General features: G+C 31.1%; 1 protein-coding gene across 1 annotated transcript; it reads right to left on the reverse strand.

Moving 5' to 3' along the window:
- Positions 1–33272: 33272 nt before the first annotated feature.
- sax (type I BMP receptor saxophone) lies at positions 33273–120795 on the reverse strand. Its single transcript, XM_075360022.1, has 9 exons — positions 120650–120795; positions 113893–114140; positions 98062–98293; positions 95128–95360; positions 86363–86577; positions 64785–65007; positions 47917–48104; positions 38499–38724; positions 33273–36377 (listed from the first exon to the last, which is right to left on the reverse strand). Exons 1-9 carry the CDS (start codon positions 120708–120710, stop codon positions 36234–36236), a joined length of 1770 nt encoding a protein of 589 aa, XP_075216137.1. The 5' UTR covers positions 120711–120795; the 3' UTR covers positions 33273–36233.
- Between the last annotated feature and the right edge of the window lie 10533 nt (positions 120796–131328).

Here is a 131328-nt window from a genome sequence, read left to right on the forward strand (position 1 = left end):
ATGTTAAATAAAGATGGTACACCAATTTATAATATGAAAGAAAAGGTTGATAGGTGCGTGGAATATATTGAAGAGCTTTACAGAGGAAATGAATTAGAAACTGGTGTTATAGAGAAAGAAGAGGAAGTCAAAAAGGATGAAAAGGAGGAAAAGGGAGATAAAATACAGAGAGCTAAATTTAAAATTAATAGATCTGAATTTAAAGAATTTGAATGGCAGAAAGGCTCCTGGGATAAACAGGATACCTGCAGAATTACTGCACAGTGAAGGTGAGGAAGTGATGGTGAGATAGTGATAGTGTGATATTACACAAACTGATGTGTAATATTTACAAACAAGAAGAATTTCCGTCAGCCTTCAAAAAGGAATGCTATTGTCATGATATCAAAGAAAGCAGGAGCAGATAAATGTGAAGAATACAGAAAAATTAGATTAACTATTCATGCAACAAAAGTCTTAACTAGAATTCTGTACAGAAGAATTGAGGGAGAGTGGAAGAAGTGATAGGAGAAGACCAATTTGGTTTCAGTAAAGGTATAGGGACAAGGGAAACAATTTTAGGCTTCAGATTAATAATAGAAGGAAGATTAAAGAAAAACAAACCAACATACTTGGCATTTACAGATCTAGATAAGGCATTCGATAACGTAGACTGGAATAAAATGTTCAGCATTTTTAAAAAATTAGGGTTCAGATAGAGAGATAGAGAGATAGGGTTCAGATAGAAGAACAATTGCTAAAATTTACAGGTACCAAACAGCAACAGTAATAATTGAAGAATATAATTAAGAAGCCGTAATAAGAAAGGGAGTCCGACACGGATGTTCCCTATCACCATTACATTTTAATCTTTACACAGAACTACCAGTTAATGATGATAAAGAAAAGGTTAGATCCAGAGTAACAGTACAAGGCAAAAATATAAAGATGCTACAATTTGTTGATGATATAGTAATTCTAGCTGAGAGTAAAAAAGAATTAGAAGAAACAATGAATGGCATGGATGAAGTCCTACACAAGAACTACCATGTGAAAATAAACAAGAACAAAATGAAAATAATGAAATTTAGTAGAAATAAAGTAAATCAACCATTAAATTTAAAAATAGGAGGGGAAAAGATTATGGAGGAAGAAGAATTTTGTTATTTGGGAAGTAGAATTACTAAAGACAGATGAAGCAGGAGCAATAGATAGTAAATACCAAATAGCACAGGCAAAATGAGCTCTCAGTCAAAAATATAATTTGCTTACATCAAGAATTGATTTAAACATCAGGAAAGCATTTTTGAAAATATATGGAAGTGAAACTTGGACTATCAGAGTACCTGAGAAGAAAAGATTAGAAGCTTTTGAAATGTGTGCTATAGAAGAATGTTAAAAATCAGATGGGTGGATAAAGTGACAAATGAAGAGGTGCAGTGGCAAATTTATGAAGAAAAAAGCATTTGGAAAAATATAGCTAAAAGAAGAGCAGACTTAAAGGCCACATCTTAAGGCATCCTGGAATAGTTGCTTTGATATTGGAGGAATAGGTAGATGGGAAAAATTGTGCATGTAGGCAATGTTTGGAATAAATACATAAAGCAAATTGTTACAGATGTAGGATTCAGGGGGTGTACAGAAATGCAATGACCGGCACTAGATAGGAAATCTTGAGAGACCTGCATCAAACCAGTTAAATGACAATAAAATACAGTATAGAATGAAACAAATATTAATTAACAACTGTAATTTTTTGCATAGTTTCTATGATAATTACGAAAACACCAATTAATAATGAATAAATGTAATAAATTAAGAATAAACAAAATTGGAATCATATATCCAAATATCTAAATGTATAATTAAATGTGTAGTTTACATGAGTATAATGTTCATATAAAAGATTTTTTAACAGTATTTTTACTATTTTTGCAGTATTTTCAATAAGGATAATCTTCCTCATATGTTCCCAGATATATCTGATGACTTTTAGATAGAAGTGGTGAATGATTGTTTGCCTTGAATGTAAAACACAGTGAACAATACCATTGGTGTTAACATTGCCTTTATGTTTCAATGACTTTTGGGTGGTTTTTTGGTCTTGTTGACAATTTCCCAACTCACTGCAATGACTGAAACTTTTTTCCTTATCATAATTGTGTCTCATCATACGGATCAGAATTCCATCATTATTTGCATGATTAAGAAGTCTCTGACACGTCACTACATGATCATCTTTCTTTATTTGGGTCAAGAGTTTCAGTATGAACTTGCAGCAACATAATGTATTCCTAAACGTTTACTTAAAATTTTGTGAAATGAATCCTCAAAAATCCCCTCTCTTCTACTATCTAGTGAACTATAAAACATTGATTTGATCTCACCAAATTTTCACTTTGACAATACGGGATGCCTCTGCTGATGTTGATGGCCTTCTTGGATGAGCATTGTCTAAGAAACTTTTTGACCAATTTTAAAAGTTTTAATCACTCATAGCATTGTGTGCAGCTCAGAGAGTTCTCCAAATAATTGTCTTGAATCATTTTATGTGTTTCAGTAAACTTTTTCCAAGCTAAACAAAAAATTTCATTGCAGTTCTCTGTTCATACAAGGTACTTATCACCAAACTCACCAAAGGCATCAGACAATACTTACTTCAAATGAATGGTATGCAAGCCATTCATTGCACACAATTATATATGTTTGTCTACTACTAATCATTGAAAACACACATGGATGGTAGGGTAATGTTTGTTATTTCCTTTGCTATGCAATAATGCCAACCGCATATCTCAAAATATCTCTATAATACCAGAAAAAATTTTTGGTCATTTTCTAAACAGAACTCATAAAAATAATCTCAAAATAACAAACTGCTGGGGATTTTAGTACCAAAAGAATGATATACTGTTTTAATAATACGCAGCTCTTTTTAAACAAAGCTGTCTGGTTGTTAGAAGGTAAGTAAACATTTATTTATTTAGAAGAGAGAATGCTTCAAGTTCAGAATAACTTATGTGAGGAATAAAATAAAGGTAGAAATGATTAAAGCAATATATGAAAAACTTCCAAGCTTGTACAGGAAATCGACCAAGTATGCAGTATATACTATATATAAACCAACTCAATTTAGAAATTTGTCATTAGGATCACATATTATGAATTTATGGTCTGAAATTTAATAAAATAACTTCAAGATGTAAACTACCACACTAATTGGCAGCACTTACTAAATAGATTATGATTACAGATAGATTCTCCCTCTATGAATCATGAGATCTTGCCGATGGTGAGGGGACTTCAGTGGTAAGTGATACAGAGTAGCTGGACCAAAGATGCAACCATATCGTAGAGGTATCTGTTGAGAGCCAGACTAAAGAATGATTCCTGAAAGAAGGCAGCAGTTCTTGCAGTAGTTGTTAAGGGCATAGGTCAGGATGACTTAAACAGCCATATCAACCATCACTCAATCTTCCGAGTACTTCGCAGCTGGAAGCAATGGAAAACTGCAGCTGCTTTTTTTTCAAGAAAATGTAGCTCTCTGCGTATAACAATGATGGAGACGCCTTCCTTGGTAAAATATTCCAGAGGTAACTAGTCCCTCGTTTGGATTTCCGGGTGGGAACTACTAAGTAAGGGGTCACCAGAAAATTAAAAAATAACATCCTATGAGTCGGAGCATGGAATATTAGAAGTCTAAAAGAGGTTGATAAGTTAGAAAATTTAAAGAGGGAAATGGATAGGATAAATGTAGATGTAGCAGGAATTAATGAGGTTCAGTGGGAAAGGAAAACGACTTTTGGTCTAATGATTTTAGAATAATTACCTCAGCTTCAAATAATGAGCAGGCAGGAGTAGGTTTTGTAATGAACAAGAAGATAGGGAAGAAAGTAGAGTATTTCAAAATGCATAAGGATAGAATCATTGTAATAAGAATAAAATCAAAACCTAAACCGACAATGATTGTTAACGACTATATGCCTACAAGTGCCCCAGATGATGATGATGATGAGTTAGAATGTGTGTATAAAGAAATTGACAAAGCAATAAAGCACACAAAAGGGGATGAAAATTTAATAATAGCTGGAAATTGGAATGCAAGCATTGGAAAAGGCAAGGAAGGAAATATAGTGGGTGAATACAGGCTGGGCAAAAGGAATGAAAGAGGTGACCGACTTAGAGAGTTTGGCACGAAGTATAATTTAGTAATTGCCAACACCCAGTTTAATCATAATAGAAGAATATACACATGGAAAAATCCAGGTAATACTGCAAAGTATCAGATAGATCATACCATGGTTAAGCAAAGATTTAGAAATCAACTCGTCGACTGCAAAACTTACCCTGGCACAGACATTGATAGTGACCATAATTTAGTGATAATGAAATGTAGATTGGTGATTAAAATCCTGAAGAAAAGATGTCAGATGAATCGGTGGAATACAGAGAAGCTTGAGGAAGAGAAGGTAAAGAAGATTTTTGAGAAGGACATTGCAAGAGGTCTGAGTAAAAGAGGTAAGGTAGAAAATGTACAAGAAGAATGGGAGAATGTTAAAAAAGAAATTCTTACATCAACAGAAGCAGACTTAGGCAGAACAAAGAGACCTGGTAGAAAACCTTGGATTTCACAGGATATATTGCAGCTGATAGATGAACATAGAAAATACAAGAATGCTAGTGATGAAAAAAGTAAAAGAAATTATAGACAATTAAGAAATACTATAAACAGGAAGTGCAAACTAACAAAAGAAGAGTGGATTAAAGAAAAGTGTTCAAAAGTGAAAAGAGAAATGAATATTGGTAAAATAGATGGAGAATACGTGAAAGTTAAAGAAAATTTGGGGGACAAAGATGGTACATCGATTTATAGTACAAAAGGAAAAGTTGATAGGTGGGTGGAAGAGTTATACGGAGGAAATGAATTAGAAAATGATGTTATACAGGAAGAAGAGGAAGTCGAACAGGATGAAAGGGGAGAAACAATACTGAGATCTGAATTTAAGAGAGTATTAAAAGATTTGAATGGCAGAAAGGCTCCTAGAATAGACAGAATACCTGTATAATTACTGCGCAATGCAGGTGAGGAAGCGATTGATAGATTATATAAACTGGTGTGTAATATTCATGAAAAAGGGGAATTTCCATCAGAATTCAAAAAGAGTATAGTCATGATACCAAAGAAAGCAGGAGCAGATAAATGTGAAGAATACAGAACAATTAGCTTAACTAGCCATGCATAAAATTTCTTAACTAAAATTCTGTACAGAAGAATTGAGAAGAGAATGGAAGAAGTGTTAGGGGTAGACCAATTTGGTTTCAGGAAAAGTATAGGGACAAAGGAAGCAATTTTAGGGCTCAGATTAATAGTAGAAAGAAGATTAAAGAAAAACAAACCAACATATTTGGCATTTATAGACCTAGAAAAGGCATTCGATAACGTAGACTGGTATAAAATATTCAACATTTTAAAAAAATTAGGATTCAGATAGAGAGATAGAAGAACAATTGCTAAAATTTACAGGTACCAAAGAGCAACAGTAATAATTGAAGAATATAAGTAAGAAGCCATAATAAGAAAGGGAGTCCGACACAGATGTTCCCTATCCCCATTACTTTTTAATCTTTACATAGAACTAGCAGTTAATGATGTTAAAGAACAATTTAGATTCGGAGTAACAGTACAAGGTGAAAAGATAAAGATGCTACGATTTGCTGATGATATAGTAATTCTAGCCGAGAGTAAAAAGGATTTAGAAGAAACAATGAACGGCATGGATGAAGATATTAAGGGATCCTTGAATAGTCGCTTTAATATTAGAGGGACAGGTAGAAGGAACAAAAAAAATAGTGCAGACAGGCAATGTTTGGAATATTTAAACAAAACAAAACACACTTAATATGTAGATTATAAGTCTGTCTCTTCTTTTAACTATATTTTTCAAAATATATATATATTTTTCTACCCCTGCTCCAGGTTGTTGAATTCAATTCTTTGATGTGGCTGAAGTTACACAGTGGAAGCTGCCTCTTCGTTTATGCAGATGATGGACTTCTGCTGGTAAAAACAGATTTCAGGAATGAAATCGAATTCAGGGCAACCCAGACTTGCAAGCTTCTCCAGTTGTGGGTTTTGCAACATAAGATGGTATTTAGCACAGAGAAACAATGTTGATGTTGTTCAATGGCAGACTAGCTGTTACATGATGTGCACAACTCAAAGCTGAGGCTACCAAAAGTTTTGCGTGCAATGCTACCTATTTACGAAAGGGTAGGGGTACCTTCCCCGCGCAGAACACGGGATCCTTAGCCGGAGCCGACGGCCTCAGCGCTGAACGGCCGATCGACCTTCGCGGTGCGAAGGGGTCAACAGCCATCCCAACGCAGCAGGGGAAAGACACCCACCTTATGACATTACCGGTCGCTAAACCACCCCCTCCATTTCAAGTCCTGAAAGGCTTTACCGGAGGTCGTCTTTAGACCCTCTAACTGATTACACCTATGTAAATGCCTCGGCAGACATTTGCATCAGTAAAATACAAATCAAATTTTGCCTTCACGTAGGCCTTAAACGGGCATCTTCACATCCAATCTAATATGATTCCCTCAAATTAACTGGCCGAATCCGCGGAAGCGCGAACCCCGCGACTAGTCCACATTTCACAGTACCGTTCGTGACTGTGAATGCCCCAAAAACGAACGAGTTGAAAGTAAAAACAGTGCTACAATTATACCAATCAAAATTATGTTTTACGTAATATAGAAATTCAGACCTACACCCAAATAAGTCGACCAATTTAGGTTACCTAACAACGGAAAAGTAACCTCATTCCGGTTTGCGAAGGAGCCGGGGACAAACCACGCACCCCCACCACGTCCCATCATGGATACTCGCGCGTCATTACAAAGTCACAATCAGGACCGCAACCGGTCGCACAGGCTACCACACCCCGACGGCGCGGCCATCCCCGCCCGCGGAAGCCCCAAATCGAATCATAAACCATACCAATATAACCGTGGCACGATGCCAATGTGCGTACCTCCAACCAATGCCTAGGCCGGAACCCTAGCCACCCGGGATCCTGCCACGATCAAATACCTCGACTAAACCTCTCTGCAGACCTACAGATCGCAAAGAAAACTAGCCACCATAGACCACTCCTCGCGGATCATCCAGTTAATACGGAGATCCAGGAAGGAATGCATTCTCTCCAGTTCCCTAACAGCTCGTGAACGTTCGACCTCATATTGGGGACAGACATAGAGGACGTGGTCCATTGCATCATCAATCCTTCAATCCGGGCATTGACTCGATTCCACCAAACGAAATCTAGTCAAACTCATCTGAAAGGCACCATGCCCGGAGAAAAACTGTGTGATATACCGATTGGGGTAGACCAATCCAATCGCATCTATATCAGATACTGTATAAATATACCATGCGTGTAGCGACCTGTAGGGGATTCGTCCGACCTGACCTGCCAAGACTCAAGGCCCCGGTCTTCAATCTCCTGCTTTCCTTTTGACGTCAATAGGTTATTTGCCTTGGAAATGTAGCGTCCTTACGCTCATTAGCCAAGATATCTATTGGTTTGACTCCGGCTAAAACACGGACTGCCTCCCGCGAGACTGTTCTATAACCGCCTATAACAGCCAGCAAGTGGAGTCGCTGTGCCCGCAGCAAAATGTCCGCGTAACACCTAAAAGCCAAGCGGTAAGCTCAGAAAGCTGTAGCATATAGCATAATAGCATCACTGACACCTTTGTAAAGGATACACATGGTACGTAATTCAGCCCCCAATCGGGCTGAATGACTCAACGGATTCCATAAAAGGCATCATCGGCCTTTTTTGCTACATACTGTAGATGTTCGTTGAAGCGAAGATTCTCATCAAGGATAACACCCAGGTAATTTTGAGTCGTAACGTACTGAATGGGGAGACCAGCCATCGGAAACCGGATTCGTCGGGAAGCAGCCAATCGGCTCTTAAACATCATTATGGTTTGATCTGAGCTGAAAATCATCTTATGTTGGAGACTTCACACCCAGAGTGTCTCACAAACATGAGCAGCTCGGACTGTGTTGTAACTGGTTTGCAACATTAAAAACCTCAAAATTGTGCTGCGAGTTGAAACTATCAATTAAGCCACCGCCATGATCAGTGGTCCCACTGTGTCAGAAAAGCGACTTCGCATTAACATTGGCACCAATAAGAATTGGACCATTACCCACATTACGAAGGATGATATCCCATCTCGCTAGATGTTCCTCAGTGGGATACCTGTTTGAAAATATGAACTAACAAATGTAAGGTTCTGTCCGCGAATTGCAAGTCTGATCACATGATGATGGATGTCAAAGACCTGCCGTATAGACACTATCAAGCCACTTCCTGCATAGAATAGCAGACACTGCATAGAATACAGGTATGCCCTACACAAACCTTTTTCCAGCTGTGAAAGTCTGGTAGATCACCCCTAATTAGATATGGTTGCTGCAGAAGGACAACATCGAGGCTGCGTCTCTCTACAATCTCACTTAACTCAACCCGGACTACATAAGCACCCTGGGAATTTGACCGAACCTAACCATCTAAGGAATTAAAGTACAGCGCAACGGCCCTTACGTAACAGCCACACTCCTTACTAACAACTGGGCGCTCATGATTCTTGTGCAACCTCTTACAGTTAGCATAGGCCGGAGCCTCGGACCTATGCGAATAATCGTCACATCTGTGGTCCTCCTCGCCACAATGGGCACACACCAATGCAAACTTACACAATTTAGCCCTGGGACCATATCTGCAGCACTTGAAACATCTTTGGACATCCACGCACTCTTTTAGTCGGCAGGACCCTAAATCAATAAATAGTCTGCCTGCGGATGTAAATTTTTGAAGTAGACCAGAACTTACCTCAAAGTTCCGTGATATTTCTAGCTATATCGCCTACCAGTTTTAATTACCAACCTGCAGTCCCGCCGGAAAGCAGCTTCATCCAAATCAGTGTTCTGCTTCCTAATGAGGGACAAGACCTCTTCGTCGGTCAGGTTACGATCAATATCATAGATTATAATATGGACCCTACGCGTTCTCTTCGGATCTATTTTTACACTGAACCTCTTAACCGCCATGGAATCTCTAATTGCCTGAATGGTCTTCGTATCATCCGTTACAACTAATCCCTTGCCGGTCTCTTTAATGTTCCTGATTTTAAGACCTTACCGGTCACCCCGAAGGGCAACCTGGAGGTCTTTCTTCAGCTGACTGTTGGACACAATTGAGTCCTCCACCCTATTAACAAACGCAACCTCAGGTTTCTTAGAGGGCTGGCTGGTTCCATGTATGCCCTTGACCACCTCAGCATATCTACACGGTTGCATCGGGGCTGGAGCCGGTTTCTGAGCTACATTTATTTCTTTGGGACTTGAGGCAATATTTTCGAAACCCTCAACTAGAGTTGTGAAATCCGCTTGGAAGAATTCGAGTCGAGACAATAATCTCCTTTTGGTAGCAGCACTAGTACACTTGGGATTTGCTAAATAGGAAGACAAGCCACCCAGTTCCGCCAAAACTTTAAGGGCCAAAGAATCAGAGCTGCCAGACCTGTCCCCGGCTTGCAAAAATTTCAATAAGTGGATTCATACTCTCCAGGGTGGTCACCTCTATATCTACTTCTGAACTATCGTTGTCAGGACCAGTGTTCGAGGCGGTCGAAGGATACAGCTCCGGCCCCCTCCTTCCGCTAGGCTTCTTACTTTTTTTTTTATCCCCTTCTCCACCCAACCGGATATCCAATTAAGTATAACTCAGTTGGGAAGAGTGTCCATTTACTCTAAGGAGGCGTCCCCCGCCAACGGATAGTACGCCCGGTACGACAGGTTAGCCTCCCCGATCTCGGATCTTTTCTTCTTTGTTTGCCTGCCTCAGAGATGAAGTCTGGCTACGCCGCCCCCCACCCCCTCAGCAGGGAACCGGGTCTCGGTCTTTATGCCACGCCTCAAACCGGCGGCACCGACCCCACCGAGTGCCAGGGCACCCGCAGGGCCGACACCGCCGGCCGGGATTCGGTCTTTCTTTTACCCAACTTCTCCCCAGGAGTTCCCTCCCTTCTCAGGAACCCGCATACCTAGGCATACGGGCCCTCCACGGTAGGACTGTCCTCCCATTCCTACTACATTCCCCGTCTTCTAGCTTCTTCTTCCTTAGATCGGAGAACTTCACCTGCTAACCTTATAAACCAATTCCAGTTTACATTACTGAACACCAGCCAGTTGATTAAAATATCCGGTGTTAGCCGGTTTGCAGAGATCTCACTTCTGTTGCGTGCCCATCTGGGACAAACAAAAATAGTATGTTCAGCGTTGTCTATCTCTTGGCAGTAATCACACTGCAGTGTAGCCCTTTTTCCAATTTTATATAAGTACTGACCAAAGGAGCCATGACCCGTCAATATTGTATTAATAATTGTAATAATAGGCTTCTTACCTACCTCACTAACATCTGTCATGGTCGGAGATGCCCTGATCTAACAGTATACGAACTAAATGCTCGCTGTATTCCTTCTATTTAGAGATATTGGGCATAAGCCCACAAGCGTGACAACTTCCCGCAGCGAGCCACAGGTAGCTGAAGACCTTCTGTATTCTCGTGTCACTCTGTGCACCTCTTCGCCGCTAAAGGATCAAATATGTGAAACCAAAGATCAACACAGTTACAAATTATGGCCCCCGCTCTAAACGAGCACGAGCAGTACTAAGGGTAAAAGGGTAAAGACCCCTTTGCTTATAACAGGGGCTTGCGACCAGGAGTCGTTGCCACTCTTTTCGCCGCCATGAGGCGGGTGCTCGAACAAATCGTGCGCCAAATCCTCTGAAGTCCCGTGAAAAGGGTATGAATCGTCTTAACAGTAAGGGCGCAAAACCGTTGTAACAGTTCTCAGATAGCAAGATTGTCAAACAGGAAGATTGTTAGTTGCAGAAAAAATAATTTCATAATAAATTACTGGTTTTGCTACAAAATGTTTAAGTAATGCTTTAATGAATGGTTTGATAAAATTCAAGTAAATTAATGTGCAAGAAGCAAACCTATTAAAATCCACCCTTAAATGATGCTGAAAATAATCATAGTTATTGAGCTTCTTATACATATAAGGCACAATCTCATACATAGTGTTTTGCCAATCTCAAAGGTATCCCATCTATAATATACATTGATCATAAACCAATTTATCATAATCAGCTAAATCGAGCAACTTCATTCATTTTCAACCACATAAACTCTAGACTACATTAAGAATAAAATAATTATAATTCTTCGGTAATAATTATGAATATTAAAAAAAACACAATGCATTAATTAAATTGTTGCTACACCTTTACACCTTAATAAAGTACATTCAGTCTGTCTATGCCACTTTCTTTATTATGCTTTTGATTTTACTAAAAGCAAACAAACTAATCCCATATAAACAAGCAGTTATTAAATTCTCCATTATGCATATTCAAACCAAAGATTTTTAAGTTTCAAGCATTAATGCCATATATATTACAAATTAAATTGTACATCTCATAGTTCAAATATCTGGATGGTACCAAGAAATAAGAACTTAAAAATGTCCAAATTTATTTAATGAATTTTGTGATAGTTTCAAGGCCAAAGAAAGGGTAATTTGTAAAATATTCATTTAAAGTAATTCTGAAAATAGCATTTTTCTACTGACCTCTTTTCCATCCTTCACAAACTGCTTGTCATGAATGCATTCCAATAAATGTAAAGATTACATTTTTGAAGAACTGATATATTTACATACATGTATTTTTCATGACTAATGGTCAACAATAGAAAATCGGTGAAGACACTGCCAGACAAGTAGTGCTCTGGGAGAACTCCCTTGGTCGTACTGGCAGAAGACAACCAACACTGACCCGTCCTGCAGGTCTCTGGGAGCCACCACTACAGCAGATGCTGAAGTGGGGACCCAACTGCCATTGAGGGAAAGCTTGATCTGATTCCAATAGATGAATTACAACTCCCCAACCACCAACTATCAGGCTAAGCCAGCTTCACTGGAGACCAGATCTGGACCCAGCAGCCCTTCTCAGGGTTACCTTATCAAATACACAAACAATCCTTTTCAGGGCCACCACTACAAATATATACATATATACAATATATACATTTTCCTGTTCTACATATAATATAGCATAGTGTATATACATCCTATAAATTTTGCATATTTTCAAAATGCATTTGGCATTCATTAGGAACAGTGAAATATATTAGGTTTTTTACTGAAATACGGTTTCAAAAATTTTGTAGCATTTGGATTTCTTAAAAAATTATGAAATTTTTTTACTATCTTAATTCAAATTCAAGCAATCAGGCGTTCAGAGAATGCTTGACCCCATTCGATATGTCTTATGTATTCTTTTGAAGAAACTTTGCTAAGTTATGTCCTGTAGAGTTGCCAAATAACTTTATAATTTGCTGTCACCAGTGTAGTAATAATCAACCAGACAGATATTTTTGAATAAAATTATAATAGAGAAATTTAAAAAAAAATTATGTAGTTTTAAAAACACAAGTGTATTTGCTAGCCAATGTTCCACCATATATTACAAATTCATTATGATGGATTGTTTACTCTTGTTAAATAGTTAAAAAATAAACAAGTAAAAGTACACAGCATCATTTCAAGATGCTACCACTGGCATTTCAAAAACCCATGATCTATGGGAAACTTTATACCAGGAACCTTACCTATTTTTGAGAGTATTAAACATATATTTGCATTTCTGACATCTCATATAGTCTACAAGCATGGCGGCAAGGTTAAATTAAATAGAACCAGTATTTCTTTTTTTAATTTTTGGGTAGAAAATATCACTTTAAGATGCTTTTATTCTTCATAGTTCTTTTTCTAAATCTAATTTTTTAAATGTTACATCCAGTTTAAAAAATAACATCTGCTCAACTTGAAATTAGTTTTGGCAGTATCCAATCATTCATGATGGTGAGATTAGGTACAGTAAAGTGTCAGCTTGTTAGGTCCCAAGCCTTCTCTCAGAGGACCAGCAGTAACCTATGATAAAATGTAGGTTCATCATTACATCCAGGAAAGCAAGCAAGCGAATATGAAATAGTAAAACAAAAGACAAGGCTGTTCCAGCCAATGACAAAATTTGATTGTTGGCAGGGAAAATCTTGGCCATTGTGTCCAAACGACTTTTCTTCTTCTGTATTTTTCCATAAGGAAAGAACAATTAACAAGGGTGTAATACTGACAACTCTTTCAAGAAATTAAGAACTGTTTATTAGACCACTAGGATATGTAAATGGTTAGGTGGCAAAAGACGACTCTCGTTAAAGCCCATCAGGGCTACGAACAGGGGGGTTGACAACCAGAAGTGTCAAAAGGCGGGTGTCTTCCCCTATGGAGTTGGGTTGTTTATTGGACCAAACGTCGAAAACAAAATCATTAGTAACATCATTTTGCTCCAAGGCACAATTTCTACATGTTCAAATCACTAAAAGAGGTAGGGCAATGTTTGATGTAGAATACAGAGATAGAGAGCATTCTTCCTACAAGATGGGAAAAATGTGCTTGCAAAACCGGTTGAATACTTAAAAAGAATATATATTTTTTGTATTTTTATTTTGTACCAATAAAATTAAAAATATAAATTCTCATTCATATTTTATTCATGTGATAATATTATCAATGACAATATTTTGCCTCCATTTTAACTATTGTAAAAAGGATGAATAGTTTTTGAGGTACTGTATTTCATAAATGTGTAGGACTATTTTCAAGTTTCAGCTCGATCTACTGTTGTTCACATTTTAAAGCACTTAAACATGTCACACATAAACAGTAAGCTGTTATTTCTCTACTGTTCTGGTAATAAACAATTATGGTCACATGACCTTTGTATAAAGTCCACGTTTTAAATGCATTCCCTAGAAATGTTTTTATTTATCTAAAACAATTCTTTTGAAATAAGAGATTAACTTTTGTGAGAAGTTAACAGTTGGAACATTCATATCTACAGAAAGTTTTCAGATATTTGAGATATTTAGTTTTGTGACAACTGATACTTTGTGATGTTTTGAGTATCATAATGCATTCTACAATGTATTTTTCTTTTTTTTTTACTGAAAACTGTTTACCACAGTTAGACATCACATACATGGTAGAACAACTTATTTTGTCAAAGAATGGACATTAGTAAGCTTTTCAAAAAAAAAACATGTATGTAAAAATAAGTTTCTTAAACTTTTCCAAGCATTTGCTTTTTCATGATCTAGCATCCACTAAATTTTTAAATACCAGCCATTATTCTGTTAATTATTTTTATAAAATCACATTTAATCACTGTTTAACAGTTCGATTATTATTTTTACTGCATATCAGGATTAGTGTAATATTTAAAATTTCAAAAAATAAAGATTTTATTAATGATTAACAGCGTCCAGCATACAAACATTGAATTACATCTGGACATCAAATTAAATATAAATTACATTAATTCAAATTCTAAAATGATAGCTACATGATTACATATATGTAAATATAAATTAATTTAGAGAACAATTACTTAATTAATTTAATTATAACTAGTTATTCATTTACATAATTTATTATTCTATGAAACACTAGAATTTTGGATCGATACATAAAACAAAAACTTTTATTAATGTTATTGATATTTTTTAATTTATTAATATCAAAGATGTTTTAATTACTTGCATACAAAATACTGTTATCTACAATAAGAAGTATAATTTTTACTTTAAATGTAAATCTAAGCTTTTTTAAATTTGATTTTAAATCTATTCCAAGAAATAATTTTAGCATAACATGTCTAGCTGCATAGTTTTTTTTTTATTCCCACCACCAGGAAATAGTAGGGTTAAACCCTACTATTGTAGACGCAATCTCCTTTAATTGTTTTTTAATTCTACAAACAATACTGGAAAAGTAACAAACATGCATTCATAAACAAACATGAATGTATAATTTTCTTTACATGTAATTTTACTGTTTTGTCTTGCATAATTACAGTTATAAGAAAAGAAAAATATTTTTTTTAATAAAATGACAGTGCTGGTTTGAAGTGATACATTCAGATTTTTATATTTATTGTAACACGCATTTCTTAATGTAGTACATTCTATATATATTATGCTCTATATTATATTACAGTAAATTCTATTTTATTTTTTTTATATTAGTTTATAATAAAATATAAAAAGATTTTTTTAATATAATTTCTTTCTTGGTGTTAGGAATATTTGGTTACACGTAGAAGGGAAATGTAATGCAATTTTTTTACTTGCAATTTTTTGTTAGACATACTAATCACTCTCGTTACCCTTTTAGAACAGAGTAATCTTTAATTAAACCATACAAATTATAAGTTCATACATTTTAAAGCTGCCTCTATGAATCGTGAGACCTTGCCGATGGTGAGGGGACTTGAGTACTCAGTGATACAGAGTAGCTGGACGGCATTTTTTGGCGGCACCAAAACATTAACAAATACCATTCTATGAGTTGGAGGGTGGAATGTTAGAAGTCTAAAAGAGGTTGGTAGATTAGAAAATTTAAAGAGGGAAATGAATGGGATAAATGTAGATATAGTATGTATGAACTAGAGAGGTTCAGTGTGAAGAAGAAAAATACTTTTGATCACAGGTGATTTTAGAATAATTAACTCAGCTTCAAGTAATGAGCAGGCAGGAGTAGGTTTTGTAATGAACAAGGAGATAGGGAAGAGAGTAGAGTATTTCAAAATGCATAGCGATAGAATCATTGTAATAAGAATAAAATCAAAACCTAAACTGACAACGATTGTTAACATCTATACACCTACAAGTACCCATGATGATGATGATGATGAGTTAGAATGTGTATACAAAGAAATTGACGAAGCAATTAAACACACAAAAGGTGATGAAAATTTAATAATAGCTGGAAATTGGAATGCAATTGGAAAAGGGAAGGAAGGATATATAGTGGGTGAATAAGGGCTGGGCAAAAGGAATAAAAGAGGGGACCGACTTAAAGAGTTTTGCGCTAAGTATAATTTAATGATGTCAATTCCCAGTTTAAAATTCATAATAGAAGAATATACACATGGAAAAAGCCAGGTGATACTGCAAGGTATCAGATAGATTATATCATGGATTTAGAAATCAACTCGTTGTCTGTAAAGCTTACCCTGAAGCAGACATTGATAGTGACCATAATTTAGTGATGAAATGTAGATTGGGGTTTAAAATACTGAAGAAAAGACATCAGATGAATCGGTGGAATTTAGAGAAGCTTGAGGAATAAGAGGTAAAAAATATTTTTGAGGAGGACATCACAAGAGGTCTGGGTTAAAAAGATAAGGTAAAAATGTACAAGAAGAATGGGAGAATGTTTAAAAGGAAATTCTTAAATCAGCAGAAGCGAACTTAGGCAGAACAAAGAGAACTGGTAGAAAACCTTGGATTTCACAGGATATATTGCAGCTGATAAATGAATATAGAAAATATAAGAATGCTAGTGATGAAGAAAGTAAAAGGAACTATCGACAATTAAGAAATACTATAAACTGGAAGAACAAACTAGTAAAAGAAGAGTGGATTAAAGAAAAATGTTCAGAAGTGGAAAGAGAAATGAACGTTGGTAAAATAGATGGAGCATACAGGAAAGTTAAGGAAAATTTTGGGGACAAAGATGTTGCACCGATTTATAGTACGAAAGGAAAAGTCGATAAGTGGGTGAAATATATTGAACAGTTATATGGAAAAAATGAATTAGAAAATGGTATTATAAAGGAAGAAGAAAAAGAAAGGGGAGAAACAATACTGAGATCTGAATTTCAGAGAGCATTAAAAGATCTGAATGGCAGTAAGGCTCCTAAAATAGACGGAATACCGGTAGAATTACTGCACAGTGCAGGTGAGGAAGCGATTATTAGATTATACAAACTGGTATGTAATATTTATGAAAAAGGGGAAGTTCCGTCAGACTTCAAAAAGGGTGTTATAGTCATGATACCAAAGAAAGCAGGAGCAGATAAATGTGGAATAATACAAAACAGTTAGCTTAACTAGCCATGCGTAAAAAATCTTAACTAGAATTCTGTGAGTCGAGTGGAAGTTTTTGTTGCGGTCGGACGTATTGTTGTGCACTCTGTCTTATACTGGTTTTTTTCGGATCAACGGTTTTGATATCTGATTTTTGTAATTGGGAATCGACGGTGGAAAATTTTCGGATGTTTTTTAATAATGATAATAATAATAATAAATTTTAGGCCTCAGATTAATAGTAGAAGGAAGATTAAAGAAAAACAAACCAACATACTTGGCATTTATAGACCTAGAAAAGGCATTCGATAATGTGGACTGGAATAAAATGTTAAGCATTTCAAAAAAATTAGGGTTCAAATACCGAAATAGAAGAGCGATTGCTAACATTTACAGGAACCAAACAGCAACAGTAATAATTGAAGAACGTACGAAAGTAGCCGTAATTAGAAAGGGAGTCCAACAAGGATGTTCCCTATCCTCATTACTTTTTAATTTTTACATAGAACTAGTAGTTAATTATATTAAAGAACAATTTAGATCCGAAGTAACTGTACAAGGTGAAAAAATAAGGACACTACGATTTGCTGATGATATAGTAATTCTAGCTTAGAGTGAAAAGGATTTAGAAAGAAACAATCAACAGTATGGATGAAGTTCTATGTTAGACCTACCGCATGAAATTAAACAAGAACAAAAGGAATCTTGGAGAGCTCTATCAAACCAGTCAAATGATTGAAGACAAAAAAAAACATTTTAAAGAAAACTGTCCTGGCCCAAAAAGATATTTCTTTTACTAAAAGATACCCTGAGATAATTAAGCATTTTTTCTAGACATTAAAAAATGCAGAGCAGTACCGAATATTGACCTGTAGAGTTCATAGGAATTGAAAATAATTACATTATGGAAAACACAAAAAACAATAATTTAGAATTAACAGATATGCTCAATACTAATAAATGGAATTTTGGTGAAAGCAGTTTTATAAACGATTCAGGAGATAAAGTCATTACTAGGTAGAGTATCAAATACAAAACAATTTGTAACACCTGAAAGCATGTAAAATGTCCTATTATTTGACAGATATATATTTGCAAAGATGCTACCATCCTTCATGATTTTGAAATCCACTGGCTCTAAGAAACTGGACTGAAAATGGTCCAAAAAGTTGTCATTATTGTAATAGTGCAAGTGATTTTGAGAATAATAAACACACTTTCAGGTTTAAGAATAAATTGCTCCCACTGCTTAAAAAACAAAATGGTACAAAAGTAGTTTATCTGTGATAATTTATAAATTCATTCTTTAAACCATACCGTTTTTGAAAATAATATCACATTCTTCTGTTTACCCCAACATGTTACATACCTACCTCAGTCTACCATTATCATGTCTGGCCATTAAAAATGCCCAGGCAAAATATTCTAAATAATAAGCAAGTACCCATATAATCTAAGATCCGGCAGCTGATTTCTGCAGGTATCTGTTTTTTTAATGAAACCCAATTTAAATGAATGATTATATTTAATACATTACTGCCAGGTTGTCTACCAAACATTGTCCGCAATTACCTTTTATTAAATATATTGTAATTATTTTATTTTAACGAATTACAACTATACTTTTTTTGAATGAAAATAAGTGAAGAATGTAAAAAAAAAGGATTGCCAGCTCTGTCAAGTTACCAGGTGTAAATAGGTATATTATTGTTAATTATTTACGCTCATCGTGTTTTTAAAAAAAATTATATACTAAATTGAAGATTAACTTTTTCTGTACATGATAACACATGGTTGCCTGTAAAAAAATGGCCGCAAGTAGTGGTTGCCATTAATTTAATTATTTACTTTCAGTTTGGGTGAATGTGAACAAGAGAGAGAAGGAATGCGCACAGTGCTTCATGTTAAATAAAAAAACATTATTACTTTAACTATACCACATTGTGACCTTTTTTACAACATGAAGCAACTTTTACAACACTGGGTCTTTTGGTTTTTATTAAGTCATTCATTTTATAATAAATCCAGAAAAAACATTTTTTCTTAAATTTTATGCAGTACAAGAGGTGAATATTTTTTTAAACTGTAGTCAGTCATACATAATCCAACCTATATAATTCGGCTTACATTTTTAGAAAATGAAAATAATAATAATTTTTACTTAAGTGAAAACATTGTAACATCAATGAAAATTAAAACTTCCATCAATAACAAAAGGAAAATTTAAAAAAATGTCAGATATAGGAAAGTGAATAATTAATTATAAATAGACTATACATACACACACACACACACACACACACAAAACAGTTTACATTTTTTATTTAATTAAATTTGTTGATCTTTTTTTTTAATTTTGTAATTTACCTAGTACAGAATATTGAGCTAAGATATATCTTACTTTAATTTTATCATAGAAGTACTTTCCAGGATCCACTTCCTTAGTTATGTTGAATTATCTAGCTAATTTAATTGCAAATGAATACTAAAATAAACTGAATATTGAATTGATTATACTAAATTGTTTCTTTTAATATTTTTAATTTTTAAAATGCAATTTAATTAAATAATTCAATCATGACCAAGGATATGAGATTCCATAAAAATACTTTCATGATAAAATTAAGGTAAAATCATATTGAGGTATTATCTCAATATTCTGTACTAGGTGGTTTATATTATATAATTTAACAGTACAGATGAATATGAATTTTAAGATTAATTTCAGTACAATAATATACAAGAGTGTATATATATATATATATATATATATATATATATATATATATATACTCTTGTACATACATGACAGTGGGGTGAAAAATTCCAAACCTGAATAAGAAAACAACATTTTTCTGAGTAGAATTTGATTTATTTTTCAACAGTCACCATTAAGGTCTATACACTTAGCTCAGCGTTCCACAACAGTGCTTGCCAGTTGGTACATAAATTTATCAAAACTCCTTAAAATCATCTATGGTGATAATAACTTCATTATTGACCAAAAGTCTCCTCCCTCCACATTATTTTTTTTAGGTCAAGAAACAAGTCAAAACACTGGGAGCCAGATCAGTCTCATCAACTGTCATAAATCAATGTAAAATTCCCCTGGATTGTGCCAAAAAGCTCAAGATTATCGCTTGAAATGTTTTTTGGCATAAGCCAAACAAGGCACCCATCTAATGCACAGTTATTCATGCCCAACTGTTTGTGCACACGTTCTGTTGACATACATACCGAATCTGCTTACTCGTTGATCTGCCAAAACAATTTTATGCACTTTTTCTATAGTTTCGATGTAGTCACTTCAGAAGGGCATTTGCTGCATGGTTCAACTCTGTGACCCAGCAATTAACTTTAATATTTGAAGAAAAAGAGTCTCCCAATGTTGTTTCAAGCTCTTTTTTAATTTTCTTTTCACTTATACCTTCAGAAAAGAATATTTATCACTGCACAAATTTCCAGCTTTTTCATTTTCCCAAAAACACCCTAATTCTCCACTTTGACGAACTGTAAATATTATACTAAGTGATTCAACTACCTGAAACTCTTATAGTAAACTAATGAAGAATGGAATCATGTAATGCCATGAAGAAATGACCCTACAGGAGAAGATACCCACCATGTGACAGATGCAGTCACCATGCCCACCCCCTCTGTACCCTAGCCCTTATGGGCTTTACTGGAGGTCATATTCAAAACCTCGGTGAAAGGAATCTCTAAGCCTCGTTCTTGTGGCATTCCCATCAGTGTACTACTATCCCTAAAAAAACAACAAAACTAAAAACAAAACACAACTTACGTTAGTCTCAGACAAGACTGATTGAACAAAATACGAAAGGAACTGAAATCCACTACCTATTCGAAGGTAAAAGAACTGAGTTCAACAGGCAATTACAGTTAAAAAAACCAATAATAAAAACTTACCAATTACAAAACAAACAAAAGAAGAATGCGGGAAAGCCCAGGTGGTACCCTAGATACCCTCAGCAATCCTTTCTTTTACCAAATAGTGTATGAAATTCTCAACTATTATCCATTTGGCCTGGTTTCACCAATTGACAAGGAAATCCAGCACTGACCCGATAATATAGAGCCAAAGCATTTATAAGGTACTTGGAAGAATGCTTGAATGCAAGACAACTGCAGTCACCAAAAGGAAGCAGATAAGTTTACAAGGAAAGTTGGTGAATGAGTTAAAAAAAGAAAGGAAAGCATTTTTAGAGCAAGAAAATTTTTAGAGCATTGAAAAAATCAATAAATGCAAGAAAAGACTTGCAGAATAAACATTTGACATACATAAAATGTTTGTTTTGAGGAAAGAGCAGTTGCAGCTGCGGAAGAAAGAGAACAAAACTACAATGCTTGATTAGGAAACAACCAGAGTTAGAATATAACCTGACAACGCATAGTATTTGGAATTCTAGGGGTGCTATGATAATAAAAGAAATGAAAGGTGGAAAACTGCACAAGAAAAACAATAAGCTAAAGATTGGAGCAGTGAATGTGGCGATATTGACTGGGAAGCAATCATCAGAGTGGTTGCTAAAGGTTTGGATATCCTAGATTTGAGCAAGACAAAATGGCTTGGAAAGGGAGTAAGAAAGTAAGAAGAGGCTAAAGATTGCTGTGGAGGAGTGTAAAAATGGGGTAAGAATTATCTAAAAAACCAAAGTAATGGCATAACAGACTGGAAGATGGGGAATATGTCAATAACAGGATAATTAAATTAAGTTTACATATGAAAGGAGTGGTTAGAGAATTTATCCAAGACTATGGCCTTCAACAAAAGAGGATGAAGAAAAAATCTTTGGAGATTGTGGAAGGTCTAATAAGAAAGGAAGGGTGTGTGTCACGGAAGATATGAATGCACAGACTGGTAAGGGGCGAGGACAGGAGTGGAGGAGTTATTTGGTGTATATGGTTAAGGAAAAAGAAACGACGAAGGTAATTACTTGAGGAAGGTGTTACTTGACTTATGCTAAAAAACAAACCTGTTGTAGGAAATAAATGATTCAGAAGAAAAAAACTAAAGAAAATAACGACGTATGAATGGAGTGATCAGAGGTATAAGTCATTAGTTAACCATTTCTTAATAGAGAAAGGATCAAGGAGGGAATTAATGGACATAGAGGCTGCCCCAGAAGAAGCATTTGGTGTTAACCACAGATTAGTGGTAGTAAAAGTGAGGATAAGAGGGGTTTGTGAGGGTGATGGAATATGGAGTTAAGAAATTAAAAATGTAGAAACTTAGTTTGGAAAATATAAAAATGAAACTGGGGAAAGCTGCTGGTTCAGTATTAAAACTGAGCTAAGACAAAGCATGTACAATCTCCATTTTTATTTATCATAGTTATGGATAAGATTTACAAGAAGGAAAAGAAAGTGCTGAGAGAAAGGGGGAAGAAGGAAAAAGCATGGTTGTTTGGAGATGATATTATAGTGTCTGGAGAAAAGGAATAGGTCTTAGGACAAATAAATGTAAGGAATACAAACATAGGGGAGTGACGTTAAGTAGGAACAAACGTAAAACTATGGTTATGAGTCAAGGGGTAAGAGATGTTATTGAAGTCAGTGGAGAAGAGCTTGAAACACTTCAGCTTTTGTCAAGAGTTTTGTGTATTTGGGGAGTGAGGAGAACAGAAGATTGCAGTTGGCAGTGAGTAGGAGAATAGAACAAGGTAATGGGTTTTTCCAGGCAATAAAGAACTTGATATGAAGTAAAGATGTCCACCAATAAATATAAAGAAGTGATTCTTTATATTTATTGGTGGACATCAATAAATTATTGGTGGACTCCATACATTAGGATGAGTTCATAAAGATATTATGAACTCATCCTAATGTATGGAGCTAACACATGGGTGCTGATAAGAAGGGAGAAATCAAGAATGCAGGGTATTCTTGCAAAGTATGATTGGAAAAAAAGGGAAAGATACACTGAAGAATGAAGTACTTCGGTCAACTGTCAGGATGGGTAAGATGTCTGAAGAAACAGATTAATACGGTTTGGAAAGGTAATGAGAATGGGAAATCAGAGGGTGGCAAAGAGAGTATGTGTGGAACTGCAGCATGGGAAGTGGCAAAGAAGAAGACCACAGAAAAGATGAATGAATAAGGTGAAGGAAGATATAGGTCAGAGAGGTGTTGAAAGAGGAAGTATGAAAGAATAGAAAAAAATGGAGGTTGTTCCTGAGAGAAGCTTAACCCAACTTGAGGTTGGATAAAAAGAAGATGATGCTTTTATGGGAGGGATAGATGTAAATGATCAAATGCTATGTCCAAACTTAGATGACCATAAAACAATCAAGTTTTGGTAAAAATTGAAGACCATTAATAACCCATTGCTTTTATGATTCTAGAAACAAAAATACACTTATTAACAGTAATGATTATGATTTAGTTTCCGTTAGTAATCCGAATACCACTGAATTTGTAGATAATAATAATAATAAACAGTCTGATGTAATTCACACAGGGCAAAATGAGTCGCAGGTTATTGGTTATTGGTTATGAATTAAAAGATATTCAAGAAATACAATCTCTCTTGAGAGGATGACTCGATTAGCGATCCCAATTATACGCCTTGCAGTCCAAGTAACTTTGATCCACTGTCAAGCTCCGATACGTCTTTTATTGAAAATGACAGGTGGTTTACCATGTGACAGCCATGAAGAGCTTATGGTGTCTCATATCACAGCAGTTCATGAAAAGATTGAAAATATTAAGAAATTAATGCCGTATTCTGATTTTTATACATATATGAGTCATCGTGAAGGACGTGAACCTTGAAAAATGTAGGACAACACAGAAGAGAAAAAGAAATTTTGAAAAAGAATGTGAGAAAAGATAATATTTTGCAAGGTAATGAATATATTTATTCAACAGGAAAGGTAGTAGCAAGACATGTTACAGGCTCTGGCTGTAAACACAATTGCAGAATGAAATACTTCTTGTTCACAAAGTGAGGCTGACAGGAAATATTTGAAGAATTTTGGTTTTAAGACAAGTCTTCAGACATGAAAAGACAGTATATCGTATAAAAATTTACTTAGGACCAGTAAACAGAAGATGAGTGCAAAATTGTAGTAAAGCGAATCAAAGGAAAATGGCAAATGTTTATCACTTATCAGTTTTAAATAAAAAAATATGTGTCTATCAGTCTACGTTCTTAAATACTCTAGGAATAAGAATATAGGTGGTGAAGACAGCTTTGGAAAAGGTTTCTAGGAAGTGGTATGATGTCATGTGATAAGCGAGGCAAACATGCACCATCAAATAAAACACCACAAAGTATAACTGAAAGAATTAAAGCTCATGTATATAAATACCCAGGTTACAACAGCCATTATAACCATTTTACCAATTTTAACAAAATTGAGAGAGAACACAACATAAATATCTTGGGTGTAGATTAAATATACATATTTTTATCTTATACATATGAAAGTGAACAAAATGGAAAATCAAGTAATGATGTAACAAAAGAATTACTTTTCTGTAAAGTTTTTAATGAGGAGTATAATTTGTCATTTAAACTTCCTGACAATGATACATGTGACAAATGTGATGAGTATTACTGTGAGTTAAAGAGACCATCATTCTAGTTGATTTTAAAGATTTTAATTCTTTACTAAACAAGGATAGTAACTTGTTTGTGCACAGAAAGAAAAATTTAATTAAACATGGTGCTTGAATTACAGACATGGTGTGTATCCAAAAGGCTACGAATAAACCTGGTGTATATTATTTGTCAATAAATTAGTAAATAAATTTGTCAAAAATAATATTTTTATTAGTAATAACCACAAGAGTAATTAGTTAAGTAATAACTGCAAGAGTATACAAACAGAATAATATTTACATGAATGTCTATGTAAATCAATTTAATTAATCCTTAATCCTTTAATCAGGCATCTTGCTTAAGTATTAAAACCAATTGTTTTTTTTCCTTTTTTTTTTCGGTACTTTGTTTTTATTTATTTATTTAATTTATTTTTTTTTTGCAATTTTTGTATAAAACTTCATTTGAGGAAAACTTTCAAGAAGTTGACCAGAGAGAAATACAAGAAAAAAATGTTATTTTTTCCAGATATCCTATCTGTTGTGAGTAAGACAATGAAGCCCAAAAATAAACAAAAGTGTGAAGATTTATTTATTGCTCTAAAATCGATAGATAAAGAATATCATCCATATTTCAGAAGTATACCAACATCTGAGAATATTACTGATGATTATTCAAATTCTGAATACACATAAGATTATTAAAAATAGTATTATTATTTTGTTATGAATACTGTTAAAATTGAAAGTTTACAATAAATCACTTAAAATCTTGATTTTTCTTAATATTAAAATATATTTCTTATTATCAAAATTAAGTATGGGCTAAATTTTAGTATTCTTGTTTTTTGTTAGGCCTAGAAGGCTACCTATATTTAAATAGCTTCTCATGTTGAAAATTCTACATTATTAAAAAAAAGTAATATTTTTTGTTTTCTTAACACTAAAAAAAAAATTACAAAGTAATATTTTTGTACTAGTTTTTTTTTTTTCAAGTAATTTATTTTATTATTTTGTTCTACTTACGTTTAATTTTATAATCATAACTTTCAATTACTCCTTAACATTTTATTATTGTATATTTAAAAAAGTAAATGTTTTAATCAGTCAATGAAAATTATACTGAAATAAAAAATTCTAAAAAATAAAACAACACTTTCTTTTGCTCTGAATTTACTTCTACGTCCAAAAACAAATTGAAGTTAATTGAGCCAAACTATCTTAAGTCCATTATCGGTAAAAAGATAATATTGTGATGCACAAAATTACTAGAAAAACAGACACATTTTTATAATATGAAAAAAAAATGATAGTTTCATCAAGAGATTTGGTGGTATAAAAGTATTTCTCATTAATAGTTTCTTGCCTGTAGTGTGACATTTACTTTTTGGAATTAAGATAGTCTAGTTCCAAGGTGCAGATTTTTGGAAATATATATTTTTTTTCATTTACTGGACTTTAATGTTGCTAAAACAAAAAATTACACAAATTCAGGATAGTACATTTCAAGTAGAAGTCACGAAAAATATCCTGACAAAGAAAGATAAAAAAAAATTCCACATTAATTTTTAAGAAGTACAGATTTTCATTCTTGATTTTATGCTTTTATTTTTTTATATAGGCTTAAAAGAAGTTTCAATTTATATTAAATCATGAATTTAAGACTAGTTTTAGAGTTGTTTCTTAACACTTTCGATCCTCAGCCCACGGAATTCACAGGCTATCTACATTTGCATAGCGACCGAAGCCCTTGAATTCCACGGCATTCGTATTTAATTCAATTATGTATTTCACATATAATTGAAATATATATATAATCCCAACTGACTGGGATTTTCATGAAATTTATAATGAATTAGCCGTTGATAGAGTTATGAGAAACTACTAAAGTTCAGATCTCTACCATTAATAGTTTCTTTTTAGAGCCCTTAAAATTTGCTGGAAAATGGCAAATTTTGACTTGCGGCCATAGTGTTAGGTTGACATAACTGTTATTTATTAAAGTAGAATGATAAACTTTGATTTATTTTAAAGCTCACTTGATGATCTTTTATATGATACACAACAAGCCTACATTTACATAACACTTTATTTAAAGGTCACTGCCTTAAAATTTTGATCTTGAATTTCAGAAAAACAAGTCAATTTTTTTTATAAAAAATTTATTTTATTCATCATTATATGAAAAAATAGCTGTGCAAATTTGAAACTGGGCCTGTGTTGTGAACAAGAGAAAAAAAAAATGTGTATCAATGTTTTAACAAAAAAATATTTTTTGTGAGGTTTTGAGGTGGTAAATATAGGTGGTTAAACATGTTTAACGCAGAAAACATCTCATTGATGTCAGCCCCATGGCTGATGTCATTGTGATGTCCCTCGCTTATGCTTTTTTTAGGTGTTAAGGGATCAAGCAGCAATACTAATAAGCAACGATTCATTCACTAACGCCTCAAGAAAGGTTTGAATTACGTATTCACGGCTTAGTTTACCATTTCTTTATTCAATAATTTTTTACGAATTTAAAAATTTTTTTTCTGTACTATTCAAACTTTTTTATTCGAATTTAATATAAGTTGAAAATAGGAATATTGAATGTAAATTCTTCATTGAAAATCAGCCCAGCAATGACATCAAAAAGGGTAAGTTCATTTTTTGGTTGTATTTTTCTGATGATTATTTTAGTATTAATACTAAACAATTTTAATACATAACATTTTTTCGCGCATAACTTCCCATAGTTGCTAGTTATGTACTGTTTTGGAAATTTATAAAAAATCCATCACATAATGAGAATAGATCTTATTTTATGTCACATAATCAAGTACATGATTTCAATTTCTTTGAAAATATTGCTTTATCTTAATTGATTCATCACTTTCACATATTCTTCTTTGAATCCATAAAATGCATTTCACTTTTTTATAAAATAATTTTTTGTAATCATTTCTTATAACAATCTATAAGATTACTTCCATGTCAACATTCCTGATTATTTCAACTTCTTTTTTTAGAAACATGAAGACAATTCTGAGCTGCCAGGTCCTTCAGGAGTAAATAAAATAAACCTGTCTGTTACTGCAGAAGAAAGAATCCTGTCATAGGAAGAAGTGTTTAATTTTCTAATGTGTTTAATTTTCTAATGAATTCAGATATCAAAGATAATCAACTGGGTGGTAAGGGCCATGTAGAAAAGGTTGTAAAACAGCTGCCCAGGATTATTTAGATGTAGGACACATTGTATGTATGATTAATTCTTATAATAGTGTACCTCCGACCGATGAATTGTTGGGAAGAAAAGCTTATATAACAGGGACCATGAAAGCAAACCATAAAGGAAATCCAGTCCATATTATTAATAAAAAAACTTCAAGGTGAAAAATTGAGCAATGTTACATCAAGAAAGATATCTGTGTATTTGTGGTTCAACAAACGCCAGATAATAATGATTTCTTCTCAACACAGTACATAAATGACAACAGTCAAAATCAGATCTAGAAAAGAAAAAGATAAGCACGAGGCTATCGCAAAATATAACGAAAGTATGGGCAGAATCGATCAAGCAGATCAACTCATGGCTTACTACCCTCCGGAAAGAAAAACTCTGCAATGGTATGAAAAAGTTAGTATTCATATATTTCATATGATTATGAATAATGCCTATTTACTGTATATAACATACAGGCCTAACAAAAAAATGATATTGTTAAAATTTCTGGTTGTCTTACTGAAAAATTAATCTATATTAACCAACAGAAAATAAGGCCAAAACCAGCAGTCTATAGAGGCATTGGCAAGACCCAAATTCATATTCCGCAGCAAATGGAAAAGAATGAATCTGGTAGAAACCATGGAGGAAATGCAGAGTGTGAACTCAATAAAAAGTTAGAACAGAATCCCAATATTATTGTTTGTGGTGTCCTCCGCAACCAGCTCTTTGTTTTCTCCAGCTCTTCTGTTTTGAAATCTATCATAAGTACATTTAGGTTAGTTTACATTTAGTTTAAGTTTTTTATTTCCATTTTATATTGTATTATATTTACTACTGTTTAGGTTATTTCTTTGAACAGTTCTTTCAGTACTATACTATATTATGATTGTATTTAATAAAATATTAACATTTGTTTGATTATAATACGATTAATAATTATCAATTCTGATATTTGTGTTTTCATTTTACAACTCGCCCAGTAAAACAACAAAGTAAAACAACACCGTTATCTTTATAAAGTTTATAATATCCAATACGCTTTTATTATTGTAGATTGTGCAGTATGAATAAAAGTAATGAAAATATAACACAATAATTATTTTGTTTGCTACTTGTCATGTTCTATGAAATAACCCATAACACGAAAATTTATATTTAAATACAAACAAGCCTACATTTTGATAAAGAATATAAATTATTTTGATGAGATAAATATTTCATTATTTACAAATAGTAGCAGACTGTATAGCAGAAGAACAGGTGATATATTTAGTCAAATGATGTGTTAGATCTGTATTCTGTGGCGGGTGACATCACTGTGGCATCTAAAATACTTTGTCAGTTTCCAGCCAAAAAAGCATTACTAAATTTAAAAAAAAATATTGGCATTGATAAAGGTCTTAAAGGTGTGAATTTAAAAAACAAATCAGCCAGATTGATTTCTTGATACCTCACTAGCACTGAATGTGTTAAATTTCTGTTGGCTGAACTTGCAAAATGAAATAAATGTCTTGCAAAAAGAAACTAAAAGTAATGAGATAATATGTTGCTCATTTGTTCTGTCTAGTAATATAGTACATCTCAACTCAATCAAATGACGAATGATGATGTAATGCAATGACTCAGTGTAATTAATACAAATTGAAAGACAAAATGTATCAAAGCTTACTACATCATAAAAATAGTTTTAAAATAACAATTCTCACTCTTCTTCCACGAAATTAGAGTATCAAAAAAGTGCAAGATGAATTCCAGGAACTACCAATTACATGACACGACAGGCAAAACAAGTAGTTAAAGAACAAGGGATTCTGTCATCACCAAACCCTAAACCTGGAAAGTGGATTAAAACAAAGTTGGATGTATTCAGGTATTTCATAAATCAGATGATGTAAGTCATGTAATGCCAAGAAAAAAAGACTGTCACAATCAAATCACCTTGTGGAAACATTCAAGTTCATAAAAGACTAGTACTGGCTAATCTGAAAGAGATACATCAGCAGTTTACAGAAACCCATGCATGTATTAAAGTTGAGTTTACTACCTTGCTTGTTTACGTCCTAAAAATTGTGTTTTAGCAGGTGACAGTGGAACTCATAGTGTGTGTGTGTGTGTGTATATATATATATATATATATGTGTGTGTGTGTGTGTGTGTGTGTGTGTGTGTGTGTGTGTGTGTGTATGTATGTATGTATGTATGTATGTATGTATGTATGTATGTATGTATGTATGTATGTATGTATGTATGTATGTGTGTGTGTGTGTGTGTGTTATCCACATTAGAACATGAAATTAATGTTTGAAGAATGTAAATTAAATTACTTAACAAAAGAATGCAGCAATCATTTCACTTCTTATAAACAATGTGTGACACAAGTATTTGTAATCCACCTCATGAAATTTCTTATCTTGGTGAGTATAAGAATTGTCCAGATTCTGACAATTTTAAAAACATTTTAGATTAACTATTTGTTGAAAATTCTGTGGACAAAATAACTTTAAGAAATAGATATCAACTGATCGTTCAAGTTCAGAAACCTTAGAGAAGAACATAGATTTTATCGTGACATTTATTGAAAAATTATCAATTCTCATTCGCCATTCATTCGTTCTCAGCACTTATTTTTTTAAATTATTTATTTATTTTTTTTTAATTTCTTAAAAAATTTAAAAACTGTAATTGAACCCGAAATTTTTATCACATTATGTGACTGCTGAAGATTATTCATTTGTCCTACTAGATGATGAAGTCCAAGGGTTTCACTGGAACAATCAACTAGCTGAAATTCAGCATTTCGCTATTTATTTTAAAAGCCAAGAATTTATGGATACTTTAAATGACAATTTAGTTGTTATATCTGACTGCCTTAAGCATAACACAATATCAGTGCACCTTTCTCAGAAAAGAGTAATTCAATTTTTAAAAGAAAAGTATAATTGTGAATAAACTAATTTACTTCTCAGATGGTTCAGCAGCATAATATAAAAATTGTAAAGATTTTGTGAGTTTACTGTAACATAACGATGATTTTGTGAATTTAACATATCATACGAATGACTTTGGTCTCAAGGCGGAATGACACTTCTTTGCCACATCACATGGCAAGAGTGTAAGTGATGGTTTTGGTGGTACTCTTAAAAAATTGGCATCAAAAGCAAGTTTACAATGCCCATACCAAAATCAAATAACAAGTCACTCAGCTTTATGATTCGGTTCAGTCAAATATTAAAAATATGAATTTCATGTTTATTTTAAATGAAGAATATCAGAAAGAAGAAAAGTATTTAGCAAAAGCAGTAATGATCCCAAATACTCAAAAGTTGCATGCTTTTTTACCAATCAGGAAAGGATATCTTGAAACAAAAATTATTTCAAAAATGAAGAATATGAAAAACATAAAGTTTTGCATGAAACATAAGTTGGTTTTCCTGAAATTTCTGATATAAAAGATTTTTCCATATGCATTTATAATGGTGCTTGGTGGTTGGCTTGTGTATTATCAATAAATGAATTGACAGAAGTGGAAGCAAGTTTTCTTCACCCTACAGGCCCATCTCCTTCTTATGTTATTCCAGCATATAGCGATATTCAATTACCTCGACAGGAAGTACTAATGAAAGTTAATCTGAAAACTGCTACTGGATGTACATATACATTATCTGAAAAGGAAACTACTTAGGTAAATGAAAAAATGACAGCGAAATAATCAGGTATTTCAAATAGGCACATAAAAACTCTTTTAAGATTTAACTTAATACTAATGTTATTGATATAATTTTTAAGTAGAAATAATTGAAAGCCAATGAAAATATCAGTTTACATTTATTAAATTATTATTATTATAAAAAAATATTTTTATTATTAAACATTACTTAGAAAAATTATCACCATGTTTTAGTGACATTAGCATTAATCGACACTCAAGTGCTGTTTAATGTATTTAATCAGACTATTGTTAAAACTAATACAAATTAAAATATTTATTTAAAATAACAGCTACTGGAATGATACAGTTACTTTAACAATGTATAAAACTTTAATTTGAAATTTTCATTGAATTGATTTTAAGACAAATCAAAATGTCCAAGTCATAAACACCATAACTGAAATTATTTAAAGACACGCATTATTATATTTTAATTATGTCACTCAATTATTATTATTTATATCATTGTAGCTTCTTGTATTAGAGAAGTGAGTCTTGAGAATTATATTTTATACATAATTATGTTTTACACTTGAGTTTTCAAATCATTTTAAAAAATGTATGAGACTGACTGTTTTACTTAAAATTAACTTAATTTCACTTTTAAACATGAAGAGTAATGATTTTCAACCTCAATTTGACTTAATTAATATTCATTGCAGTCTTGTTATAATATAAAGCTAATTAGAAATTAAAAAAAGTAAATTTTGCTAAAACATTGATATACATTTTATTTTATCTCCTGATCCCAAAGTAGTCCCTGTTTCAAATGTTTTCAACAGCTTCATAGTATTATAATGAATAATATATCATTTTTATTGAAAAATTTAATATGTTTTTATCTGAAATTCGACAAAGGTTCTTGAAATGAAAGGTTCTCAGGTGACCTTGGAATCAAGAGTTATGTAAACAAAAAAGTTTTTTGTTATATACATGTGAAAGAGCATCAAATATGTTTTAAAACAAGAGCAAGTTTATCATCCTAGTTTAATAAATAACAAAGTTATGTTGACCGAACACTACTGCTGTAAGTCAACATTTTTAATTTTCCAGAAAATAAGAAGTTTTCTAAAAACAAAATGGTTTAAGAGAGAGATATGAAATTCAGTATTTTCTCACAACTCTTAATTAACAAATCACAACAATTAATTCATACCAAATTTCATGAAATCCCAGTTGGTCAGGTTGTGGGCCTTGTTGATTTAACACAGAATGTCCTGGTTATTTTTTAAAATATTGAATATAAACTAATGTTTTGTTTTCGTCATTTGGGGTTAGAGGTGCTGTTTGCCATATTGAATTGGCTGTAAACAAATAAGTTATTTAATTTATGTTTTTTTTTGTTATTTATTTGTTAAGTAAAAATAATAATATGGTATATATTTTAGTGTCAAGTTATATATATTTTTATGTCAAAATATGGATATTCACAATCCCAAAACATTGGATCTAATCCACAAAATGTTATTACCTGAATCAATTCTTGTGAAGATTCAGACTCTGAAACAAGTAATAATTTTGTTCATGGACAACAAAATAATTCAAGTGTAGAAATTTCCCATGAAAATTTGGCTTATCTGATTTAAGATTCGGGTTTGGAAGGTGAAACTGATGATACTGAAGAGGACCCAGATTTTGAGGTTACATCAGATTCAGAGAATGATGATAACATTGTTGATTCTAGGCCACCCACAAAATAATTGTAATAATAACAGTAAAAGAAAAAGACCAAGTACACAACCTGACATAAAATTTTTGCTGGTCATTAACAGACATTCAACTTACAGTTCCAATTTTCAAACAGACTGGAATTACTGATTGAGTAAATGAACTATCTACACCATTTGATGTTTTTTCAATATTTTTCCCCAAATCCATTATGAAATTATTTAAATCAGAAACAAACAATATTGAAAAACTTACTCTGATAAACTGAAGAGAGCTAATAAATTGAAAACGAATAGCTTGTGGGATAATTGGGCAACTGTCAGATTTCATGAAGTTTACATTACAAATTTTTTCAATCGTTTTACATGTGTACAGACTAAAACTGTTAGTACTTGTATGTTTAATCTGAAAGAGCTGCCAAAAATAAATGTAGTAAAAAAAACTAAAAAGAAACAAGTCTGTTTACATGAGAAGAAATCATCTCCTATGTGTCAAATGGAAAGAGACCAGAGATGAATCAGCCTTATCTTCAATTCACAAATGATAAAGTGAAGTACATGTGTGCTCTAAAGTGGGCTTGATTTCAGAAATTCAACCGGATATAATTCAATTATAATAAAAATAAAACTGGGGTGGACAGAAAAGACCAATTATTTCATTCTATCCATTCAAACATAAGCAAACAAAATGGTAAAAAAATTTATTTTTCCATTTATTTATGATGTCAATTGCCAATGCCTTTATCTTATACTGGGAATCATGACCATTGCATTTAAGGCACAAACGTCATTTAGAAAAATTTATTACATCCACTGGAATGGCTTTAAGAAAAATGGCAGGAGTTCTTTTATGAAAGCCACATCAACAGCAGTAAAAACAAACAGACTAACAGATCATCGCTTTCCTGAGAAAATACCTTAACTGAAAAGAAAGCGCAGCCCACACGGATCTGTAAAGTATGCTCTGAAGAAGCAAAGGCAGCCACAGAAAAAGCTGGATGAAAGGAAACTACTTGGTGGTGTTCTGAGTGTGCAGTAGAGCTTAGTGTACATGACTTAAAAATTACCACACAAAAGCTAATTACGTTTTACGTTTAAAACAGTAGTGTGACAATTTTTATTTTGCACATATTTATACAATTTTTAGAACATCATAATTTTTTAAGTAAGTAAAATAAGTATTTCATATAATATATTAAAATAAACTGCATTTTGTTCTCTTTCTAAATATATTCATATCATTCACCTATCATAAGCACAAAATTCAAACAGGATCTTTTTAAAACACTTAAAAAGCCATAGGATACAGGGACCATGCATATCGCAAATGTGATGAAGGCTCCAAAGTGTTAATAAAATTTCATTTTAAATTGTTTTTTTTTTTTTAAATAATCAGTTTTTGTCTCTCATGTACAACTGTTTTCTATGCACTCAGGCCACTCTTGAGTTTGGTGCTTCATTTATATATATATATATTTTTTAATTCTATTAATATAAACCACCTAGGTCAGAATATTGAGATAAAACATATCTTACCTTAATTTTATCTTCAAAATACTTTCATAGGATCTCGCATCCTCAGTTGTTGCAGTATTTACTGAAATACTTAATTAAACTACATGTAAAAAATTATATTAATTTATTATGAATGCTGCTATCTGTTGCACATTTTATAAGACTGTCTCCTTCAAATACTGCCTGATGGTACTTTCAAGGTAAAATTGAGGTAAGAAATGTCTTATCTCAATTTGCTGTAACATATGGTTTATATTAACAAAATTTTAAATATAATTTAACAGTAAAGAGGAATAAAATGAATTAAAAATATTATATATATATATATATACATACATACATACACAGAACAGAGAACATAAAAATGGACAAAGATTTTTTCCCCTATGACACAATGCTGGTCAAGAGCTTTGTACAAAATAACCAACTGTGCAAGTGATGTGTATGTCCAGAAGCTTTAGTAGTTTAGGATTCAGGTTGTTTGATCCAGGCTGTTGCAACCAAAATTCCAGTCACACAATAAGCAAACATATTAATAAAAACAGCTTATTTAACATGACAGAATATGCAAAGCACATCTCTGAAATCAGATGAATCTTTCTACAGTATTTCTTGAAATTATACAATTTAAACTGTAAAGAGACACAGATGTAAGAATTAAAAATTCATTAATTATTCATTAAAATCTGTGGTACTCACCATTCCAGGCAGCTGGTAGGGAGAGGGTTGAAAATAATAGTTTTATATATATGTATATACATAATATGGGATTTTTGCAACCTTGACAGTACATAATTAGAAGTTTTTAGATAGAAGGAAACTTACATATAAACAGATTTTTTTTTTATTTCCCAAAGGTTTATTTTTATCATTTATGGGAGTTTTTGAAAAATGATTTAATTTGGGTTATATATATATTTTTTTTATTTATTAATTTTCATTACTTATTTACTATTGACTAAAAATAAACAAATTAAAGCTTTCTGTAAAAATTATTTATGAAATTAACTATAATTAAATAACTATACTAAAACAATATAAAATCTTAAATTTCTATAAACATATCTACAGATATAAATTCACACATACAACCATACACATACATACACACTCAATAAATAACTATACCCAATAATAACTATGGGCAGTAATTATATTTTTAAAAATATGCTGCAAATGTACATATATAATACAAGAACTAAATCAACAATTTAGTAACATACAACTTTCTCATATACATAATTGCTGCTATGATCATTTTTATCATGAACACAGAGCCTTTACAATATTATAATGGCAGTTTTACATTTTGCATTGCAAAAATTACGACAATAGATCCATTCCTGCATGATAGTACTACAGGAACATAAATAAGTTTCTTACATTTTTACTGTATAAAAATGTGCGTCACAATCTTACATTAAAAAATAACTATAATTAAATACATACATTCTATATGTAAATATTTTTTATACAATATTAATACTATACTTATAAATATCAGTCAAACTTCAGACAGAGTCAAGATCTAAATGAACTCTACTATCAGCAGCAGCCAATTTAACAATAGTCTTTTTTACTCTTAATGCTGGCAAACGGACATTAGGATTTTTATGCCAGCACTCTCGCATTACTTTCGCCAGACCAGAAAGTATCTATTAAAAAAAATAATAAAAATATTAATCAGTAACCATATGAAAAACCAATTTAAACCTACCAATACATTTTTATACATATATTTAATAATTTATCATAATGAAGATATGTCAAATCCAGATATAGTATGAACAATTTTAACAATAGAGAAGTTTTAAAATAATAATTTTCCATACTGTTTATCACATTTAAATGGACTTTTTTAATAGATATGAGAGAAATCATACATCTAAAACTGTAATGACAAGTGTGAACTTCTCAATGGTGTAAACTAGCTACTGAATGAAAAAAAAGGAAATCTTAAAGTAACTGTACAAATTAATCATAACATCAAAGTACTGTTAGTGATGCTCTGCATTATTCTTAATAACAGACATTATTAAGAAAAAAAAAAAGAAGAGGCCTATACATAGGATCATCGTATCAAATGACTCCCACCTAATTACTAAACATATATGTCAGTTAATCTTATTCTCTTTCTAAATGGTTATCAACCTCCTCACATAGGTAATAAATAAGCATGGTAAATTTTTCAAGAATGGCACCATTGGTATACAGAATTAGTTATATAAAACTAAAATGAAAATCAACCTTACCAACAATTTGTTTGTGTTTCTCTAACATCATGACTTTCAGTCATTCAACCATCTTCAGGAGATAAGTTTTCATTCAATTTAAAAACATTAAAATTAAAATATGCGAATTAAAAAGTTATAAAATATTAAAAACATAACAACCTATTGTCATTGTATAAAATAAATTATGTCAATTACATAAGGAAGTTGCAGTTTTTATGAATGTTAATGGTTGGAAGGAAATAATCAGGTTACGTATCTTGATAATTATTATTTGTTTGAATAAAATATAGTCTTAAAATTTGGTTTGTTTATTGATTAATTTATTGTTATAATATATATGAATTTTTTTGAAAATATTGATTTTATAAAAATCAGTAGAATAATCTAATATTTTAATCAAATTATCAGGATTGTAATTATGTTTATTTTGTAAAATATGTTGAGCATAACTGGATTTATCTAAATAGCCTTTCTTTATATTATTAAGATGTTCCTTAGGTCTAACAGAAAAAGAAAGGTTGGTCATATCGATGTATTCTAGATAGCAGTCTTCACATTTATAGATTCCTTGTCTATCTAAGATATTTATATTTTTGGAGTTTGTTATTTTAGTAGGATCGTTACTGTTTATAAAATTTATTATTTTATTGTTAGTGGTGTATGTTGTTTTCAGATTATAAGTTTTATATATCTTATCAAAATATTTATAAAATAGATTAAATTAAAATTTTATATAAGATTTTTCTGAATCGTTATGTAATATTTTTAAATTATTGCATAATTCTTATTATGTTATAATTTTATAATGTTTTATAATATATCTATATCTACCTAATGTTACTTCTCAATTCTTAAAAAAAAAGAACAAAATGAAAGTTATAGAACTGAAACCTGCCACAAGAATCAACACAACTGTAAAAATGTAACTATATAGTTGTTACACTACACAAGTGTAATACATTAACAATATTATTGTTGTACATCTTTACAAGTCTTTTTTTTAAAGAGGGATTAGAAAACCTGGCTTTACATGACAGGCAATTCAGCCAATAGGCTTACAACGCGACCACAAGATGTGAAATTAAGCCCCTGAGGTGATCTACAGGCAGCGCCCACCAGATGCCAAGGATGCACTGACTGAGTTTCTGGCATAGTTAGCATGGATAACTTTGCAGGGTTACACTTGTTCCCACAAAAGTAATAACAGAAAAAAAGGATAGGAAAAGCGGTGAATAGTAAAAGAAATCTACCTACATAGTTGATTGTGAAAATTCACAGTCTTCCCAAGAACTAACATTAAGAGTTACTAAGTGTAATTACAAATAATAAAAAAAAATAAAATATTTGTCCAAAATTAAACATTAATTTTCCAGTTATTAATTTTCTACTTACTTCAATTAAGTCAAAAATAAAAATTCTAAACAAACATTTATTAACTGAAGCAGAACAACTTTAAAGTTAAAAAGCTTATCATACAACTGTTTTAGACCAGTAACATAAGCTGTTTCAATTATGAAATTTGTAAGCATTGAAAAAACTTACTGTGTCAGATGCCCATCTGTTTGGTATTACAGGTCGCTGGTGATCAACACAAACAACCTTGCGCATATCTTCAAAACTAGGATCAGATGGCACTTGGTCATGAAAAGGAGGCTTGTATTCTTCAGCAATACCACTTGATAATGTTCGTTGACAAACTTCCCAGAGCACAAGTCCTGTTGCATATATATCTGCTCGACGTAGTGACTCAAAACAAGTCATGTTTATCCTAAAATTACAAAAAAATTAAAATACATAAAAGAAATTCTATAACTTTTCAGAACCAGTAAACTATGTTCTTTTAAAATAGAGTAAACCCCATTATATAAACAAAAAATTGAAACCTATTTGATAATACTTCATGAGATAAAATCGCACAAAATACTTTAAATTTACATCATCTGGTTCATAAGCAGAAAGGAAAAAACAGCTGCAACTAACACTTACTGCTTATCAAACTAAAGCACTCAGAATTGTAGTCTTCAGTTGAGGAATAAACAGTCACACCTGCACACTAAGTACTACTTATCTGAACTTTCGTGAGACTGTTAAGGTTCTTCTAGTCCCTCAAGGTATATCTCATTTTGAAAAAAAATTCTCAGACTGCAATATTTCAATCTTTCTCTATCTTGATTATGAAGTGGAGTTTTATGCAAGTTTGGAATTGTATACTCATAATCAAGTCCTTGTTAATTATATAAATATATAAATAATTAAATATATAAATAATATTAACAAGAGGTCCAAAAGACATGCAACCCAAAATTTCAAACTATATATCTCAGAAGGAGGAATATGTAGAAATTATTGGCCTTGGTAATAGTGAATTTTGTAATAAACCACAAACACTGAAACACAGAATGTATTTTTTTTTAATTGAAGCAGTCAACCACAAATACTTTTTGAATTTTTCATATGTGCAGGTAAAAAATAAGTTTTTTACTTCAGCAATAATTCTTATTTTAAAACAATAATTGTAAACAAATTCTTATAAGGCTAAATAAGACATGTAATTGATGTTGCTTAACTTCATGTAAATAAAATATAAAAATCATTTAAATATCAAGACGCATAGCAATAGAATCATTGTAATAAGGATAAAATCAAAACCTAAACCGACAACGATTGTTAACGTCTATATGCCTACAAGCGTCCATGATGATGATGAGGTAGAGTGTGTATACGAAGAGATTAATGATGAAGCAATTAAACACGTAAAAGGAGATGAAAATTTAATAATAGCTGGAAATTGGAATGCAAGCATTGGAAAAGGCAAGGAAGGAAATATAGTGGGTGAATACAGGCTGGGCAAAAGGAATGAAAGAGGTGACCGACTTAGAGAGTTTGGCACAAAGTATAATTTAGTAATTGCCAACACCCAATTTAAAAATCATAATAGAAGAATATACACTTGGAAAAAGCCAGGCGATACTGCACGGTATCAGATAGATTATATCATGGTTAAGCAAAGATTTAGAAATCAACTCGTTGACTGCAAAACTTACCCTGGAGCAGACATTGATAGCGACCATAATTTGGTGATAATGAAATGTAGATTGGGGTTTAAAAACCTGAAGAAAAGGTATCAGATGAATCGATGGAATTTAGAGAAGCTTGAGGAACAGGAGGTAAAGAAGATTTTTGAGGAGGACATCGCAAGAGGTCTGAGTAAAAAAGATAAGGTAGAAAATGTAGAAGAAGAATGGGAAAATGTTTAAAAGGAAATTCTTAAATCAGCGGAAGCAAACTTAGGCGGAATAAAGAGAACTGGTAGAAAACCTTAGGTTTCAGACGATATATTGCAGCTGATGGATGAACATAGAAAATATAAGAATGCTAGTGATGAAGAAAGTAAAAGGAACTATCGGCAATTAAGAAATGCTATAAACAGGAAATGCAAACTGGCAAAAGAAGAGTGGATTAAAGAAAAGTGTTCAGAAGTGGAAAGAGAAATGAACATTGGTAAAATAGACGGAGCATTCAGGAAAGTTAAGGAAACCTTTAGGAAACATAAATTAAAATCTAATGTGTTAAACAAAGATGATACACCAATATATAATACGAAAGGTAAAGTCGATAGATGGGTAGAATATATTGAAGAGTTATACGGAGGAAATGAATTAGAAAATGGTGTTACAGAGGAAGAAGAGGAAGTTGAGGAGGATGAAATGGGAGAAACAATACTGAGATCTGAATTTAAGACAGCATTAAAAGATTTAAATGGCAGAAAGGCTGCTGGAATAGACGGAATATCTGTAGAATTACTGCGCAGTGCAGGTGAGGAAGCGATTGATAGATTATACAAACTGGTGTGTAATATTTATGAAAAAGGGGAATTTCCGTCAGACTTCAAAAAAAGTGTTATAGTAATGATACCAAAGAAAGCAGGAGCAGATAAATGTGAAGAATACAGAACACAATTAGTTTAACTAGTCATGCATCAAAAATCTTAACTAGAATTCTATACAGAAGAATTGAGAGGAGAGTGTAAGAAGTGTTAGGAGAGACCAATTTGGTTTCAGGAAAAGTATAGGGACAAGGGAAGCAATTTTAGGCCTCAGATTAATAGTAGAAGGAAGATTAAAGAAAAACAAACCAACATACTTGGCGTTTATAGACCTAGAAAAGGCATTCGATAACGTAGACTGGAATAAAATGTTCAACATTTTAAAAAAATTAGGGTTCAAATACAGAGATAGAAGAACAATTGCTAACATGTACAGGAACCAAACAGCAACAGTAATAATTGAAGAACATAAGAAAGAAGCCGTAATAAGAAAGGGAGTCCGACAAGGATGTTCCCTATCTCCGTTACTTTTTAATCTTTACATGGAACTAGCAGTTAATGATGTTAAAGAACAATTTAGATTCGGAGTAGCAGTACAAGGTGAAAAGATAAAGATGCTACGATTTGCTGATGATATAGTAATTCTAGCCGAGAGTAAAAAGGATTTAGAAGAAACAATGAACGGCATAGATGAAGTCCTACGCAAGAACTATCGCATTAAAATAAACAAGAACAAAACAAAAGTAATGAAATGTAGTAGAAATAACAAAGATGGACCACTGAATGTGAAAATAGGAGGAGAAAAGATTATGGAGGTAGAAGAATTTTGTTATTTGGGAAGTACAATTACTAAAGATGGACGAAGCAGGAGCGATATAAAATGCCGAATAGCACAAGCTAAACGAGCCTTCAGTAAGAAATATAATTTGTTTACATCAAAAATTAATTTAAATGTCAGGAAAAGATTTCTGAAAGTGTATGTTTGGAGTGTCGCTTTATATGGAAGTGAAACTTGGACAATCGGAGTATCTGAGCAGAAAAGATTAGAAGCTTTTGAAATGTGGTTCTATAGGAGAATGTTAAAAATCAGATGGGTGGATAAAGTGACAAATGAAGAGGTATTGCGGCAAATAGATGAAGAAAGAAGCATTTGGAAAAATATAGTTAAAAGAAGAGACAGACTTATAGGCCACATACTAAGGCATCCTGGAATAGTTGCTTTAATATTCGAAGGACAGGTAGAAGGGAAAAATTGTGTAGGCAGGCCATGTTTGAAATATGTAAAACAAATTGTTAGGGATGTAGGATGTAGAGGGTATACTGAAATGAAACGACTAGCACTAGATAGGGAATCTTGGGGCGCTGCATCTCACCAGTCAAATGACTGAAGACAAAAAAAAAAAAATTAAATATAAAACTTTATATTATAAAATGATGGGGGAAGGTATTATGTGGGCTATGGTCTTCTTTCATCATTAACAGTCAATGAAAATCACTGATTGGATTATGTTCTGAGGTCAAAATTCCTAACAGTTTTATGAGCAACATTATGCTTAAACTTGTGACCTTTAAACAGATTAATTACACCGTTAGGAAAAAAAAATGTTTTTATGTTTCTCCAAGTGTAATTCCATTTCTTGAATTGCTTTTTTGCATACATTACAGATCTGTAAATACAATTTTTCTATTACCCTAGTTTATAAATAAATTACACTTCAAAAAAAATTAAGAGAAATACAGTTAAAATCTGTAAAATTTATAATTTTGCATGGCCATATCAAAGTTAGAATGATTTCACTGATGCTTTTCTTTTATAATTAGCCTCTGGCACATCCTGAATTAATGTCCAACAGTAATCAGCTAGAATGTTAATATTCCATTTCCCTTTATGGCGGCTTTCCATCACCGAAATGTCTTGGTGGAAACATTCACTGTATTTGTCACTTATGTTTTCAAGGTTATCTGAGATGTGAGATGTATATCCTGATGTGAGAGGAGGAAATGTATTTTCAAAGACATATTACATCCAGTAGTTCTGTATGAAGTAAGAAGTTGATTAACAATATTGTGGTAATTGTCGGATTTTTGTTTACAGAGAAAATATTTGCAAACATCTTTAAATGAAGCCCAAACTGCAGCACTTTCTACATTATTTAACATCGAGTTAAATACATCATCTTTGGCAAACTCTCTTATTTGAGGACCAACAAATATTCCTTCTTTAATTTTCCTTCACTTACATTCATAAATTTCTGCCTGACATACAAAAAACCAGGACTATCCTTCTTCATTGCTTTTACAAAATTTTTCATTAGTCCTAGCTTCATATGGAGAGGGAGGTAAAAATATTTTTTTTGGGTTCAACTAGGAGCTCATGAATCTAGTGGTTAACGCGTCTTCCCAAATCAGCTGATTTGGAAGTCGAGAGTTACAGCGTCCTAGTAAAGCCAGTTATTTTTGCATGGATTTGAATACTAGATCGTTGATACCGGTGTTCTTTGGTGGTTGTGTTTCAATTAACCACACATCTCAGGAATGGTCGAACTGAGAATGTACAAGACTACACTTCATTTACACTCATACATATCATCCTCATTAATCCTCTGAAGAATTATCTAAACGGTAGTTACCGGAGGCTAAACAGGAAAAAGAAAAGGAGCTCATGAATAATATTTTTCCCATTTGGAGTTAAGTTGTCTTGTTTCTTCCACTCTTTGGTAACATAATATTTATCTTTAGCTCGGCTGTCTCATTTGCAAAGAAAACACATGTACTTTAGTATAGCCTACCTGCATGCCTAACAAAATAGCTATAACTTTCAGATCATCACATATGTTCCAGTTGTTTTTTTAAAATTTATTTGGTCAAGAACATCTTTCATCACATTGTATGTCTCTTTCAAATTAATACCATAAACGATTGCTATTGGAGAATATTTGTTATCGTTGTGTAATAGTACCACTTTTAAACTACAGTTGGACGATTCTATGAAAAAGTGCCAGTCCTCAGGTTAATGAACTTGTCCTAGGTGCAACATAAGCTCATAGATATTTATGACACTAAACCAAATTATTTTCATCAATAAAGTAGTGAGAAAGTATTTTTTGTCGACTTCCAAAGCCCGAAATGTTTGTATTTTTTTAAGTAAATTCCAACCTCGCAGTCTTGATCCTAACAGTTAAGTTTGGTTCTATGAAAAATTTAAATTGCTAACCAAGTCGTTTAATTCACCTTGGGATATAAGATGTGGCTTATTGGAACATAATTCAAAATCAAAATCATTGTTGTCTTCTTCAGTACTGCCCGATTCTTCATCGCTGCTTTTGAAACATATATTCACAGGTGGCTCAGGAACTGGAATAATTTCACTGTGAGGATTGCAGATTGCAATGAAGGATATTTTACAGCATGTTTAGATTTTTTAGACATTCCAGACACCTGTTGTTAAACTGAAGCAACATTCGGTTACATGTTCCATTTAGGCACACCAAATGGAAAAGCCTTCCGTGTACCTTTCACCCATTCTCTTAAGTATACAGAACAATTAGTGTATACTATGAGGAGCCCACGTCTTAGCCTAATCATCAATTTTACACTGAAAGTATAAATGATATGCTTTTTTAATTGAAAATGTAATGTTTTTTCTATATGATTTCACAGTAAATTCACCACATACATAACAAAAGGAATCCACATCAGCTACACAATTTTGAGGCACTACGACACTGCACTGTTAACAAACTTAAGACAGCAATAAGACTGAACAAAATTAATTCATTCCTAAATCCAGTGCTTAATACAAACAACAGCTGTGTTTTCAGCTACCTGTTTTACCCTGCACAGACATGATTAATCGTGTCCATGAAGGCTCACTCTTCAGTATTAGATATTTTGTCATAATATGTAACTATGATATGATTTAATTCTTTGTCTAGCATTGTTTATTTATAGCTTACAAATTATGTTAACAAAGTTAAACAATAAAAAATGAGCTAACAAAATACAACATAGGAGCCTAAAATCCTAACTATGCATTGAAAAATGAAAAAAATCCTTTAATTAAAATTTAAAAATTTTTCAAAAATTGTGGGCGATAGAAAGATTCTGAGTTCATATTTGTTTTCATCATCAAAAAACAGATTAACTTAATGTATCGTATGTTAGGAAACAAAAGTTACGTTTATCATTATTATTTCAAATGGGCTTCAATTGTTAACTGCCCCATCTAATATTAGATAATATTTATTTCAGTTATGAAATGAGATTCCAAATAAGCAGCTACATTAATTTGCACAATAACCAAATCTGTAACAGTAGAGATTCATTGCAATCACTTTCACAAAGTGAAAAATTGGTGATTGATGTGCTATTTCATGAAAGAAAATTGAGTCAATATTTTTTTTTAACAACATTAAAAGTAATCATGCTTACTAAACCATTAAAAGCAATTTTATTCCTCCTCCTTTAGAACATGAAGGTAATGTTACCTCTTATAAGAAAGGATACAACACCGAAAACATTCTTTGCTGATCATCTACTTTCAGAAGAATTATTGGCCTCAAAATCTCCTGACTTCACAAATGATATTTTTTTATCTATGGGGATTTTGAAAAATACTGTATGCAACAATACAATCCATATATAACTGAAGGCATAAAAAATTATATTAAGCAGAATAACATGATGAAAAATACCCACATGAAAAATTCATAAAAAGAGTGAACAATTGTTTAGAAATAGTTGATGGACATAGTGTGTAACTTTTTTCTCGGTTACATTAAATACCATTACTACTACATTAATAATTTAGTGAGTTAAATCTAATCTTCAGATTTAAAAAAAAAAAAATCTGAAGATTATATAAGGGTCAGGCATCCCTCAATTTGTTTTCTAACCACAATATTACTGTTTTATAATTTTATTAATATTGATATCAATAAACAATAAAATTGAGTGAATACGAAGTTAGAGTAGCTTTTTTTTATTAACAGTGTATACCAATGTACTTTATAAATAGTTGTTTTAAGTAACAAAGAGTGTATTAACCAGAAATGTAACAACTAAATAAATTTATTGTAAACAAAACAAATATCAACCCTTTCAATTTACTTATTAACAATTTGTTCACATGTTTGCAAATACAACATAGTTTTATAAAAACTGGTCAGATAAGGTTTCTTATAAGACTGGATTCTTTGATTAACTCTGTCATTTAACTCTGACTTACTGAAAAGAGTGGGAATTATAATTACATGAGTAATGTTGTTCAAAGGCATTAATGCATTAGGCATTTTATTTATATGATGAACATATTTTACATTCTAATTCTTAATTATTAGTATCTCTATGAATTATCAGATGATCATATTCCCCCATTTGAACAGTACAATTTTTAATTATATTAATAACTTCGTTTAAGGGAGCATTCATCTGATTTGAGCTTAACAAATATATAATATTTCCATTTTCTACAGTTAGTTGCAATAGACTGTATGCACTATGACTGTGTGCAAGGACAACGTTTCTGCTATTATATGTTATTTTCTTCATTTAAGTTAACCTACTTTTTTCTGGACCCTCATGTTACAAAGGTCTTTTTCAAACTTAAAGGTTCCTTTAGCAATTTTTGTGATCCATTTCATCAAGTTTAAGTTCTTTTCAATGACTTTCTTTCTACATTCAGACTTGTTGCCACATTTACTTCAATCATTTCACATAACCTAGTACCAAAGTTTATCTATTCATTAATAATTTTTGTAACTTTTTCAATTAAACAATTTTCTAGTTTAACAAGTTTAAAAATTTTTGTGACATTTCTAACTAAATTTAAGTATTAAAATAATAGAACAATATAATTTATAAGTAGAAATTCAAAATATTCTCAAACGGATTACAGAAATTATGTATTTATGAAAACCTAACCTCTCTACAAAATTAATTTTAACTGTAATAACCTGTTATTTACTATTCTACTGCTATGCTAAATGTTTACTTTAAAAAAAAATTAATACAGAAACATTAAATATTAGTAAATACAATAAATGAAAACACAATCGCAAATGAAATATTTTTTAACTAAAGTAAATAACTTCCGTTCAATAATGATAGAGAAGGTATAATAAATATGTATTTAAATATATAGTATGTAGTAAATACATACATAAGGTGTCTCGCAAAGTAACACAAAAGATTTAAGGACATGCTCTAAAAGTGAAAATAAAGAAAAGTTTTATTTGTAATATAAATTTTATTCAGTTTATTCAGTTACAAACTTCCAGAATTAAATTTTCTAAACATTTTGCAACAAAATGTTTTTGTTTAATGGCATTTTAAAAAAAATTATTCTATGTTTTTGTTTTATTGTTTCATGTTTCTTTTTTTCTTTTATAATAACTTTCTTATTAGAGAAGCAGTTCTGGGACCCGATTCCTTTAATTCTTCAGGTCACAAACCATCAAATTTATTCTTAATTTAATTTCCAAAGCTTCATTTTACCTTTTGAAAAGAAATCAGAAAGAAAGCTATAATTCAAAAGCAACGCGTTCTGGACCTATGTTTACACAAACAGTTTTCTTTATTTTTAGTTAACATCACCTAAATTTTTTTCCATTTCTTCAGGAAACATCCTGATATATTTTAGATGTAGATAACTTTTACTTGCATAAATTGTAAGTAGAATTACAAATACTGAATTAAATTACAAACTGAAAAGAACAGCTAGGTAAATAAGAATCATATAAAATAGCTAGGAAACTAAATAAAATTACTTTATTATATCCTGTTGTATTAAAAACATTTTCTTAGTCATATACAAATGGATCATATGGTGAATTAAAAAAAAACCAGTATCAATTCCATTTAATAAGTAAAATTTTTTAGTGCATAAATAAAATGAAAGAAAAATTTCATTATCATTGAAAACAAATCTAATAGTGTCATTAATTGTAGCCAATGTCACATTCATCAGATTATCACATGGTGTCATTAAGATAGACCGTAGCCTGTAACACTAAATACTTAATGATTACTTACCACATCATGTAACTATATTAACCCCCTTAGAGCAGATATTAATATTAAATTTTAAAAAATGAAAAGAGTGGATAGATTATACACTCAATCATAAATACTTACGTTTCATCAAGAACCTCAGGACTCATATATCGCTTGGTTCCAACACGAGGATTCGGTGCTAGATCCAATGTGCCTGTTGTCTGTGTATGTGTTACAGCTAAACCAAAGTCAGCAATACAGCAAGTCCAATTCATCTTTACAAGAATGTTCTTAGACTTTATATCACGATGTGCTATTGCTGGTTTCCCCTGTAATACATTTCAAAATAAAATAACTTGCAAACAAAAAAAAAAAAAAAAAGACTGAAAAAATACTTCATGAAAGATTTTGTAACACTTAAATTAATTATTAATACACACATATTTAAAGTATTACACTAATTAATCTGAAACTGAATCAAAAGATTTTTTAATGCTATTTTTGCAATTATTAATTAATTCATTAAAAATCTTAACAGACTACCTTCAATGCTATAAAACTACAATTTACAAACAAATATATTATTTAGAAAGGTAAAATGATATTTAGCCACATCTACAGACTGCACGTGATCTTCAAAAATTCCAATAAATTACTGAATCACCAAGTATCACGCTCTCATATTACATATTACCTAGCTCTTTCAGGATTACACAAAATATATAACTATAAACAGTGTAATTTTCCCGAGTCCATTTTCAAAATAAACACTTCAACAAGTTTTTATTTATTACTCTATTTATAATGAAATGTAATAGAAATAATGAAGATGGACCACTGAATATAAAAATAGGAAGAGAAAAGATTATGGAGGTAGAAGAATTTTGTTATTTGGGAAGTAGAATTACTAAAGATGGATGAAGCAGGAGCGATATAAAATGCTGAATAGCACAAACAAAACAAGCCTTCAGTCAGAAATATAATTCGTTTACATCAAAAATTAATTTAAACGTAAGGAAAGGATTTTTGAAGGTATATGTTTGGTGCATAGCTTTATATGGAAGTGAAACTTGGAAGATCAGAGTACCTGAGAAGAAAATATCAGAATCTTTTGACATGTGGTGCTACAGAAGAATGTTAAAAATCAGATGGGTGGGTAAGGCAACGAAGAGGTGTTGCAGCAAATCGATGAAGAAAGAAGCATTTGGAAAAATATAGTTAAAAGGAGACACAGACTTATAGGCCACATATTAAGGCATCCTGGAATAATCGCTTTAAATTGGAGGGACAGGTAGAAGGGAAAAATTGTACAGGCACGCAACATTTGGAATACGTAAACAAATTGTTAGGAATGTAGGATGTAGGAGGATTACTGAAATGAAACAACTAGCACTAGATAGAGAATCTTGGAGAGCTGCATGAAACCAGTCAAATGACACAAGACAAAAAAAAATGTATTACTTGGTAATAAAACCACTTTCATATATTTTAAGAACTGCTCTTATTTGGAAACATCTTACAAGCGGCACAAAATTTCAGTGTTATTTTCAAGTTCTGAAGAAGTGTTATACAAAGTGAGCAACATAAAACCAAACCCATAATGAAACCACTACCCAACACTATACATGAAAGACTCTCACACAACTAGCAAGACTAGTGAATGCATTTATTACTACTGATTGTTGCTGCCATTTGTCTGTGGTTAACGTGTCAGTGCAGTATACGTTCTGTTAACCCACCGGGTTGGTCTAGTGGTTAACGCGACTTCCCAAATCAGCTGATTTGGAAGTCGAGAGTTACAGCATTCAAGTCCTAGTAAAGCCAGTTATTTTTACACGGATTAGAATACTAGATCGTGGATACCGGTGTTCTTTGATGGTTGGGTTTCAATTAACCACACATCTCAGGAATGGTCGAACTGAGAATGTACAAGACTACACTTCATTTACACTCATACATATCATCCTCTGAAGAATTATCTAAATGGTAGTTACCGGAGGCTAAACAGGAAAAAGGAAGAAAGTATACGTTCTGTTGCAGTCCAGTATTGTGAGTGCAGCTGTGTTCATGTAAGATGCATTATCAATTTAATATTAGTTCTGATCATTTGAAGAATCACGTCAAATATTTGTAGAAAAATTTCTGAATGCACATATTCCAGCAAAGAGTAGCATACATGATTTAATTAAAAAATGGCATATAACAGTTTGATTTCAAATGTAAAATGAAATAGGCAACCTTCAGTTAGGACTCCACAGACCACTGCCAATATTATCCAAAAAAATCACTACGCACATTATCCCAACCATCAGGTGTTAAATACACATGTTGCCGTAAACTTCTTCATGAATTAAAACTGAAACCATACTGTGTTACAACTGTAAACAACTCAAGGAGACAGACAACAAGCTGTCAGCAGAAGACAGTGGCCTCCACATTTTCCCAAAGTTGTCTACTTGTGAATTTTACCTTCGGGGCTCTAAAAGGAGAGAGTTTATGCATCTAATCCCAACAATATTGATGAACTGAAGGGGAACAATCAACGAGAAATCAACACACTTGACAATGTTTTGCATCAGACAACTCTCAATATAATCAGTCGAGCACAAACATGCATCAATGCCCAGGGTGGTCATTTTGAACATCTTTTGTAACAATATGGTAAATAAATGCAACATTTAAATTATGTTTTTCTTATTTAATTTACCCATTTCATTCATAAAATTTCATTCTAACATAACCTACCAATTCTGCAGCGGTTATGTTACGGGTTTGGTTTTATGTTGCTCACCCTGTATATAGTGAAGGTAAAATATAAATATATATATTCCATATTATTGAAAAACATTTTTGGTAAATTTACTGAAAAATGGGATGAATAAATAAAATAAATATATACATAAAAAATTAAAAAGGAAAGAAGCCTTCTTTTAACTATTAATTTTTTTATATACAAGTATGTTCATAAATTAAAACAGAAAGTACAGATTTTATAAGTCATTATTCAAAATTTTAAGGTAAAATGTTTTTAATAAATTATATCGTGTAAAGTGATAGAAGACTAGTTAAAAATAATACTTAGTTAACCGTTTATATTATTAATTCAGTATTATGAATCCAATTAAGCTGGAATCTTGCAAGTAACTACAAGTACCGCTTCCTTGTAGTTTTCTGAGAAGCTGTCATGTAGTTCCAGCGATCAGAAACAGATTTTGTAGGAACACCTACCGAATCTTTCAATTACTACACATTGAGTAGACATCTCTGTTTGTTGCTATGTGCCAGTTTTTGTGATGCTTTATTTATTTATATAATAATTATAATCCAGAAGCTTACAATTTTTTCATGCACTGTCTATATGTAAATGTCAGACACATTATACATATGGATTATAGTAATATTATATTTACTGTGACCATTATTATTGTATTTTAGTACTTAGAAGTATGAATAGGACATAGTACGAATAGGAACATATTATACATTTTCAGGCTATGGACGAACTTTTCTTGTACTGAATAAATCATTATTGCAGGATTTGTCATGCCTCTTACGAATTATTTATCAACCACTGAGGAATTTCTGACGGCTTAGGCAGAAACTTCATCTGATATAGATACCCTGGAGGGATTGATGAGCTACAATGACAATGTGGAAACCATAATCAAACTGGTATGCCTAGTACATCCAGGCAGCAAAATATAGTGTCTTCTGATTCTGAAACTAGTGATGACAATGATAGTGGTAGTTGAAGAGTGTAGAAAAATCTAAATAATGCAACGGAATATCCTCATGGCTACTTGAAAGACTCAGTTGTGGAACAAAAATTTGCAGGAAGGATGTCACCCACCGATGTATTTTTAACATTGATGTATTCTACTGTAATGGACAATATTTTACTCCAGACCAACCTATATATAAATCAAAAACAAAAATCTGCAAAACCTGTTGCCTTGAATGAGTTCTATTCATTTCTCAGACTTCAATTCCTTCTAAGATATTCTTGGCTTCCCAAAGTAAGAATGTACTGGGCTGCAGATGAGGATATTGCTGTGCCTCTCGTGTTGAGAGCAATGCCCTGTGATAGATATCTGGAGATTTTGTCTAATCTCCTTGTAAATGACAATGATGCAGTACCTAATGAAAATAAGGGCAAACTCTATAAAATCAGGCTTTTTATTTCACAACTGAATGAGCATTTCCTTTCTTTCAAATTGCCAGATGAAATGTGGAGCACTGATGAAAGTGTGGTCCTTTTCAAGGGATGTTCATCAATCAAATAATATAACCCTATGAAGCCGATCTAAAGGGGCTATAAAAATTGGTATTGGGCTGATATGTCTGGATACATTTATGAGTTTCACATATACCAAGGAAAATCAAAAGATGATATGAAGGAAAAGTTTGGATTAGACGGTAGTGTTGTCACAAAACTCACGTCTTTAAAGAGAGGTAATTATATCATAATGATAGACAATTATTTCACATCTGTAGAGCTTTTTGAAACTACCTGAAGGCTAACAATATTTTTTCCTGTCAACAGTTTGCCCGAACAGGAAACACCTCCCAAAAATGAAAAGCGACAAAAAATTACAAAAAGGTGAATTTGACAAGGAACTCAACAAGATATTTCCTATTTCAAGTGGAAGGACAACAGACGTGTGCACCTGTTTTCAAACTTCCATAGAAATGAAAGCTGCACCTTGTGTAGGAAAGAAAAGTATGGAAATGAGAAGGAGGGACCTGCAATGAAGATAGTCAAGGACTATAACAACTTCATGGGTGGTGTTGACAAAGCTGAGATGCTTCATGCAATGTACGACCGACAGATCAAAGAAATGGTGGCATTGCAAATTCTTCGCTCTTTTGGAAATGACTCATGTGAATTCATTTGTGATATGAGGTGTGTAAATAAAGTAATGAGACTGGTTCAGAAAAACTTTTTATTTACAATCCAATTATAAACGGGCTCTATCACCTTTGAAATAGTTTCCCTGGGAAGCCATGCAATGCTTCAAATGGTTTTCCCAGTCTTCATAGCAGTGTTAGAACTCACAAACCGGAATATCCTTCAGATGGTCATTTACATTTTTTTTTATGTTTTCTATTGTTCCAAAATGGTGTCCTTCGAGGTGTTTTTTTAAAATCGGGAACAGGAAAAAGTCGTACGGACTCAAGTCAGGTGAATAAGGTAGTTGAGGAACTACAGGAATGTTTTTCTTTGCCAGAAACTCATTAATTGAAAGTGCAGTGGGACAAGGTGCACTGCCATGATGCAGCATCCAGTCGTCTTTGATGGCTGGTCTCACGCACGCAACTCTTTTCCGCAGTCTTTCAAGAATTTTCAGTAAACATAATGATTTAGTCTGCACTGTACACAAAAACACCTTATGGACAATGCCATTAATATCAAAGAAACAAATTAGCATGGTTTTGATTTTTGATTTGCTCATTTTTGCTTTTTTGGGATGTGGTGAGTTTGAAGTGTACCACTCCTTGCTCTGGCATTTTGTTTTTGGGTCATATTCAAATATCCAAGATTCATCACTAGCAATAACATTTTTTTTAGAAAATCAGGATCAGTTTCAATTCGCCCTAGAAGATAACAGCACACTTCCACCCTGTTGTGTTTCTGTTGCGGAGGCTTTTGGAAAACATTTTTGAAAAAACACAGAAGTTTTTGGAACCAATTTTGCACAAACTTTTTTCATGTCCAATTTGTTCGTCAAAATTTGATAGACTGTGGTACGGTTCAAATTGAATTTTTCTGCAATAACTCTGACAGTTAATCGCCGGTCATACCTTATCAAGTCTCTGATTCGTTCAACATTGTCATCATTTTTTGATGTTCACGGTCTTCCAGAGGATGGATCATCTGCAACTGCTTCCCGGCCATCTGAATATGCATTAAACCACACAAAACCTTGGGCTCATGACAGAGCATGATCTCCATATGCCCTTTTCAATTTTGAAAAAGTTTCAGTAACATTCTCACGGACTATAACCCACAACTTGATTGCACAATGTTTATCATAATTAGTATCACTCACTTTTGTAACGCAAAACAAAAACTCGTTTCACGAAAAGTTTGTTTACATCTCATGTGGCAACAATAAACTAAAAATATTAATACCTAATATAAATTAGCTGTTCATATAACCATTAGTTTACTAGTAACTTTACAGTATTACCACTTTGGCTGCCAAAAAACTAGTCTCATTATGTTATTTACAGATCTCATATACCAAGAACTATCTGGGAAAATACTTCTTCAACAGTTCAAGACAGGTAACCCAAGGAGTTTCACAAAGGGAACAGCACTCATAAAGAAAAGAGACTGACCAAATCAAATTGTTTCTCCAAAGGATCCTACCAAGAGAAGGAAGGCAAATTTTTTTGGTTACAAAGGACATCAAAAAACAAAACCGAGGTGCTCACTGGCCGACATTTGTCGAAAACAGAGGAAGATGTGAAATGTGTGCCTCTAAGAAGACAATCACATCCTCATTCAAAATATACTTGTAATGTTTTCTTGTATTGCAATAAGAAAAAAATTGCTTTTATGAGTATCATTCCATATAAAACAAAACTGTGTTGATAAACTGGAAATACGAGGGTTATTTTTTTTTCAAGGTCTGATCGATCACAAAATTAAAACCACAGTGAAAATAAAAAATTTTTTATTTGTAACAAGTACTTATATAGTTACGCTATTTATCTACATAATCGCCAAATGTCTACATAGTAGACATTTGTCGTAGCGTGGTACCAACTTTCCAATACCCTTGTCATAGAACAGAGCCACCTGTGTTTTCAGCCATGTTTCTACGCTGGTCTGCAGCTCAATGTCTGTGCCAAATGTTATCCACCTAGCCAGCGTTTCATGTTAGCAAAGAGGTGAAAATCGGATGGAGCCAAGTCCGGGCTGTATGGTAGGTGATCAAACACTTCCCAACGAAAACGCTGCAGGAACTTCTTTGTTACAGCTGCAGTGTGCAGCTGATCATTGTCATGGAGAAAGACAATGCCTGATGACAACATTTCTCACCGCTTATTCTGAATTGCCCTTCGCAGACATTGAAGAGTCACGCAGTATGAAGCTGCAGTGATGGTCGTTCGATGAATTCCACCAAGAGAACTCCATTCCGGTCCCAGAACACAGTAGCCATACACTTTCTGTTGGAGAAGGTTCGCTTGCACTTCTTTGGTTTATTGGGAGAATGAGAATGCATCCACTGTTTGTATTGTTCTTTTGTTTCTTCAGTTTTGAAATGGACCCATGTCTCGTCCCCTGTGACAATTTTGTTCAAAAAATCTTCTCCTTCATTGTGGTAGCACTCGAGAAACGTTAGGGAGATGTCCATTCTCATTGTTTTGTAATGGTCGAACAGCATCTTGGGAACCCATCTCGCACACAGTTTGCGGTACTGAAGTCTCTCACTCACAATGGTGTAGACAGCTGACCTTGAAATTTCAGGAAACGAATCACTCAATACTAAAATTGTGAACTGACGATTTTCTCGAATTACCTCGTCCACTCTCTCAACGAGATCATCGGCTGACACTCGCTTCCTTCCCTGACTGCCTGCATCATGAACATCTGCACGTCCTGCTTTAAAGTTTCTGTACCATTGTCGCACTTTGTTGTCACTCATTGAAGTTTCAACATACACATTACATATTCGTCGATGAATTTCAGCTGCATTGCACCCCTCAGCCTGAAGAAATCGAATTACCGCACACACTTCATACTTGGCGGGAGATACTATTGTTGTAGACATGTTTATATGCTAGTTGAGTGTTCAGAACTAAACAAAGTGATGCTGCGTGATTGAAGGCCAAACTAGAGACACTGCGCAACATGTATGCGCAAAGGTTCATCCGATTTTTGCGCAGGTTTTTATTTTGCGACCGATCGGACCTTGAAAAAAAATAACCCTCGTATGAATATTTCCATAAAGCCCTGATGGTACTTATGAGTACCACTTCTTGTATTTAGGCCCTAGTGATTGTCAAAATTTTTAAACTTGACACATGTGCTATTTAATTGATTTTTAATTATAAAAAAACAATAAAACTTATAAAACCGAAATAAAAATTAATTCACGATATAAAAGGTTGATAATCTTGGTACTATACAAGTCACACATCCTTACTTACATGAATAAAATTTAAAAATTTACACACACACACTCAAACAATTTAAAAAGAAATAATTCAATGCAAATTTACAAATTTTTCAACTTAGACCAAAATGACTGGTCCTACTTTTTTTTTAAAGTTATGTTAGAAATCCTGCACTTTAAGTACTGATAAATACCACAACAAAAGCAACATACTGTGCACATTATTTCATATGTGTTTAAAATATACACGATTACTTACTGTCTAAAATCCAATGATCCAGCCAATAAAGAAAAGAAATACATAAAAACTTCAAAAATATAATTTAGCACTAACAATAAAATGCCTTAAATAAATATTTATATTAAAAAAAGTGCAACTGTTTGCTACACAGTGAATTTAGAAATGAATTAAACAATGCTTTTTTATTTTTAAATAGTTTGACTAATAACTTTTCTTTGAAGTACTAAAATTTTTAATGTTATCAAGTCAAAGCTTACAAAAAAATAACAAATCTTTATCAAATAAATGCATTTTATGACAGCTTTGAAACAACAAATAAAATTATTTCAATCATTCAAAATTGTTAAACAATTTTTTTTAGTATAAAATGATTTTAACAAAGCCCTCTAATAATCCAGATAATAAACAAACTAATTTCAAGAACAGAATAATATTAAAGCAAAAATTACCATTTTACTGTTTTGACACCCCTTCACTGATACTGCTGACAGGTTAGGTGAATGTGTCCAATATCTTTCAATTGTCTAAAAACAGCTTTCATCTTATCCTATGAACTTTACCTTTCACAGCCTGATGAAGTGTATCAGGATAAAATTAATAACTACCCTCTTTGAAACATGAAAAAGCTATTCAATCCAATTTATTTTTATCAACCATTTTTAATTGCACCATTTATTTATAGAAGTACAATTCAACATGACTACAACGGATAAATACTATTTAAGTTAACTTGATTTTCTGGGCACTATCCCACCTAACATGTAACCTCATTACAATTTTCCTGCTTCTATCTTAACTCTTCTAAATACTCATTTTTGTACTTCAATTACTCTCAGCTCATAAAAACTGCAACATTACTTATTTACAGAACACTATACAAACCAGAACATTGCTGAATTATTATATATTGAAGTAGTAGTAGCAATTATTACAATTGGAAGGCATATTTATAAAGTATTAACAAACTGCAAATATTTATATCCCTTTCATTTGCGAGTATATGTGGTTTTCATTCATAATGAGCCTTACTATTTTGACAGTACTTGTTTATAATGAGTATAAAATCAATCAGCTACATCTGCCATATATGAATAATAGTCTTGAATATTTAAAATGTATTTAGATGAACAGCTGCCAGATAATAGTGAAACACAGAAAAATTTTTTTTTACATCAAAAGATTTCTGAAATTTACAGTGAAAATAGCACAATATATATTTTGTGACCAAATTGCTAACCAATTTGCAATTTGGTCACAAAATTCAGTAAGAATGTGAATGTTCAGCTATCCATGATTAATAATTTGTTGATTATAGCAGATTCAATGTTTCTGAAGAGAACACAAATTCATGGTTTTACTTCAAATTTTAAAAATTATTCATAATGGAATTGTGTCAAAAGGAAGTTGTGCTCATACTATATGTCCAATATGTTCTAAAAAGAATATTAAACTAAGATAACTAACTGGTAATACTTTGAAATTTTTCAAAGCACACAGAGAGGATAAGGTGATGGTTCTCAAGATGTTACATCACTTCCCATCACTGGCAACAAAACATGAGCATTTCAAATGGTTCAAACCAGTAACAATTGAAGCACATGGCATAAAGCAGCAATCCATGACATAAAGAAGTAAATAATCATCATAAACTAATCATTTGATCAGTTAAACAATCATAAAAGTATAACGTAGATCAGACAATTTTAAACTTCAAGATTATACTTTTTTAGGGGGCAGGAATGCTTTAACATAAATATAGCCTCCATTGAAAGAATTTGAACAAAATTTGTCACAACTCAAAACCAATGAAAGACTAAGATGTGTCCTTTCTTGCAATATTGTATTGTTTCATGGCAATCCTTGGATGTGGCAGCAGAGTGCTACCCAAACAAGCCATTCCCACATAATTTAACAAGGAATAAATGCATCATTCCTATCAAAGCCCAGATTTAGTGCAGAAACCATTTCATCAATTCCTCTACTGAAAACATTCTTTGCATTTTTTATAAATGAATTAGTATGTAGATTATTACTACAATCTCTTTTATACTAAAAGCTTTGTTTTATGTGTGAATAAATAATCAATAATCTGTTAATCTGCCATGATTCAAGGGATGAGCATAAAAGCAGTCATGTTCATTTTAATCAGATGACCATCTTTGATAGAGCTTAGCTAATATTTACTATCAGCTAACTGCTAATCGCTATATTATGTATTGGTTAACAGCACTGGAAGAACTTGACTCACTGTCATTGCAAATTAAAAACAAACTATTAGCAGTGTTATCATCCTCAATTATTTATCACCCATTGTCTCACTGAACAGAGCATTCACTTCAAACAATGGTACTGGTGTTTTAGATATTTCAAATGATGAGTTAATTGTTATTTTCAGACTGAAGAAACTTCAAACACTGAATAAAACAATGAAATAAGGTCAGGGTAAGGATGTCATTGGTGTCACTGATGCTGATCCTCAAGTTCAGCATCAGTAATCAGACAAGATAAACAAATGATGTGGAGCATTATAAGCAGACAAGCATATAGGACACAAGATGAAATTTAATTTATCACGTAGGCATTATGGATTACAGACTGCTGCAAGATATACCAGAATTATGCTTGAAGCATAAGGGATTTTTCACCCTGATAAACTTACTAAAGAGATCCACACAACTAAGAAAATATACAATTAATACTACAAAATGAGTGACATTATAGGAACAAATACATAAGAAAAATGGCGATTGTGGGCCTTCTACTCTTAGCTGCAATTCTCGGATCATCATGTCAAATTTAAAAAGATTTGTAAAGCACAAATAATAATTTGTAAAGCACACTCATCCCAAGCTGCAGGTGGTTTTGTTACAAATAAAAAATATTTGCTTTGAAGATTCACAAACCAGAAAAGTCACAGATAAAACTTGCACACATTCAGAACATACTAGAAAAATATATTGAGACAGCTGTAGAACAGCATAATTTGAGACTACAATTGACATATGGTTGAATCACTTTGAGGCAGTTAGAAATACAGGCATATGTGCCCAAAATGGTTGAAAAGTAAATGGCCTTTAAAACATTATATAATTGATTTTACCCATTAGTACAACCAAAAAAGTAACTGGAGGATTGTAAGAATACTGAAAAAAAATCTGACGTGGATCACGACATAACTTCCTTGTACGCCTATTAAATTACATACACAAATTTGTTGTTGCACTTCATTTAAACTTATTCATTTGATAGTGAGATAAGATCCTCCAATTCTTTAATAAAGTGGACAGTTACACAACTGCTAAAAAATTAGTTTTTATTAACATCAAATATTTATACAATTATTAATTCAACAATCTTACCTGAAATATTAGAATAGTGTAAAAATCCCTTCATTACTCTTTAAAGTAGACAGAGTAGAGTGGACAATTAAATTTTTATTTTCAATTAATAATAAATAATCAGATATAATATACATGTTTATTACCAAAAAATATTCAATTATTCTAAATATCGATTGGAATCAAAAAGGGTGGTGGACAACTAGATGTTACGACAAACAGTCCTAAATAGAAAATTTCAATATTATACAGCTAATCGTTTTTGAGAATGTATAAAAGGTAAAACAAGATAGGCTTTGGAAATAAAATTATTCTAATATACTAACGTCAGACTTAATGTTTAAAAAAAGTTGTTATTCATAAACAAATTATTTCTAATTCTGAAAGAAAATAACTATAGCGACCTTTTTCTATAAAAAGTTAAATTAGTGTAAGGCACCTAAGATCCATATTAGTGCAGCTACAAAGGGAAGCCACAGGCTTCAAGATACTGATATGAGCCATATTTTGTGTGTGTGAATAGTACAATGTTTACGTGTCTTCATCATAAAATACTAATATCCAATATTCAATTACACTCAAGAAAAATGGCCCTAAACATTTCCTTAGCATTTTATATTAGTTTATATAATAATTTTGTTTCACGTCGCTCAAGTTGATATGAGATGTAAGTGAGAACTTGTCGGATCCGTAAGTAACGATGGACATATCGGTTTGAAGTGATTCAAACCGACTTCATACAAATAAATTTTTTTTAAACTTTTTTTTAAATTTAAATATATTAATTTATTAATAATTATTAACCTCTGATTGTAAAAATTTTTGAGTTAAAATGAAAAGTACATAAAATTTTATTTCACTAATAACTTCTGGTTTTTTTTTTCATTTTTTTTGTACGTTATTATGTTGTACGTTTGTATGTTATTATATAATTATTACTTATTGTTAATTTTTTTACAATCCAAGATTAATAATTATTAATAACTTAAATTGATAAAAAATTGATTAAATAATTATGATTCACTTAAATGAAAAAAAAAAAAAAAAGTTAAAAGAAAATATATGTATATGAAGTCAGATTTGAACAATGTTCCTTCTTCTTGTAAGATCCAGATATTTCATTAATTAAAATTTTATTTGGCTATAACTCTGGAACTAATGAAAATAAGTACCACTTATGATATATCGTTGAAAAGCTCCCGATGAGGGCTTATTACTGCAGTTAAGAAAAAGTCCAAAATCCAAATATTTCAAAATTGAAACCTTGCTTTATTTAGGGATCTGACTGTATACACATTTCTGGCCCAGTCAACTGCAATCAAAAGTGGAGATGCACAATTTAGATGATACAACAGTCCTAAATACAAAATTTCAACATTCTATGGCCAATTGTTTTTGAGTTATGCGAGATACATACATGCAAAGGTATCTATGTACAGACGTCATGCCGAAACTAGTCAAAATGAATTCAGGGATGGTCAAAATGGATATTTCTGTAGAAATCTGAAAACTAAAATTTTTCCCTATTACAATACTTCCTTTATTTCGTACAAAGAAGTAAATATATGTTTGCTCTCCCAGAAAATGAAAATACCAAGACACTCATCAAATGTTTAATTTAAAGATAAGTCCATGATAACGTTCCTAAAAACAAACACATTTTTCTTATATCCAGTATACATTAATTATGATGATACTGATCAATGAACTAGAAATCAAAATAAAGAATAACTGGTATGACATTTTAAAATGTAACCAAAGACGCCACCAACATAGTTTATTAGCTGAAACTCAGTAAAATGTGACTAAAATATGTTGTCATTGTCCTCTTAGATTTTTTCAAAATTTAAGATATTGGAATAATAGTTGCCCAGACTATTCTTAGCTCTTGATACAAAATCAAAAACAATATGTTTAAAAGCCAAAAAATTAAATGATTAAATTTCTTCTAGATTCAGTTGAATCAATAAGAAATTAAAATTAAGAGTATGGATTCAACAAAGGCACAGCAGGGACTCAGAATGGTTTTTTTTAACTTCTTATAAGAAAGTGTCTTCAGCTTTATGAAGTACAGCAAATACTAGAACAAATATAAAATTGAGAACAGGCAAACTGCAGCTAAGACCAGAACAAACCAAAAAACCTATTACCACATATGACCAGTACAACTTCTATTTATGGAGAACATAACAATCTGTTTTCAGTGCTACAGCTAACATCAAGGACAAGATAAAATAAGGTAAATTTAAATGCTAATGACGGAGAAACACAGACCCTCCAACTTTTAAGCATAGAATTATTATATGTGTAACTGGATCTGCTTTATGTTTCAAACATAATTTGTGATATACTTAACTTCTTTTTTTCTTATGTATTACTTAATATTAAGTTTTTTTTAATAACTGTAACTTTTACTAATATCAAATAATGTTGATATTTCTGGTTTATGTATATAACCACAGAAAAAAATTCATGATTAACCCTTTGGATGTCAAGAACAATATAGTCATCTAATATAGTCAATTTTGGATCTATAGTTTACAAAATTAACCACAAGATGGTGTTGCTATATTATTTTCTCAAAGCATATATCAATACACATATAGACATAGATTTTATTCTGATAGTCAAAAATTGAATAGAAATATCAAGTACTGAAAATCGTATTTCCGTACTTCACAAACGTTGTCGTACATAATCTTGTTGATGTTTTAGTTCATTTATTTCGTAGTTAATTCTTATTTTGGATTACATTATTATTACGTATTGTTTCGTTATATATTTCTTTGTTATATCTTTCACCTTGTTTCTTTGAGTTTTGGTTTTTTATTGTGTGAAATATCTGCAACACCAGGGATTAGTAGAAGCCTAACTGATCGCGATATTTGTGAATATTTTGACAATGAGAGGGATAGTGAGTACAATTTGAGTGAAATGGAAAGTGAATCAGACATAAGGCACTTAATACAATAAAGCTCTAATCGATGATGAAAGTAATGAATTGGAAGATACTGATTACTTGAAGTCATTGCTCCTGAACAGCTGCGTCGCTACTTCACGCATATCAAGAACTATCAGGACTGGAACACATTCCACCAATGGGATCTCCAGCAACTTGAGTATTCAATTTAATTTTCACTACAATTCTGTTATAAATCATCGCTCTGCAAAGCAGTTTATTGCAGGAAGGTTGTCAGAACCTTGCAAAAAATGTGACAACTAAAGTACAAGAATTCATAGCATGCATATAGAACATGGAACTCAATAAGAGGCCAAATATACATTCATACTGAAGTACAAGTTCATCTCAGTCCTTATCCTGGTATAGAAATATGTTTTCAGCACATCATTTTAGGCATCTTACAAAATTCTTTCATTTGGTTTATAGCGAGTCATGTCCACCACTAGGTGACCCAAATTATGGTCCTTGTATCAGGTACCAACCACTGGTTGATCATGCCAATAATATATTTAGGTATCATTATGCACCACATGAGCAACTTAGCATTGATGAAAGTCTGATTGGTACTAAATGTAACTCTCAATTGTTAGTTACAGTATCTTTCCAAGCACCATCATCCTGAGCAATCAAATCCTGGATGCTATGCAATTCTGTAACTCATTATTTATTGTCTTGGTATTTTACTTATAAGGATGCCAGAAATCAAGAAGACAGAACTGAAATAGGAGCTCATGATTTAGGATATTCTGTTGTTCATAAATGATTACATTTAGGCAATTATTTAAATAAAGGGTATAATGTATTTGTTGACAATTTTTTCATGTCAGTAACCCTGGTGAAGAGCCTTCTCAAATTAGGAACCTATATAACTGGTACTGAAAGAAAAAACAAAGTTTTTTCACCAACAGTTTAGAAAAAATTTTGGAATTGGAGAAAAAATGTTTTGCAGATCTGGAACAATCCTTGCATCTGTATTCCGTGGGAAGAAATCTCAGATAAAACTAGTGCTTCTATTATCAAGCAAAACTGGACTTGGTGATGGTGAAGTTTGAAATAATCAACAACACAAAAGGACAATTACCAAACCAGATACAACAGTATAATAAGTACATAGGTAGGATAGATACATCTGGTGTGATGTTATATGCCTATTTGGACGATAGGAGAACTCTTTGCTACTGGAAGAAAGTAGTATTCAATATTAGGATTGAAGGATAGTGCTGAACTCCATATTTTATATAAAGAGCATAATAATGGAGGTAAAATAAAATCCAGGTATTTTTACACTGCCAATATAATAGAAAGTTTAGCAACTCAATGACTAGAAGCAAAGAACGCAGGTGATGATCCTTGTGGTGGACCAGGTTTGAGGAAATTACCAGAGAAGATAAAAGAAGGATGCTGTGTATGCTCACCAGAAGGAAGAAAAAGAAGGTCAAGAACTGTCTGCACCAGGTGCAGTAAACAATTACATATGGAGTGTTTGCCTAAAAATTAATGTTAAGAAAACATTACAAAAAACTGATATGTAGGTATATACTAACAGACTAATTTTCATAAATTTTGCTTTATTCTATCAATAAATTCATGTAGATACATTTATTAATGCATTTTTGTAATTGTTAGTGATTTTAGAATATGGAAAGAAAATTAACATTTTAGTAAATTTGACCATTCAAAACTAAAGTTTATGATGAATAAAACATAAAAACAGTGTAAAATGTTATAATTTACAGTGATAATCGTATTCTGCAGGATGTTTTGGTAAGTATGAATTTTTTCATATTTTTAAATTGAATACTGCATGATTTATTAATGTTTTGAAATACCCATTACATAACACAGTTAAACACTTGATATTTTTAGCACATCCCAGTCCAAAATGCTTGACAGTGAAAAGGTTAATAGAATTAAGAAAAAATGGAAATGGAAACTAAAAGCCTACAATAAATTATATAAATTTATATTTTTTAAATCATAACAAATAAAAAACAGAAAATACTATTTCCAAAGAGTAAACATGCTTATGCTCACCCTAGACTGATCATGAATAACATGAAAGTGATGACCACAATCAATCCAATATCTCAATAACAGTAGAAACTATGTAGAAAAGTACTGATGTAAGATCTTATAAAATAATTTTTTTTAAACAACCTAATAACTTATTTTCTGAAAAGATCCTCAAACATAGATTATACAATACAAATAAATTTTAATTTTAATAATAAAACATTTACTCATTAGCCCTAATGCAATATTAGTGAGCATGGTAGTATCATTATTAATACTAGAATTCAAAATGAAAATGCAATCATTAAAAACTTGATAATATAACTGACCTGAGTTCCAAATATCTCGCTATGCAAGTGTACTAATCCATTAATAAATGAAAGACATAATTTCACCATCTGGTGATGTGTCAATGTAGTTCTGTTTAGGTGATCATAGAGTGATCCTAAAGGATGATAATGTGTAATAAGCCACAACTGAGTACATGAATTGTGTGAAGTCATATCTGAGCCAATGTAGCCAAGGATGTTTTCATGACGCAACAATATCGTACTAAAATAAAAAAAAGATTATCATAAATGCACGTAACAAATAATGAATTCATATATTAATAATGTGCACCCTCTATATCATCTGAAAAATGTACTAAAACAGTGAAAAGAAAGAACACAAATTTAATGATGTATCCTAATTAACAAGATTAATTTGTTATAAGGTGTGTGTTTTTAAAGAAAGGTTTCTTTTGAAATAAAAACAGAACTGAAAAATATGAATTATTATTTGCACATGAAAACTACATTAATTTTTAATACTTTTTTACATGGCTACCATCAGCTTTTACATATTTTTCATAGGAGTTCCACTAGCTTCTTCTATATTCTTCAAAATTCCACCACCAGCAACTTAAACCAGACAGTAATGCCATTTTTCATTCAATTCATCATCATTGTCAAACCTTTGTGATACAAGTCACTACTTAAAATGAAGAAAAAGAATACAATCACTGGGAGAAGTCAGGGCTATAAAGTAATTTTCCAACAAAATTTTTCAATTTGCTTCACTGTCTGATTCATTGTGTGTGGCTGGGCATTGTCATGTAAACACAAAAACCCATGAGATAGCATCCCATATCTTTTGCTTTTTTTTATAACTATTCTAAGATTTTTTAAACATTATACAATAGACTAGTGGACTGTTTTTGGGAAACCAGTTAATATTATGACTCACAGTCTATTTTATTAAAATATAAACATTATAATACATAAACAATCATTTACACAATGTATTTTGCATTTTAATAAACCAATTAAAATTTTCCCTCTAAAACGCTTCAAACTGTCATGACCTCATATACTTCACGCCTTACAAAACAATCAGATGTTTAATGAAGTGTTTTGAAAATGAAGTTTAAAATGAATTCAAAATTTTATGAGTACTGTGTAGTGCCTAAGTGTGAAAGTACTACTATAAAACTTCAAACAAATTGTTTATTTAACTGCCTGCAATTTTGCACCAACTTCATGTTCTAGGCATATTTTACATTTGACTGTGCGTACTTTGCTATCATGCTTTAGCTGCACATAGCTAGCAGCATCATCTCCATGCAATGTTCTTGAGCACCTAAAATAAAATTTAGCCTTTATTATAACTATTTAAATATGAGATATGTTTTTCTTCTGATAACTAAGCTCAAAAACAATACAGTCAAAATCCATTACATGCCCACTTAATAGCTCGTCAACCAATAAGTACTTAGTTAATTCTTGGATGGCGCCACTTAAACACTATATTGGAATATGAAAATAAATAAACAAAATTATACATATAATCTAACCAAACTTAACCTATGCTTGCTAGTCAACATCAGCAAGCATATGTTAGGTTAAGTTTGGTTAGATTATATTTATAATTTTATTTATTTATTTTCTAATTTCAATGTAGTTTCTCAGTGGCACCATTTAAGAACTAACTACATAGTTCACAGGCTATTAAGTGTTGTGGGCAACACGGATATAATGGATTTTGACCAACAATGTTTATATAGCGGACCGTAATATGAGGTAATAATTACTTAACATTATGAAAAACTAATATACAGCAATGTTTATAGTTGTGTACTTATGTATAAGTTCTGATAATTCGGAATTCCGATGAGCAGAAATCACTATTTGATACGAAAAACATTCTCAGCATAACCACATCAATTTTGGGCACGTTACTGGTGTTTGTTTTTGCGAGCCCTGCTTTCATTGCAAAGACTTGTTGTAGTCATCATACTATTTCAGAAAATCGTATAACCCGTGAAAAAATGTGTTTTAGAGTACAAAATCAACAAACCACATAGACTGCTGTAAACGACAATCTGACGTTTTGCAACATATGATGCCAAGCACGCTGATTGGTGTTTTATGTCGCATGACCAACAGGCTTTATTTTTACTTATTTATTTCTTGAAAATATTAAACCATCTTAAATAAATTAACAGATTAGGTTCATTTTCAATATTTTTAGATTAAGACCAATTGTAGAAAATAAGATTCTATCAGGTTTTCCCTTACTATCATCTAGCCTATTATACAGCAATCACAGTAGTTCTGCAATTTTTTTTTTTTTTTTTTTTTTTTTTTTTTTTTTTTTTTTTTCGCTAAATTTGATAAGCATAACACTTGTCTGAACAATAAAAAAAAAACAGTATCCATAAGCTTCTTTACCAAACATTCTTGTTTTAACTTTTTCAGTCTAGATTATGAATATCCCTATTGCACTGTCTACTGCTGTCTCAATATTCAAGTAAGAAGTCCAGGTTTCATCTTTGGTAACCATGTGCTCGAATAATTCATCACCTTCATTTTCTAATGCCACAAAAATTTATCTCCTACAGCAAGACATTTTTTCTTTGTGTGTATTAGTTAACATCTTCAGCACCCATCTTGTACACAATTTTTTAATTAAAACTTCATAAATCAAAGACTGTGAATCATCAAAGACAAACAATTGTGATATGGTGAAGTGACAGATTTTTCAAATTTTTTGTCAATTTTTTCAGTCAAATCATCTGTTATCACTGATGGCCGGCTACTATGTTTATGACCATTCACTCACCCTTCTCAAAATGAACAGAGTATACTGCCTTTACTTTCTCATCACTCATAAAATTTGATTACTCTTATTTCACACTTGGTAAGATCATGAATTGTAGGAGTAATTATAAATAGATTAACGTAAGCAACTTACAACAAAATTACTTATCATTGCTAACTCCTGACTATTGATTGAAATAACTGAGTTGCGTAAACGCCATCTTTTTACATCATGTATATAAATTCACATCATGTGGTAAATTCAAAATAGACCTTACTTTAAGAACACACCTCAACTAGACTAGTAAGTAAGTAACAGTAAAAGAACTACTAATAATTACATACCAAAAAAAATACTATAATTTATTATTAATGAAATATAATTACCAAACACAATGTTTTTGGAATATATATAATGAAGTCATAAAATTGCATAATGTTGAGTAACGGATAAACAGGCTGAAATTACAAACAAAAATCCAAAGAATACTTAAAACCATCACATATATCTAGCAACATATGCAGATTACCTCACAAATGTAAATTCAAAATTCACCAATCTTAACAATCATGACACGAGATCTGTTCAGAACATAACCGAACATTATTTTTTTAATCTTTATTATTATTTTACAGATTACTGGTCCTTGTCCCATTCAAAATACTCCCCTCATATTCACACACTTTTCCCAGTAGTGTTTCCACTTCACAAAGCAGTCCTGGATAGTTTCATTTGAAACAGCCTTTAAAGTCTGTGACAAACTTGCTTTAATGTCATCAATATTCTCAAAACAGCATCCTTTCATCACTGATTTTAATTTCAGAAATAAGAAAAAATCACAAGGAGCCAGGTCTGGTGAGTCAGGAGGCCAAGGGACGACAGTTACCTGATTTTTGGCACAAAACTGACAAATTGATAAAGCTGAGTATGCAAACGCACTGTCATGGTGAAGGAACCATGCATTGTCTCACCACAACTCTTGTCTCTTTTTGCGGATTTTTTTACATCAACTATGTAAAATACTTTGATAGTACGCACAGTTCACCGTTTCACCTTAAGGCAAGAATTCAAAATGCAGAATTCCATTAAAATAACAAAAAAAACAGGGAGCATCATTTTGACATTGGATTGAGACTGACGTGCTTTCTTGGGGCATGGAGATCGTTTGCCAATTCATTGTGATGATTGAACTTTTATCTCAATGTCATAGTTGTAAACCCAGCTTTCATCTCCTGTTATGATCCTTTGCATGAATGTTTCATTGCAATCAGCTTGTTCAAGAAGTTACCGACAAATGTCCACTCGATGTTCTTTCTCTTGTTCGGTCATCAAACAAGAAACAAACTTTACTGCAACTCAATGCATGTTCAATTTTTCAGTCAAAATGTCATAGCATAATCCAATTGAGATGTTAACCTCTTCTGCAAGTTTTCTGACAGTTAAACGGCGAATTGCACACACCACATCATTGTTTTCGTGAACGTGGGTATCATCAGTTGAAGTCAAAGGCCCTCCTGGTCATGGTCATCTTCAATCAACAACAACCACTTTTAAATCATGAAAACCATTTGTAACATTGCATACGACCCAGAGCATCATCTACATAAGCTTGTTTCAAAAGTTGAAACATTTCTGTGAAAGTTTTCCCCACTTTCACACAAAATTTTACATTGTATAATTATTCCCGAAAATCGCACATAATAAAAATAACTACTAACATTCTGCACTCAAAGTAACAGTAAGATAAAAACTAAACAAGATATCAACAATCCAAGGACATGTGGTTACAGAGGAGGTTATGTAGAACACAATGCTGCCAACCACGTGTCACTAAATATCTCCATTAGCACATAATTAAAAATGTTAAGTTATTTTCTCAACAGACCTAGTATTCTTCATATAAGAACAAAAAAATGATCACACGTAAAACAATCTCCAGGTTATTGTAGGTAAAAACATATAAAAACAAATAATTTTTACCACATTCTAAATATATATCCTCCTAACTCAAGAAAACTGACAGAAATATCAGCAGAAATTAGGTCAGAAAAAGCACCAAAAACACTGAAAATTAAAGCAAAATAAACTGAAAGCACTATAGTTTGATTTTCATGAAACAAATTATAGTTTTTACATAATTTTCACTACCAATACTTATAGGTAAAAATATAGAATAAATTACATACCAAAGTTTAAAAATAAATAAATGACTATTATCATTTCCAAAAAAAAAGCTACATCTACAAGTGGCACAGTAAGTAACTTCTGATTCAGAAGTTAATGCAACAATGATTTTCTACAAAAATTCAAGGAACTTACCATTACATTAAGCTACTTTACACAGATCATCTAAAACACGTAGATAATTTATAAAAAAGAGCCTACCTATAAACAAAGGAAATGTTCACTACAAAGTCTATTATATAAGGTGGAGCAGAGGAAACGCCTGTTTTTTAAACCATTTGTACTCAACTGCAAGTGGGGGTATTGATCTTCGGCAACCTCTGGCAAACAGCTCAGACTACGCAGTTTCAGTTACTATGAAGTGTTGGTGCGTAGAACATTGTGTGTTTGTTGTTGAACAGTTTTTTAGAAACAATGAATCTCTGGTCACTGTTAAACATCTCTTCTATCAAAATTTTCATGTCGAATGTTAAAGTGCAGTTCCAGATCGAAACACCAAACTCTGAGGCGTTTAGAAGTACTAGATCTGTGATGAAGAAAAAATCACTTGGCCTTCCCCATTCAGTCTGAACTCCGGAAAACATAGAGTGAGAAAGGCAATTCTTGCTAATTCGAAACAATCCGCTAGGCATTGGACTATCATTGGACTAACAATCCGCTATAGCACTAGGTATGTCACATTGTTCACTTCATTGCATCTTACACAGAGATCTCAAATTTCACCCATACAAAATAATGATCATTCAGCAGCTAACTGAAAAAGATTTCATGCAACGCAAAGAATTTTTGGCATAATGAACACCATTCTTACGAAAGATGCATACGATCTATTAATGATGAGTGATGAAGCCCATTTCCATCTGGATGGCTATGTTGTTAATGTACAGAACTGTCGGTACTGGGTGTAGGAGAACCCACATAACTACACCAAAAACCTCTCCACAGCTCAAAAGTAACATTGTGGCGCTGTGTCTCCAAGATAGGGATTGTTGGACCTTTTGAAGAGGGGAGAACTGTAGTCACAGTGACATCAGCGTGCTACATGGACATGTTTTAACAACTTCCTGCATCCAGAACTGGAAAGGCATCGGGTGAACATGAGAGAAATGTGGTTCCAACAGGATGGTGCCATAGCTCACACGACGAGAGCATCAATTTAAGTGGTTTGACAAATGTTACCTGGAAATGTCATTTCACAATTCAGCAATGGTTCTTGGCCCCCACGCTCTTCCAATCTACTGATCTGTGACTTTTTTTGTGGGACTATCTGAAATTAAGAGCGTACATGAACAAGCCACACACAATCGAAGACCTGAAAATTTCCACTTGTCAAGAAATTGAAGCTGTGTCAAATGAAATGTTGGAGAAAGCCGTGCAACACTTTGAGGAGAGGCTCTGAATTTGCATCCAACAAGAAGGAGGTCATCTTACTAGCATTATTTTCTAAACCTAATTAAGGTATGCTGATTTCAAAAATCCAATAAAAGTTTTATCATTTAATGTAAATTTTTTTCTATAATTAAAACAACCGACGTTATTCAGTAGTGAAAAACATTTTATAATCAGTAGAAAGGAGTATCAAAAGATGGCTAATTCTAATTTAAATAAAATTCAGTAATGCTACAACAAACAGAGATTTACAATACAATCCAAAATATCTAATAATAAAATATTGATACAAGAATATGTTAACATTATTTACTAATATGGACTAAAATTACACCAATCATGACACTATTCTAGAACAACTAATAAATAGAATAACAGTTCTGTTCTCAAAAATCAAATTTATAGTTTTCCATACATTTATAATGCTTCATTTACTTAAAGGAATACAAAAAAAAAAGCAAATTTCCCTATAAAGGAAAGCAATGGCATTTCCCATTGGGTAGACATTGCTACCATGGCAATTCACTTTATTAATTTTTTATTTTTTTCATTTTTCATCCACAAACAGATCTGTTACTACCCAAATTTAAACAAATCAAACTAAAACATGAAACCTATAGATTTAAGTCATATCATATAACAGAATGACATATGCAACCACCCTGATTATTATATTACTATCCCACTTTCAGACTTTCCCACTCCTTTTCATCTACATCTACAACAGCACCAAACACTGTGTAGCTAGAGAAACAATTACACCATTTAATAAATTATTAACTGAAAAGCATTTAAAACCAACTAAATGCACTTTATTTAACATAAAAGTAAAGTGTTTAAAGTAAAAGTAAAGTATGGTAAAATGTTTATAAAAAAACACTTTATTGACTCAGTACATCATGAATATAAAAAATTTTAACTTTCTTATTATTATTATCTATTTACATTAGTTTTTTTTTAAACTTTTGTTAAGATTAAATTTATTTCCTTTATATACGTAATAATGTTTCAAACTGGCTTCTCATAATTTTTTACAAATATTTCTTCTACCTAGTATGGCATGATTTACCTATCCTTCAAATATGTAGACATATAAACTTGACATACGAGGGTTACTTTATTTTCAAGGTCCGATCGGTCACGAAATTAAAACTACAGTGAAAATAAAAAATTTTTTATTTGTAACAAGTACTTACATAATTACGCTATTTCTCTACATAGTTGCCACTTCAATTTAGACATTTGTCATAGCATGGTACCAGCTTTCCAATACCCTCGTCATAGAACAGAGCTGCCTGTGTTTTCACCCATGTTTCTACGCTGGTCTGCAGCTCAATGTCTGTGCCAAAATGTTGTCCACCTAGCCAGCATTTCATGTAAGTAAAGAGGTGAAAATCGGATGGAGCCAAGTCCGAGCTGTATGGTAGGTGATCAAACACTTCCCAATGAAAACGCTGCAGGAGCTTCTTTATTATAGCTGCAGTGTGCAGCCGAGCATTGTCATGGAGAAAGACAATGCCTGATGACAACATTCCTCTCCACTTATTCTGAATTGCCCTTCGTAGACGTTGAAGAGTCACGCAGTATGAGGCTGCAGTGATGGTCGTTCCATGAATTCCACCAAGTGAACTTCGTTCCGGTCCCAGAACACAGTAGCCATACACTTTCTGTTGGAGAAGGTTCGCTTGAACTTCTTTGGTTTACTGGGAGAATGAGAATACATCCACTGTTTGGATTGTTCTTTTGTTTCTTCAGTTTTGAAATGGACCCATGTCTCGTCCCCTGTGACAATTTTGTTCAAAAAATCTTCTCCTTCATTGTGGTAGCGCTGGAGAAATGTTAGGGAGGCGTTCATTCTCATTGTTTTGTGATGGGCAGACAGCATCTTTGGAACCATCTCGCACACAGTTTGCGGTACTGAAGTCTCTCACTCACAATGGTGTAGAGAGCTGACCTTGAAATTTCAGGAAACTAATCACTCAATACAGAAATTGTGAACCGACGATTTTCTCGAACTGCCACATCCACTCGCTCAACGAGATCATTGGTTGACATTCGCATCCTTCCCTGATCGCCTGCATCATGAACATCTGTACGTCCCGCTTTAAAGTTCCTGCACCACTGTCGCACTTTTCTGTCACTCATGGAAGTTTCATCGTACACATTACTTATTCATCGATGAATTTCAGCTGCATTACACCCCTCAGTCTGAAGAAATCGAATTACCGCACGCACTTCACACTTGGTGGGAGATGCTATTGTTGTAGACATGTTTACGTGCTAGCTGCGTGAACTAAATGAAGTGATTTAGTACGATTTTTGCACGGGTTTTTATTTTGCTACCGATCAAACCTTGAAAAAAAAATAACCCTCGTAAAATAACTTATGAACATAATCACAAGAGTTGTTATTTGTAACCTAAGTACTGAGTGACAGTAATAAATTTTACAAACAAATATCAATGTGCTGCCATTTTTAAAATACCTTATAATGTGGGATGCAATTTCAGTTTAAAACTTATTAAATATAGAAAACCTCAGGTTTAGTTTGTAGTCTACAGACAGAACTTTTCTGTCAAATTCTGTAACTATTGCTAGTAGTTTTCATCTACAGTAACTACATATAATGGTTGTTTTTAGGTACAATGTGGAAATTAAATAATAAGGCTGTGTCTATTCTATATTAGCACTACCAGAGGTAAAAAATATGGTTTCACGCACTAGAGTGTTTTTTCCAATGTTGTTACTACCTTTTTTCCACAATGTTTACTTTCAACTGTACAGTCAGCCATTTTCCTTCAATCAATACAGTAAACCTAATACTAATATATATATAATACTTTTTAATATTAATATTGGAATAATAATAGTCAATATTAATATTCTAATATTAATTTAATATATAACTAATATAACCAACCAAACAACCAATATTCCTCTGAATGAAGCTCAAAAAATAGTTTCATCAAGAGCAGAAAACTGAGAAGCAATTTCGCAGTTGTACACAGAAGTTGGAACAACTGTCATGAATCCCAAAATAAAGTTTTTTTTTAGACAATATAATTAAATTAAAATTGCAATATTAATTTTATATACTTTATTTTTCAGAAACATTCAATGCAATTTTTAATGAAAATAAATAAATGTTTTATTTTCTTTTTGTTAAACATATTTCTACTTATTTTTTCCTCTTATGGTAGGAAATATTTATCTTTAAATATATTACCCTAGCATGATACATAGGGTTGTTATAGGAGGATAGTAAAAAGTAGGAGGGTTGATAAGATTTCAATCCAATGTCTTAAGACAAATAATAGAAATTTTTGGCAGAATTTTGAAGAGATGAACTTCATTAGTGGGTTGTGGATTAAAATATCCAAGTTTAGTTAATTTAGTAATGTAAATTTAGTTAGCTTAAAGATAAAAATATGATGACAAAAGATATATACAAGATAGATAATTGAGAATAATGGATAAAGTAAACATGTCAAGGTTAAGAAACTAGCATCCAACAGAAAGGAATGGAGAACAGAATAGCATCTAGCCTATCAACTGACAGATGAATAAAAAGAAATTATATATAGGTTATTTTCTCTTTTTTCTGTTTAGCCTCAAGAACTACAGTAAGGTATTACTTCAGAGGATGATATGAATGTAAATGTAGTCTTGTAGTCTCAGGTCGACCATTCCTGAGATGTGTGGTTAATTGTTACCCAACCACCAAAGAACACCGCTATCCATGAACTAGTGTTCAAGTCCTATCAAAGTAACTGCCTTTACTAGGATTTGAACCTTAAAACCCTTGACTTCGAAATCAGTGGATTTGCAGTGACAAGTTCACCATTAGACCAACTCGGTTTTGATTTTGCACCAGTACATCTTCCAAAATGTTTACTAAAGCCTATCGTCTTAATTTAACCCCAACCAGGGTTATATGTAGGTTATTGCACCAGTAAATCCTCCAAAACTTTACTAAACACCTCCTCTCTTATTTTTTTAATTTACAGATCATGTGATCCTCCTGGAGTACTTTCATCAGCAGATAGGAAATTTTACTTCGTTGATTTGTATAATCTCTTCTCCATCAAGCCTCACTTTTGCTTTTTTATGAACACTGTTTTCCAAACAATCAGAATTTGAAGTGATGTTATAGTTTAATGAATTCATACACTTTTTTTTACCTATGAAATATTTTAGTATTAACCATATTATACAATTACATGAAAAAAAGCCACTGATATATTTTTATTAAAAAAAAAATCAATTTATATAACAAACTATTACACTTTTTATTTTACAACAGCCAGCAGGCTCAATATTATGATTTATAAAATGATCCCCATTCCGCACCAGAAGGACAGAGGGTCTATCTGAGACATCCATAGCACTCTCACCTTTGGCAAAAACCTTCCTAATTCTTTTTTTAAATCTAAAACTGTTATGGAAAGTAGAAAGAAAACAATTTCAAATGGTTTAATTTTATTGTAGACAACTTTAAGGTTATTCAGTTTAGAGTGAATAAACGTACATATTTTATTGTATTTAAGATATTTTAAAGATAATAAGATATAAGATATTTTAGGATGTTATTTTATTTTATTATTTTATTTAAGATATTTTGTTGTATTGTTTATTATATGATGAAAGTGTTGTATACGATAAATTACATTGTGTTTGTATATGATTTATAGTCTAATTTAGTTTCCTATAAATTATTCCCTTTCTACTTTGAATGGTATTTAAATAATAATGTTCTAAATGTAAATTATGTTTTCGATAAGATTTTATGCTCGCTAGTCTATGTTTATCATTACTCTTGCTCTCAGCTCAAGTATCTAATTTTGAATGCAGGCTTGATATGAATTAAATTATTAGAAATGATTTATTATATCTATATTTTTATCTTATTATATCTGTATTATTTTATATTGTAATAAGCAACTATTCAAGTGAATTTTAAATATAAAAATATTTTGTAAATGAATATGTGCAGTAGTGTTTCTTAACACTGCTTTCCTAACATGTTTATTGGTAAAACACTACTTAGTAATTAAATAAAAAATGTTTTAAACAATTTATTTTATAGCTACAGTATTTTTTTTTTCAATTAAAGCTAAAATAAAACAGATTTGCGGCATGATAGGTGTATTTTATAATATACAAAATGTTCAACTCAAAAGAGGTTCAGAGACTTAAAATCACTCAGTAGTTTATACTAAATGCCTATTTTTGTTTAAATGTTTGAGGTATATTGGTGGCAGACAGGTAAAAAATATGGGAGATGTTGGTATAACTGGAACTGGCGTAGGAGGGACGACTGTTTATTGCCTGCACATATGAGTATTGCCAGTCTCTGTTAAGCATTGGCTTTTGAACAAGGTTTTGTAATTGTGTGTTGTTTGTAAAAATTTTCTTTTTTATAAACTACTGAAAAACATGTGCTCATGATGAAAACTTATTAAGATAAAATCTCACATTGTGAATTAGTGAAAATTCAAAGAGATATTTGAAAAGAAAGCACCAGTAAGTGTTATTCATAAGTTAGTTAAAAAATTTTTTGAAACGGGTTCGGTGTTAGACCAGAAATGTGCCTGACAAAGGTCAGTTTTAACGACGCAGGTCAAACAGGACATTAAAGTGACAGTTACAAGAACTCCTCATAAATTTTTGCGAAGACTAATCCAGGAAAAGAACATTTCACTATGTTCAGTCCACAGTGCAATGAGGAGTGCTGAAATGTTATCTGTATCAAATGCAGGTTTTCCACAATATAACTAATGCTGTTTGTGCTAAAAGGATTCACTATTGTCAAAGGTTCAAGAACTTCATTAGAGGCAACATTAGCATTTTAGATAGAGTATTTTTCACAGGTGAAGCCTGGTTTCACCTTGGTGGTTATGTTAATATTCAGAGCTACCAGACTTGGGGTACTGAAAACCTGCATATTTTCTTTGACACTCACCTACACCCTCAAAAAATAGATGTATGGTGTACCGTTTCAAAGCGACAAATAATAAGACCCTTGTTTTAAAAAAAAAAAATGTGGATGCTGCCAGCTACCAAGAAATTATCCATCACTTTATAGCCTTCTAGCAAGAGGATGAGCATGACTGCTAGTTACAATAGGACAGCACCAGTTGGCATACACAGCTCATTTTACTATAGAGGTGTAACAAGATTTTTTTGGTGAAAAATCATTTCTGAAGGATTGTGTCTACCAAGACCTCCTGATCTGACTAGTCCAGACTTTTTCCTTGGGGTTACTTAAAAGAAATTGTTTATAGGAGCACTTCGTACATCCTGCAGGAACTGAAGACAAACATTAGCAATGCCAAACAGGAAATAAGACAAAGTAGCAGCTAAGAAGAGTAGCCAGGAATATAGTCAAACGTGTTGACAAGTGCAAAGAAGTGGATGGACATTATTTTCAACACCTGTAAAAATTATTATCTAAATATTAAACAATAAATTATTATTTATAGACCAAACTAAGTGACGGGGGTTCTTTTAAGTCGATATTCTAAGTTATGCTTAAGTTATTAATCACATTAAGTTATGTTTAATTTGTTTACAGAAGTCCTCTTTCAGACCAGGACTATCCTAATTTATACATGGAGTGGCAAGTTAGGTATTCAGATTTGCTATAAATAAACCTTTTAATCCTCAAACAAATGATAGAAGCAATTACAGTTCAGTAGAAAGCCTCTGGGCCACTTGATGATACTTTAGTCATCATTGGTATTACCTGGTTATATTTAGAAGAAAAAAACAATTAATACATAATTAAAAAAAGGTTTTATAAACATGCTTTTCTATATCTAAACATCGTACTAAAAAGTAAAGAATATTTTCAAAAATAAAGGACTACTGAAACATTAAGTTTAAGGATTACCCAGTAATCATAAATAGAAGATAATTTTGTATTCAACAAAATAATATGTGTAAGGTTATCTGTTTTCACATGACGACAATGAAAAGCATGGGATGAGACCTCATTTCTATTTTGCATCTTAACTTTAATTCATCCAAAGGTCCAATCCATTTGAAGTGACCCAAGGGTGGTTGCTTAATCAATCCAAATAAAAAGCTGAAACTAACCCATTTGTCTCAGGACCTTTAAAACTTTTTTTTTTTTTTTTTAATTTTTTATTTAAGCAGTTTACCTGTGACTGCCATTTTTGTTACAGTGCACACAAACATTGTGATTGTAATTGTTTATGGAAAAAAACATAACTAAAAACCTATTAGTACTCGAAGGATGAACCAAAAAGCAATTTATCCATATTGGTCCAGCGGTTTATTTACCTATCTCTCATTTTCTATGAGAACGTTATCAGCTGAACATGAAAAAGCGTGAAATTTTGCTTTTGATAATTTTTTTCATGAGGCAGGGATGGCATATAAAGTTTGAATTACTTTTTATATGTAGGTAGGTATATGGTATACCAGAATTAAGCAAAGAAGAATGTTTGGTGTTAGCTGACTTTGCAGAAAATGTTTCATTTCTAGTTCAAAATGAGATACAAAACTTCCACTGGGTCAACAGCCAAGTCACAGTTCACCCTTTTGTGTTCTATTTCTAGGAAAAGTGACGTATTAAAACACAAGTGTCTGTATTTTAAGAGATTACTTGAAGCATGATACAGCAACATTTTATTGCTTTTGAAAAACTTTTAACAGACCATATCAAAGAAGTACATCAGAATATTAAAAATCTCATCAATTTTACTGATGGTGCTTCAAGTCATTATAAAAATAAATAGAATTTTGCTAATTTGTGCAGTCAAAAAAAGACTTTGACATTGAAGCCAAACAGCACTTATTTAGATCATCCCATGGGAAAAATGCCTGTGATGGTGTGGGAGGAACAACAAAACAAGAAGTAGCAAAGGCAACCCTGCAAAGGCCGTTAAACAGTCAGATACTAAATGTTGTGATTTTGTACTGTACAAGCTGAAAAATATGAAATATTTTTTTAATAAATCAGATGAGATAGCTAAGATTTCAGAAACTCCAAAAAAACGTTTTGCATGCTGTGAAAGAGTTGTTGGTACTAGAAGTTACAAGTACGTTCCTGTGTCAGAAGGCATTGTAAGATGTTACTTTACTAAACTTCAAGGACTTTGAAGACTATCCTGTGTCTAGTATTGTACCACTATCACTTAAGGAAAAAGACTGCTGCTTGTGAGTATGACAAATGGTGGACAATCAGCCTCAAAAATGACAATGTGCAGGTTCATTTTTTCCACCCAGCTGGATCACATATATCACTTCAAAAGTTTTAACAAGACAAAGTGGATACGGATCTACAAAGTCCTTAGAAAGTTGACATCACTTGAGTTAACTACAGTTACAGGGGTCATTCTTACACTATTTCAAGAGAATTATAAGAAGAGATATACAACTGTTGGTTAACCATACTAAATAATAAACTTTCATTGCTACAAAAACAGGCTACTTTATTGAAGAATAATTAAGATTTTGCTACAATTTATTTTTTCTTCGACAGTGTTTACAAAAATAAACTAATATAAAAATGGAAATGAATTGTTGAAAAATCTGTAGGCTACTCATTGAAACCTCAGTTTGGGTAAGTTTAACAAGCATTTTTTAATTATAATTATATTAGGTTACTGGTATTGGTTATGTTATCATTAAATTACAACCTATTATAAACAATTTAAAAAAATATATATTTAGAAAATATTGAAAACATCGACTTCAACATAGGAGCTAAATATAAAAAAATATAAGGTGCAAAGAAGACAAGCAAACCCTTTGAAGCACTTATTTAGTGAGTTAAAATGGTATCGCTTTTAACAGGTTTTTCTTTTTTTTTGAGAGGTTATATATAACTTTTTTATTAGTACAAGACACAAGAAACTTTATTTGCCATAAACCTCTACAAAAACACTATTCGCTGTGCAAATTTGATATTTTTATCACCAGCCCAATCAGTGTTTATGAAGCCAAAATTTGAATTTAAAAAAAAAAATTTTTTCAAAAATTCATAAAAGTTTAGGGGTAGTATATCACCATTAATATTATTCATGGTAAAACTACTAAAATATACCTCCTACATATAAAAAAAATAATTCAAACTGTGTATGCCATCCGTCTCTTGAAACAAATGTCCAAAAGTGAAATTTCACTGTTTTTCATGTTAAACTTTATTGGTAATTTTCTCATAAAAAGAAGAGAAATAGGTAAATAAACCACGGGCCAATCTTTTACCCTGAGAAAATATGATTAAACTGCTTTTGTTTTATCCCTCCAGGACAAATACGTTTTTAGTTATGATTTTTTTCATAAACCCTTACAATCACAAAAATTGGTGTGCGCACTGTAACAAAAATGGCTGCCACAGATAACTGCCTAAATAAAAAATTAAAAAAAAAAAAATTGTTTTAAGGTCCTGAAACATATAGGAAACAAGTGGGTAAGTTTCAATTTTTTTTTTAATTGGTCAAGCAGCCAGCTTATATTTAATTTTTTGACACTTCAAATGAATTGAACCACAATAGTATGGCATGTCTAGTTGTCATATTCAATATCGCCATATTTGACATTTTTCTTATCTTAATGTGTCCAGTTTTCCATATCTTAAACAGTATCCAGACTTCATTTTTTTAAGATCTGATGATGTTGAAACCACAAAAACATAAGCACATCAAAACTGGTGACATAGTTTCACTTTACAGAACTGTATGTGCAACAATTTATTACTAGAAAAAAAAAAAAAAAATCAGGTAAAAATGGAAAAATTTGTAAAAGATAATGTCAATGGTAAAAGCGATTGGAAAACATTCAAATCTGGCGCATTCCCATTAATGGAAATGCACTTTATGCTTGGTTTATCCAGAAATGTTCCAAACATACTCCTCTTTCTGGTGAAATCATCAAAGAAAAATCTAAGCTTTTCTATAAAGAAATGATGATGAAAGAAGACTTCCACACAAGTGACGGGTGGTTCAACAAATTCAAGAAGTGCTATGAAATCCAATTACTAACTCCCACAGGTGAGAAACTTTCTTGTGATCTTACAGCCATCGATCCATATAAAGAAAAATGTATAAAGACTGTCCAAGGGTTGGGTCTTGGTCTTGACCAGGTTTATAATACAGATGAATGTGTTATTTTGGAGGCTGTTACAAAAAAAAAAAAAAAAAAAAAAAAAATTGTCCATTGCGCTGAAAACAGCATTCCAGGTCACAAAATACTGAAAAACAGAATTATGTTTATGCTTTGTTCAAATGCAAGTGGTATCCATAACTTGAACTGCTTGTTATGGGCAAGTTTAAAAATCCTACGGCTTTTAAAAACCTAAAACTACCTGTAGGATACAAAAATTAAAGCCAAGTTTGGATGACAAAGAAATTTTTTTTTTAATGGTTTAAATAGTTCATGTAATCGCAAAAAAATTCCTTAACATAACAAAGACAGTTACTAGAAAAAGCACCCTTACTTTTAAACTGTACAGGGCACCCAGATGAGGAAGACTTAGGAAGTAAAGATGGATTTATCCATGTCCTATTTCTTTTGCTATTTCTTTTAGAAATCAACTCGTTGACTGCAAAACTTACCCTGGATCAGACATTGATAGCGACCATAATTTGATGATAATGAAATGTAGATTGGGGTTTAAAAACCTGAAGAAAAGGTGTCAGATGAATCGGTGGAATATAGAGAAGCTTGAGGAAAAGGAGGTAAAGAAGATTTTTGAGGAGGACATCGCAAGAGGTCTGAGTAAAAAAGATAAGGTAGAAAATGTAGAAGAAGAATGGGAGAATGTTAAAAAGGAAATTCTTAAATCAGCAGAAGTGAACTTAGGCGGAATAAAGAGAACTGGGAGAAAACCTTGGGTTTCAGACGATATATTGCAGCTGATGGATGAACGTAGAAAATATAAGAATGCTAGTGATGAAGAAAGTAAAAGGAACTATCGGCAATTAAGAAATGCTATAAACAGGAAGTGCAAACTGGCAAAAGAAGAGTGGATTAAAGAAAAGTGTTCAGAAGTGGAAAGAGAAATGAACATTGGTAAAATAGATGGAGCATACAGGAAAGTTAAGGAAAATTTTGGGGTACATAAATTAAAATCTAATAATGTGTTAAACAAAGATGGTACACCGATATATAATACGAAAGGTAAAGTCGATAGATGGGTGGAATATATTGAAGAGTTATACGGAGGAAAAGAATTAGAAAATGGTGTTATAGAGGAAGTAGAGGAAGTTGAGGAGGATGAAATGGGAGAAACAATACTGAGACCTGAATTTAAGACAGCATTAAAAAATTTAAATGGCAGAAAGGCTCCTGGAATAGACGGAATACTTGTAGAATTACTGCGCAGTGCAGGTGAGGATAGATTATACAAACTGGTGTGTAATATTTATGAAAAAGGGGAATTTCCATCAGACTTCAAAAAAAGTGTTATAGTAATGATACCAAAGAAAGCAGGGGCAGATAAATGTGAAGAATACAGAACACAATTAGTTTAACTAGTCATGCATCAAAAATCTTAACCAGAATTCTATACAGAAGAATTGAGAGGAGAGTGTAAGAAGTGTTAGGAGAAGGCCAATTTGGTTTCAGGAAAAGTATAGGGACAAGGGAAGCAATTTTAGTCCTCAGATTAATAGTAGAAGGAAGATTAAAGAAAAACAAACCAACATACTTGGCGTTTATAGACCTAGAAAAGGCATTCGATAACATAGACTGGAATAAAATGTTCAGCATTTAAAAAAAATTAGGGTTCAAATACAGAGATAGAAGAACAATTGCTAACATGTACAGGAACCAAACAGCAACAGTAATAATTGAAGAACATAAGAAAGAAGCCGTAATAAGAAAGGGAGATTGACAAGGATGTTCCCTATCTCCGTTACTTTTTAATCTTTACATGGAACTAGCAGTTAATGATGTTAAAGAACAATTTAGATTCGGAGTAACAGTACAAGGTGAAAAGATAAAGATGCTATGATTTGCTGATGATATAGTAATTCTAGCAGAGAGTAAAAAGGATTTAGAAGAAACAATGAATGGCATGGATGAAGTCCTACGCAAGAACTATCGCATTAAAATAAACAAGAAAAAACAAAAGTAATGAAATGTAGTAGAAATAACAAAGATGGACCACTGAATGTGAAAATAGGAGGAGAAAAGATTATGGAGGTAGAAGAATTTTGTTATTTGGGAAGTACAATTACTAAAGATGGACGAAGCAGGAGCGGTATAAAATGCCGAATAGCACAAGCTAAACGAGCCTTCAGTAAGAAATATAATTTGTTTACATCAAAAATTAATTTAAATGTCAGGAAAAGATTTATGAAAGTGTATGTTTGGAGTGTCGCTTTATATGGAAGTGAAACTTGGACAATCGGAGTATCTGAGAAGAAAAGATTAGAAGCTTTGGAAATGTGGTGCTGTAGGAGAATGTTAAAAATCAGATGGGTCGATAAAGTGACAAATGAAGAGGTATTGCGGCAAATAGATGAAGAAAGAAGCATTTGGAAAAATATAGTTAAAAGAAGAGACAGACTTATAGACCACATACTAAGGCATCCTGGAATAGTCGCTTTAATATTCGAAGGACAGGTAGAAGGGAAAAATTGTGTAGGCAGGCCACGTTTGGAATATGTAAAACAAATTGTTAGGGATGTAGGATGTAGAGGGTATACTGAAATGAAACGACTGGCACTGGATAGGGAATCTTGGAGAGCTGCATCAAACCAGTCAAATGACTGAAGACAAAAAAAAAAAATTTCTTTTGCCAAATGTTATAGCTATCATTCAGGCGATTGATCAAAATGTAATCCAGGTGGTTAAAACAAATTACAAAAAGAGTCAATTGTATAGTGTAAAGAGTAAATCGAAAAATATGCCTATTTTAAAATGTTTAAAACAAGTAAATCTTAAAGATGTCGTGTTTGATCTCCTACAAGCATAGGAAAAGAATCCTGTCAAAACAGTAGTGTGCTCTTGGAAAAATTTATAGCAAACTCATTCTCTAATACATTTATATGAAAAATGAACAAATAAAATCTGAAGGTAGTGATTTCAGTTGTGATACTAAAATAAATAACATTAGGGAGTCGCTAGCCCAACTGTGCAGTCAGGACAACTAAGAAGGACTGACACAACACAGGTAAACTGTGTAAATAAAAAATTAAAAAAAAATAGTTTTAAGGTCCTGAAACATTTAAGAAACAGGTGGGTAAGTTTCAATTTTTTTTGAATTGGTTAAGTAACGAGCTATGTTTTTTTTGGGACACTTCAAATGGGTTGACCCCCAAAGAGATTTACTAGATATTATATATTGAAGCTGTATCATTTCCATTTTGCATCAAATCCTTTTTCATATTTAAAGTATTAATTTATATATTGAATGTGAATACACACCCCATGCTTTTTATTGTGTTCTTGTGAAATTAAACAACTTTACAGATATTACTTTGTTGACAAGAAAAATAATCTTCTATTAATGTTAACTGCGTAGTTCCCAAACTTAATTTTTCAGTAGTCTTTTACTCTTAGAAATATTATTTTTTCTTTTTAGTACAACGTTTAGATAAGATAGAAAAACTTGTTTTAAAAAAATTTTTTTTGTTTTGGTTTTAGTCACAGTAAATTTTTATTATATACTTAAATGCCAACTAATTAGTCACACTGCACTAAAAACTGCTCTATGACAAGAAAAACTGCACTTTAAAATTGTCACTGTTCTAGTGAATGTATAAATGTAAAATGTACAGGTAATGTATAAACATAAATACATTATGGTTGCATAAAACTGTGATTGTCACTCGTGTTTGGTTTTTTTTTTAAATTCTAAAATTTTATTTTTTAATTAATTAATCAATTACATTTAAATTTTACATACTACATACGTACAATGTTTGTAGTACAATTTAGTATAACTGTTATAGAATCTTTTATATTGTATATAAATAGCTTTTATATAATATATGCAAGTTAATATTATTAATATATACCGAAACATCTGCAAAACTTAAACATACCAAAATACACCAAAACTGTGGAAGCGTGAACTGTGGAACAAAGGTGAGTTAAAGGAAAGCGTGTAAAAATGATAACTAGTGTGCATAAAATGTTAATGCCTAATGCACTGAATAGCAAATATGGTCTTAATGGCACACATAAGATTATTGCATCAATTGCCTGATATAATCTATCTCTCTGAAGTAGATTATTTCAAGCTAAAATATGAAAGTGAAAAAATTCAAAGTTCAATGACAGTTTGAAAAACCAACGTATGTATTAAATAAAATATTTTTCAGATAAATTGACAGGATGAGTTTTATTTATGTAGGCAACTTGGTCTTCAAAATATCATAAATACAGATTACTCTTTCCTATTTTTAAAAGCTAAAGTAACAAACAAATTCCTCTAATTTCTTTATCATTCCAACTTCTACCACTACACTAAAATGACTTTATACAGCAGTTTCAAAATCATATTGTATTAGAAAATAAATTCAAAATTATTAAATTAAATCTGGTATCAAAAGAAGGAAATTTAACATAATATAACTTCACAGTTTTATTCTGTCATTTCACAATTCACAATAAGAGGTTTTTCATAACAGAGAACAAATAATATTGCTTCTAGACATGGTGGTAAACAGCACGACATTCAGCCTGACAGTTGCAAAATACAGGTAATAACTCCACTATGACATCTTAAAAAACAGAAGGCTGTAAAACAAGAATAGAATTCCTACCACTACAGGCATGTAACCAAGCATGAACTGTTTCCACAGTTCAGGAAAGTTAAGAATTGCAGCTTAAAGTAAAGAAACTTAGTTAAGTTTAAAATAAACCATCTCTGCCTTTCATCCAGAGGTTCCAGATTCGAATCCCGGTCAGGCTTTACATATCATTCATCTAATCCTCTGAAGCAATACCTAACGATGGACCCGGAGGTTAAAAAAAATATATATTTAAATTAATAATAATAATTTTAAAGAAAGTTTTTTAATTAGGGAAAAAAACATTTTTAAGGAATTAAAAGAAAATTTAAAAAAATTAAATTAAAGAAAGCATTTCTTCCCTTTCCACAGGTAACTGTGCTACATTGTTATTTAGTGACTAATGACTATAACAGTCAATGAATTTGATATTGCACAAAAAAGGAAATAACAAAATATGTTATAAAACATTTAACAGCTAATGAAAACCACCAATCAACGTCATTTGATATTACATTAAAAAAAAAACCAACAAAAACAGACCTATATATTTCAGTTTCTCTAGTCCAAGAAGCCTCATCTCTAGAAAAGAATATTTTAACTGCTACACTCTCACCATGCCAGATTCCTCGCCAGACCTCACCATACCTTCCTTTACCTATGCACTCTACTAACGATATCTGTTTTGCTAACGTCCTCTGAATCAACAATGGTAATCCAGATCCCGATCCTGATGTTAACGACTGCTCTAAATACTCCTGCAATCATTATTAGTTTAAAATTACAAACAGAAATTAGATTTCATAATAAATGCAGATAAGAATATTATTAAATTAATAATTTATTTTCTAACTTTTGCTTTAATACAAGCTTCTGAGCAATTGCTTACAGAAAATAGATTAATATAAAAATATGATAATCTAGAGATCAAACTATCTTTTGGTACTACTTAACACAGATATATAAAATTGAAAACAATTATTTATTAAAAATAAAATTTACTTATATTAAAATAAAAAATATATAATTTTACAAAACTATAAATTTCACACACCAAACAGAGAATACAAGATTTTTTCTTTGAAGATAACATTAAGCAAGCAAAATATATAAAAAGATGTATGATAAAATGTTTTTTATAAGATGAGCCAGTTTATGATGACCATTGCATGTGTCATCAGTCAACAGTGAATGATCCACATTCAAAATTTAAATTTTAAAATTAAAAATGCATCAGGTAGAGATAAATTTGTACCAAGCTTCTGTCACAGGATCAGAAAGACTACCACCTCATAGAAGTACCCACACTGGACAAAATCAGTAAAAAGCGTGACAAGAACAAATGTTATCAAATTACGTCAAATGCAAAAACTGCAAATACAATTTGTTTTTACTTCAATGGTGTTATCATCAAGAGTCGAGAAAAGCTTTTAGTTAGTCCATGTGAACTGCTGCTATTATAATAATATGTTAAAATATCAGAGAGAAAATATCAAAAGAAAAGAACCTGAGCTGTACACAGAGTGTATTACAAAGTTTTCTCAGAACTTTCATAACCTAATCAACTAATAAAAATAATGGAAAAAATCATATAAACATATGTCTTAAAATACTTTGTTTGCAAGTTATGGCTAGTGAAAGATTTTGCTAGAATGGACTTCAGCTATCGCAGTGAAATGAGGTCTTTACTGAAATTTTTAGGACATTAATAAGGGGCATAATTAGTGATTTCTTATAGTTTTTGACCTAAAAATTTGAATAAAATAGGTCCCAGCACCCTATTTGCAGTAATTTTGAAAAATCTGGGTAGAAACCAATAAATTCGAATACAAAACTCTGTTTTTCATGTATAACATAATAACTTTGTTAAACGGGTAATAAACAGATAAAACTTTTAAACAAAACCTGTAGAGAATTTAATTTTGAACAAATGGATATAATTTTTTTTTTTGTCTTCAGTCATTTGACTGGTTTGATGCAGCTCTCCAAGATTCCCTATCTAGTGCTAGTCGTTTCATTTCAGTATATCCTCTACATCCTACATCCCTAACAATTTGTTTTACATATTCCAAACGTGGCCTGCCTACACAAGTTTTCCCTTCTACCTGTCCTTCCAATATTAAAGCGACTATTCCAGGATGCCTTAGTATGTGGTCTATAAGTCTGTCTCTTCTTTTAACTATATTTTTCCAAATGCTTCTTTCTTCATCTATTTGCCGCAATACCTCTTCATTTGTCACTTTATCGACCCATCTGATTTTTAACATTCTCCTATAGCACCACATTTCAAAAGCTTCTAATCTTTTCTTCTCAGATACTCCGATTGTCCAAGTTTCACTTCCATATAAAGCGACACTCCAAACATACACTTTCAAAAATCTTTTCCTGACATTTAAATTAATTTTTGATGTAAACAAATTATATTTCTTGCTGAAGGCTCGTTTCGCTTGTGCTATTCGGCATTTTATATCGCTCCTGCTTCGTCCATCTTTAGTAATTCTACTTCCCAAATAACAAAATTCTTCTACCTCCATAATCTTTTCTCCTCCTATTTTCACATTCAGTGGTCCATCTTTGTTATTTCTATTACATTTCATTACTTTTGTTTTGTTCTTGTTTATTTTCATGCGATAGTTCTTGCGTAGGACTTCATCTATGCCATTCATTGTTTCTTCTAAATCCTTTTTACTCTCGGCTAGAATTACTATGGATATAATTAAGTTGAACAAAATAAAAAAAATTCTAGAAAAATTGTAATTTTATTTTAAAATACTACACTAGACCAAAGTGCATTATACTTAGCAGTTTACAATAAATGAGCCCACCATTTTCAACACATTTCTTGGCATGCTTTTGTACTGATTTTGTTGCTCCTTTTAGTTCTTCAGAGCTGTCCTTAAAACTGCTCAGCCACATCCACAATGCAGAAAATCAATTCCTCAAAAGAATGTATTTTGTTTTGACATAAAAATCTAAAGGTGTTAGATAAGGTGATCTTAGTGGCCAGGAATGTGGACCTCCATGACTGATCCACTTCTCAGTGAAATGAGAATTTAAGTGAGTGGGAACAGCACAAGAGAAGTGGGGGTCCACCATCAAGCTGGAAGTATACTTTGCATTTCAGTGCTAGAGAAACATCTTCAAGAAGCTGCTGTAATACTTCTTGAAGAAAATGTAAGTAGACCTCAGCATTTAAACAGATAGGTAATATGAAAGGTCCAAACAGCTGATTGTGAAGTAGGTTCCACCACACACAGATCCTAAAACTGTGTTGAAAATTGCCTATCACTGTTTCTTGAGGATTTACTTCTGCCCATGCATGATTATTGTATAAGTTGTTGACAAAATCTCGAGTGAAATTTGTCTTGTTAGTAAACAAAACATACTTGTAAAGTTGTTGATTTGTATTCCACCAGTTGCAGAACTTCAAGTGAAACAGACCATTTCCTGGGTGTAGCTGTTTATGATAGGGATAAAACTTATTTTGTTTAAATGTCCTCTAAACCATTAAATGCAAAAATCTTATCCACTTAGAAAGAAGTCATGTACTGACACTTGGACTGTGCTAAACTGCATCGATAATAATTTCATCAATAGCAACATTGTGTTGGACAGATCGTTCATAGCTGGTACGAATATTAGGTAGTGAACCTGTTTCCTTAAGATTTTGAAAAGTCACGCTAATTGTTTTGGGATCTGGAATCCTGCAATTCAGAAAACGTATTTCATATTCTACTGCAGCAGTTGTAGAATTACCATTACACACACCCAAAATGAATATTATATCAGTGTATTCTTCCGTTGTAAATATGTACGACATTACTTCAATGGCAACTCGATCACATGTAAACTAAAATTCACAGAAAACCTTTGCTAATGACAGCACAGACAGTACCCAATATATTTAATGTACATTACAGAAACACTAATACGGTACGCATTGTTGATCAGCTGTTGCTATTTTACTGCCAACTTTGAAGTAATAATTTTTCAAATAATTTATTGATCTCTGCCATTAACAATAAGATTATTATCTAAGTAAATTTTACTTTACAATTAATGTATAATTGCCAGTTTATTTTAAATTTTTTAACAGCAAATTTTGTTTTTAGAAATCTTTCTCATCACCAAAAAATAATTTGGTTTTGGTTTACATTAAATAAGTACTTTTCTGACAGATGTAGTAATACACTGTTTCTAAATAAAATTTTAATTTTTCTAACTTTTCTTTGTTTTATTCAACTTATCTTATTCAATTTCATTCAGAATTAAATTCTCTACAGGTTTTTTTAAAGTTTTATGTGTTTATTACCCACTTAATAAATTTATTGTACATAAAAAAAACCAGGGTTTTTATTCCAATTTATTGATTTTCACCCCAGATTTCTTAAAATCTACTGCAGATACGGTTCTGGGACCTATTTCACTTTAGCGTACAGGTCAAAAACCATAAGACACCACTAATTCTGTCCCTTAATTAATGTCCCAAAAATTTCAGTATGATCTCATTTCACCAGCTGAAACCCAAACAAAATCTTTTACTAGCCATAACCTGTAAATAAACTATTTATAACACAATTGTAGAAATAACTCCTGGATCTTGCATTATGACAATTCACCAAGTCATACACTGATCTTGATGGATGACGCTTAGGGTAAGGTAAAAGTAAGGCAATTGTGCTTCCTTATCAACCCTACTCACTTTACTTGGCTCCAACAGACCTTCCTTTCACCAACTGAAATCCTCTTTGAAAGGGCAATTTCAGACAACTCGAGAAATTAAGAAGCAGATTAAATTGGCAGATGGATTTACATGCAATCCCAAACTGCTTGCATACCAGAAATATTTCCTGAAGTGATAATGGCACTGGTTGGAAAATGTGCATTTTATAGGAGGAGAATACAACTGTTGGGTAAAGTTAACAAAAATAAAAGAACACACAGCTCGTATTTGCTAAAAGAAATTGGACTTTAATTGGAAAGAAAACAAATGAACTTAATTTAAATCATAACCTTAAAAAATAAAAATTAATTATGAAATTAACATAACTATAGTTAATAAATAGTTAATAAATATCAGCTGAATCAACATATGAACAATGATATTAAATGAGCAAATACATGAATATACATTTTTTAAATACACAATGTAACAAAGCCTGAAAACAAGAGAACATAAAACACCTTATTTTCAAATTAGATACTTAAAGCATAACATCAATAGAAAAGTGGAACTGGAAAACAGTTGCACTACTAACATATACTATAATATGAAAATTAACAATGAACAGATGTCATTAACTTAGAAAAATAAATTACAACAATTTGAGTATAAAAAAAGAGTTAATTACAATATAATCACATTAAAGTAAGTAATAATATATAAATAGAGTTCATTTTGGTAAATAAGCATTCTTGAAAATATAAAATTACAAAGTCCTAAAACATAACTGCACATCAGGAGTAATTTGCTTTGGGTTAATTTAAGAGAAGTAATATGAATACAGTTCATGAGTAGAAAAGAATTAATCTCGGCGATTAACAAGTTACAAGATTAAATTATAGAGTTAATTACAATAACAACAAATTGTAATAATTAAGCACGTAAAATAGGTTGCAGCTGAACGATGACACAACCTTATATAAGCCACCTGTCCTGAATAAATGGTTTTTAAACTAAACTTGAAATTGAAATGCGTAAAGGTACGATGAACTGAATGTTCCACAAATTTTAATGATAAAAAAACTGTTTAACATAATAAATAATGAAAATTGAACTTGCCTGTAGCACACAAATATTAGCAAGAGACGAACTCGTGAATGAAGATAAATGAATACATACAGTAATCCTGGGCGTAGTCCGCAGTGGTGTATGAGGAATGCAGGGGGTGAGATGTGTTTTAGAGGTTGAGCAGGACGTGGCGTCTCAAAAATGTAGCAACGAGTTTGGAGAAATTCTGCATTGATGCAAATGTAATCAGCAGCTCGAGAAGATTCGGCGTTGATAGAATTGGCAGCTTGTAGTGATTGAAACACTTTCCACAGAGATGTAATATAGAATTTGAAGAATAACTTACCGAAGAAACGAGGCAAAACAAAACATGGAGATCAGTGAAATTACAAGACACTGCCGAGTGGAGCTAGAGAATATTTAGACAGAGAAATACCGCAACGTTTATACGGGTATGAATGCGATGAAAATATTATCACAAAGTTTGAGAGAGAATGGCCATAGACGATTGTACAGGATGAATGTTGGATCTACTCTGCCAAAAAAATGGCGTAAGTGAAAAGAGGGGGAAACCACACCTAGGCAGACCTAAGAGAGTGTGTGTTGGCAACAAGAGTAGTATCTTAGTGTTAGTATGAGAACAATTAGAGAAAACGTGTGGAATTCGAGAACGAAGACAAAACAAAAATAATTTACAAGCAAGCAGACCACTAAAGAATTGCGTAAGGCTGATAAAATAAATTCTGAATACGCAAGTTGAAGAAATGACATCAGGGCAGACAAAGAGAAATAGACTTCTAGGAACTATGACAATATTGAATTGGTTGAGAATAAAAAACACTTAAGACTAATATATATATATTAAGACCAAACAGCAATAAAAAATGCGAGATATGAAATACGTTGACACCAATAAGATGATGCAATCAGCAAGTCAAACTGGAGACTGAGAGAAATTGATATCGAAAACAAACCCAAACAAACAATTTTAAAAATACACATAGATAAGCCTTACAAAAATGCAAAATAAAATTACCAAGCTTGTAAACTACAAGACTCGACCATAACCTTGAATTCATTGGAATAAAACAACTTTACACGTTGGCGTAAAACTACATTGGATTTAAGACTCAATAGGTTGGTTATATGTATGTCTCAAAAAAACGATAAATAATTCTTGTAATCTTGTAACATACATTGTAATTCATTTTTAGCATTACTGAATTTAAGAATTTGCCTTTTCTACTAATATTATTTGGCTATCCCACAAAAAAAAAAGAAGCACACAAGGACAATGTTAAAATTTTACACTTGGAAGAATATAATTTTTTAATTATTTTTAATCCAATGGCAATAAGCCACAACAATTATTTCGACATTTCTTTACAACTGAACTTTTTGTTCACAACAATAATTGTAAGAACTGAAACGGTAAAGTGAATTTTACATGTGTAAAAATAGTTTAACACTGAATGTTAAAAGAAACAGTAATGTCTGGCATTCAACATAAAACTTAGAAAAAGTATATGGTGTAATAATCATTACAGTTTTTTGCTGTCTGTATATCATAATTTATCTTAATTAATTAAATAAATTTTATATTAATTAGTCTCATAAATGTTAGTAAGCAACAATGTTTAACATACGCGGATGGATGGTAATGGTATTTGTAGTATAGGTACACATTTACACAAGTATGTTGATATTTTGTAACAAGAGAAATATACATAAAAACAATTTTTACATGCTATTTCATAATTCCTTTTATCTTATAAACAAACCAACATTAATAACAATAATATTTGTGTAAATATTTGAACAAAATTTAATGTTTTGAAAATTAGAGAAAGTGTGTTTTATCTGAACAGGATTATTATAAATTGAAAAAATAAATGTAAATGAATAAAGGCATACTTTTTCAGATAAACAAAAATTGATTTAATTAAATTTTTCAGTAAATGAACTAAATTCCTGAATAAATGAGAAACTCATTGCTATAAATATAAGAACAGTAATGAACTGTACAAATAAAACTTATTTTAAATATTTTTTTTATGGAATAGGTGTCCCAAATGAAACTGAGCATAAAGTTTTACGAATATTAATTTATTATAATCAGATAACAATGATAGAAAAAGGAATAATACTTACTACAATGAATATTTATTTAGAGAACATACTCAAAATAGCCACAATTAGCCTCCAGGCATGCCTGAATACATTTTAATATGTTTAAAATACACACTCAAGCACCAAAGGAGTGACTGCATATGCAAAATTTAGTTCATCCATGGTATGAGAATTGTACTTTTATACAGATGCTTTCATTGTTTCCCGTAAATAAAAATCTGTAGATGCAAGATGTGGGATCTAGGAGGCTAGATATGCTTTAAAATGAGCCCAACCTTAAAACTTCACAAAGCAAATTTTAGTAAAATGGCAGTGTGCTACCGCTCCACCTTATTAGTACAATTCGGCAATTTTTTTTCTCATTTAGTTGGCTAAAGAAAGAATAAATGATTTCAATGCAGCAATGTTCTGAGTCTAATGTGTTCTGGAAAAACTGAATGATTATGTGCTTACTTTATATAGCACAAAAAAAAATTTTTTCTGTCATATTAGTAGTTCCAATAACATGAGAAATACTCAGATATCACACCCAACTGTTCTGGCTGTTGACATGGTCCAATAGATGAAACATCTGGAAAAAAATGTTACCTTAAGAATGGTCTTCTTTTTCATTAATAAATATTAAAAAAACTGGTAATATTCAATACATTTAAGAATATCAGTATTGTTTGTGATGAACTGCAGTTATTTGATGCTCCTGGAGTTTTAAAACTTTAATCAGTGGTCTGAGTGTTCAACTTTGAAATTTTTGTTCATTATGCCAACTTTCTGATGAGCTGTTTTTTTAACTTTGAGTAATGTGATCATAAATATCATCCAACTTTTCCTCTGTCAGAATAAACTTTCTTCAGGTCTTTGACAGATCCAGTTTCTCAGAACTTATTTATCAAGTTTCACACAGCACTGTGATACAAGTACCAATATTTGGAAACCTTGGATAAAACATCTCCTTCATGAATTCTGTGTACTCACCTCTAACAATGAAATGCATTTTTAATCACAAAAATGTGAGCAAGTATTAAAACCACTGTCACAAAATGGAAACAAAAGTATACAAAAGCTACTCAATGGTTATGAAAATAAAAGGTACTGTCAACAATATAACATGAAAACCAGCTGTGAATAAAATCAGCTATTAGTTTCAATGCTGACAATATCAAGAAACAAACCATATTTTATTGATTGAAATCCAGGTGCCTTTTTTTAAATGCACAGTTTGATTTGGGAACCATTATATAAATGAAGAATATTAGTTTTTATATATTACATCTAAAATTCTATATTTAACATCTAAATTAAATAAGAATACAATAAAAGTACAGTTTATTCTAACTAAAACAAAAGTACTTGCAAATATAAATTTTATATTAAAAAAAAACTTCCAAAAAGTGAGTTAACAGTATAAATGCAGAAAACGTAATTACATCTGAAACAAAAATATACATACCCTTAACGTACTATCGCCAGCAGCTGTAACTCTCAGTAAATCATCACTTGCTCCACTGTAGGTTTCAGGATCACAATGTAACAATCTTACAGCCATTAATCGTTTTCGATGCTTTCGTCTCATTAGTAGAACTATGCCAGTTCCCAAAAAACCAAGTATTATAATCGGACCAAATACAGCTAGTGTTAATTTCATGGCATATGAAGAGTGATCAGTGTTACTTGGTAAATCATCTGCAACAAAGAAATTAGAGATGCTAGAATTTTAAATTCAACCAAAACATTTAAAACTATCACAAAAACAACACAATGTAATTGCTCATATTTATTTCTCAAACTCAATCTTTTTTCAAATTAAATTTTTTTCTTCTAATTCTATTAACTGTAACAATACAATATCAGAAAACATCATATATCATCATATTTTTAAAATTGATTGAACTTATATTTGAATTGTTGAGATCCAGTTCAATATTTCAAATTAAAATTTATACAACACTTAACAATACTTTATTACTTAAACACACAGCACTATATAATATTATTACACTACTTTTATAAACATTTACTTAACAAAACAAGCTAATTTGTATTTTATTTACAAACAATAATAACCAACTGCCGTTACTTACTACAAACATTGGGTTAATAAAAAAAAGAGAAAAAATAGTAGGAAAATAAATAGGTACTGATAATCACTAAATAAACTTAAATAACAGTTAACATATAATAAAGAACGTATAATAAAGATTAATCTATAACTAATTGCAGAATTTTACAATTCGTACAATCTGTACACATGAAATAAAACCTATGTATGTATGTGAGTATGTATGTACGTACATGTATGTATGTATGATACATTACAGTACTATTTAAACAAACAGTTCATGTAATATCTATAAAGGTGCTGCTATCTATTGCACTTTTATGAGTGCAATTCAAATTTATTTATCTCCTTCAAATTCTGTCCGCAAGTTGATTAAGATGAATCTTTGTTTATATCTGTTTTTTTTTTATATATATAAATACTGTATATATAAATATTGTTTTATATATATATATATATATATAAATAATATTATTGTTAATGTATATATATATATATATATATATATATATATACATTACTGTACTATTTAAATAAATAGTGTATTATTTGGCTACTCGTGTACAAGTCATATATTTTTGTTTTTATTTAACTGACTTCATATGTTTTTGTATATGTAATTGTAATTTTAATCTTTTAATTTTTCTTATGTTTGATATGTAAATTTACATAAATAAATTATATACGATTGATGATGTGGGATCCCGCGAGACTACTTTCATAAAAAATTAAATAAAAAATAAGGTAAGAATTGTCTTATTTCTGTACTTGGGTGGATTGAGTTGAGTTAAACATATTTAAATTATTAGTGCAGAGGTGACACAGGTCTTGAAAGGATTGATTTTAGAAAAAAATATATAAATATACATACACGGTCTGTCCAGAAAGTAATGTCACAAAGTCATAAAGCCCGTAAGTATAATAAAAAGGACATAAAATTTACAATAAATCTGCATAAAATTTAGAGTTAACAGTTGTCCCAGGAGGTACAAAAAACACCTTGTGCCATCTGTAGACTTGCCTTTGTGATAAACACTCATCCCTGAAGGCCTGTTGAACCATTGGAAAAGTTTCTGCTGCAGACTTGCCGAGTTTCACACAAAACTTAATCGTATATCTTTGTTTCAGTAAGCGCTGCATTGTGACTTGTACAAGAGACGAAACAGAGGTTTACGAAATCACCCATCCTTCACCTCTGAGAGCTCAGAGACAACTGAGCAAGCACTCACTCGGTAGTGGAGACACCACCATCAATCCCAGTGGATGATAGAGCACACTGCAACATACAGTCGCTTCACAATAAAATGTATGACATTACTTTCCCGACAGACTTTTATTTGGATTTGAAAAGAATATAAATTCTTTGATTCCTCATAATGCATATAAGCAAGGCATCACATCATGTGAATGTAACGGCTATTAAATTTTTCCTTACCATCCTATCCATTCAGGAAAAGTTTAATCCGATTAATCTCAAGTAAGATGTCCCATCTTGCTGCCAAATATAGATTTGGCAATATGAAACACAGGATTATTCAATAACTTGCAAACAAGTTCTCAAGATACAAATTTCCTTTATACTCTTTTGTCAAAGAAATAGTACTAATAGTATTTTTTTTATGATTCCACAACAAACATGTACTTCAAGTATATTATGTTTCTTCAAAATTATACATAGATTTTTATCAAATCAATAAAAACAATATGATAGATCACTTGACCATTCAATTTGAATGACTGATTTTTTTATTCTGACTATTTCTGGCTTAACAGAAAGCTTTCTGGTTGTTATTTGAGAGCTCTGGCATAATTTTTTTTTTTCTAAACAATATCTAGTTCTATATATTCCTAATCATGTTGTATCTTCAATAGCCAACATATTTTTTACATTTTATATTCGTCTTTTACAATGAGAATGGATTGGTAGTAGAAAATTTGGAAATCACACATAATTTTTTCAATTACAAAAGTACTACCCCTATAATTTTTCTGCCTACATTGAAGATTAAAAAGCTGTTCTTGTTTAGAGTACTTAAATGTCATTATTCTCAAAAATTAAACATAAATAAAAATTAAACAAACAAAGCTAATTAGTAATTAGCCTATTATTACAGCTGAATTTTTTAATTCTATTTTTAAATATAAAAATTACACTGACTTTTAAATTCTCACGTGTTGCAGAATTTTGTTGAACTTAAATTTGCATGCAAGGAAAACTAACTTTTAGCCCAACACATTTTCAAAAGATCTCTTAATGATTTTGTTTTGAGTTATCTATTACGGAATAAACTTTCAATGAACTAAATTATTTAGTATTAATTTTACCTTTGTATATGACAGGAGGTAGCAGAGGAAAAGAGCCATTATTACAGAAATCACTTGCACAACAACTAACATTATACTGTTCTACAGCTTGCATTTTAATGTGACCATGATGTGCAGCCCCATTTGTTCCAGCGCCTGTACCACAGTAAAATGGGACATGATCTGCCAATTTAGTACAACCACGTGAATATCGTTCTACTCCAGCTGAATCTCTTGAATGAGCTGACCAACACTAAATGAAGAACAAAAAAGATATTGAATACAATTTATACAAAATTTCAAAATAATTTTTAACATCATATTTCATACTGGTAAAAAATATTGCATAACAATGAAGGGTATATTAATTATCAGTCAATATTTGTCTAATAGTAACTTTAAAAACACTGGTCAACAAAATTTAATTTTTTGTTTCTTAAATGATAATAAATGGCTAATTCTTTGATTTCATATGTTAATAGATTTTTTCCAAAGGTCTCAGTTTTTTATAATTGAAATTTCTTTTGAAACAAAAAATTTATGGTGAACATAAAATGACATAACATTACATGCATTTCTTTTGGATTTTCTGCTGCAATTTGCTATAATTATCCCTCTTTACATACCAACAGTAGTCAGCTAACATTTCTGGGTTCCGTTTTCCCTGATATGTTTCCATTGGAGATATCTCCTGGTGAAAGCGTTCTCCATGTTCATCACTGACAGCACGGGGATTTTTGGGGAAAAATCCAAATGTGAGAAATTAATTTTGAGTGACATGTTACACCCAAGTTCTTTGTAGTTTTGAAGTTCACTCACAAGTTCTTTGTAGTTACTGGCCTTATAATTTCCAAGGAAGTTGTTTACCACATTTTGAAATGATTTCCATGCAGCAACCTCCAAGTCATTCAAACATTCTTCAAACGCCGGATCATCATTAGTTTTCTTGTTTAAGGTCCAACAAATATACCTTCCTTTATTTTATCATTGCTTGTATTAGGGAGTTTTAGAAACTGAATCCCTGTACCATTACAATCCATTGCTTTAACAAATTTTTTGAATAGACCTAGCTTAATGTGTAGTGGCGAAGATAAACTTTTTCTGGTTTTACTAATGCCTGACAAACAACACTTCTCTCTTGCAGTCAGTAACTCTCTTTGGCCACTGCTCTTTTATGTAATGGTTTTTTCTATCCGTACTACCCCACTCACACAAAAAACAACAGAAGTTAGTATATCCAAGTTGCAGTCCAAGTAAAAGAGCTATTTTACTTTCAGATCTCCACAAATATCCAATACTTCTCATACTGAATCCTGCCTAACACAAGTTTCATATATTCATAAAACTCCTTCATGTGAACAGCATATGCTAATGGTATTGATGGGTATTTATTTTCGATGTGAAGTAGAACAGTTTATAAACTAAGCTTTGACGAGTCAATAAAAAACCAATCGCCACTCGTGAAGATGGTGCATATGTTCCAAAGCTTTCAGCAAAGAATCCACATCATTACAGTATACTTTCATACTGACAGAAGAAATGTTCAAATTCCGACTATCAAGGAAAGCACTTATTTTAGTGTTTGGTTATAAAAGAAACCATCCTTTCAGTCTTGATACCAGTATTTCTGCTTGATTCTTTGATAAATTTAGATCAGAAACCAGATCATTTAATTCTGACTGACTGATTAATTAAATGGGGTTCAGTATATCTACTTTTTAAAAAGTCTGGATCACTTTCTTCATCACCTGATAAGTCAGCACAAGATTCGACAACATTTTCACCGTCATGTAAGTTCCATGTTTCTGGTGGTACTGGAATTGGAAGCTCTTGATGGCACTAGCTGCATGGCAGAGGGAATATCAAGGTATTTAACAGTAAGTCTAGTTTTAGCTGTTATGTCAGATATCTTTATTACACAAAACTAACAGTCTGTAGTGTGAACCTTTGGTTCTCTCCAAATTATTGGAATTGCAAATGGTGTGTGATGAGATCCATTTAGCCAACCAATCAACAATGTTAAACAAAAAGTATAGCAAATATGAGGAGCCCAAGCTTTGTCCTGATCACCTAATTTACATCCAAAATACAGTTCATACTACTTTTTTATCAGTGGAATTAATTTCTTTACTGAGACATCAATGTTACCTCACCACAGATGTAGCAGAAATTGTTTGGGTGATTAATGCAACTGTAAGGTATCGTTAATACATTAAAATAACTAATATTTATTAAAAAGAAATACTTTATAAACACACTAACTTAATAAAAATACTCACTTTACTGAACAACATAAACCCACAAATACGAAATCCAGCTACAAAATTGAATGTTACACACATGATAACTCACACTTGAATGAGAATTAAAAATATTTCTCTAGTCTCCAGTTTGTAAGTAAATATAATAACGACAGAAATAACTAATGAGTAGATGATATCTTTATAGTAAGATTAAAATAGGAAGAATGAGTTACATTCTTGTACATTTTAATTAAGCGTGTAAATAATAAACATAATGACTACTGTCTAACAACAAATCAATGTGACAACAATTAAGCGACTGAAATAAATAATAAAAAAAGTTATTGAATTGATAAATAATATAACAAAATACATTCACAAAATGCTATGCTTATGGAGCTGATGCATGATACTACCTGAAAATAAGAATGGTAGTTACAAAAAAAAACTAAGCCTGATAGAAGAATCCAGATTTCATATTTGTAATCAGCATGAATAATACTATAAGAATCAGTTAATCACTCTCATTTAACAAAATCATTGTTGATCAGTGAAATCAGTAGAAACTGAAACTGTTGATCAGTAGAAATCAGTGAAACTGTAGATTTAGCAAACATTTTCAAAACACAGGAAAAGAACCTCTTTTCCTCTTTTTGAAGTACTTACAAAAAGTACTACATCAAATCATCAAATTCAGATCAAATTGTAGGTAAAAATATTACTAATGGGCTTATGAATATTCAAAAAATTATATTTTTGTTGATTTAGGCAAGTTGATACAGTAAATTTTTAAACTGACAAACAATAAATTCTAAGTGAACATATATAAAATGAAAATACAGCAGTTATTTTTTATTTATCTTATATGATTTCAGGTTTGACAATTCAAACACAGATTCTCTCAAATGTGAAAAATCCAAAGTTAGTTGACCCTTGGACAGAATGCATTGGTTACTTTACTTTCAACTATCAATAAACATTTTAATAAGACATATATGGAAAACAGTTCAATATCATACACCCACTTTCATCTCCTACACTACTTCCCAATAACACACTACAAAGTTTCTTATTTTCCTAATTATTTATATTAATTATTTCTTGCCAAAGAATAAATTCAAGCTTCTTCTCAAATTGATTCTTCCTGGCTTTTTTGTCCAAGGTAGTTTTTATTGCATAGCCATTACATATATAAAGATGAATTCATCATAGACTGAGAAAAGGTAAAACAGTTTTTTAGGAAATTTATTGACCTTCAGTATTATACTACTCTTTAATATTATACTGTCACAGTTCCATCAATAACAGCATTGATGTACCAAGTACAGACAACAACCAAGTACTGATGTAAAACAAAGTATAACTTTTATTTTTTGTTTTATTCATAGCTTCGAATTTCTTAGATTTAAGTTCATTCATTAGCTCTTTACTTAAACTGATTATTTCTCTGAAGTTAAATTAATTACATTAATAAAATCAACTAGTAAGTGAAAAATTCATTGTACCTAGGACACAATCTTTAAATTACAGTCGGCTCTTGATAATCGGACATTCTTTGGTCCGAAACCTCCAGTAATCAGACACCTTTTGCCTAACTGCTGAGGCAATTTGTATAATCTAACTTTTTTTTTTACTTCCAGCTTTTATACATGCCATCATAATTAATAAAACAGAGACGCCATGGCCAAGTGGTGAAAATGATGTTTTAAGAAAGTAGGCTGTGATTACATATGGGAGTACTCTAATAAATTACACTACAGTACTTCTGATCGTCGCCAATGTCATTAATTGTGTCAGCAGTTGAGCAAATGGAGCTGCTGTCTGGCAACTTGTACAGTACCAGGGACTACGGATGACATTAAACTTCTTACAGTATTTCATTACATATCTCAATACCGCATGAAGGTAAATCCATTTAAAGTAACCAAAGGGTGGTTGCTTGACCAATCCAAAAATAATTTTAACTTACCCACATCATGTTTCCTACATGTCTCAGAACCTTAAAATTATTTTTATTTTTTTTTTATTTAAGCAGTTCACCAGTGGTGGCAATTTTTGTTACATGCACACTTCTGTCATTGTAAGGGTTTACGGAAAAAGTCATAACTAAAAAGCTACTGGTCCTGGAAGGATGAACCGAAAAGCAATTTATATGTATTTTCTCAAGACAATAGATTGATCCAGTGATTGGAGAGGGTAATTTTATTTACCTATCTCTCTTCTTTCTATGAGAAAATTACCAATAAAGTTAAACATGAAAAATGGTGAAATTTTGCTTTTGGTCATTATTTTCACGAGGCAGGGATGGCGTACACAGTTTGAATTATTTTTTTATATGTAGGTATATGTTACTAGTTTTACCATAAGTAATATTAATGGTGATATACTACCCGTAAATTTTTATGAATTTTTGAAAACTAATTTTTTTTTTAAATTCAAATTTTGGCTTCATAAACACTAATTGGGCTGGATATAAAAATATCAAATTTGCACAACGAATAGTGTTTTTGTATAGATTTATGACAAATAAAAAAGTTTCTTGTGTATTATACTAATCAAAAAGTTATAACTCTCAAAAATCATGAAAAACCTGTTAAAAGCGATACCATTTTGACTCACTAAGTAAGTGCTCCAAGGGGATTTCTTGTCTACTTGGCAATTTAATATTTTTATACTTATTACTATGGTTGAAATAACTTCTTTGAAAAATTCAAATGCAAAGTTCATGTTATAACAGTCTCTTGAAATCAATTCCAGTCGTTCATGTTGCATCATCAAGTTGTTCATGTTGCATCATCAAGTCATTGTTGCAACATGCTCACTTATGCTTATTGCATCATCAGTGTGACATTAGTCAGTGACCTGTTCACATCTTTATTGAGTGTCTCAAATTTCATCCTGTGTTTAGAAGTGTTTAGTAAATAACTAAGTTTTACTTAATAATATATATTTGCAAATTATAAAATCAGTTAAATTGTTACATAATTTCTAAGTAATTACACATAAAACAATCATAGAACAATATTCCATAGGAATCTATATGAATGAAGAGTGTTATAAAATAGTGCTATGGTACAGTGCCAAAAGAACTCATTAAAATTTATGAACTTAGTGATGAAAACCAACAACTTATTTTTTTTTTCAGATGTCAATAGTGTTTGCGAATATTATGAAAAAAGGGTTTTGTCAAAATTCAGTCAACTGTATGGGCAGTTCTGTTGTGATCCTTTAAAAACTCATAAAAAAACAGTAAAGAAAAACTTAAGACAAATAAAATTAGAACAAGCTCTTAAAGAACACATTTTTAAAAATTTTAATTTAGTTCTTGGAAAGTTTTTTTGTTAACTCTTTCAAAAGTATTTTTTCTCCACAGAACAAGAACCAACAGTAATACTTGCCTAGATCACAATAAACAATTGGATGCTGCTTGTAGCATTTTGGGTGTTATCACATCCATCAAAACTGAAAAAATTAAACACGGATCAAAGGCCATCAGCATTAAAATTAAAAATAAATATGGTATCTGAAAAATTAAAAAAAGAATCTTGAATTGTGTTTTGACTCGAGAGTTTCTGAAAATGAAAATTCAGCTTAATCTTCTTCACATGAATTCAATGATCTTATTTTAAAACTAAAAGAAAAATGTGTTCTTGCTTCTAAAGAAGATAAGGTTAAAATCAGTTTACTTGCCCAATCTTGGACCAGATCTAAAATAATATCAGAATTCAATGTGTCTGAGTGTTTGGTTAAACTTACTAGAGAATTAGTTAATGAGTAAGACATTCTACCGAAGTTAGGTAAAAGACATAAAAAAAAGAATTAGTAATGACACAATTAAAGCAGTTGTGTTATTTTATGAAGATGACAATAATAGCAGGCTGTGTCCTGGTAAAAAGGATTGTGTTCGCACATGTGTTGATGGTGTCAAAGTGCATAAGCAAAAGCACCTCGTTCTGATAAACTTAAATAAATTGTATGTCTCCTTTAAAAGTGAAAAGATCAAAGTTTTGCGAACTCCATCCAAAATGATGTATCTTGGCTGATGCACCCACGATTTATACAGTTTGTGTCTGCCCCCACCAACAGAACATCAAACTAAGGATTGATGGTCTCAAACTTAATATTGATTATAAAGACTTAGCAGACAGACATCTTTGTTTGTGACAAGGATAACTACAGCTGTATGATGAATGTATGCACCAAATGTCCAAGTAAGCAGGCAGTGTTTGACGTGCTCAACTTTTCCGAAGAGTATGATTTGCTGCCAAATACAATAATGTACAAACAGTGGGTAACAGCTGATATGGCAGAGATGACTACTGTTCTTCAGACCAAAGATGAGTTTTTTGAATCATTAATGGAAAAATTGGAAAAGCTGAAACTCAACATTTTGTATTAAAATCTCAAGTTCAGTTTTTCAAGAAGAAGAAATCAGAATTAGGTAAAGAAGAATGTTTGGTGTTAGCTGACTTTGCAGAAAATGTTTAATTTCTAGTTCAAAATGAGATACAAAACTTCCACTGGGTCAACAGCCAAGCCACAGTTCACCCTTTTGTGTTCTATTTCTAGGAAAAGTGACGTATTAAAACACAAGTGTCTGTATTTTAAGAGATTACTTGAAGCATGATACAGCAACATTTTATTGCTTTTGAAAAACTTTTAACAGACCATATCAAAGAAGTACATCAGAATATTAAAAATCTCATCAATTTTACTGATGGTGCTTCAAGTCATTATAAAAATAAATAGAATTTTGCTAATTTGTGCAGTCAAAAAAAGACTTTGACATTGAAGCCAAACAGCACTTATTTAGATCATCCCATGGGAAAAATGCCTGTGATGGTGTGGGAGGAACAACAAAACAAGAAGTAGCAAAGGCAACCCTGCAAAGGCCGTTAAACAGTCAGATACTAAATGTTGTGATTTTGTACTGTACAAGCTGAAAGATATCAAATATTTTTTTAATAAATCAGATGAGATAGCTAAGATTTCAGAAACTCCAAAAAAACGTTTTGCATGCTGTGAAAGAGTTGTTGGTACTAGAAGTTACAAGTACGTTCCTGTGTCAGAAGGCATTGTAAGATGTTACTTTACTAAACTTCAAGGACTTTGAAGACTATCCTGTGTCTAGTATTGTACCACTATCACTTAAGGAAAAAGACTCTACTGCTTGTGAGTATGACAAATGGTGGACAATCAGCCTCAAAAATGACAATGTGCAGGTTCATTTTTTCCACCCAGCTGGATCACATATATCACTTCAAAAGTTTTAACAAGACAAAGTGGATACGGATCTACAAAGTCCTTAGAAAGTTGACATCACTTGAGTTAACTACAGTTACAGGGGTCATTCTTACACTATTTCAAGAGAATTATCAGAAGAGATATTACAACTGTTGGTTAACCATACTAAATAATAAACTTTCATTGCTACAAAAACAGGCTACTTTATTGAAGAATAATTAAGATTTTGCTACAATTTATTTTTTCTTCGACAGTGTTTACAAAAATAAACTAATATAAAAATGGAAATGAATTGTTGAAAAATCTGTAGGCTACTCATTGAAACCTCAGTTTGGGTAAGTTTAACAAGCATTTTTTAATTATAATTATATTAGGTTACTGATATTGGTTATGTTATCATTAAATTACAACCTATTATAAACAATTTTAAAAAAAATGTATTTAGAAAATATTGAAAACATCGACTTCAACATAGGAGCTAAATATAAAAAAATATAAGGTGCAAAGAAGACAAGCAAACCCTTTGAAGCACTTATTTAGTGAGTTAAAATGGTATCGCTTTTAACAGGTTTTTCTTTTTTTTTGAGAGGTTATATATAACTTTTTTATTAGTACAAGACACAAGAAACTTTATTTGCCATAAACCTCTACAAAAACACTATTCGCTGTGCAAATTTGATATTTTTATCACCAGCCCAATCAGTGTTTATGAAGCCAAAATTTGAATTTAAAAAAAAAAATTTTTTCAAAAATTCATAAAAGTTTAGGGGTAGTATATCACCATTAATATTATTCATGGTAAAACTACTAAAATATACCTCCTACATATAAAAAAAATAATTCAAACTGTGTATGCCATCCGTCTCTTGAAACAAATGTCCAAAAGTGAAATTTCACTGTTTTTCATGTTAAACTTTATTGGTAATTTTCTCATAAAAAGAAGAGAAATAGGTAAATAAACCACGGGCCAATCTTTTACCCTGAGAAAATATGATTAAACTGCTTTTGTTTTATCCCTCCAGGACAAATACGTTTTTAGTTATGATTTTTTTCATAAACCCTTACAATCACAAAAATTGGTGTGCGCACCGTAACAAAAATGGCTGCCACAGATAACTGCCTAAATAAAAAATTAAAAAAAAAAAAATTGTTTTAAGGTCCTGAAACATATAGGAAACAAGTGGGTAAGTTTCAATTTTTTTTTTAATTGGTCAAGCAGCCAGCTTATATTTAATTTTTTGACACTTCAAATGAATTGAACCACAATAGTATGGCATGTCTAGTTGTCATATTCAATATCGCCATATTTGACATTTTTCTTATCTTAATGTGTCCAGTTTTCCATATCTTAAACAGTATCCAGACTTCATTTTTTTAAGATCTGATGATGTTGAAACCACAAAAACATAAGCACATCAAAACTGGTGACATAGTTTCACTTTACAGAACTGTATGTGCAACAATTTATTACTAGAAAAAAAAAAAAAAATCAGGTAAAAATGGAAAAATTTGTAAAAGATAATGTCAATGGTAAAAGCGATTGGAAAACATTCAAATCTGGCGCATTCCCATTAATGGAAATGCACTTTATGCTTGGTTTATCCAGAAATGTTCCAAACATACTCCTCTTTCTGGTGAAATCATCAAAGAAAAATCTAAGCTTTTCTATAAAGAAATGATGATGAAAGAAGACTTCCACACAAGTGACGGTGGTTCAACAAATTCAAGAAGTGCTATGAAATCCAATTACTAACTCCCACAGGTGAGAAACTTTCTTGTGATCTTACAGCCATCGATCCATATAAAGAAAAATGTATAAAGACTGTCCAAGGGTTGGGTCTTGGTCTTGACCAGGTTTATAATACAGATGAATGTGTTATTTTGGAGGCTGTTACAAAAAAAAAAAAAAAAAAAAAAAAAATTGTCCATTGCGCTGAAAACAGCATTCCAGGTCACAAAATACTGAAAAACAGAATTATGTTTATGCTTTGTTCAAATGCAAGTGGTATCCATAACTTGAACTGCTTGTTATGGGCAAGTTTAAAAATCCTACGGCTTTTAAAAACCTAAAACTACCTGTAGGATACAAAAATTAAAGCCAAGTTTGGATGACAAAGAAATTTTTTTTTTAATGGTTTAAATAGTTCATGTAATCGCAAAAAAATTCCTTAACATAACAAAGACAGTTACTAGAAAAAGCACCCTTACTTTTAAACTGTACAGGGCACCCAGATGAGGAAGACTTAGGAAGTAAAGATGGATTTATCCATGTCCTATTTCTTTTGCCAAATGTTATAGCTATCATTCAGGCGATTGATCAAAATGTAATCCAGGTGGTTAAAACAAATTGCAAAAAGAGTCAATTGTATAGGGTAATGAGTAAATCGAAAAATATGCCTATTTAAAAATGTTGAAAACAAGTAAATTTTAAAGATGTCATGTTTGGTCTCCTACAAGCATAGGAAAAGAATCCTGTCAAAACAGTAGTGTGCTTTTGGAAAAATTTATAGCAATCTCATTCTCTAATACATTTATATGAAAAATGAACAAACAAAATCTGAAGGTAGTGATTTCAGTCGTTATACTGAAATAAATAACATTAGGGAGTCGCTAGCCCAACTGTGCAGTCAGGACAACTAAGAAGGACTGACACAAGACAACATAAATGAATAGCTGTCTGGAATTGAAAATGAAAATTATCAATTGATGACTGGTCAGTCCCAACTTCTCATTTCCTCTTAATTTGTAATACCAGGATGTTTATTTCTTTCTATAAATGTAAACAAACTAAAGAATTTACTCAAAATATGGCTATCTTTTATAATTAATTGACATCCGTGAATTAGTTCTACGGTGGAAAATAATGTAAAGAAATTTTGTTATGTAAATCTACAATGACCAACCAGAAGATAATTGCAGATGTGCTGGATAAGGGCAAAGACTATGATGACAGCGAAAACATGACACCTTTGCCACCAATTAGTACCTTAGGTCACAAAATTGCTTTCAGTGCGTTTAACAGGTGTATCAAACGAGCTGAGCAAAACGAAGTGGCAGCGGCAGATATTTTAACATTTGCAAGAAAATAAGTTTCAACTGTTCACTAAGGAAAAAAACAAAAGACTATTGACCAGTATTTTTTTTAAGTAGTTAGTTGTATTATTGTTATTTTCTTAATCAAATTACATCAGTTATTTAAATTAATAAATGCATACAAAAATACATAACATTTTCTGTAGGTTATTCTACTGAAATTAGGATAATTCCACTAAGCCAACAAATTCTGGTAATCCGACACCAGCGCTGCTAAATAATCGAGAGCCTACTATATAGAAAATGTGATGAAGATAATAATTGACCAAGCAGACGTATAGCTCCAAACAAGAATAATTTTTTTAAAATATTATTTGAGCCACATCAAACGCAAAAGAGTAATCATATTAGTACAATTTTTCAAATTGTTTCTATAGAATATACTTTCCTGCAACCACTTTCACTAGGACCCCTCCTATTACTACACCTAAAACAAAAGAAACATTTGAGTACAAGGCATTATTAATTTAGCTAGTCATTGGTCCTAACCAGCTGAACTCATTTTTATTTTAATTATTTGATTTAGCAGCAGATGTTATCATACTCATCAAATCAAAAGATAGAGCAGAGAAAAACACCCTTATCAATATTTAAAGAATAAGTTGCATGCACATTAGTTTTCTTTACTATTTTTGTAAAACAATTTTCATTTTTATTACAGCCTGACTACTTGGTTTACTGAGCCAATATTTTTTTCTGTCTGACTGAAACTTCTGTCTCCATTAACAGAAATTTATTTGAACATTTTTAAATAACTTACTTATCTTTCTCCAAATGAATAACTGAAAAATAGTACTCCAGGATTTCTGTTCTTTATCATTACATTCATTCAAATATATTAATCTGAAGCCTTACTTAGTTACCCATTCACCATATTTATTTACATTCATGATTCTTGTGACATAAAAGTGCTGTTGACCTATATTAATATTCCATCAATATTGGATCCTTTTTAATTGTACATGCCAGTTTTGGAATGAATCAATCCTTAAGATTAAGAAAATTAAATTCACTTTATTGTTCTGAATACATAAACTATTAAGCAATCCAAATAATAATTAACATTTTGCATCATCTCTTTATTTATTTATATCAAGTTTTTTTTTGTAATACAAATTACTGAACAATACCTAATACTATTACTGTCCTAATACAAACTAACTCAAAGAATCAATCTGCAAACATTTTGATCAGTTTGAAATCATAGCCATACATCATGATTTTGTGAAGTTTTGCAGTTAGTTCGTATATAGATAGCCACATGCTGATTGTCTTTTAATGTTTTACATGATTATTTTTATACCATTACAAATGTGGCAGATAGAGATTATGGGTAATAAACAGTACTAGATGAAAATAAAATATCTTTTAAGATGAACAAAGCAAGTGTTTTTGTTATTTTTGATCTATTTTAAAATTATTAATTAAATTATCTTTTAATTATTTACTAATTAGGTTATTTAAGTCATTTATTATGACACTGAAATGAAAATATTGTAGTGGTACTGCCACCTACATACTAGATGACTGCAAGGAGATGAGATTTCCATCAAGAAGGGCATCAGTGAAAGTTATAGTGTAAATAAATAAAGTGAAACTTGACTTTGCTTCATACACAAAACATTTTTAACATGTGCTATTAATCCATTTACTATTTACTACTCATCTTGGAACAAATAAGGTGATTTTGTTCCAAAAAAAAAAGGCTTAACATTTTATCTAATAAAACGTTATTTGATAAAACTGATTTTTATGGAACTATTAATGATTAAAAAATTTAAATGGTTGAAATTTTGGAATTTTTAAAGGTAAAATTTTGAAACAAATTTTTTTGTAGATGTTGTTGAATACATGATGTCAAATTTTATAAAAATATACCAATCCATTCTTAAGATATACATTTTTATTAAAAAAACAGAATCGGGACAGAAGGAAAAGGTGAAGCAAGGTAGGGTATTTGATGACTGAATCAGTCCCTAAGTTTGGCTAAAATGTCCCAGACATCCTGTATACCTTCTACAGTAGCTATAGAAATAATTAAAAATATGATAATCAATTAAAATTTTGAATGCAGGGATTTTTCCAAATCTTAATATTCATGACCCCTTATCTAACAGAAAAACTAAAAAAAAACTGATAGAAAATTCTTAAGGATGTATGTACATTTATACATATGAATATTGGCCTGTATTCTGATAAATATCTCTGGGTGCCTGGAAATTAAAAGTTGAAATTTGGCTCAAATATTTATATACGAGATAATAATACTATTTCAACTTATTGAACAAGGGGATAAGATATTTACCATCATTTTAAAATGTTAATCTTTTGTGGAGCCAACAGAGAAACTTGAAATTATAGAAAAGCAATAGTACACTATGAGATGTTTACAATGCTAAAATTTCAAGTCAATCGAATTTACGGGTGAGGGTAAAATTAACTTAATTGTTTTAAAGTTTCTGTTATATAATTCTAAAACAGATTAATAAAAACTTAAGAAATTTGGAAAAAATATTTGCCAGCATAAGTTCATATTCTCATAAAGAGAATATGAACTGGCCCCAACCAGAAAAAGATACCCAAAATAATAAGCAATAGTACACTATGAGATGTTTACAATGCTAAAATTTCAAGTCAATCGAATTTACGAGTGAGGGTAAAATTAACTTAATTGTTTTAAAGTTTCTGTTATATAATTCTAAAACAGATTAATAAAAACTTAAGAAATTTGGAAAAAATATTTGCCAGCATAGTTCATATTCTCATAAAGAGAATATGAACTGGCCCCAACCAGAAAAAGACACCCAAAATAATTATCATTCAGATTTTATTTAAAATTTCTAAACCGACTTAAGCATTAAGCACCAAATTAGGCCAAAGTATTTCTGCGCATGAAATCTAATTGTAGTAAGTTTTACACCCTTACAGACAAACATTTAAGATGATACTCGATTTCATATATTATTAGTTTTCTTTTAATATCATTAAACAAATCTTACATTAAAGCACAAAATGTAATTAAAATAATTAGTTATAAAGGAATCATACAATGGGTTACCAATTTTTACATGAGGTAAAAATGTCAATATTTGGTGCCCTCTACCACCTAATGATGTATCACCAGAACCTCGAGAAACAATCTATAGAAACCGAATTATAAAATAGTTGGCTAAATTCATTATCTAAAATCAATTACCAAAATCGTTTTCTATTTGAATTTCATAATTTATTTGATCAAGTTTAAGTAAAAGTAATAAAATAATATTTAAAAAATTTTAAAAACTCTGTGTCATATTTGAAATAAAAATTTGTCAAGGAATAAGTTGACAAAGTTATGCAACTTTTTTTCATCAAAAGTTAATGGAAAGTTTAATTAGTTTCTTTTTCTATTACAGCTATCATGATCAAATAAGCATAATTACTGTCTTCTAGAAATGTTCTACTTTTTGTAACAACATTTAATCAATAGTTAGCTCTTCTAATGCAATTGCACTTACAAAACGTTTGTAAATTTCATATTTGTAAATTTCTGTTCTTTCAAATTTCTGTTTTTGAGCAAATTAGATTTTTTTTAAGATCAAGAACTTTAGAAAGGCTATTTACAATATAATATATCTAGTTGGAATATTAACACAAAGTTTGAAACCTAAGAGTCATGTTAACGTTTTCAGCAAACCCTGAAAAATTATACAAATCATAATGTAAAATGATCATTTTTTTATCAATTCATATCTTAAAACAGACAAATTCAGAATTTAATAAATTCTACATACATATGAATTAGGTAAATTCTGACTAAAAATTTTAACTTGCAGACTGAAGTATTTTTTACAAATATCAAGTAGTGGATGTAATATCAAAATATGGAAAAATACAGAAGAAAAGTCTCAACAAGTAAATTTATGAGTTTTAGTTGGTTTTAAATCATCTTGCACATGAAAGAATTGAACACACCAAACAATGGTAGAAAGTATTATGATTTGAATCTAAGCCAGAAATCACCATAACATTACATTAATTTACTTTTACGTTACTGTTAGAATGAACTTGATTATTTATTAAATGCCTAGTTATTAGAACTAGTTCCATCAGATTTGTTAGAAAAAATGTAAGTACCACTCTCCATTGAGCCTTGGGGATAAGGAAAAAGAGCCTATGAGACTAACACAAAGATCACACCACACATTAAACAAAAAAGTGTGTTGGAAATGACTTGTGTGTTGGGAATCACCATTTATTTACAAACAAATTTGTGGTATCGCCCATTGTGAATGACAGATCAAAACACCACTCAAACGAATAAGCAAATGCTAAACACTAAACTTAACTGTTCATCAGCTGTTATTGACAACCTATGAAAAAATAAAAATGTTTAATATGTTTTAGAAGGGCATCTTGGAAATTTATTTTTATAATTTTTTGCATTTATATGTAAATTGTTCTGTTTAAAATCAGACAACTTTTCAGATTCAATTGTGCGTTTTGTTTTTAATTAAAGTTAAACTTCTCAAATTTATGTTTAATTTTAACAGACGTTATTTATTTATATCAGTTTTCTCAGAATTAAGGTTTGTGAAAGAAGGTGATGCATTTTTAAGTCTTATTGTCACCTGTGATGAAACGAGGGTTCACCACCATACTCCCCAACCAAAAAAAGCCAGTATGGAGTGGCAGAAGTAAGGAGAGGCAGCCCGAGTGAAAGCAAAGACCCGACTGTCAGCTGGCAGGGTTCTTTCAACTTTAGCTTCGGTAATTCTCAACAAAGTTAACTAGAAATTTTTATTTGTTTACTGGTAAATTAACAAACTTATTTTATTCCAAACCTAAAACAGTGTATTTTCCGACAAAATCTTTTCATGTTTTATCCTGATTTTCTTAAAACCTATATGAGATAAGAGGTCTGGAACCACATTTATTCAATTTCTTAGATCAAAAACCAAAAGGAAGCACCAAATTTACCCCTCGATTTATTCCCTGAATTTAGTACATTTAATTTCAGAGATAGCAAAAAGCAGGGTTAAATGTTATGCAAGCCCAAACTCGCTAACAAACCTTTTCTGATCCATGTTTACATGGTCTTTTTTCCTTAATTTTAGCTACAGAATCATCTCCAGAGAGATTGCCGTGCAATTTGGAATCACCTGTATAATTTTTTTTTAATATACATATCAAAAGATCCTTTTAAATTCAAACACAATCATTAGCCCTGCATATCAAACAAACTAGCTTTGCTGAAAGTCCATAACATAATACAAAAAATAAAAATACATACCTGTAATGCATCATAACAGGGAGGGCCATTTTTACAGTCTGGTTCTTCACAAAAATGGCATCTGAATCTTCGTTGATTACTTGTCTGTGCTTTTAACAATCTGTTATGAAGACCAATATTTATCATATCTGCATTATCTGCATCTGCATTATCTGAGCTAGAAATATCATCCATATCAGCATCATTTTTTAGAAACCGCTCAAGTACCCCTGCTTCATTAATTGGGATGCTTTCTTCAAGAAATGCACCTAAAAAAAATTATTAGACCATTAATGATAAATAGAAATCAAAAAACTGAAAAATAATAGATAACTAAACTGTATCTGCATCCATTGCAACTCAAAGGTTCAACAACATCTGGAAAATCTATGGGAATAGCAAGCTTCTGGAAACTGAAGGATTTTTAAATGCTTTGGACTTGTAAAATTTTAAATATAAACTTCTCAAAAACAGTTTTTTTAAAATAATTAGTAAAATGTTACAGTTGAACTACATTATATGCCCAGCAGACATTTACTACATTGCTACAAACACATCTCAATTTTGTAAGTTTCCACAAGACGGAATTGGTCGTCTAGAAAGGAAACTTGTTCATTCAGCAACAGTATGTCAATATCACATTTTATCATAAATCAAATTTTAATTATTTAATTCAAGCTTACGATAATATTTTAGGTTTAAGTTAGGTAACTTCATAAGATACCAACATAATCTAAAATCTATTGCTTGCTAGCCTCATACAATTAACTTTAAATATTAAATGCTAGAAGAGTAATGAATGTTTTAATTTAAATGTTCTAATTTTATACATAATATTAAGAAAATAAAATCCATTATATGCCAAGCAAACATTGTACTTCAGCTATAGCCAGCTTAAGGCACTAATACAAACTAATGAGACCTGAGGAACTTATACTTCATCAACAATGTCTAGATGTAGTACAATGTCTGCTGGGCATATAATGGGAGTTTAATATTACTATAGGTTATATTATGAGGAACAACATATCTTTGCACTTAATTTATCACCTGCAGACAATTTTCAGAAAATTATTTTAAAACAATTATTTAACTTATTATTTTTTTAAATAATAAATTTTAATTTTATAGAACTTACGAGGGTAAATCAAACATAAATGGGATTTTATTTTTAAAAAAAATGTATTTATTGAAAAATAAAAGGTAAATATAATTTATTTTTCTACATAGTTTCCTGCTTTAGAAATATATTTTTCACAGCGAGAAGGAAAGTTTTTTATCGCAGCATCATGGAATGAAACTGGTTGCGTCAGGAGCCAATTGTGCACAAATCTCTCCATGCCCTCGTCATCTTCAAATTGTTGCCCTCCTAGAGCTTCTTTAAGCAGCCCAAGCAAATGAAAATTGCAGGATGATAGGTTCAGGTTGTAGGAAGGATGATCAAGCTTGAGTCCAGTGCATTTCTTCTAGTTTTAAGACCATTAGAGCTACAGTATAGGGCCTGGCGTTACTGTGGAGGATGGCCTCTCGAATCAGTTGGTCTCGTCTTTTGTGGCGATATGCGTCCTCTTTTTGTTCCAAGAGCTCACAATAGTAAGCAGCATTAATTGTGTATCGCTTAACCAAAAAATCAATGAGCAAAATGCCTCACCGGTCGAAAAAAGCGGTAAAGAACCCTGCCAGCTGACAGTCGGGTCTTGGCTTTCACTAAGGCTGCCTTCCCTTACTTTCGCCACTCCATACTGGCTTTTTTTGGCTGGGGAGTATAGTGGTGGACCCACGTTTCACCACAGGTGACAATCAGACTTAAAAATGCATCACCTTCTTTCAAACCTTGTTGCAGGCTTCTGACAGACCTCCAAACGTCTCAACTTCTGATCTGTGGTCAAAAGGCAAGGGACTCATCTGGCACACACTTTATGGAATGGTAGGTAGTTTGTAATGATCGCTTGATAGCTCCCATAACTTATTCCAACCTGTTCTACAATTTCAGACAGCCTCATCCATCAATCATCTTCAAGAATGTCTCGAACCATGCAAATGTTTTCATCTGAAATGCTGGTCTGAGGATGGCAATCATGTTCCTCATTTTCCACTCATTCTCGTCCTTCCTTGAACTCTTTCTGCCAGGCAAAAACATAAGTCTTTGACAATGTTTGGTCCCCAAACTGTGCAGTCAATCTCCAGAAAATTTCCGTCGCTTGAACTCCTTCACAAAGCAAGAAATTTTATAATTATGCATTGCGCAGTGGTGGGGTGCACCTATTGCTCTGACATTGTGAGTGTTACTGATGAATTGGTTGGAAGTGTAGATTGGCCGACTCTCCGCACTCCTAATGACCCCACCCAAGCATACTAGAAGCATGGGCCCAATCCTAACAACCATAGACATTCAAGAACAAAAATCCCATTTATATTTGATTTACTCTCGTATATAAAATGTTAATGATACATACCTGGTTGGAGTGTACAATTTTAGGCTTAAAAAAAAAGCTAGTTCAAAAAAATAATAAAAAGCCTATCAGTGGTTATATCTAATCTATTTTTCTATGCAGATTTCATCATTACAGAGACCTTTAATATACAGAGTATAATTTCAAAAGTGCTGGCTAGAAAAAATCACTTTGAATTCAGAAAAAATGATAAAATCAACTAATGCTAAGATTTCTCTCTACAGGAAATGATTCATCTGTCAAACAGTCATTTGAATAATAGTGCACAGTTTTGCATTCCCATGAAGCAAGCAATGCAGCACGTTTAATTCTGAATAGTACAAAAACTTTTAAGATTTTTTGAATAGAGCATAGTAACAAATCATCAAGCCTAGTCACAAGAATTTAATAAGAAAACTGCTTGATAGCTCTAAAACATACCACATAATTTTGCTAGTTACTTGAATGTAATGTGAGCAACTTTTTTATCAACAGTCTTATCAGCATCAATAAAATCCAGGTAAGAATATTATAATAATACGACGGTGAATGAAATATAAAAGGTAATTTTTTTGTATAAATTTATTGATTATTAATATACACAATTCATCCTTCACCATTTACAGCATACATTTTCAATTACATTACTTTAATATTAAAATCATAATAAAAAATTATTGTAATCTATTAATATAGTATCACTAATAAAAACCTTGCAATAAATCTGAAGGGAGCAGCAACATATTTTTAGAGCAAACAAACTCTCAAGGACAATCAAAATTTTAATGAAAATACAGCAATTAAACCCATGATATCATAAGAGCAGTTAATCAACTATGGCAATACATCCAACATTCCACTTACTTTATTTTACTGGTACAATTAGATTAAAATTACGAATTACAAAAAAAAATATCCTGCCAATTACTTAGTGGGCTATTATAAACTTTTTTTAAACAAATACTAATTAAAAATATAAAGTAAACCAATTACAGACTGTTGCAATCTGTATTTAAAACTAAGTATCTAACTTCTTTACAAAGCAATCTTTGTAAATAAAACTGACTTCATTTCATGAAGTTCACATACAGATGATATTCTTATTTGTTAAATTTACAAAAACGCATCCCAGTACTGTCAGACCATTTATATTCTAAAAGTAGGCAGTAATTTTACAGATCAAAACTTAAGTTTTTTTTTACAAAAAAAAATAAAAAATCTGATGTGGACACCACAAACTTCCTTGTACGCCTATTAAATTATATATACACATTTTTTGCTGCACTTCATTTAAACTTATTTCATTTGAAATTGAGATAAGACCCAACAATTCTTTAATAAAGTGGCCAGTTACACAATTGCTGAAACATTAGTTTTTATTAACATCAAATACTTATACAATTATTAATTCAACAATCTTACATGAAATATTAGGATTGAGTAATACTCCCTTTATTGCTCATATTAATAGATCAGTATTATTTGTATCTTCATGAGTTGCTGATTAACAAATGTTTCAAATTTCTGGTGTGTCGTATAAATAAAAGTTAATAACAATTAAATTACTCCATTTAATGAACTACTGTATACTGGTTACAAATGTTAATTTCAATCGTACGGTGTAAAATATTCAGTTTTTATTATTGGATTATTTGGTGAATAATTAGGAATGAAAAAGAAACAATCATACAGGAAAAAGAAAGATAACATGGAGAAATATATCTCAAAAAAACGACAAGAAGATAAATATGAAGAGGAAAGAAATGTTACGAACAAGGGAAGAATAAAAAAAAATTAAGAGATGATAAAATAAATAATAATAATAAATAAAGAGGAAGAAAATGTTAAAATCAAAGAAATAATAAACAGATTAAGAGAATACAATAAATATAAAGAGGAAGAAAATGTTAAAATCAAAGAAAGAATAAAAAGATTAGGAGAAGATGATAAATATAAAGAGAGAAAATTTGAAAACTAAAGAATGTGTACACAAATTAAGATCAGCTAGAGAACATGTATACAAAATAAGATCAGAAGAATTATATCAAACCAAAGAGCGATTAAATGATTGGCAACAAGAAAACAAATAAAAAAATGATGATCAACTCCGACAGGGAGAATACTGTCCAACAATATCAGGGGTGTAATGAACTAAAAGATAAGTTTTTGCAATTTATTAAACATCAGGCATGTATGCCTCAGTGTACATATTGTTATTGTGAGTGTCTATTTTTCAGTCACTCTGTAGTTAACTTTAATGTAGATAAAATTAAACAGAAATTCCAGAATAAGTAAACAAAATTGAACAGAAATTAAACTAGAAAAACAAAAAATAATAAGCTTCTAAATTACAATTTTCAATTAATATTAAAAATAATCAGACGTTTCACCAAATCTATTACATATACACGTATGCAATAATGCCTATTAAATTCCATATAAACATTTTTAAAAATACATAAAATTTTATTTCTCTAATAAATTATTATTATTGAATTGCTATTTATCGTAATTTTTTTACTGTAGGAGGTTAATAATTATTAAAAAATCAATATATTTAAATTAAAAAAGTTAAAAAAAAAATGAGATGAAGTCTGATTCCAATCGATGTGCCTACCCCTTGTACGATCCGATTATTTCATTAATTAAAATGTTATTTGACTATAACTTTGGAACCAATGAAAATAAGTACCACTTATTGAAAAGCTCTCAATGGGGGCTTATAACTGTACTTAAGAAAATGTCCAAAATCCAATTTTTTGGGGGATTTTGTGATTTTGGTTCTGTTGATTGCAATCCCAAGGGGTGGTGCACAACTACATGTTACAACAGTCCTAAATCCAAAATGTCAACACGTTGTACGACTAATCGTTTTTGAGTTAAGCGAGATATGTACATACAGATGTCATACCCAAACTATTCAAAATGGATATTTCCATTGGAATCTGAAAACCAACATTTTTCATGATCACAATACTTCCTTTACTTCGTACAAGAAGTAATAAATAAATAACAGATTAAAAACCACCCCTTCACAAACATTTTTCACATAATTAACACAAAACATTATCCAAATACAAAGTCACAAATAGCAAGTAACTATTATCATAGCAAATAACTATTCTAAAAATATAATCTTGGATCATTTGTCTTTGATCCATCCTGGCAAATGTTGGGGTAATTCAATTTTTTTTTTATCTGTGAAGTAGCATATCTACCCATTCCTGACATGGATCATAATATATTATTATACACCAATAAGTATAAAAAATTTATTTTATTTATATGTTATGACAATCTAAACAACACCCCAAAGGATGAAAAGAGTATTTATTATCAATAAATCGTAAGTCTATTAAATACTTAAATTGTCATATATCATCTTGGCATGTGGACAGAAATAGTTTTAATAACCTAGTAACACACAACCTTTTAAAGGTTGCAAATGTTTACAGCATTGTAAACAGTATGAACTTGTACTATCATTCATTCATATTAATCCACAACATATATGCAATCTTCTACAAATCAGCATCTACACAATTGTTGACTAAACACCAATAAATTTTCACGTATCAAAAGCAAATTTTCAACAATGAACTACAAAGTTTATGACAACTTTAAAAACTTAAATAGTAGCATATAAAGAAAAAGGAAAATTTTACAAAATATTAAGTGAAGAGAAATCTTAACCAAACTAGACAAAGACACTTCTTCAAACTCATCAGGGGCAAACGAATAAATACAGCAACTATATTTCATTTAACAGCCTCTGAAATAATTGAGCAATATTATAAGCGACCATAAAAAGAAACAGGTGTTTTATATATATAGATTAACTTTCAAAACGATTACTTTTAACAATTACTGTGGAATAAAATTTCAAATGCAAGAGAAACAATAACCTAATATTTTAACAAAATATGGATTTCTGTTAAATTAACAGAAAATAACATAAGTAGCAACTTCAAAATTTTTCAAAACAGAAACAGATATTAAATTATTCATCAAAGTAAAACTTTTATCTCGGTAATAAAAGAATAATAATAAATTAGAACACTTAAAAAGTTACGTTTTAACAAGCAGACAAAGTAATACACCAAAGTATTACATCAATTATGAATACAAAAATAGATAGGCCTAACTGCCTAAACTACTTAGATACAAGACAGATTTTTAAAAATTATTATGGTACATTATAATTAACGTTTTTCTTTTCTAAAGTAAGGCTACTGCAATCTCGTCCCACAAATGTTTGTTTTTATGTAGCTGTCAATCAACAACAAAAAAACGACATTAAAAAATATAAGTAAAACTAGAAATAAGTTTATATGCGCTTTAATTACCAGATGCAAATACGTGCACGATTACTGTAGGCACTAAATAAATTAACAAATAGCAACCCATCACAACACAAACTCCTCCTTGACTCACATTATACTTTACCACTACCTAATTCGCAAAACACTGGACATGACTATGATCAGGATGAATGTTTTAGCGGTATGACATATTAATGTAAGAAAAAATTAATTAAAATTGATCAATATTATAATCTTAATTTAATTTTTTCATTAAAAAAAAAATTTTAAAGAATTTAATTATTATATAAATGTATATATACGTATATATTTTACACTGCATATTAAATATTATCTGGTTTATTATTGAAATGTAAAAATTTATTAATTTTATTATTAATTAATTTGTATTTTTATGTTTGTATGTGAAAATAGCACTAATATTAAAAATATATCGTCTGACTCCCACAATGAATATGTATACACTGCATCATTGTTTACTATTACAATAACCTCCATTTTTAATTTTTAAATCCAGTGTTAGACACGAGTGTGACATGTCATATAAGTTTTGGGTAATTTTCAATAAACCGAAATTTTTTATATAAGTACTTTTATGATGTTTTTATCTTAAAATAACCGATATTAATTGGTCAAGTAGTACACAATGATTTCTCCATAGAGAATAGTCACCATTTACCAACCCCAATAGATGCAAATCACTAATCCACTAACATGCACAACAATCTTAATATTCTACACATACGTACAAAAAAATAGTACATTTTAATACATTATGTAATAAGTTAACAAAACAATATATTAAAAGAATAAATTCAATACACCTTTTAATAACACTCAATAGTCTGCTAAACTCAAAAACAAAAAATTCACCTACAATAAAATCAGCTGACATCTACTGGGAACAGTTTCACGAGTATTTGAATATAATGGTCTCCATGGCGCGAGTGGTAGCGTGGGCTTTCATCCAGAGGTCTGGGTTCAAATCCCGGTCAGACATGCCATTTTCACCCATTCTGAAGCAATACCTAATGGTGGTCCTGGAGGTTAAATAAAAGAAAAAGGAAAAAAAAATATTTGAGGGTAACCACAAGAGCAACTGAAAATTTTATCACATTAGTTTAAAAATTTTTTTTTTTTTTTCATTTATTTTTAAACAATATTTCATTGCTAAGACATAGACCAAAACATAGCAAAATTTATATTGAAAATTAAAAATACTTCACAGAGAAAAGCTGCTAAAAAAATTAACATTTATTATTAAATTTCAATACACTTTGTCCTTAAAAATCATCATCCCTATCAAATTCACCTGGTTCAATAATTATTGAGAATGATTTTGTTAATGAGTTTAAAATTACGAATAAACTAGGAGGAGAACTGAAGAAACTGCTAGCTTTTAAGTTTTTTCTTATGAATTAACTAATCCATAACAGAACTTTTAATCACTACTATTAGCTCTGAATTGATATAAACCATCATTGGATGAGGGTGAAACATTCTTCCAAGATGTGAACAAGTATTGCTCAGACACAATAAAAGATTTTTTCAGTTGAATGAAGCACGTAATAATGAATTCTTATCTCTCTATCATTGGATGAATTACTTTCTGATATTCAATTGCAATTAATTAAAATGTTAAAAATATAAAATTACCTCAATAAGAAATAGTATGCTTTGATCGAAAATGCATGGATTACTAATCATCATCTTTCTGTAGCATAGATAAGAAGCATCAATAGAGTGGCTGGCCTTATGTCCAAATTTGAATCCACCTGATTTTTCTCTGGAGGGATTACAGAAACAAGCTACAAAATGAGGAAAACTGAGACAACTTTTAATTGAAAATTCAATGTACAATTACAAAGAGACTTCAGAATGTGGTGAAACATTAATATTACAATTTGGCACTTAGTTAATCCAAAGAGGAAAAAGCAGTTTTAATATTGCTGAAACAAAATGGTAAAATGTGATTACTCATTAGCTTACAGAATTTTACAGATTGTGAAGTATAAGGTTAAGGCATAAAAAAATTAACGTTTAATAGATTTATACATATAGTGAGTGTACTAACCAATTATAACTAAAAACATTAAAGAATAGTTATCTGATTAAATTTCTTAAACAAACAAAAAGAAGAATTCCAATAATTTTTGTCACATCATTATTTTTTTAACAATTCCTAACTTCAATTAAAAATTGAAGTTAGGAGCTTTGAATTTTTTGAATAACTGAATGGTCACCATTTTCTATAGGATAAGATAGCAACCTCTAATTTTACAGTTTTCCTTCACTAAATGAGACCTTTTAATGACCTCTATTGGTTGAAAGCTTAACCACAGGTGACAGAGCATATCTCTAGATTGTAGACAGGGAAAGACCATTAGTATAATGATTAGCTCTGAATAAACAGCATTCCTAATAACTAATCATGAAAAAGCAGTGGCAGTAACCAAAATCTAGAGTACTGTCCAAGGAGTAACTTATCTAGCAAAGAGTACATATAAAAAATGCCACAAATCCAATAAGGATTCTATACCACAATTACAAATATTTCACTAGCTAAAAATAAGCCAACATAAAACTTCCTCTTCCAGAAGTCTGCATGCTTTTGAGAAGCCAACAGTCACACCACAGATGATATTAAAGTGAGTGAGTATGTGTGGACAGCACAGATAATGGAATTTTTCTTAATAGGGAACAGCAGCTCTTTCAGTAGTTATTATTAAGTTACCAGTTAACATAAACTGATCGTTAACATAAACTTATGTTATGTTATGTTATTTATCATAAACTGATCGTTTATATGGCTTAAACATCAAACTTAAAGCTAAGCTATATAGATGGCTAAATGTAATAGGCAACTGAAAGTATTGGGAAACTACAGCTATATATTTGGAAGGAATCTTTTTTTAATCAATCCGTTCTCTCAAATAAAACACCCCAGAGGTAAATACACTGAAGCAGAATTCTAGACAGGGATTACTCAAGAAGAGATGACTATTTACATCATAAGTGTGGAAATGACATAGCAGTTGATACTCGTAATCTAAAAAAAAAATAATAATAAATGTAGGAACCTGTGTTGTTACATATAGTTTGATGTTGTTTGAGTTAGAGGATTGAATATTCAAGCATAAACAAGAATGGTATAGTAGATAATTATCAAAAAAGCTAATGGAAAGATTAGGGCCTAACCTAGATATAGTTGAAATTAATGAGGGAAGATGGAAAGATAAATAAAATTTTGAGTCAGCATTACAAGATAATTAATCAAGTTTTTAAACATTAAAAGGTGATGTAGCAATAATAGTGTACATGCCAAAGTATTTATGTTATCACAATCAGCATGGTGAGAATATTATTTTAGACAGAATAAATTTGAAACCCACATCTACAACAATAGTACTTACTGGTTTATATGCCAACACCTTCAGCAGAGGGTGAGGAGATTAAAGTAATACATGAAGAAAGATAATGAATATACATTTAAATGGGAATTTAATTATTATAGGATACTAGAATGTATAATAAAGGACAAGAAGAGATAGTGAATGAAGAGTATGGACTATGCAAGGGTAACTAAGGTTTCAGAATTTTGCCCTAAGTATAAATGGGTGATCATGAATATAGCTTTTAGAAAATTATAAAAGAAGAAAATGTAGGGAGGTTTCAGATGAAATATATGATGATTAGGCATTGATTTAGAAATAAGACTGCAGAATGAGTCTAGGAGTAAACATTGATTCTGACCACAATTTGGTAATAGTGAAGTGTAGCTTAAAGTTGAAGAAATTAAGAGAAAAATAAATGGCAACAAAGACACTAGATAAAACAAGCTAAAAGAGAATTATTATAATTTGAACAAATTAGTTAAGGCCTAAACTACAAAAGAATTTTCATTTAAAAATGGAAGAATAGATTTAAAAAAAGAAATAATTAAAGCAAGAAAGGAAACAGTAAATAGAAAAAATTGGATTAAGAGAAATGTGTAATAAATTATAAATTTAAACAGAATGTAAACTAACTACTGAAAAGATAGTTACATATAAAATTAGCAGAAAGTCCAAACAGTAAAGTAGAAATCATATAAATACTGGAAAAGTACACATGCATAGAAAAATAAGACACGTTAGGGAAAATGAAAACAAGACAGTGTCTTACTATCAGAGGTGTGAATTGTAAACTATTGTTTGGAAAAGAGAAAAAAACATCTAACAGATGGCAGGAATAGAGGAATTACAGTTGGAGAGGCTCATCAGATGAACTTTTGGAAGAACATTGAAACTGATGATACCAGAGATTTGATATCTCCTTTGAGATCTAAGTTTAATATTTATTATTTGTTTAATATCCCATATTATTTATTATTTAGATCTGAGTTTAACAGAGATCTTAAAGGCTTAAACAGAAGTAAGCCTCCCTACTGGGATAAATAAAATGTCACCAAATTTATTGTTTCGTATAGTAGAAAAAGGATTGCATAGACTGCATTGATTAGTGAGTAAAACTTATAAGACTGGAGAAGAATCCACACACTTTTGAAAAAATGTAATTGTTACAGTACCAAAGAAAGCATTGGGTAGTAAATGTGAGAGCTATCAATCTAGCATCTCATGCATTAAAAATACTCTCTTGGATAATTTACTGGTAAATAAAGTAGTGTTAACAAGAAATTTAGGTGTTGCTCAGTTTGATTAGGGGATGGACATGAGGGGAACCATTCTTTTGACCTCAGGCTAATCTTAAGGCAGGCTTAAGAAGAATAAAATATTTAACTTTTATATAAAATGGATTAAAATGTAGGGAATTAAAACATGTACAGTATTTACGAGAATCAGGTACAGTAATAGGAGTACATGATGAAAAAGGCAGGTTCCAGTTAAGAAAGGAGTGAGAAAAGGATGTTGTTTGCCCTTGTTACTTTCCAATTTATATTTTGAAGAAACTTCACAGTTATTGAAGAAGAAGTTTGTGATTGGAATAATTATTCAATTTGATAAGCTGTAGTGCTTTATGACACTGAAACATGGACAATAGGGAAAAAAGAAAGAAAAAATAATAACATTTGAAATGTAAATTAGGTTGGTTGAAAAAATATAAAATGAAGATGTCTTAAGATGAATAGATGAGGAGAGAAATTTTTGGCACAATCTTGTAGAGCCTGTAGGCTAGACATAATGACATCCAGTTTTAATTTGATAACAAAGAGAAGTCTGGATGTTAGAAGAAAAAAAAAATTGGAATGTCTAAAATAGATTACTAACAATGTATGTTGTAATGGTTATGTTAAAATTTTTTAACTTCAAGATGATTTTTCATGTTAAGTTACTGTAGAGTACATAATCACTGCAAGAGAGCATAAAACAGTATAACAATTGATGACCTAAACAAAGGATTATCACATGATGGTGGTTTAAAATTACTGAATTGAAACTTAAAAGGAGACGTGGTTAAAAGCTGAATTTACTCTTGTCCCTTTGGAATATACAAGGTGATGACTGCTGTTTTGGAGGTAAAGTAGTCTCCTCACAGGGAATTTATGATAGAGACTATTAAGTGGTGGTCATCAGAAATTACAAGAATCATATTTTTTAAGCTTGTGCGTAGGATAAAATTTAAATTTTAAATAAGAGTTGCAGTCTTAATCATTTAAACTAAGAAACTACTATTGTGGCCAGATACATATGAATACAGAAGAAAGTTAAATTAAGATTGAAAGATACACAAAACTTTCTATTGAGGAATTATATGATAAATAAACATATCAACAGAAAAACAAGAGAATAATAACATATAGGGTAAGTATATGTCATAACAATCGATAGAAAATTAGAATTATCTTAATTTGGGCAAATTCAAAATCCAAGCCTTCAACAACAGCGCAAATAAATATTTCAACCACTTCAGCAAAATGTGAAAAGAAAGATATATAATGATATAGATGGTCCAGTCAGATACGCAATAAATATAAAAATTTGATAGTTATGGGTGAAGAGTGGATTGCCAACAATGGAAAGGAAATTGTATATATAAAACAACATCATGAGTGAATCTTAACACTCCAGCAAAAACTATTGAAGATAAATTGATGAAAATTTGTATACACATTCCTTGTATGGTATAAGTGCTCACTAAAAAAAAAGGATTTTTTGGAATTCCAAGTTTAAAGGGTTAAAATGGAGTAATAATGAAATTTACTATTTCTTTAATTTCTTGGTAACAAATGAAGATATCAACTTAATTAATGGTGTGTGTAATCTTTACGTGAAAATCTAAAAACCAATTTCTAGATTTTTCAAAATTTGACATTGAAAGGGATGAAGAAAGGTAAAAACATTTGAACAATGACTAAATTTCCACATTTTCAATTATACTAAATGAGATATTTTATATATATATATATATATATACATATTAACTCAGCAAAATCAATTTTTTTTTGTTATTGTATCTGTCCATATTCACCTCTGTAATAATTATGTCGAAGACAAAAGTATAACACAATTTTCCACTAACAGTACAGAATTCAACAATGCCTCTTATCTTATGCTTATTGTTTTGTCATTTAATAATGCTTTCAAGGGTTTCCCTCAATGTCAGTTAATAAAAATCAAACTCAAAATGTAAAATTGTCAAAATAATATAAAAATATGTAGTCAAAGATAAAATATTCCATCTGGTCAGCCAGACATACAGTAGTGTACTTCATATATATATATATATATATATAAACTTACATTGTATATACATATATATATATACAATGTAAGTTTATTTGCACATGTACACATATAGGTAAGGCCAAGAATTTATGTAGGAAATAAACAAATAGACTATTGATTAGGTACAGATTTCGGAATAAAATTTTGGTCTATAGAATCTATCAAAGATTAGATAAGTGTGTATTTCATCACAACTAGTGACCACTACTGTGGTCACTAGTTGTGATGAAATACTTTTAGATTGATATTTACATTTGAATTAAATTTTTCCAATAAAAAAATGAGATGTATGGAAATTGATAAATTATGTTGAAGAGCTTAATTTTAAAGAAATCAATAGAAAGATCAAGAAAAGTAAAACTATTAATTTTTAATGATAAATTTAACCCACTGGTTGGTGTAGTGGTAAAGTCGTCATTGTAAATAAGCTGATTTCAAAATCAAGAGTTCTAAGGTTCAAATCCTAGTAAAGGTAGATGTTCTTATATGGATTTGCATACTAGATTGTGGATGCCGGTCTTCTTTGGTGGTTGGGATTCAATTAACTACAGATCTCAGGAATTGTTGGCCTGAGTTTGTTCAAGACTACACATTTACCTGTACATTTACATTTACCAGACTGCATACAGATGCCTTGGCATCTCTATTGACATCGTGTCACTATGCTGTGTTAGTCTGTAACCTGGTATTACATAAATAAATAAAAGAATAAGATAGAACCATATTTATATCAATATAATGTTTCATTAACTGACACAATACTTTCAATCAGTTTTGTTGCCATCCTCAGTGACTGGTACTGTTCTCTTACACTCATATGTCACTTAATGTTCCTGTTGGTGGATTTATTGATTTATATATGTTAGATTTAAAGTGTTTGTAAATTCATTTAACAGTGTTGTGTGCTGAATTATTTTATAATGTTCAAGAGGGTTGAGGTGCAGCTTTTTTTCTAGATGTGTAGAACATGAAAGTTGATATTATGTTGGTGGACCTGAGACTTGCATGCATGAGATGACTGAAAACATTGACTTGTGTTTCTAAGAAATGCTTTTAAGTGTTCTGTAAATCTTTATTTGAAGCTTCATCATGTTTGTCCAGTGCAAACCATTGTGCAGTTAGAGCTGTTCAGTTTGTATGTTATATGGAGGTTATGCATGTTTGGTAACTGTGTTTTGGATACAGTAATTTACTTTTATTTATTTATTTTTTCTTTGAAAGCATTTCTTTAAATTCAATGTTTATTTTATTGTTCACATATATAATAACAAATTTATGGAACATTGGCATTCTGAAAACATACAATATTTACAATTAAACATAAAAGATGAATAAACATTACAATAAAACACATACTACAATAGTCTACTTTATATAACTTAATATTTTTAAATGTTGACTTTTCAGTACTAACTTTAATATGATCTGAAAGAATATTATATTATTAGTAACTTCTGTAAAGTGCATTTCATTTTTTTATTTTTTATTGCTTGAATTTAGATGATACTTCTTGGAAGTCCTACAATAATCTCTTCAAAATTTGTAAACAATTAATCATTATTTATTCTCTCTTTATATGTTGCCCTACTGGTTTCAATACTTTTAAATGTTACACAAGTAGCACTTACTGAAGTATTCAGAAACTCTCCCCAGATAAACATATATATCTGAGCTTCAAAATTCAAAACCATAATATACAAACAGACATAATATCCCAAAATATAATTGCAATAAAATGTCTTTAGATAAATATCTGGACAACACTTTAAGCACAAATAAGCCCTTAGTTTACCATACCACTGGATACATAAATGCCACACTCTATGAAAGTCAAGAATCTAAATAAAAGCGTTAGCAACTGTAAAAAAGATGATTTGACATTTAGTCTTGTTAGCTCCCTATTTATTTCTCTTATTTCAATATGCTCCCTTCTTTAATAACTTTTCATCTCCATGACTTATTTTATATTTACTAGTTGCTCTGTAGCATATTTTTGTAATGTAAATTTGAGCATTATTTTTAGTTACATTACATTTAATTTCAAAATGTTAGATGATTAAAATTTCTTTTTAGAACTCTTTTTAAAATGTAGCTTTAATATTGAAAGCCAGGATTTTTATTTTCTAAATTTAATAATGCTGCTTCTTTTTAAACTTTTATTCTGTCAAGTAATTTTGGCAGCATTTCTTGAGGAGATTTATATTGATTTTTTTTTTGTATTTGTAGAACAAAGTCTAGTAGTTTTCATAATTGTAATTTTTTGTATATATCTCTGATTTTATTACAATTCTTTCTTACAGGATATTTTATGTTTAAGCCCTGATAATGTATTAAATGATAATGTATGATTCTAACTCATTTTTTTCTAACTCCTTCCATTGTTTATTGTGGCAACACTATATTGGAATCTACAGAGTTGTTTTGGGCATCCAAATATGGATGAATATATAATTTAAAAAAACAATGAACATAATAAATATAGAATTTTGTACTTATAAAAAACTAATTAGCAACCAACTCCACAACTCTCTATTAAAACATTTGCTTTATGCAAGAAACAGCATGTTTTTTTTTTTGTTTTTAATGAGTAAAAAAAAATTTTTTTAAAGAAAATAGTAAAAAAACTGAGCAGATGGTTGATAGTTTCCTGTTTCACTGGAAATGGACATATAATTCTACTACATGCATTCACATTTTTTCACATTATGTAATATTTTAAAAAGTGAAAAAATCTTTAATGCTATTTTTATGAGATAATCTGTTCAAAGAAAAAAAAATATTAAATTTTTTTTAACTTAAAATTTTTTTAAACTTAAAATTGGTTTACTAGTTAAGCAAAATGATTGGTTCAAACTTGACTACTCTATAAAATTCACATGAAGATATTTATAAAAGAAAGTTTTGATTGACAATAGAATCTATAAAATGATACCTTATAACATCTTGGTATTACTTTACAGAATGCAGTAGCATGGTAAGAAACTTGCTCAGTTTTTTACCATCTCCTTTTAAAATATATTGCAATCATTAAATACAAAAAACACATCTGTACTTGTAAAAAGAAAATTATTTTAATAGAAAGCTCTGGAGTTGGTTGCTAATTAGTTTTTATAGGCATAAAATGTTATTTCTATTGCGTCCATTGTTTTTTTAAATGATATATTAATGCATATTTTCTGTCCAAATCAGCCTAGTGTAAATGTATTTAACTAATTTAATATTTCAATCCTGAAGTACATATATGTATGGATACAAATTGTTGAGCAAAATTTGGGGTTTTTTAAATGCAATCTTAGATAAAAAAAACTGAAAATAGTGGGTTCTGGAATTGTATCTCAAGTAGTATCTGAAAATATTTTATAAAACCCAAAAAAATGAAGTCAACAAAGCACCCCTCTTCTGTGATTTATTGAAAATTTACTTTTTTAAATTCCTAAGAACCAAATATAATTTTCAACAAAAAAAAAATATGTAGAGAATTTAATTATTGAGAAAATTGAAATAATTAAAATCATATAAAATGTTTAAAACTTTATTTTTATTGAAAAACAGTCACAAAAATTATGAAAATAAATTACAGAATTAATTATGCAAGTAATTATGTGATTTTTATAAATGACATCATTTTTACCTTACCTATTATTTTTACAACTCCCTTCTACAGAACTTCAAAGTTTACAATACCTACCAAATTGTTTAAGCTAACCAATTATTTCTGTTAACAATTTTTAAGAAGATGAAAATATGAACTTTTGCATTCTTTTATCGCCATCCAAGAATGTCAGTCATTTCAGAGATAATTCTTGTACACCTTGTCTAAATAATTTATCTCTTTTGAGAAACAATGTTTAAAGTAGGCAATAAATTCTAAAATATCCAAATATTTAATAGTATTTATTACTTATAATCCTACCTAAACATAATAACTATTCAGCAACTGGTGTCAAAAAACCTCCATTAATCCATATTGAGATGTTT

Source organism: Lycorma delicatula, chromosome 1 (assembly GCF_047948215.1).
Source record: "Lycorma delicatula isolate Av1 chromosome 1, ASM4794821v1, whole genome shotgun sequence".
NCBI lineage: Eukaryota > Metazoa > Arthropoda > Insecta > Hemiptera > Fulgoridae > Lycorma > Lycorma delicatula.

What these genes read in the sequence shown, in the direction of transcription:
- sax (XM_075360022.1), bottom strand. Translation starts at nt 120,710, where the DNA reads ATGGGTTGCTATTTGTTAATTTATTTAGTGCCTACAGTAATCGTGCAC. An exon ending in AGAGAAACTGAAATATATAG is followed by an intron (nt 65,008 to 86,362) that starts GTCTGTTTTTGT and finishes TTTTTATTTTAG; the next exon opens with TACGATATTGTTGCGTCATG. An exon ending in GCGAGATATTTGGAACTCAG is followed by an intron (nt 48,105 to 64,784) that starts GTCAGTTATATT and finishes AATGTATTACAG; the next exon opens with GGGAAACCAGCAATAGCACA.